We start from the raw sequence: 144,179 nt of genomic DNA on the forward strand, positions 1-144,179 counted from the left end.
GAAAGGATTCACAATATCAAGAACAGACACAGAGCAGCTGTGGTGTTGTACAGAGATGCTGGGGAAGGAATCCAGCAGGTTTCATACAAACCAGCAGAGGCTTTCTGCCCCGTGCTATGTGCACTCAGCACTTGCTCAGGTTGTTCTGTCAAGTTCAGCTGCTTCTGTCAGTTTTCACTTTGCTTTTCCAGCTAAAGGCAGCAGGTAGATGCTGCTGCAGGGGGAACCAGGATCCCTCTGCAGCAGGCATTGTGCAGTTACTGATGGCAGTTCAGGGCCTGGATTCTGGATCATCTTGATAGGTTACGGAGGTGAAAGCACAGAAAGCACTGAACTGGCTTGCCCAAGGTCACAAAACAGCAAAGCTGGGAAGAGAGCTCCACATAGAGCTCTGCTTATGGCCATTGCTCATCTCTTATAAGAGTAGGATGTTGCCAAGGATGGGTCACAGGGCCTCGTGGATTTCAGAGCACCTCCTGATGTCATTACAGAGGGAGTTAGCCATCGGTTCCAAAGGGAGATGCACATCACAGCTGCATGCAAGGCAATGGCAAAACTCCACAGAGCTGCTAGCAGAGGCTTTATCAATCTGCAGTGACCACGACAGAGCAACTGGAGCTGCAAGGAGCAGTTGTGCAGCATGTGGAACACTGCCTGCTTTCTGCACAGCTTCTCAAAGCTACCCTTGCAGCAAGGAAGCACTGCAGGGACAAATGGAGTTTAGAAGCAGCCTCCAAAATTTAACCTAATTGTTGCTTTTGTAGGGCTGCTCACTATTTGATTTGAGTAGTAGCTGCTTCTCAAGCACCAGTCCTGGCAGTAGAGGGCCTTCAGTCAACAGTCTGCTGTATCAAGGAGTGAAGCTGAAGGGCCTTCATGTGGAGGAAGCAAGTTTTTGATAATGACCCACATTCTAGCATGTGCCAGCAGTGTCTGACACCCAGCCATGAGCTGTTCCCACCCTTCACGCTGCAGCCTTTCACTGCTTGAGCAAATGCCATTTGTTCCCCACGTCCATCTTTCTGCAGCGTGTGGACTTTGCTTTTCATCTCTGGAGCTCTCTGATGGTGCACCTGACAGTGGGTATGCCATGAAAGGAAGCTGTGGCTGAAACAGGACTCTGGGATTTGTTACAGTAATTAGATGCTAAGTAGTGAGCCAAGCGGAAGATTGCAAGGAGATAAAGGCAACGCTCACAGGAGCTGAACATCAGCAGAGAAAAATGAACTCTCCCTGTGTCCTGCCAAAGAATCCACAAGAGTGCCACAGCATATAAGCTACAGAAAACTTTTCACAGGTGGCCACTTAATGTATATGTCTCATTTTCTACCATGCCTAAGCTCTGCAGCCTCAGATGGGACTCCATTCATAGCAGGGTGTGCACACACACAACAGCTGCAGTGCAAGCCAGCTGGAACTGTGCTTTGAACACATAAAGTCCTGATATGAAATATCAGCCCTTAGGTGGCTTGAATAAGCACACCCACAATTAGGGGATACTCAACAATTTTGACTGCAGACCATCTATGTCTTGGTTCTGCAGCTGCATCACACTCATGATGATACTAGGAAGATTAAAAGATTTTTTTCCCTAAGGGTTATTATTTGTATCATTATAGAATTGTGGAATCATAAAATGGTTTGGTTTGGGTTGGAAGGGACCTCTAAAGATCATCCAGTCCAAACCCTCTGCAGTGAGCAGGGGCATCCTACACTAGCTCAGGTTGCTCAGAGCCTTGTCCAGTCTAACCTGGAACACCTCTAGGGATGGAGTCTCATCCACCTCCCTGGGCAACCTGTTGCAGTGTTCCACCACCTTCATGGTGTAGAACCTGTTCCTCACATCCAATCTACATCTGCTCTGCTCTCATTTCAGACCATTATCCCTTGTCCTATCACTGCAGGCCTTTGCAAACAGTCCCTCTGCAGCCTTCTTGTAGCCCCCTTCAGGTTCTGGTAGGCTGCTATTAGGTCTCCCTGGAGCCTTCTCTTCTCCAGGCTGCACAACCCCAGCTCCCTCAGCCTGTCCTAGTAGCAGAGGTGCTCCAGCCCCCCTGATCACCTTTGTGGCCCCCCTCTACATATCCTGAAGAAAGACACAGTGATTTGAGTTTTCCACATGAACCAAAACAAGTTCTTTTTTCACTCTTTGTCCTGCTGCCTGGCTAACCCTATCAGACATCAGAGCCTACTATCTCTCCAGGCTTAGGAAGGATTGCTCCCCCTACAAGGACCTCATTATGTGATGGCTTTCCCAGCTAATTTTAAAGGTAATCCTTTATCTTCATTCTAAAAGAGAGGTCATTCTCAATTTGCAGATCTGTGCAGAGTCAAGGAGCAGACCTAAGGATTTAGCAGCCAGTGGAATTGTGTCCATATTTCCAAAGTATTGAAGGTATCTGTTGTGGGAGAAATCTGTGGAGTCCCCTGAAAAGTTTCTGGAAATGTGTTCTTCCAGATGGTTACCCAGGCTTTCCCCCTGCCCTCTACCATGTCAGGACAGGAGTACCTATACAGTTCTCTTCTACTGTCACTGCCCTGCAGTCCTCTGCTGGTGTAAGAATTCCAAAATAAATGAGCGTGTTGTAATCAGGAGAAAAATATCGTGTCCTTGTGGTGTTGATGTTTTTGCAGCTTAGCTTCTCAATGGCCACCACAGGTTGGGCTGCATATTTCTTTACAGAAATATGCTTGCACTGGGCAGTTGGCAGGCCTCTCATTCAATAGATGTTTAGCTACCTCACTGTTTACTGCTGCCACAAAGCTCAGCTGGAACGGGGAGGTGGGGGGTGGGAAAGAGGCACCTTGACAAGCCCTAGGTGGTTAGCAAGCAGGGAGACCTCCGTTGCAGATCTGCTGGTCAAGAGGCTTTTGAGAGCTTCTGTGAAACCCAAAAGCTAGTACTGAGGGCAGAATGTCTTTAGAGAGAGGAAGGCACTGACTAAATGTCTTCTAAGTTTAAGCATGTTTGAAGAAATCACATAAGGTCATTTTGAACCTACCTGCAGGCAACCAAAGAAGAGTAGAGCCAATACTCAATCCCAGTGGGGAAGTGCTTAAATGTGTGCTGCTGTGTACAGTCACCCAGCCCCAGGCTGCATATTACCCGGAGAACAGAAAGGGCAAGGATGGGCCATTTAAAGCTCTCTTGGCTATGCTCTGCCAGCTTTCACTCCTGCCAAGCTGCATCCTAAAAGACCTGTGTTCACCTCCCAGCACCAGCTCTCTTACTGGGGCCATGCAACTTCCAGCATCCTTCACTTCCTTCCAAAAGAGAATTTCTCTTCCAGCTTCATTTCCAGTCAGACTGGGTGCACAAGGTCCCAATTTATTTATTCAGTAGCCTCAGTAGTCCTGAAGTACTGCCTGCCTCCCACCAACTCACACCACACCAATCCTGGAAGTCTGCTCACCTGTGCTTTCTCCTGTGCCTTCCTGCCTGCCTGGAGGGTACAGGGATGAGCCAGAGCTGTGGATCTGCTCAGGCTGGAAGAGTTGAATCAAGATCATTCATACTGCCAGTAGTTTTCTGGTGTCCCTTCCAGAGGTTTCAGTGGAATGAAAAGTTCTTGGCCTGTAGATTGGGGCAGAGTCAGCATTGAGAGGAGGCACTGGAAGGTCTGTTGCACCACCTGTGCAAGTCTCACTCCTGGCTGCAGACAACCTGACTGAACAGAGCTGCTTTCTCCCCAGCTTTCATGGCTTCAGTGGATGCTGAAGTGACTCTTTAGTTTGTTTTTGAAATTAATTGCCAAAACTAAAACATTTTTTTTTCCTCAGCACTGGTCAAACTGATTTTCTGCAGACTGATTTGGCAAATAGTTTAGAGCACGCTGAAAGTGAACTAACAAAGCTATGGGTCACAGGAACAATGGACCCCTCATCAGCTTGCACTTTAGTGGGCCCAGCAGCATGGATCTTGTTTGTTTCATACTTGCTCTAAAGCTATCATCAAGTCATAAAGGCTATTCTGTTCAGAAATGGGAACTACATGACCTTAAAGATAATTTTATTGAGTGGATTTTAAAATGCAATTCTGGACACTGGAAGCAAGCTCTGCAGTGCTGGAGGAAATTTTCTTCTGAGTTGCTCCTTTTTCTGATGTTGTGGGAGTTCACTGATTTACTTAAAGGGAAAAAAATATCACCATGAAACCTCCAACGGAGTAAATGTGCTTTTAAAAGCTTGTTGCATTACATCTCTATTTTACCTACATTCTTACTCAAACCCTACCTTGAGAGATGAGGATAGAAGAGCTGTGGTCTTTGACTAAGCCCAGAATTGCACAGATTCATCACGTTTATATTTTATCATAAGCACTCCAGTTTCAGTAGCTTCTTCCTTTGCAAACCTTTTGGACCCAATGCCAGCATGAAGCTCCACACAGCAGTAGTTACCGTCTGCCTGTATGCGGAAGAGGAAGCTCCATTTTCTTTTCAAGTGCAATGGATTAATGTAGAGGGAAAGTCAACAGCACTATATGCACCCTGAATGATAAACCCTGGATTGCAGTGGCATTAGGGGCCAGAGATGAGTCTGGCCTGCTGTGTCCAGGGCTATCTAATTTAATTAACATTTACCTTCTAAGAACCCCCTGTTTGCCAGTACTAAGTAATATGGTAAATATGGAACAAATTATCAGCAACAGCAGGGGAGGTTTAAAATATGCATTTTGAGTTTAGAGTCACTTGGAAGCCTGTGGTGATGCAATCACTCATACAGAGTAATCTTTATGAGCTTGGCTTTGCCAAGAATGCCTCTGCAAAGCCTCTTCCCGAGCCCCATCAGTGGGGATGACACACAAGCTGCCCCTGGCTGCTGCAATGCCTCGTCCAGGTGGACCCACGCCTGAGTGTTTTCCCACATCAGGTGTTTCCCAGTGACCTTGAGCAGCACTTTCCGATCTCTTCATGGTTTGAAAACCTTTACAGCTTTTCTAAGGCACAGTGCACATCTCTGTGTAGTGAGTTGAGGACTTGTGGTGAAGGCTGAAGTGGCCGACTGTGGGCAGCTGAGGGGTAGCCTGGGTGGGTCTGCAGAGCTGACCCTAAGGGCATCTCTAGTAGCAAGCTAATGATGTTCGGAAAGTCATGGAGAGGTTTGCAAACTGTGTTAGGTTGGTTTGGAGGCTCAGGTGGCTTATGATCTGCAGCAAAGGTAAAGATGGGGTAGAAGGCTGCTAATAAACAAGCTCAGAGCTTGCTGCCATCAGAGAAATGCTCTTGGTGCTCAAAATGGGCTGCAACAGATGTCCTGGAGCTCTGAGCAAACCAGTACAGGGCAGGAGGAGACCACTGCTGTGTTTGCTCTCTGTACTGAAGGAGAGGTCTGCAAAGCTGAGCAGCAAAACTCATCATGACATAGCTGAACCACTCACCTCTGGACAAATCCTTTGTAAATTGCACATCTCTGAGCTTCTAAGGAGGGTAAGGCACAGCTTGTGCTTCCCAGTTGTTTGCAGGCTTCCTCCTCGAGACCCATGGCACAGCCAGGTCTGATTTACCTGATCACTGCCCGTGGGGACAGGCTGTGGAGCTGGTGCCACTCAGGACAGTAGTGTGTGTCTATAGCCAGGCTGCAGAGCCAGCTGCAGGAATTGGGGTTGTGGCTGGGACCATGCAGCACGCGTGGGAAATGCTGGTTACACACATCTGCCCCCTCCAAAAAAAGATACAGAGCAGCTGAAAACCATGCAGGGGTATGTCCACCTCTGTAAGACAGGGTGAGGAGTCACAGTGCCGCATGGTTGCTTGGCAAGGAACCTGAAGCAGCCCCAGCAGCTGAGCCTGTGGTGCGTGGGCTTCCACGTGGTGCATCTCCCATCTGGAGAGCAGCGGCGTGGAGCTCGCGTGCTGGACCCGCGCCAGGGTTAAGCCCCCAGCAGTGGAAGCTGGATCCCTGGTAGCACTCGTGATGGGAGGTCAGGAGCAATGAAAGAGCCCTAGTAGTTTGAGAAGGAACACAGCAGCACCTCTCCTGATGGGAGGTCAGGCACAGAGAGCAGGAGGGCCCCCCTCGTGCTGGCAGCTCGGTTCCAGCCTTTGGCTGGGCTCCAGAAGATTAAAATAGAGCCTTAGACTGTCCCCTCGGCAGCACTGCCAGCCAGAGCCCTGACAATCCCGGGGTTGTACTCAAACGTGAGTCCCTCGGGAGCATGGGCTTTACCCTAACAGCTGAGGCACTGAGTAGGTCGAAGCAGGCAGAGTTGTTGCTCTTATGACTCAGGCTCGAGGAAGAGAGGGATCAGGATGGAGCCACGAGAGAGAAGGGGACTGGAACCAGGCTGCAAGGCACAGAATAGGGAAGGAGCAAGTGTGCCCTGGAAGAAAGCTTGGAAAAGTCCTGGTTCTGCTGGGGCTGCATTCAAAGCATCCGTAGCCGTGAGAATTGGGGACTAAACTATTTGAGCCCAAGTTGTGATTTAACTCTCTCCTGTGACACATTTCAAGAAAAAAAAAGATAAGGAAAAAAAAAAGGGGCGTGGGGGGGTGGGGGTGGGGGCAACATTTTAAAAGGCAAAAGTTCTTCTTGTGAAGAACCTTCCCCGTAGGGGAAATAATTTCTGTGTGCTAGGAATTATCCCAGCTGAGGGAACTGGAGCCACATTCTCATAGATGTATGGCTGGCACTGAGTGCTTAGCCAAAATCCCTCATTTTCAGAAGTGGGGAGCACTCCCAAACACCACTGAATTCAGCAGCAGGAGCAGATGTGGGTTTCAACCCAGGCACCTCTTAGAGATTTATTGAACACCACTTAATGAAAGCATCCACACTTGGAATGCTTTGCTTCAGGATTGTCAGAAAGTGGTTACAAGCAGTGCTGGCCAAAACATTTTGGCATCACCTTTTCCCCCCTCCTGAAAAAAAAAAAATCAAAATTTGGTTGAAATTGTAAAAATAATTTATTTTAATAATAATAATAATAATAATAATAATAATAATAATAATAATAATAATAATAATAATAATAATGCCCAGATCACCAAATTCAGTGCTTTGGAGATTTCTGAAGCAAAGCATTTCTATTTACTGCTCTAAAAGGCTGGCTTGCCTTTAAATTGATTTTTAATATTATTTTATAAAGCTGCTCAGTTCAGCATCTTTTTCTCTTTGAGTGTGGATGAGAGCAGGAAGAGGGGAGGTTTCTGCCTGATTGTTTTCCCCCCTGCTTCTTTATTATAATAAAGATGAAACAGCAAATCAGAGTAATTAGATCTATTATCACACAGGTAAAGAGCAGAAATTCATTAGGGCTAATTATTTAACATTAATTATACCCTGTAAGAAAATAGAAACAATTTAATAAGCCCTCTCTAAACGAACAAATGTTTGGAAACAGCAGCCTGGGGAAGAGAAGAGCGAAGCTTATTAATGATGTGCCCTGCTTTGCTTTTCCCTGCACAAGGGAAGGTGAAAGCAGAGGAATCACCACCCAAGAGTGTTTCAGTTCTGCCACGCAGTTCCCTCAGTTGGTAGTGCCTGGGGAGCAGGTTACACACAGCACAGGGTGCTCAAGGACAGCTCTGCAGCAGCAGTGCCCAGCAGGTTCTGTGGGGCTGTGGCTGAGAGCTGCAGAACCTGCACAAGGCCCTGGGCTTGGAGAAAGAGGGCACTGCCTGGGGGAGCTTCAGGCTGTTCTCTGCTTTGATGCAAAGATGCTCTTGTGCCAGCAGCTTCTGCAGTTGTAACAAAGGTGAGAAAGATGCCACTTCAAACCTGGCTGCCTGGGTGTCGCTTAGATTAAGGCATTTACATCTCTATTGATGAGTTTCAATCTGTCAGCTGTCCTGGGAGGATATTTTTAGCCACAAGCTCTGCAAGCCATTGCCTGTATCCGTTTGGTTTCTGAATATGTTGACCAAAATCAAAATTTGGAGCTTGCCAGTAGGGAAAAACCAAACCAAACCAAACCAAACCCCCAAAATGAAAACCCACTTCCCAATAAAAAGAAAAGAGTTCAGGGAAGAACACAAACTGCCTTCAGACTCCCATGGACTGTAAAGCTCACGCAGGGGGCTGCTTAGTGGTGGTCAGGTAGAACACAGCTCAGAACTCAAGCTTGTAGTTAGGATTAGGGGAATGTATTCACCAGCTGGGGTTCCTTTTTTTGTGTTAATAAGGGAAAAGACCTAAGTACATCATTTGTGATCACAGGAGCTGTAAGGAGGCAAGAGCACTTCAAGCCTCCTGAACCTTAACAGAGCTAAGTTTCTATGATATTAGATTAAAAAAATATTCTATTTTAAGAATATTTTTATGACAGTGATTCACTTGAATAAAGCTCAGATTTCTCTTATCATCCCATCTTCCCCCCCCTTTTTTCTTTCTAAAATAGCATTTCATATCTGAAGTTATATACATATAAAAAAATATATATTTGTAGTCTTGAAAATTATTTTTATTGTCTATTTTATGTACTCTCCATGCCTCTTTCAGGAATTATTAAAGGAGCATGAGTCATACGGCACTCATTTTCTCTTGGCTCATGGCCCATCCTTCCATATATATATATTTTTGCTCTTTTCAAACCATTTGTAGGTACATCTGCATGAAAATATCATTGTGTCAGTTCCCAGGATCACAGTTAGCACAGCAGACATTGCTCACCCAGATATTTACAGAGGTTTAGAGCACATAAAATTGTGCAGTATTACGTAGCAAAGTTTAACCTTTAACGTAGGCTTGGGTTGCATATATAGCAACAAGTTACAATAAAAATCTGAACAAAGACAACCAATAAACAGCCCAATTGCTATGTACAAACAAGGCAGGAAGCAATTAAACACTGCCTTGCACATTTCACTTCAATTACTTTTTCTTTGAGGGGGGGAGGGGGAAAGACCCCAAACAAGTCCTGTTCCCCTCCCCGAGGGCTGCAGTAACCCTAAGCAGTCTTCATTTTTATCAGTGAAAGCAGTGGAACTCCCAAGACATTCAGCAGGGGATTCACTTGCATCATTTGGGGGACAAATTTGTTCCCTGTGATAAAATCCAGCAGTGTTTTATGCAGGGTGCATCCCCCTTCCCCCTAGAGTACAACTGGTAACACAGCAGCGTGGTGGACTTGCCCTTAGCCCAGCTCTGACAATGGTCACCCTGACCAGGGAAAATTCCATGAGATAAAACCCTCTTTTTGTCTTCCTTACACAGATCGCTTTTCACACCAGCATAAATGTGTTGTTTCCATGATGACTCCATGATCCTGAGCTGGTGCTGAGCCAGCCCAGTGAGCAAGAGGTGTGCTGATGTGTGCAGGGAGTACCTGACACAGCTTCAGCAGAGCTACTCTCGATTTACACCAGTGCAAAAGAACTGAAATGAGGTCCAAAGACAGCAGGACTGGGCCCCAGCTGAGCTTTACATAAAGTAAAGTTTAAAATCTGCTTAAATAAATGACTACAGTTCACAGTCATCAGCTGGGGGAGTGCTTCCCCCATCACTTTCTCAAACCTTAGCTCCATTTCACACAGCTTTTCCAAGAAACAAAAGAAAACGAATAAGAAACATTAAAAGTATTTGACATCCTTATTACCTGACAAGCAAAACAGGAGGTTTTCTGCAGCCTAGTGACAGACAAGCTCAGGAATACATTACCTTGATATAGGAGGATTGGTTTAGAGGCTAAATCTTGCCCCAGATGCTGTGGTACCAAAAGACTGAGGCCAGGCTCTAGGTTCACCCCAAACCCCAGAATGAGAGACAGCTGACTGGGAATGAGCTGATCAGCCATGAGCAGAGGTGATGCCTGAGCTGGCAGGATCTCCCAGGGACCTGCTCCACGGCCCTGTCAAACCAAGAAGACAACTCCTAATGACTCTGCAAAGACTGACTTAGCAGAGGAGAGGGCTGCAGCTGGTGCCTGCACCAGGCAGGGGGGCACTGGCCAGAGCACACTTCCAGAGTGCAACATGCAGCCCAGCTTGGGTTTTGCAGGGAATAGAGTGGGGCCAACAGCTCTGCTTCTCACTTCTGGCCATGGTTTAGCCTTATGAATTCTGCTTCTTGGAAGAAAACTATAAATCATACTTACAAATAAAGTATTTTGGCCATTCAGTGTTATTCTGTAGTGGAAAAATCAGACCCAACCTGATGAAATCTCTGTTGTCTGAAAATCCAAGGCCTCTTTACTAAACATACTTTTTGCTGATGGCAAAGTTCAACACCTCTGAGAATTTCAGAGTAAGTTTCCAAGCTGTCTACCATATTTTCTCATACACTATACCCTTGTTGTTTGTAAGGCTGCATTGAAGTTGCACATAACAGTCGTGAGCCATGCATTTAAACATCTTAAAAGAGTTGACCAGCAACTTAATGCATTTCTTTATACCCCCCAGAATTGAAAGATGCACCTAAACACTCTAAACAGGAACATTCAACAGCAAACATTCTATCCTCCCCCTTCCTCTCTAATGTCTCTATTAATAAAATAATAATTTATAGATTTCTCTGTGTGTGCTCTTACTGTCTAGAAAACCTAATTGTTAATTAGGTTTTAAAGGAATGGGAGGGAAAAAACAATACAAGCATGGAAAATAAATGCTTGAGCCACAGGTATCTGGAGGCAGACTCTCTGGGGAGACTGTCTGTCTTCTTGTGGATGTGAGGGGTTGAGTGTAAACCTTGCAATTTACCTCTACCTTGCTTCTTGCCAGCAGAAACAGGGAAGTTTTACACTATAGGAGATAACAATCCACTTCTTTTGTTGTTTGTCCTGGTGGATCATTAATATTAAAGCACTGTATTCTTTTTTGGCCAGTCCAAATCATGCCTAGAAATAGACGGGACTGGGTTCAGGCCAGGTGAAAATAGACTCCCTGGAAAATGCAGGACATGAGTAAGGGAGAGATATCCTGAAGTCTGCAAAGCCAAAGTACCCCTTTTGGAGGAGAGCTTCAGCTGGTCTAAGTGGGCACAGACTGAGATGGCTGCTGGCTAATGCAGTTCTAGGATGCTGTGGGCTCTGAGCCACAGCATTCCCTGTTGCTGTGCAAGGATCCTTGGAGGGACACTTCTAGCTCAACCTGGAGAACAGGCTCCTGGTAGCTGAGGCACAGGTCTGAGTCCCTAATTTTAATCTGATTCCTGCCTGTGAGCCTTTGCTCTGAACTCTGCTCAGAAGGGTCACTTGTGCCTTTAGGGAGCAGGCATAAGAGTGCTGCATTTTGCAGGAGTTTGCTGTAGTTGCTTGTAAAATATATGAGTGATCTTTCCAGGAGAACCACAGAAGTATTCTGATCAGTGTTATGACAGCACTTGAAGAGCTCCACTTTCACTCTTTATTTCTCCCTGGGTGTCTATTGCTATTCTTTTAAGAAGCTGCTTTACTCACTCCCCCACTGACTTGGTAGGGATAGCAAACTTGTATAAAGCACTCATCCTTCTACCAAAGACACATCAGTGCTTTACAACCAGGAGTCTTTGAAGTCAGAATTATCAATTACCACTCTGGCTGTCAAAGTAAGTGGAAGAATCGCAAGCCAGAGGTAACAGGATGAAGGCAGCATGCCCCATTGGCCACTATGTAAACACTGCTTTCACATAGCAAGGTTAAAATCAAGTTGGGGTAGGTTGTGGCTGGCATTTGCCCCCCCCCAGACTCAAGATCCTGCTTAGTACAGACAATGATGTCATGATGACATCACAGTCAAGCCCTTTCTACCACTAAAGAATCCAGTGCTGTTGGATACATGACTGCTTCTGGAAAAGTCCAGCAGCAGGAGCAGGTAAAAGATTCATAGAATGGTTTAGGTTGAAAGGGACTTTAAAGATCATCTACTTCCAGCCCCACTGCCATGGAACATCTCCCACTGGATCAGGTCACTCAAGGCCCCATCCAACCTGGCCTTAAACACCTCCAAGGAGGGAGGATTCACAACCTCCCTGGGCAACCTGGTCCAGTAATAGAGGTTTTTACAACTCTTATCTGAGCAGCAGTTCTCCTGTAGAGTTTGGTACTTCTTACTCCCACTGTCCCTGAAGAGCCAAAGCAGAGGCAGAGCAAGGTGAATTTCCTTTAGGGACACCTTGTTTCATCTATTCCCTTCCTGCAAAAGCACATGGCATCAGCAGACTGCTATTTTCCTTCTTTAACAGACAGGCTTGTGGCAGTTTTACTTAGAGGCTAACCAGACCAGGGCAGCCTGGGCTAGGTGCTGTGTACTGGAAAGCACTGGACACTGTTGTGACTTCTGAGTGTGCAGCATTGCATTGTCCTGGCTCTGCCTGGTGAAAAGCCTTCTGCTGAGGAGCACGATGCAGTATACAAGCTGGTCCTGCCTTCAATGACAGTGGAACTTCCCTGCTGGGTTTGATGGTGTGAGTCAAGTCTCCCCTGTGCAGATCCATGTGGCATAAACCATACAATGCCTGTCCTAGCTGCAGATTGGCACTGGCACTTCTGCTCCCCCCATCCCTCACATCTTCTCACCCACAGGCATTTTCAGTGTGGGTCTCATTCAAACTCTGGGCAAGCCCAATGGAAGTCTTTCCATGCTCACCAAGCTTTGGACGAGTTAATGAGTGAGTATTTTTGGTGCAAAAAGTTAACTTCACTCTTCCCAAAAAGAGAAGTGACAAATGTGAATCCCTTACAGACAGTTTTTGCCCTGATATCCCTGCAAAGACTCTTCCTGGCTTCCACACACTGACCAAGAGTCAAATATTGAACAACATTTAGTTTTGAATTTATGGATTAAGTTCACAGGGGTTTTAATAGCACTGGGGTTATGGAAGTGCTATTTTAATAAGGACCACAGATCATGGGCCCAAATCCTTACCTTTACCTCATGGACTTGTAAACTCAACTATTTAACTCAAATCTCTTTATTGGAGGCCTTAGAATGTATCCACCTGGAGGCTGAAAAATTGAAAGGTAGAAGGCTGCACAAACACGGAGTGAGGGAATTTAACCAGCAGGAATGTGGCCTATAAAATTAAACTTCAAGAACTGTGTAAGAAAAATTAAAGCTTGTGCAACAGCTGGGGTTGCTCTGCACATTACTCCATTTCTGAGGGACTCAAACATTATGGTTCTCATTAATAGAGATTTCATTTTTGAGATAGCCTTCAAGTCTTGCCCTGGGTGCAAAGGACAAAGTCATGCCTCAGTGTGATCTGCCTTTAGCCAAGTGCAGCAAGCTGAAACACCTCCTCACACCTTCCTCCTTGATACTGATAACTGTTGGTGGCCCAAAGAAAAAAAAATCTTTGACAGTAAATATTAAGGGACAAATGTAGAGGCAACTCTTTGCAATGCTGTGAGAGTGCTGCCAACATAAGGAAGTGCACTCTGCTGTGGTGGGCAGAAGAAAAGGCTTTGAGCTCCCTTAGAGCCTCCATATTATTCCTTCACAACCTGGCCTCATTCTGCCTGTGCTTGCCATCAAAGGTTCACTTCCTAAGCTTTTAGAATAACTTACTTCTTATGTCACTTGAAGTCTAAGGTCCTGAAAAACCTCATTGTGATGATTGTGATGAGTGCTCTGTCAGCACTCAGAGACAGTGCTGACTGCAGTTTCTAGGTCTTGAAAGAAGTTTCATCTCTCTCCAAGTGGCTGGAACCTCTGGGTTAACTGTGTCACTAGACCAGTTAGAGCTTCACTTCTATGCATCCCAAAATCCATTTAAGAAGGCTGAGAAATGGAAAACATTCTAGTAAATGGTGCAAAACAGGTCAATAGAAGTTTAGGATACAGTCCGAAGGTGAGGACAGGAAGGATGGTGCAGTTTCTGCTAGCTTGCAGGCAGAACCACTCATGCTTCAAACTGTGCATGCTCAGAGCAATGTGGACATCAAGAGAACTGCAAACCCTGGTGAGCAGATTTGCAGGCACAGAATTGTTCTGTTAGGTGGTGACTGCGGTGACTCCACTGCCAAACTGCAGATGCCAGTAACAAAGCTTGCATCATGACATACCCCTGTAAGAGCAGAAATCTGGGGAAGAAGACTAAAGATTAGGATCCCTTGAGTGGCAGGAGTTGCCATTTCAGGAGCTGGAGCTTTAGCAGTGGTTCTGAAAGCACAGCCCTGTGTGCACAGTGCTCCCTGTTGAGTCGTGGAGCCACAGCCAAAGCCTGGTGTTAAAGAGTGCTGCTGAAGACTTCTGAGAGAGCAGACCCTGCCGGGTCATCTGGACCTGTTCTCTGTTGCATAGTACTGTGCACATCCCTGTCTTCCACAGACTGTGTGCTCATGGCCCAGGACTTGCCCTCTTCATCCAGAAACGTTTTGCAGGGCTCCACGTGTGTCCTATGGACGTCCTGCCTTGCTTCCTCGTACTTGCCTTTCCCATCTTCTGGAAGGCTGGATGCATGAGGTAAGAAAGTGCTCCGAGACCCATCGAGGGGAATCTTTAACTGCTCATGAGAGGTAGGTTCTGGAGACAGATCTGAGGATCTGATGAGGTGCTGGGTGTAGATCCCCTCGGACAGGGAGCCAGCCTGCGTCTCGCTGTGCACACGCAGCCAGCGGTGCTGCCGGCTGAAGTAGTTGTAGTGTTGATGTTTCCCCAGCTTTTTTCTCCCCAAAAAGCTCAGTGGCTGCTTGGAGCTGGAGGACTTGTCTGTGCTTCTGGATGTCAGCCCTGCCAGGGTTAGGTTGCTCATGGACTCCGTGCAACACTCGGGGTTGGTGTCAAAGGTGCTGCACTCTGACCCTTCTTTCAGCGTCAGGCAAGGCTTCATGTCGTGGACTTGGAGAACATCAGGAGCACTGCCACCCAGGCCACTGCCAGCCTGCTGGCTGATGTCATGGGAGGAGGAGTAGATCAGGTCGAGTTCTCTGGGGCTTAGTGCATCACTGGAGTCATAGTCACTGTCGGTAGGAAGGAACACTTCAGAGCAGCCTTCTTCATCTGAGCAGGGCTGGGAATCTGCAAAGAGCAATGATGAACACTATGAAGAGAGGCACAGGAAAGAAACTGATGAATGAACATGTCTGTGTTCCTGTTATTATTATCATCCTCCTCCTCATTATTATTATTCCCATCCTTATCATCATCCTCCTCATCATCCTCATCATCCTCCTCATCCTCATCCTCATCCTCATCCTCATCATCATCATCATCATCATCATCATTTAATTATTATTTTTTACTTGAGAATGAACTCTACAGTTCTGCCTATGTGTGTGTGTGTGTTTCCTCTGTGGAATTGTCTGTGAGCCAAAGGTGACAGCAGAGACAACAGTCAGGGAGGATTTACAAATGTATTAGAGCAGGGATGGAAGAACTGGGAAAACCAAAAAGGAATCACTTATTTTATGAAGTACAGGGAAGAATTTGAATTTTAACTAAGTTCTGAAAGAATCATAGAATCCTAGAATGGCTCAGGTTGGAAGGGACCTCAGAGGTCATCAATCCCAATCTCCCCACCATGGGCAGGGTTAGGTTTTCTTTTTGTTTAATCTAATCAGGGCAGATTTATTCATTTTCATTGACTGTATGAAACTGCCATTTTGATAAAACCCAAATGATTCCAACCCAAATGGCCATGGCAGTTGTTTAATGCAGCATCTGTTGCTTTTGTTTCTACTGCTTCATTTACTCATTGCTTAAAGACAGCTCAGCAGAATGATGGTTTACATCTTCCTTATTCTGTTAGCAAATTAGGGGCTACTGTTTAATTGGCTTCATCTTTATTTGATGTCATCCATTTCTTTCCAAAGTTTACTTTCCCAGCTGCTCAAAGAAGCAATAATGATCAATGAGGTTGGTACTTATTTGTATGACGCTGTGCTTTAAAGTGCTTGTCTGAAGCACTGAGAGCACTGAACTGTGTGAAAGTGACTGGTAAATCACAGTGGCCTGCTGGCAAAGCAAGAGGAGCAGAAAAAAGAATTCCTCCAATGTGGCTAGAAAATGGCTGTGACAGCAGAGTAACAGGAGGTGACAAATGGAGACTATGGAAAAATCTGACTCAGAATCTGGGAAAAATGATTGGAAAGTGTGGTGAAGAACAGATAGAGACATGAGTGATGGGAAAGAATCAATAGCTTTTGCCCTTAGATTCCTGAAGAGCTTTTGCCAAGGTTCTTTACTACAGGTTGTGCAGCAATGAAGCTGTGACTGAGATGAACTCCCTCCATCAATAGCAGTTTGTTGGTGTAGACAGCAAGTGCAGCAGTCAGCTTTCACTGTGGATGGATTTGACTCATTCCAGCCACCATGGAGGAGTCACTGAGAGCACTTGTCCCTTCCAACCTGTTCATTAAATGCTCTGCAACAGCGAGGTGACAAAGCTGGTTGGTGATGAGTGATTATTGTGAGTAGCTGGAAATGAGAAATGATTGTAGAAGGATCTCAGGACACTGAGTGGCAAATGATTGTTAAACTGATTGTTGAAGTACCTCTGCAGGGGAAAAAATATCCCTGCTTTTCTAAAAAGATATACAAGAATTGCTATAATTAAAGGTGAGCTCAAAGACTTCACTTGGTGAACAGAGCAAAACTCTCTTACCACTCACAGCTTTTCTCCTCTGGATTCTGGCTTCAGGTGAAGGGGGAGGTGAAGGAAGACAATCAAGATGTGAAGAGGTTGAGCTGATCTTCTTCTGAGGGTGTTCTTCTGAGAGGTCCACAAGCTTCTTAATGGGCAGGCCAGCTGCTGGCTGCTTGTATCGTGCATACTGCAGTGCTTCTGTGATCCATCTCATCTCCTTCCAGATCTCATCAATTTGCTGTGGAGACAAAAATGGTGACAAGTACAGGTCAGTCCTCACTGAAGGGTGTACTTTCTTTAAGAACCCAAGTCACTGCAGGCAGATGTCCTCATGGGACACTTCAGACTCAGGTCATCTGAACTGTCTTTGGTTGGGTGCTTGTTCTCCACCGCTGCAGAGGCTGCTTGAGGCACTTAGGTACCTTAATTAATAACCTCTGGTTTGGAGGGGTGAATCCACGCCTAAACTCTCACATGGAAAGAAAATGAAAATTGTCTCTTGGTGAGTTTTGCAGCACACTTGAAAGCTGTTTTTGTTCTATACTGCGATGCAAGGCAGACTTCCTGAGCATCCTCACAAACCCAGGATTCTGTTCAAAAGCAGAGTCCTTTGGGCAAACCTGGTTATTAACAGAGTTAAGACCATACACACACACGTGGAAGAAGAGGCATACATGGAGGGCTGAAGTACAGCTAGGAGCCAAACTGCAGATTTCTCTCTTAGCATCACTGTGGTCTGCACACATTTTAAGATTATAAAGCTAGGCTGAGAGTTCTACCCTGTGCCTGTCAGTGGCAGCAAGAGTCAAGTGCCTGAATCCATAGCAGCAGATAGCTTTAAATACTGATGATACTTGAGAGTCTTTTGATAATGGAACACTTTTGCCATCTCCAAGCAGTTCAAGATCTCTGATGACTGAGCAAATGTTGCTGCAGCCAGCAAAGGGCAGTAGCTGTGAGTGTGGTATCTTTCTGTTGCAGTGTCCCTTCTAGAACTTTCCCTGTACTTCTCTTCCGGCAGAAGACTCTGCGCTTAAAGGAGCGACCTTCATGTCAGTGTTGCAGTGTTTAAAGGAAACTGTTTTGCGGTTACACCAGCTGCATCCTGCAGCAAGGCAGAATGAGAGCCCTGGGTGGGTAAATGGACAGGCAGAAGTGAGGGGCACTTAGTGTTATCAGAGTCTTATCAAGCTGGGAAGTAACGGAGGGATCAGATGGAAGCAGGCTGCAGGCTGGTGAGTTCTCCGATGAGTTCTCCAGCACAAACTCCATGCTGGAGATGCTGCTTCACAAAACGTGCCTTCAAAATGTGACATTTATTGCCAAGGGATACTGTAGATGCCAATTTAGCTAGGCCAGCTCCTGATGAGCCATGGTGGAGGCAGGATAGCTGGATAGATGGATCTTTGTTTTGACCTAGTATGGCCATTTTTATGTAAAGGTGAAATCCCCACTCCAATGATGTCAGTGCAAGCCTTGCCACTGAGTTAATTTGAGCTAAGAATATACACTGATAAGAATAGCAAATGATTCAGGGATTAATTCATAATCCTACATCATTGCAAGACTTCAGTGCAGCTCCATGAGGAAAATGCCAGTTAGCAAACATCTCACCTATTTGAGTGTGGAGATCTTTCCTTTCTGTGATCCTCGCTCAACCCCAGACTACAACCACCCAGCGTGCAGTTAAAACACCAACCTGGTGGCTTCCCTCCTGCTGCCATCCTGCAGTGTCTCCTGGGACAAGGGACCAAGCATTTTAATGCCCTGTACTTCTTTTTACAGTGTAGGAACGTTTGAAGCATTGTGCTATATAAAGCAGAGCTTAACTTCAGGTTTAGCTCCAGTGGCTGTAGGTTTCTTTTCTTGCCATACTCACCGGGTCCCTTATCTGCTGGTTAGGGTTGTTTTGGGTTGGGGTTTTTTTTTACTTTTTTTTTTTTTTACTTTTCAGTTGCCTTTTCAAAACCACACTTCTACAGACTGCCTTGCTCTTTACAATGTTTGGTTTGTGTAGTGACTTCAACACTGTCTTAGATCTAGGATCACACAACTGCTCTTGCGGTTTCGTGGTCACCCCTGAAGGCTGCTGTATGCGGTGGGCTGAGATCTTTTTGCCAATAGGTGGAATGCAGCTGGTTTTCATTCCAGAGGAAACCTGACAAGGCCAATACACTGTCACAATAATTCAGCACAAAACACTGAAGTTTCAAACATTCTCCCCTCTTTTCCCAGTGTACATATGTGACTCAGACACTTTGGGAGCAGAGGAACACAGAGCTGCCTGTGCCATGAGGGAGCATTAATATACATAGGCTCAGTTTTGATGGGAAGGAGAAAAATGTTCCCAATTCTTCTGCAGACTGGGAAAAAAAAGCTGGATTTTCTGCCTGTGAGAATGGGAAGATGAGAAGATGATTGAGCAGTGAAAGTACAATGGAACATTCCTCTCTGCCCTGCTGCAGGTTGCCAGAAGCTCCAAAGTGGACAAGGCAAAGGGGATCTGAAGTCAGAGCAAAGAACAGAACATTATCATCTTGTTCATAATTTTGGAAGGCCAAACATGTTATCAATGGGATAAGTGGTTGTCTTGGCCTCTATTCCAACCAAAGGTGGCTTGAATATTAGGAATATCGAGCTATAAAGTCATCTGCACCTCCCTTGCAGAAAGACAGATCACCCATGTTCATGGATGCAGCCTGAAAAGGTCATGAGTTTCATCTATAAATAACCTGTGGTCAAAACAGTTTGCAAAGGACAGGCCCTGCTGTGCTGCTCAGCAGGGTGCAGAGCAAGATCCCTGAGCTGGGAGCAGTAAAGGAAAATCATTGTGAGAGGGAGAGAGCAAACCAGGTAGACAAGCATGACAACATCTGGGGGACTGAAGCAGCATCGCTGCAGGGTGCTGGACAGACTCACAGATGCTTTTTGGGGTTGCTTTGCCACCTTCAACACAGAGCTGCTTGTGTCACTGTGGAACTGCTGCTGAAGATTGTCCCCACAACTGAGTGGGAATTCCCCCTTTTTTTTTTTTTTTTTTTTTTTTTGTGTGTGTTTTAATTGGCAATTTATCCTGGTGAAAAATGTCCTCAGCTGACAGAGAGCAAAGCTCTCAGGCAGAGGAAGGGCCAAGCGTGGCAGTGGCTTAGCCCACGCTGGCTGGGGGTGGGTTTTACAAGCAGACTGACACGTTGCTTTATAACAGCCTAGTGTAGCTGTCATTTGATTTCACCCATAAAACCCCTTGTATAAAAGCAACAACCAAGGAAATCGTGTTCTGGGCTTGGATTTCATCAAACCAGAATTGCACTTTTGATACAACTGCTCCTTTTATGATGTCTGTGAATAATTCTCCATTTAGATTGCGAATTACAGCCCTGTGCCTATTTTTTTTTTTTAAAGAAAGCCACCTTAAAATCTCCTTGGAATAGCCAGGAACAGACTATTACCTGTGTGTAGTCCATAACTTGCTGGTGTCTTTGTTTGGCTGCAGCGACTTCACTGTCTGAAATTGCTTCCCTCAGGGACTGCTGGGTTTTCAGAGAGTCCAGCTCTATGACAGCAGAGAGGCGGCAATACAGGCTTAGAAATTTTTCCTTGTAACAGCAAAAATGAACTGTGAAACGACCAAGTGCAAAGGAGACCTTGTTAGATTCCAGCTATGTATGAAATACGAAATCCTCAGCTTTCAGAACACAAATTGCACTAAAGTTTAATTGCTGACTCTCTCTGGATGGGTTACTTGAAGCTAGGTGTAAATAACAGAGGCTGTGGTTCTCTGCTCGTTGGCGCTGCCTTTGCTCTGCACCCATTTCCAAGGGGTCATTGCTAATTCATCTCTAAGTGTAGGGATAAGGAGGTCCTTAGCATGCAACTCCAGAGGCTGTCCTGCCCTTGACAGCTTTAATCAGAAAGGCTGTTTCTGAGGCTTTTATAGCTCATCACTTCTTTTATCAAGACAATAGTGACAAGACTGGAAAATGAACCTCATCTGTTATTTTTTTTGTTAATTGAGTGTTTCAGAAGCAAGCATCGTTTCCAAGGCTGATAACTCTCTCTTGGGCTAGGCCAGCTGAAATCAGGAACTGCAGTCCTGAAGGACTCAGCAGGAAAAGCGTTTCAGTGGTATCACAGTTTGGGGGAAGCAATTAAATCTCTTAGAGGTGTTCTCACACATCATCTTCTGAACTGTCATGCAGAAGGGGAACACAGAAAGTTCAGACTTAGAATAACCGAATGGTTTGGGTTGGAAGGGACTTTAAAGATCATTCAGCTCCAACCCTCTGCCATGGCCAGGGACACCTCCTACTAGATTAGGTTGCTCAAGGCCTCATCCAACCTGGCTTCTTCCAACATGACCTCTTGGCTTTGTACAATTTGACTTTGGAGTGGGCCAGGTCTGTCTGACCTACCTGGAGCAGAGGTAACTAGCAGAGGGAGAAGAGCCTTGGTGCCATGGAGCCTCACAAATGTTCATTTATCTGGCCTCTTACAACTCCATCATTCCAGAACCTGCTCAGGCAAAACTTCTCTCTTTGGGATGTCTCTAGACATCCCAAAACTTGCTGAGGAGGACAAGCTTTCAGCAGTACTTCCCCATGCATCAGTGCCTCCAGAAATGCAAGTAACTATGATCCAGCAGTGAGTGTCAGCTGGCTTACTGCTGCCAGCTTTTCTGGGCTGTGGCATGGGGTTTTCCAGGGTGTTTCATGTACAAATTGCATGCATTCTTCTTATCATAAATATTAAATAAGAAATAAACCCCTGTACCATGTGTCCACTCATCCCGTAAAAACAACAAGATAGCAACAACTGAGGAGGATTTCTCCGGCTCAGAAATCCACTTACAGAAACCTCACTAGCAAAGCAATAAAGGCTTCATCTGAAGATAGAAACCCCACCAAACAGACTGAGGGAAAGAATTCTGCCTGCTGCCTTCCAAGTGATGCCAAGATACTGCAGGGATCTGGCCTGAACAGTGTGTGGTCTTGCAGTATATATGCCATATGTGGTGGACTCTTGAGTGAATTACAGCCGTGGTTTCAGCTCCAGTGCTGAAGTTTCTGCCCTTTGTGGTTTTTAAGTCAGACCCTTTAATGTTACTTTAACAAATGTTGCTTCAACATAGTCTTTTGTGGTTATGCAATTATATAGTTGGTAGCCACCAGTTAATGGGGAATGGAAGCTTCTAATATTTGAGATGTGAATCACAGTCACTTTATGGAAGATCAGGGGTACATCTATAATAAGTCATGTAGACATGCCATCTGCCTTTGGCCAGATGATTGCTTGCTTCCAAAAATACTCAGAAGGAAAATTCATCTTTCCATACAGTTTTCTCCCCCATCAAGTACTTTCCCACTACAACAGCATCTCTGAACAGAGAGGTCTGCACCCTGAATGCCTTTTGAGAAGGTTGCTCTGTCGGGTGTCCCTCTGCAGCACTTCATCCCAGCTGTTGATGGGATGCAAACCGTGTCCCATGAGGTGACTCCTGCCCCTGGCCTGTGGACCATGCAGTGAGAGTTAATAGCCTGCAAAGCCTCAGCAGAGGTGAAGATGCTTCATGCTTTGGCTGTCACAGTGTGGGCAGCAGCCACCCCTCAGAGGGAGATGTGACGTGCTCCCTGCACAGGATCTAACTGCAGGCTGCAGGGCTGCATGTCAAGAAGGTGGTGAGCCTGGCTTTAGGGTGCTACAGCCATGGCCATACCACCCAAAGCACTCAGCTAACCCTCCTAGTTCAGCTGTCTTAGTTCTCCTCTGAAGGGGTAACTTCTCCTTGGCAGCCCACACCAGCTCATGTCCTTTCTGTCTGTGCCACTCATAATGTCAAGGCAGCTCAGCCATCATCTGTCCTCCCACGAGCAGCATTTCCTCCCCAGATTGTCACAGGCACCACTTTGTGTGCTCTGGCTGATGTGACATGAGCATCATTGGATTTTCCTGCCTGATCCAAATGTGTTGCTGGATGATGGTAGGTCATAGATCTATTCTGACTGCAGGAAAGTAGTCTTGGTAAGAGCCTCCATTAACATCTAACCATTGGTCTCCTCCCTTAGTGACCCTAACATCACTGAGCAATGATATGGAGGGACTGGGATGGTAGTGCTGGCAAGTGAACACCTGAGAGATCACTGAAGACACAGCTGCCACCAGAGACCTGTTCTGTAGTGGCTCCTTGTGTACTGAGTCCATCAGTTCTGGCTCACATCTTTCCCTTTTCTCCAAGGTAGAGGAAAGAAAGATATCCAATTTTACAGGCCAGAGGGAAGCAGAGGAGACAAATGTGGAAGGCTCAGCATCCCCTGTACTTACAATATTCTTTCTAAAAAACTATTAAGTCTTTATGAGCTGCTTTTATGGGGAACCTTTCTTTTCTCTGTGGACCAAAGAAGAAGAAATGAAAACTAGATGACCTTGAAGCTAATGCATCTTATACCTTCTGTTAGACAGCTGGAAAACTCTGCTTTGGGGAAGGGTTAGCCATTCAGCAATGCAGTGGAACAAGAGGGATGAATCTGCTGGCAGCACAGGATGTGGTTCCTAAAGAAACAGATCCAAGTCCACTGCTTTGGCTTTTTTCACAACAGGCTTTTCCTGCCCCACGGCAATAAGACTGAGTCCCCTCCATGATTTCAGCAATCAGAAGGGAGAAGATGACCCTCATGCAGAAAACTCCACTCAGCCCTTTGCCAAAGCTGCGAGGCAGTCAGACCTGGAGCAGGGCCATCAGCAGTCAGGGGCTGCAGGCATTCTCCTCTACAAACCAGCTGATTATTAGTGTGACAATTTAGAGAGATGGGGAGGGATGGGTTGTGGGTTTTATTTGCATCCCCTTTCACACTGTGTTGTGTGCAGCTTTCTGCTTCTGGTTTTGCAAGAACATCATCTCCCAGCTGAGCTGAGGGACACTGAACAAGTGTGGGCTTCGCTCTCCGCTTTGCATTTCACTAATGATGGCCACAGTCTATGCTTTAACTGCCCTGCTCCCTCTGTAACTTGTACACAGTTATAGGCAGGGCTGTTGCCAAAGCCATCATGTGATTTATTGACTCTCCACTGGGACAAGGGGGGGAAAACAGATACAACTTTGTGATTTTATTATAAGGAGACTGGGTTAATATTTCTAGGTGAAGCAAGCTACTATACCAAGTTCAAACATCTGAAGAGGGAGGTTAAGAAATCCTGAGTGTGGGGTGTAAGGATTATTCTGTCCTGGGGCAGTGCAGACGTCGTCTGAGGCAGGGAGCAGGAGAAGAAAGGAGACATTGTGACCCAGTTCCAACACCTCCTGTGTGTACAGACGGAAGTGCTTAGCCTGTAGAGGGACACGCGCGGGGGGGAAGGAATGGGAGAGAATTACAACATGGCACTTACATAAACAACACCCCCAATGGTATAAAACATTAAAGAACATTTGCACAACATCAAGCTCGGAATTTTTATAAAACATAAATATTTGGGGGGGTGGGGGGGTGGGGAAAGACCCTAAATGTGGATTCATGTCACTACATAAAATAAAGATTTAAAGCTGCAATGTTCCACATTAAAACAACACAGGCAGGCACAACTTGTCCCCCCCCGAAAACAACATTTATGTTTCTTATTAGGCAGAAAATGATCACATGCCATGTGCTTTTCAAGATTATGATTGCATAATTATGTGAAAACATGAAAATGGATTCAATTAAAAACCTTTAAGATTCAATTTGGGGTTGGTTAAGAGAAGTATGCAGCTCTCCCTCAACACAGCACTGAAATGTTTAACAAGTGCTGCAGCAAGAGAAAATGGCACACACAGGAGTTGGCCTGAGGCTGCTGTGGAGCTGCTGTGTGCAGCTCTGCCTCGTACCCTGGGTGTGCACCAGCCTCACTGTCCATGACTCTGCTTACCACAAAGCCAATAAAAAAATGCAGATGCAACTCTGCTGAATTAAAAATCCAATTCATTAACATAAAAGTTGGGTCCTGTGTCATCAAAACATTTACAAGGGTCTTTAACTGCAGAGTCATGTTTCTGTCTCTCTCCTGCACAATGGAAGAGCCTAAATGCTTGGCAGGCCTGCAGCCTACTGCACAGTGATGGAAATATTTGAATCCCTAGCTAAAAAAAAAAAAAAAAGAAAAAAAAAGATGCACAAAAGCTTTAACCTGCAAGAAAATACAGTAGCATAGAAGCTGTACAGAGCCCTATTGAGTTGGAGGGACTGGCCACAAGGCAGCACATCATCTGTCTTCATTTGGGATTTGCTTGAGTCTTACTTGGCTCTTCCCAGGCTAGAAGGTGCAGCACTGATAGATTCCTTTTTAAAAGCAAAGCCTAAACCTTTCAAAAATCAAGAGATGTGAAATCAGATGAATTTATTTTAAGGCCACATCTTTCTAGCTGCACAAACAGATTTTGAAGTGAATATTAAGATGATTGACTTCTGCTTGAAGCCCTCTTTACCCTTGTAGACCAAAATAAAATGGAATTCATGTAAACAAGAAACAAAGTCCTTAGCTTATGTTTTTGTGGCTCTTTCACATCACAGATTAGCCTCCCTGGCTTTATTTCTTCACATATGCATTGCTTGTGCCTAATTGTAAATGCAGAAGCCAGATAGCTCTCCTCACCCTCTGCAATCTGGGGGTCTGGAACTATGTGTTTTACAAGTGCTACGTTTCTCTGTGTGTAAAACAACAGTAGAATGCTGTGTCTTCAGCAGACCTTCCATACACCCTCCCTCTAACCTCCAGAAGAACTATCAGCTGCCCTGGAAAACCACCAATTTTCCTTTGCCAGCTGGGTGAAGGTGCTCACAGTTACTATTTGTGTGCTTATTTGCACCCCTACCTGAAGCTGCACAAATGGGCTAGCAAGCACCAAAGTAGGAGCTAATGGAAAATGTGTCCCTTCATGCTTACATGCCCAAATATCCAGGGGAAGAGCTGTTTCTTTTGAAGGTGTTCCTCACCCACATTTAGAATAATTGACTACAAAACTTCTCAGCTTTTCTTGCCTTGCTAGCTGTACCATTTAATCCCTACTTGCAAGTCACACACTTTGTAGCTTTGTGTGATAAGCAGCACAAAGGAAAGGTGATAAACAGCACAAAGGAAAATACCTGATGCAGAGGTAGATTGATCTGTTTAAGGAGAGCTTTCACTGCCATCTGGAGCTCATACAAGAACAATTGAGTAGGGCAGTCTGAAGTATGATCCATACTTTCCACAGATTCTGAGCCAGAAAGTGTTTGGATCCATTCCCACTCATCTCTGTACGTTGAGTCAAGTTAAAATTAGAAATATAACAAAAGTTCAGTGCACAAGCAGGAATTCAGTGTATGTGCATTTGGGATCTGTTGATAGTTTAATCCTCATATAGCAAAACATTCCAACCTTGTGCAGTCTTGATTGTTTGTTGTTAAAAAAAATCCAAGCTTTGCAAAGTTTGATTTTTCTAGCACATGCACATCAGGCTGAGCATTCCTTGCAAACCTCTGCAAGTCCAACTGCCTTTGAAATGTTTCACTAAGGTTTCCTCACTCCAGGTTTCCTTTTTCACATAACTTCATTCCCTATCTGCCACAGCATTCTCAAAAGCATGCATTGGAAATGGCAACAGTGACAACCAGCAGGAGGTTTAATTTCTGTGACAGACTCTCTTGTACTCACTGGAGCCAAAGAACTTCCTGGTTTGCTCAAGACATATCCATGCTAGAGCTGATAAATATGGGAATCATCTTTCTGGATCAAATCCTTAATTCACCCTGCTCAGTATTCAGCCTTGACAAGCAGCCAGCACCAGTCAAGAAAAAGAGCACAGGAAACCCCACTACAAGACAAGTAGTAGGATATGGTTTGATTTGCTCCAAAAATAAAGGTCTTAAACTTCAAGAGTCAGAGGCTGTGATAAACTCTGAAGCACTCAGCTTTAGATTCCTTCCAAGATTGCTGTTGATATTAATACTACATCAATACTACATGGTGTTGGTATTGATTCTACACTCCTTGCTATCCATAGAGATGGATAGCCAGTTCCCTTTTTATCTCATGCAAAATTATCAGCTGGTTGCTGAAATGCTATGGGATGAAAAAGCTTCAGAAGAAAAGCCAACAAAATGTCTGACTGTTTGCAGCTACTGCTTGCTGTGGATTAGAGCAAGAAACCAACTGTTACACAAAGAGAATACCCAGAAAAATCACCACACCCCCACACCCCCCCATTATGGTCGGTGGAAATCAACAGGAAGGCTGATGCTGAGTTCACTGGCTCAGGGCTACAGGCTATGGTCTTCCTGGGAGAGATCTGCAAGATCCTTAGCACTGAGCACAATTTGAGTGACCACAGAATACTGCCCTTAAAACCCAGGGGCTCACAAGTCCATGTGCTGGACAGGACTTCAGAGAGGTGCTGGTCTCTGTGCTGACAGGATGCCCAGGGATGTGGTTGGGGCTCCATCCCTGGAGACATTCAGGCTCCAACTTGATGTAGCCCTGGGCAGCCTGACCTTGTTGGAGGTGTCCTTGCTGACTGCAGGGGCCTTGGACAAGATGAGCTTTGAGGTTCCCTTCCAACCTAATGCAACCTGTGACTCTGTGCACCCACCTGAGCCAAGACTTGCTGGCACCTACAACTTTGCTATGGCTTTTAAATTCCATCAGTTTCAACTGAAAGCAGACATCCTCTCTCTCCAGCTGTGTGTGCAAACATGGAAATGAACAGACTTACTTGGAGACGTTGCTGTTGTCTCGGACTTTGACGTGACACAGGACATTAGGCAGCTTCTGCAGCACCAGCACTTTGATTTGGTCCACAGAGCTGCAGAGTTTAAGGTAACCCAGGTACAAGCCTGGAGGGAGGCGCTGCTGACTTCGTTTGTGATAGGAAAGTATGTCCTGGTTTGAAGAGAGACAAAATCTTATTTTTATTTATTTATTCTTTTTTGTTTCCCCCCACATAAGCAGAAGAGTTTGAGACCAAAAAGCAGCAACTGTTTTGACAGCCAACTTTCTGTTTCGAGTGTTCTCAACTCACAAAGCATTTCAGCACATCCTTAAGCATACAAATAATCTCTGGTAGTTTGGATGCACTTTGACAATTTTTTCACTTGAAGCCACACACAACTTCTCTGTGATCTCCACCTCATGCAGGAACTGGCTCTATAAACCTGAGATTTCACTCTTCTATACTACTGGAATAGTTAAAATGGCTTAAATAAGCCCCACCTCTGAGCTCCTGCTGAGCATTTCAGCAGTGTGCTGGGGCAGGGAACTGCTTCAGCTGACAAACAGCTCAGGAGAAGCAGGAGGCATCTTCCAGCCAGAGCAGCTCCTTGGTCCGTTTTTGGTGCTACACCAAGCAGAGCTGAGCAGCTCTGGAGAAAAGCTGTCACCTGGGCTGCATAAACCTGTGCTGTCACCAGAGAAATCCCTGCTGAGTCCCAGCCTACATCCCTCTCAACCTGTGGTGTGTCACCTGCCGTGCACAGGGAGATCTCTGGGGTTGGTGGGTTGCCAAGTTTAATTGATGGCTGGCTTGTTCTGAACAAATATCTTCATCAACAGACAGAGCTCAGAAGGCTCTAACAAGGATGGTGGACTTGCTGAAGCCAGCAGACATTTCCAAGGCTATGTGTAGCAGTCCCCCCAAACTACCCTAAAAATGATGTCTGCTGCCAGCCTGAGGAATGTGTGCTTCTGCCCTGGGTGAGGATTAGACACCTGGCCTTGAGCCTTTGCTCTTGGAACCATCAAATTATCTGCCAGTGCTATGCTTGGCTCTGGCCAATGCAATTAGACCCTCATTTTCACAAGCACTTCATGAACCAAATACCCATTGGATGATTAAAGAAGTAATACAAGAAAGGGTGGGCATTAGATAGGAATGTGTAAACCATTAGGGGAACATTTTTTCCACTGAGATCTTTGTGGAAATCTGATCAGGCCTTCATTTCGGGTTGGCTAATGTAAAACTTTTGCCCAGACTGACGTTTTTCTACAACTTTAACACATTTTAATGCATGAAATCTAACATAGATCAGGTAAGTTTTATTGTCTTTTGGAAATGCTGTAAGGTTTCTCGGAGCTGGCAACGTGGATTTTGATTACCTGCCTGTTTCCGGCCCGAAGAGCAGAGTCTGTGCTCCAGAGAGTGCCTCCAGCTCCCAAATGAACCATGGCAGTCTTGGGCTAGGGGAAGGTGCTAAAGGAAGGACCAGGACAAGGATTTCTCTGCTTGTGTTTGGGGTAGTGATGCAACAGTTTTAGAGGGACTGGCTACTGAGATTTTCATAGAATCCTAGAATGGCTCAGGCTGGAAGGGACCTCGGAGCTCATCTGCTCCAACCTCCCCTCCATGGGCAGGGACACCTCTCAGCTAGACTCAGCTGCTCAAGACCTCATCCAGCCTGGCTTTGAGTACCCCCAGAGAGGAGGCAGCCACAGCCTCCCTGGGCAGCCTACTCCAGAGTCTCACCACCCTTGTACTGAAGAACTTCTTCCTCAGCTCCAGTCCAACCCTGCTCTGCCTCAGCCTCAAACCATTCCCCCTTGCCCTTTGCTGGACACCCTCATGAAAAGTCCCTTGCTGTGATCTACATTTAATCTGTGTTTACAATTCTCTGCTTCCTGAAGGGCTGAAAACCTCCTGGCTAAGTCATGTCAGCTGAACTGATGATGCAAAACATCTTCTAAACTCAATCCCTACCTTGGTATTTGTCTATCAGGGGAAGTTTAGGTTGGATACTAGGAAGTATTTCATTACTGCAAGAATGGTGAGGCATTGGAACAGGCTGCCCAGGGAGGTGGTGGAGTCACCATCCCTGGAGGTGCTTAAAAAACAAATTGATGTGGCACTTTTGGATATGGTCTAGTGGTTGTGGAGGTGTTGGGTAGAAGCTTGGATGTGATCATCTCAGAGGTCTTTCCCAACCTTAACAATTCCATGATTCTAAATGTGATATCTAGGGGCATGTTATAAAGACATCAAAGGAGAGTTCTGGTCAGTAAGGAATTCTTTAGCAACTCTACCAGGCTCCAAGGAAGTCTGAACCCCACAGAACAAGTTTATTAAGTGGAGCAGTAAGGTTTTAAAACCTAGATTTAGCATTCAAGGTTGGATGGAAAAATCTTAGGGAGTGTAGAAATTGTAAGTGTCTGTAGAGGTGCTTAAGAACATCCCAGAGTGTGTTAAAGGTTTTTATATCCCTTGCTGCAGAATTCCATAGCATGGCTTCCTGAAACTGATAGAAATTACTATTCTCTGCTAGGACTTTGAAGTACTTTCTTCAGAATCTCATGGATATTTGACATATTAAGGATGTGGTCCCAGACCCACTGGAAGCAATATAAGTCTTTGCTTTCAATGGGAGCCTTGCCATTGATTTTATTGGGCACTGGATTTGGGCCTAAAATTCTGCAAGACTCTTCCAAAAATGAGGGCTCTGGCACAGGCTTTACAAAAGCAAATAACACACATAAGAGAAGCAAAGCACTACCTGGATTGTTATAAGCAAGATGTCTAACGCTGTTGGCTCCTCTGGAGTTGAAAGGGATTTCCTCTGGCTCTGGAGTTTGGATACCTGCATCCATTTGCCATTAAAGAAGGAATAGAGGCTCTCCACTTCTCTGATAGTGACTATCAGCATGTTGCCATGCCGGTCCTTGATGGGCTCATAAAAAACTCTGCCTAGGTTGTGAGTTCCCAGCAAATTCTAGAAAACAAAGCAAATCAGAAAGTGAAAGTTACTTATCATGTAGCAGGAGAGTGACATCAGCCCTGTTCCATGAAACCCAGGCACACACAGGTCATCAAACCCCTGCCCTGCAGCTGTAGTAGCAAAGGGAAAAGCTTTGCCCTGGGTTGGGTTTGTGGACTGAGTTGTGATTCCTCTGAGGTATTTGGTTCAGCAGTGTTTAGTCCAACAGTTAATGGAGACCTCCAGAAAGCCTTTTGCAGGAAACAGTGCAAAGTAATTCACTTATTTGGGCAGAGTTGCCTGGGTTTGCCCGATCATGTAAAGATAAAGGATGCAATTTCCACATCACTCAGTGTTGCTCTAGTATTATTCCTTTGGTATCAGTGCAGCCCTTCTGATTGGAAGCTAGGTGCTTATCTCAACCTCTGCATACCCAAATGTCAGAGATGACACAAAGTTCTTCCTCTATCCCCAAATCATTCATGATGGATAATTTCTGTCAGAGTCATTAACTACAATCTCCGTTTTTTGTCCTCTGGTTTCAGATTATTTTCAGCAATAAAAGCAAGAGGCTCTCCTATCTGTGCTGAATGTAAATATTTCTGGAGCTGAACTGCAGAGTGTGTTTGGGAAGGAGCACAGAAGAATTTGAAGAGACAAGGACCCTTTTCCTTTTGCTTCAAATACCAAGAATGTGCTAGACAAACCCGGCAGAAACTAACGAGCTACCAGGGCAAAGCTCTCCAGGAAAATATGTGAGGATTAAAGAGAAGTCATTTCAAAAGACTCCACATAAAATACATATTTTGGTCAAAATCCCTTTCCTCACACAGTAAGGCGTCTGCTTGTAGGTGCAAACACACTCAGGCCAGGGAGCAGCCACTGAAGAGATTCCCAGATGTCTGAAAGAAAAATGCCTAACATTTGAAATATGCTCAGTGCTGCGCCGCTTCTCAGGAGATCTGCAGTGAGCTGGGCAGGGCTGGGGGCACTTCAGGAGGAAAACCTGAGTTCACAATGCAGCACATTGTGTGCTTAGGCAAGTGCTGAACATTCACTTCATGACATTGCAAACGGATAGGTTACCCTGAAATTATTTATCTGTACTTAGCAGGCAATATTTGCTTATAAGCTGTGTGTTATTAGGTTGTTTGTAAACTCCAGGAACTCAGGGCAGTGCCTGCCCTTTGTGTGCCATCACTTGGCTGCTTCAGCTTCATGCTGGGCACACTGATGGTGTTTCTATAGCACTTCTCCTCTTCTTCTTTTTTCTTTTTTTTTTGTGTTGTTAATTCTTCTGTCTTTTGCACTAGCTGTCCTGAGTACACCTTTTCTCTTAATCCATGTGTCCACAGGTGAGACAAATCCTTGCAGGTAGATGTTGGCCATCCATTTGTCATGTTGATCACTGCAGCATAGGGGTGTGCCTAGGTGCACACAGACAGTTCTTTCCTTCACTGTACATTCAGGATGGCATTCCATCATGGAGAATGGGGGCACCTACTGATGTGACTGTGTGAGCAGCTCATGCAGTGAAAGCATTGTATCTGCTCAGCTTGGCACGCCATCACTTGTGCTTTGTTTGCTTTAGTTGTCTACTGGTAACAACAGGCAAAGTTCCAGTCCCTGCTGTCTCTGAATCCACTGATCTAGTCCCTCAGCAGCTGTGTTGTCACTGATCTTTCCCATTCTGTCCTGAATTCCTGCAGAGCCAGTCTATTAACTGCCACAATAAAACCTATTCAGCTGTATGAACTTTATGGAGATCCTTCAATAGGTGGATCCCAGCAGGCCACACACCGTTAGAGGCTGGTGTGCTGGTGACAGGCTCTGTGTTCATCAGGGGACCAAGCTAACAGAGCAAATGTTAGGGACAATAAATTTGCCAGCAATTCAGCAGAGCACTATACCACATGGGCACATTCGCTGTGTTTCTGTGCTTCAAGCTCTGCTCTTAAGATCTCTGGAAGCAGATAACAGCCAAGGATCCTTGGTTATCTCCCAGTGCTGGCAGGGCTCTGGGAAAGGCCATCTGCACCAATGGAACCTGTGCTACCTAAGCTGAGCTAACCACACCAGAGGGAACCTTTAGCAGACACAATGAAAAGTTTCTCTCTGACAGCTCAAAGGACTGACAGGCAGCTGCTGCTTAACACAGGTGGTCCTCCAATAAAGGTGCAACAGGCTGGCATTCCATGTGTTTGGGGATACTTTGGGGAAATCAGGCAGGACAGGTGGTTGCCCAGGAAGGCTGCTCCCCTGTGCAGTGCTTTCCCAGGAGATGTAAACCAAACCCCACGTGGATGGTCTTAATAACGGCCAGGGAGTGCCTGGCTCTCCCAGCTGCTATAAACCCAGCTTATTACATTGACTGGCAATAACAGAGGGGTGGCCAAGCAATGAGCCAAGCAATATGAAGGTCTTCATTAATTCTGTGGTTGCACCATAGATTTTTCCTGGTGACTTCATTCAAGCAAAAGGAAGAAGGAAGGGAGGCCTGGGCATACCCTTTCTGTAAGAATCCTGCTCACATCTTTTGGAAAATGGATTTTCCTCCAAAAGTAAGAAAGTTATCAAAGTGTCTGCCCTCCAGCTAGAGATCTGACCTTGTCTTGAAACCCATCATTCACAAACTTTACAATAAAGGTCCAAATGTTCTGCTGGAGAACACCTCATTACTATTTGCATAGCAAATAGTGGCCCAGGACACAGAATGGTTAAGTGGCCTTTTCAGTACCACTCAGTTGTGTCTGCAGCACAGGGTGGAACAGAATCATCCTGAGGGTCACTGCTGTGCCTTAACATAGTGATAGGAACAGTGTGCACAGTGCTGCTGTCTGTGCACCACTGACTCCCTCCTGGTCTCTGGTTTTAAGGCTCTGAGTAGCTCTCTGGCTGCTTCTCTGCACAAAGGTACATTTCACCTTAAAAATTCTGGCAGCTCAATTAAGAACTTAATGAAAGATTCTTGCCTATTTCCCCACTGGCAATCCACAGGAGCACAGCCATCCTGTTTGTCAGGCAGTGTGCTTCTGCCCCAGGAGCTGTGCTTGAGCGGTTTGTAAGCCGTGGGTGAATCATGAGCACTATTCTGGCAGCTTCAGCAGTCTCCTTGTCCTTCTGGTCAGGGACAGAAGGCACCTCCTGCTCCAGGGCCCCATACAGCACAGGGGAGTGTTAAATTTACCCAGAGTTTAAATGCTTCATTAATACATGAATAATTAATTATGAAGAGACCTTCTAAGAGGCTTTTGAGCAGCCAATATTAGGATTGTAACTCTTGAATTCCCAATCTGCAAACCCAGAGGCTTATCTGTGGTCATTATTTGCTGGTTCATATCTGTTTGTTTCTTTGTGTGCCACTCTTGTTTCTTTCCTTTCTTTCTGCTGCTCTTCTCTTTTAATGTGACTGCTGCCATTCAGCTGGCAGGTGAGGCTCAGTGGCTCAGCTCATTGTAGGCTGATCACACTGCTCCAAAGAAGAGGCCAGTGGGGAGTGGTGAACCACAGGACAGCTGGCAGAACCATCCCTCAGAGAGCAGGAACTCACTAAGTTAGTAGCTAGAAACGTGCAAAGCAACCAACCTGTAGCTGTGCTGCTGCTGAAAGCATCTTCTGCCTGGCCTGAAGGGCTGTTGATGAGGACACAGATATAGACATGTTCTGCCTGAGCCATCTAATGTCATCCCACATGCAGGACAACTGCAAAAACATGTCCAGTTCAGTCAGTGTTGGTAATCAGCACTTGCAAAGGCAGAAATGAAACTAAAAGCATTTTGGACTTGGACAAATCAGTAGGTATTGGTCACTTTGAGTTTCTGTGGATGGTAGTGAGTTGTTTAGATAAACATGAAACAAATATTGAATCAGGCACAGAGGCTGTTTGGTAAATCATAGAATCACCAAATGACTTAAGTTGGAAGGGACCTCAGAGCTCATCTGCTCCAACCTCCCCACCATGCCCAGGGACACCTCTCAGCTAGACTCAGCTGCTCAAGGCTTCATCCAGCCTGGCTTTGAACACCCCCAGGCAGGAGGCAGCCACAGCCTCCCTGGGCAGCCTGTGCCAGAGTCTCACCACCCTCCTACTGAAGAACTTCTTCCTCAGCTCCAGTCCAACCCTGCTCTGCCCCAGCTTCAAACCATTCCCCCTTGTCCAGTCTCCAGACACCCTCATGAGAGGTCTCTCTGCAGCTTTCCTGCAGAATCCCTTCAGGGACTCTGAGGTCCCCCAGAGTCTTCTTATCTGTAGACTGAACACCCCCAGCTCCCTCAGGCTGTCCTCACAGCAGAGGTGTTCCAGCCTTGGATCATCTTTGTGGTCCTCCTGGAACATCTCTGCTATGAGTTGCAGCTATTTTGATTGCATTTTGGCCTCGTGTGTAAAATCAGTTTAGTGCTCTTTAGGATAAAAGAAGGTATCTTAACTGATGGCATCACCATAATACTGACTTCAAAACTTCTGGGTTTTGCTGTAGGCTCCTCCTGTAAATGTTCATTCAGCCTTTACAAGTAGCCATCACTTGTGTGGGGTCATACATTGAAAAGAGTGAATTGTGTCACCGCCAGCGGCACAGTCAGACCTGACCCAGAGAAGCACAATTCCATGTGAGGGAAAGGGGAAGCCCTGCAGCATTTGGCTCTTTAATGACATCATTCCACATCTCCAGAACCATGAGCTGAGGCCTAGGCACTGCTAGCAACAAACTAACATGAGGCAGCCATTACCTTTGTGAACCAGAGGAAATCCTGTGTGACCGAACTGCTATGGGAGTCATCGATTTCCACGATTGGGATTTGATCTTCATTGGTGACTAACAAATTGTCTTTGTAAAAAAATATAACAGATAAGTAGAGTCCCCTAGAGAGAGAAGGAAACATCGTCAAACACCTTTCATGTCTGTTCACGTCCATGCCAGATTTGACTCAGCCAACCACAGATGTTAGGTTCTGAGGAGACAAATGGAATCATCTGGACTTAACTTCTATGTCACAGGGATCACACAGACTCAGCCAGTCAATTCTGGAAGATGTTTGGGCAGCTTATCACTGTAGATGATGTGAGACCACAGGAATCTAAGGAGTATGAATCTGTGCAAGCCACTGACATCAGCTTTAGCCAGAACTTTAGCAGGGTAAACAGTGCACAATGGAGGCTTTATGCCCTTTGGAAATCAGAAATTTGACTACAACTTTTTATCACTAATGGGCTTAGTTCTGCCCCCCAGATTTACTCTTGCTTCAGAGTAAACCTGAAGAAACTGAGCCGAAATCAGGTGGGTTATTATGGATTTACATTAGTGTAATTGAGTGGAACTTGGCCAGCATATCTGCAAAACTGTTTATAGAGATTATTCCTTTCAATATTTACCCTTGCAATTAGTTACATACGTTAAGTACTTGCCTTAGGGAATTCAAAGGCTCTGGAGAGTTCTCCTGAAAGAATCAAACTCTTACCAAAGTGCAAAGAAGAAAAAGCCAACTGGCAGCGAAAGAAGAAATAATCCAGCAACTTGCATTTGCTAAAAGGAATGACCAAGACTTGAGGGTTGTTTGGGTGACATTGGGTTGCAAACCCAGCTACAGATGTTAGAGAACTCTAGATGTGTTTCTTGCTGCCAACAGGCTGTTAAACCATGTTATCTGAGCTCTGCATTTCATCCTGGGAATGAAATAAATACTGCACTTTCATTACTGAGCAGCAACTGAGGCAGGGTTTCCAAAGCAGCTCAGTAACTGCACTTTGTGTTTGCACAGAATCTTTCACTTTGTTGCATTTCAGCTCCATCCCCAACAGTAATCACAAGAAGATTCTGTTGATCTCAGTAGGAGCTGGATCATTATTTTCCTATCAGCTGCACCAGTCCTGCACCTATGTGACTTTATCAAGTCCTGATGGATTACTGGCTTGGTGGTGATGGAATCATCACCCACATTTCTGAGGTGCTTCTCATTGTTACATTAGAGCAGCACCTGCCAGCTAAACCTCAGAAGGTTTGGGAGATAAAATGCATGACAAACCGTTTCAGAGTCTTCACAAACTTGTTTGATGAGTGGAAAAGGTGCTTCAGGCTTCTGGAAACCGACTGCTTGCGACCAGCATTCTGTAATTTTGAGCTTTCTAGAAGGAAAAAGAAAGAGCAAACCAATCCCAGCACTTAAATTTCAGTTAGTATCTCATAAAGAACCTTTTGTCTCTTGAAGCACAATAATAAATTCACTCGGTGCCCACTAATTCCCTTTCAAAAGCAACATTTAGAAACATGCTCCTAGACAACCTTTTGCTTGTGTTTTCATTATCTTAGTGATAAGCAGCAGCAAACCATTTCCTCACTTGCAGGAAACTCAGACTTGGTGAGAATATTTTGCTCCTAGGCAAAGGATAGCTTGAACCAATCCAGAATGACAGGGGTTTGAAAGTGGTCTCATAAATCCAGGAAGGGGTTTGAACCATCAGGTGTTGTAATGCCTCAGTTTCTGTCCACTCATAGCTTCAGCTTCTGAACTGAATAATGGTTTCATCACTAACCTAAGGGCTGTGACCTAAGGGCTTTAAGGAAACAACTAAGCTGACCCTGGTCTCCCTCTGCATCACACTAAATGCATCTGCTTTTGTTTGGAGGTTTTTTCACTTAGCACAGCAGTTGCCACTCCCCTGTGTTGCTTCAGATCTTTCACACTTACATTTGGAATCCAAGGGCAATAGAAAGGCTTAAATTGAAAGGGACCTCAGACATCTACTCCAACCTCCCCACCATGGGCAGGGATACCTCTCAACTAGACTTGGATGCTCAAGGCCTCATCCATCCTGGCCTTGAACTCATTTCATGTCAAAGCTGAGAACTGTTGTGTGCCTGCAAAGGTCTCTGCAGCAGTTCTCTCAAAAAGAGAATTTGATACATTTAAATACCCACCCAATAATCCAGGGGAAAAAAAGGGTTGGTGTTCATACTCTGTACCCTTTTGCTTTGGAATGAATTTGGCTTCCTGACTTCCCTGCTCCTGTGCATGGCCTGAGTTTTCTTGTAAGACACTTCTGGTGCTGAAAGTGTCTCTAAGACAGCTGTGTGCACCTGGAAGCAAGTTTTAGAGGCTGTGCTCCTAGGTGACAGGCAGGACTATGCAGGACTGGACAGCCTAGAGTGTGTTGGCATTTAGAAGGAAGAGGCCCTTTAAATCTGGGTTTTGCACATTGTCTTTTGTGAAGTCCCTCCTGTTTAATGCTGTTGTAAGAGGAACAGCAGGAACATTTAGTTTAAAAGAAAAAAAAAAAAAAAGAAGAAAGAATTAATTCTTCAGCTCTTTGCTGCGATCTGAAAACAAAGACAAAAAGAAAGATGTAACTGGGAAGCTACATCTCAGCTTTCCAGGATCTGTTTATTTGGATGGAACATGGACACCCATCCAGACTGTCAAACAGTTTGAGGGACACCCTTCTCCAGAGGGGGGAAAAAATGTCTCATGAAAAACTCCTTGCTGAAAGCTGCTCATCAGTCTGCTTAGGTGTTTTCAGACCAACACTTATCCCACTCACCTCCAGAGCAGAGTGGGAGGTGTTTGCCTGTGTCTCCCCAGTGAGTTCTAAGTTTGAACATTTAAAGCACATCTAAATGTGCTATTGTCAAACCCCATCTGTGAAGGCACTCGTGGCAGTTTTAAGCGACGAATAAATTTGCACCGTCGCAAAGCAGAGGGAGAAGACACATTGTTAGCAGTAATTACCACCCTGCTGAACAGAAGTACACAGGGAACAAGGTTCTGTTGGGGCTGAAATCATACAAATCAGATGCATGAGGCTTATTAGATCATCAAATCCATTGTCTTGGCAGTGCAAACTTGTTCTCCACGGCATATTCTCCGGTGCACTGTTCAGTTCGGGTTTAACAGACTCATCAAATCCATGACTGCTCCTTCGAGGCAATTGATCTGAGCTTTGCTTTGCCTTTTAAAACAAAAATAAAATAATTCTTTTTTTCTATCCATATTTCAGATCATTTTTATGTCACTGTCAACCTTTTTTTCAGTGGACCACAGTAAGGTAAACCAAATACTGCAGCAAAACTCCTGCTTTACTCTTTCTTCCTTCCAAGGTTAAGACCAATTTAGGAATATAAATTTCATTCTAATTATGCAGTTTTTGTTTTCTGCTGTATTAAGTATGCAAGGGAATGGAGGAGGAAATTGCTGAAGGCAGAGCAACATAATTCTGTATAAAACACCCAGAGACTGCACATTACAAGTGAGATGCATGTTGTTGGGCTGCTCAGTGGTTTGGGTTTAGTCCACAGCTTGGCAGAAGCCAACAGCAAAAGAAATAATGGAAAACTAGCTGGAGACTGCAAACTCTCCTGCACTGCTATGTGCCTTTGTGTGTGTCTAGAAGCCAAAATGATGGAGCTGAGATGAGAGGATAATTTGGACCTACAGGAAATGGAATATTGTCTGTTATTTAATTAACTAATAAATAACACAGAGCAACTTTTACAGAAAAGCAGCAGTAGCAGCAAAATAAGTTTGTATTAATAAATGATACAGCAGTGGAGCTGTGAACCCTTCTAATAGGAGCTCAGGAGTGAACAAATGGAGAATTTCCAGTGATTAGCTTTAGATCAGAAGCATTCAAACCTGGACTGAAACAGGCAATTAACTACAAAGGTGTCTGCAACAGCAGCAGGTTTTCTCTTCTCAGGTGGGATAGAGAAATGTGTCTCTGCAGTTCACTTAAATGCAACACACACTTAAAAGCAACCTAAGAGGGCTGTGGAAGAGCAGGAGCAAAGCTGCATCTGGGGTCTCTGCTCTAGAGGAATGTCTGTTATGTCCTGCTGCTTCTCTGAGCAGGAGATCATCTGAAATTCTTTGTCCTAGACAAGAGGGTGCCTCTTCTCAAGTGGGGCAGATGTGAAGTCCATGGAATTACCTCAGTGCCAAAGTATCTGAGATCTTAGCCCCACAGATCAGCAAGCCTGTGGAAGAGCTCAATTATCATTTAGGGTGACCCTCAAGAAGGAAGCAAATTAGCACAAGATGAGGTAGATCCCACTGAAACCTTATGCAAATGCATCAATTAGCCAAATAGATGAATTTCAATTTAAAACTGCACATTTTTAGCAGTGCAGACAACTGACACTGGGACATTGTGCATGGAGACAAAATTCCAGGCAGAAATTAATGCCTAAGTGCTGGTCAGATGCTTGAGACCATGATGGATTCTGTATTGCCTCACCTCAAGCTGGGATGTCTCTCAGGAGAAGATGCTGTATCTCCTGCAGAAGCTGTTGGCATGGCAGTCATGTTTCTGGGTGGGGTATTTTGGTTTACAAAGCCAGGCTCAGATGCTGAAATTGGAACTTCTTTAATGCTCTCCCTGATCTTCTCAGTCTGTGGCTTGCTCCTCGAGCCTGCTTTTTGTATATTCTCAAAAATAATGATCAATCAGAAGGGTTTTAAACATCCTGTGGAATCAGAGATCTTTCTCTTTGCTGAATGCAATAAAACTGTGCTCTCTGCTTGTGAATCAAATTACAATTAGAACATTTTGATTTCACCTCAGGCTTGTCTGCTAAAGTACATTGCAATCAAATTTCAGAAAGAAGATATCTGGTAAGCATGTTATGGAGAAGTTGGGCTCTTAATGAAGCATCACACAATTGCTTAATCCACTCAGAGTTGTTTAGAAGGAATGATCTACCAGGACAAAAAATACTTAAAAAATACATTTGAAGTGTTGCCAGGACATCCAGTTGTAGTAACTCAGTTTTGATAGTCTGTAGCATGGTATTATGAAGACAAATGGCTGCCTGTTGTTTGTAATCATCAGGGTTTTCCAGAAGATTAAACATATGAAAGCAAAGCTTCCTAAGTAATTCCCTTGGAGATTTCATCATATCACAGAGCAGGTTCAAAAGCAACAGCTGATCTAGTTCCAAAAGCTCTTAAACTCACTGTACATTCCATGTGTTCTTCCTGGTATTTTTGTAAGCTTGTTTTCTTCAGCCCCTGCAACGCAAAGCCCAGGGCCAAAGGCAGGCTGCAGTGCAAAGCCTCAATGAGCAGCCTTGGACAAGAGCTCTGCCTGGAATCTGGGCAATTCCACCCGCCCAGGTCCTGCTGGAGCACCAACACACAGCCTTGCTCTTCTAGCTGCTCTGCATTCTGAGCCTTTTACCTAAGTCATCCAAGTCATCTCAGATGGATTGCCCTCAGTTTTCCACCACTCCTCCCCTCCCTCAGCCAACCCGAGCGGCAGGAGCATGATGCCCCACAAAGTCACCTAGTGACAGGCCAAGCTCTGAGCCCTGTCTGTCTGCACCTGGCTTTAGATCATGCAGAGCTGATCCTGTTCTCATTTATAAACCACAGAAGAGCAGTGCTTGTGAGCAGAGACCATGCTGCTCTGCAGTGTCCAGTGACTCGCTGATGTCTCTCAGACAAGGGAAGAAAGCAGAGGTTGCAATTTAATGTACAATCAGAGGGGAGTGTGGTCAAGAGAAGCAGAGTAAAGAATGGGTAAGTGCCTGGGCAGGTCCTCAGCTCTGCTGCATGCTGATTTCCATGCTGACTTCTGTCCATGTCAATCCAATCCTGCTAATTTACATTCAGGAGCTAGCTCAGGCCTCTGTATTGTATGAAGTGAATGTCATTGTTTGGGTTTTTCAGTCCTCTCCAGCAGCTTATCTCCGATCCTTGACCAAACTCAGATTTCACTGAGGCTAAGAAATACCAGAATCCAATTTCAGAGTCAAAGTGAAGCCATAATTCTTATTTCTTCTGGAAACTTTTGGTCTCAATTCTTTACCAAATTATGGAGATAAAAGGGATTGCCTTGAGCCATGTATTTAGGGCAAGTTCCAAGGGCTCTGCTATTATGTTACAGCCCTGATTTATCCCAAATCCAGCCCTGTGTAATGCTGGCATTACAAGCAATTAGGAGATTTTGACTTGGTGCTGCCCTGGCTGACTCCAGGGTGCAGAACTGCCACAGGTAAGGTCCCAGAGACACAAGAAAATGTTCTGAGCAAAACAGATTTTCTGTGTTGTTGTTATTTGTTATGTAAGGAGAAGGAGCTAGGAAGTAACAGCCGAGGTGTCTGTGCTGTGCTTTGAGGCTGGGGCTGATTTCTGGAGCAGGGGAATTTTGCAAGAAGGAGGCAGTGGTGTCGGATTCTCCAAAGGAAGGATTTTCTGCACGTTGTTTATAACTGCTTCTGTGCTGGGCTGCTGTGGCAGCACAACAATTCATGCTAAGAATATTTTCAGATGTTCCGTCACTAATTCCCTGTTGACTGGGAAGGTGGCCTGCAAGACCTGAGAGCTGCACTAACTTCAGAAAGGAAAAACTGCCATGGAGAAAAGGCTTCAGCAGCACGAAAAAAGGGATGGAAGAGACAGAACACATCAGCTGTATTTTCAGTACCAAGACCACCTGCAAGTGATAATCCTGGTATGAATTTTAATTAGAAAAACAACATTTCCCTGCAATATCTCCCTTCCCTTTCCAAGAAACAGCCAAAGAGTTGAAGTTGCTATGGCTACAGAGAGCTGTGGCAGACTGTGGATCATCCTGATCATGACATATTTGCACGTAAAGAACAAAGGCTGCATCTCTCTGCTTCAGCCAGAGGAGTTCAGCCCTAGGTATTGCTATGATTGAAAGTCAATCGCTGCAGCTTGGCATAACAGTCACACCAGGTGAAGAAAAATGCAAACTTCATGGTCGTTCAGCTTCTCAGTTTAAAGTGAGTTCCTTTGCAATGAAGCATTATTCCAGTTAGAAGTTTAGTCTAAGAAAATAAATAGCACTTTTCAACAGGCCATATAGAAGGGGAGTTTTTATATATGCTTTAAAAAGAATGCCAAGCTGTTGCCTTGGCTCTGGAGCTATTAAAGGCACAGTCTGTTTCTCATGAATGAAGAGCAAAGAGCTGGCTGAGAATCGAACACTCTCCTAGTTTTGGTCCATTCCATTTGAAAACACAGCAAGCTTATCTTCCCTCTGCAAGGAGTTTTCATTACAGATTGGCATCACATCCACGAGAATACTTCGGGTCTTCCATTTGGAGGCAGCCAAGTCCCCTCTTCTGATCCAAACCAGTTGTTAACTCTCTAAAGTATTTCTTTAGATGAAAAACAAAACAAAAGAGGGATGCTTGAAACATTTCAGTGGCATCCTGTGTGAAACTCACTTGTTGGGAGCCCCAAGTCAATAGGTGTGCAGGGGCAGAAAGGGTGTGTCTGTGCTGCCTGCGTTCCAGCTTGCAAGTGTTTTCATCCAGATAATTTCAAGGGTTAAGAGCAAGATAGTGCACTAAAGTGATTCCAGATGGGCCAATATTAGTATCTTTTTTTTTTCCTCCCTGATGAATGAGAAGGTATGACCTAGTTAGAAACCTGCTAAAATTACAGGCGCCGCCGAGGCTTCGGCTGGTGCCCTACCACACAGCTCCTCAGCCTTACCTCGGCTGTTGTAATGCTGATGAGCTGCTCGAACCTGCTGAAGGAGGCGTTCCAGGGCCTCAGTGCGTCCCCTGTGCCGAGGCTCTCTTCCACTGCAGTCTTTCCAGTCTGTTGAACAAAGGAAAATAAACAGAATTGGAACACAAAGGTGTGGTACAAGGGTTTAAAAATGTTTTCTTGCCCCCGACACGTCTTGGCTTTGGAAGTTTTACATCCGGGCTGTTGCTACATCTGTCTGCTGTTGCTTTACATTGTGCCAGCTAATTAATCATAATGATTATTAACCAAGAGCTCACAATCAGCTCCTAGAAGCTCCTGTAGGGCCTAACTAGACAATGGTTATTTCTCTCCACAGGTATATAAAGGGTCAGAGCTGCTCTCAGGCTGTGCTCACTGCATTGGTACCTCACTAGGGTCATGCTGCTGCTGCTGCTTCTGCCTTTTGCTGGGACACCAGGAGCCTGAGCCTCTGTTAGACAGAAAACCCACTGCAAAGCAGAGAGGGAGCGTCTCCTCTATCCAGAGCTAGCTCTGTAGCCAGAGAAACATGCTCTGAGCAAAACCCCGTCTGAAAACCTACTCCCAGCAGAGGCCTGACAGTTGCTGGTGGTTCATGCCCTGGAGCCCAGGCTCTGCTCAGCGCTGCTCTTCTGAGGCAAGAAGCTGAGCCGAGCTTTCTGTCTGTCCCACCTCCCTTCAACCTACAATAGACTTTGGTTTCCCTCCTTTGCCTTGTTTTCCCTCCTTTGCTGTAGCTACAATCTCAATCTTGATTTTAAGAAACAATCTCATCACAGATAGGGGAACGAGCCAGTGTCTATCAGAGAGGAGCTTTGTAATTCCAGACTTGGCTATTTCCATCCTTCCAGTATAATGAGAAAAAAGTCTTGCACTAGTTTCCTGACTCAAAGCAGCAGTGGATCAAGGTATTAAGAGATCTTTCTGCAAGGGAAACATGCTTCCATCTTGCTGGCTTAGAGGCCATGAATGTGTTCACAGCCACCAACAAACAATTTGCTCTCTCACTAAACGTACAGATCCAGTTTCTAGTGGAAGTTTGGAGTCAAACATTCCTTCCAGTGGGCTCACTGTGCCAGGGATTATAAATATGGGTTTGCTGCCATTTAGTGCAGCAGCTAGAGTAAGCTCCATGAAAGGGTGGAAAGAGGAGACATTTGCTGTCCTGATAGCCTGTGGGCAGTTGTGACAGCTGCATGTGGCTGTCCTGCACGTTGTGTGCTGCTGCAGAGATCAAGGGCCAGCTGCACTTAGAGCTTGGTGTGGGGAGTCCAGTTCTTACATCTTCTGTGAGCAGCCAAGAGCAACCACAACTGGAACTCACCAGTCTCAAAGTGCTTTGGTGTCAACAAATTGGTAGAGTTTCAAACAACCTCATGATTTCTCTATCCCAGTGGCTTCCAAAGATTCTGAGCCTTTAGATTGCTGACTAGCATAAAAATGACACAGAAATCAAACACAGATGGACAGCTCCCCTCACTGTCCATCACTCACCTGTTCATGACAGATGGACAGCTCCCCTCACTGTCCATCACTCACCTGCTAATGAAGCCTAGAAATGTTTCTATCCACCAGGATGCCACAGACCAGCTGCACAGCACTGGCTACCACTATCCAGGCTGCTGCTGGGGGGGGGGGGAAGCAGGAGGACAGCAGCAAGCACTCACTGCCATGCTACATGGATGCATCTCCAAGGATGTCACTCACATTTGATGCTCTGGGGTTGGAAGGGATCAGGATTAAACCCTGAAGCTTTCATTTCATTCTGGCTGCCCTCAGAGACAATTCTGTAGTGTATCAATGCATTCACATTGAATTTTGAGCTTAGGGCCATAGTTTGGTGTAATTTCAGATCACTGCCTTCTTGCCAAACACCAATTTGCTGGTTTTCAAAAGCAGTGGTGAAGGCAGTTATGAGGATAAAGAAGTTCTGCCCCCCCAGTAACTGCAGTGGTAAATGGCATCTTAGCTTAGATCTGGTTTTATTATGGGGCGAACAAAAGGAAAACTGAAGGAAAATGGACAATGGTTCTGCAAGATCCTCATGTATCCAACCCTCTCCATTGAGAGCAGGGACAGCTTGATTTATTTTCTCCCATTAGCATACAAGTTTATTAAATTGCTACATCAGCCTAATAAAAACAAGTACTAATGCAATAAAGTGCAGTCTCACTTCACTGCCTTAATCAATACAAGGGAGGCTGCAATATGCTGAACCAGTCTGACAGTGAACATTGAGCCTGCAAAGGAACTAACAGCACTAGGTGATTGTAATAGATTAAGAGTTACAGATGAGAAATCACAGTGCCAATGGAGTCTGAGAAAACCTGTTGTGGGTTTGGAAAGGAAGAAAAGCTTTTGGACATGTCTGGAACATTCCAGTGCTGATGGACTAGATCTTATCAACTTGTGTGTCCACCCTGGGGCAATTTGCATACAGGATGCTATGGGCATGGTCCAGTGAGTGGGATCTGCCACAAGGCAGAATACAAATCATTCCTAGAGGAGGTGGCAATGAAATCATGAACTCCAGAATATTTGTCTTTTTCTGGGTTTGGAAGAGGGAGGAATTCTTAGAAAGCAACATCACTAATCAGACTGAGAGAGCAGAGAAACTCAACCTACTTGAAGGAGAAGCACACTCAGGAGTAGATTTGCGTGGAGGTCCCCATCCTCTCATGTTGTATGCTGAAACATGGACATAATACCTCTGGCCCTGCCAAGAGAAGGAGCTGTTAATGTAGCTGTTGGTCATCAGAGTCAGGACTAGGCTTTCCAGGAGCTTCTGCTCTGCACCAAGAGTATCTTGTGCAGATCCAGAAACCAGCAGCTTTCACTCCAGCCTTTTCTGATCTCCCCTAAGCATGACAACTGATAAACACTTCATGCCCTCTCTCTGTTCCTTTCTGACTTTGGGATTTTGGATAGCAGACATGTTATGGCTAACAGCTGGAACTTGATGCTAGAGGAAAGGCACTCTGCAGTTATTACCACCAGGCAGGGTGCAAATCATCAGTGTCTGCCTCACTGGGGTGGCAGAGGACAGCAAGATCCACAGGAGTCACTTGGCACTCACCGTTCTGAGCCCTGTGATGGTGCACCTCAAAGACTGAAGATTATCCATAATTATTTCACCAGCCAAAGGAGAAAAGCCTCCTGAGGAGCTCCATTCCACTAGGAAACAAATAGCAGGAGAAAAATCAAATCAGATTCCAGTCCATGCAGAGGAATCCAAGTGCTTGAATCACACACAGGTTAACTTTTCTCCTAGCAGTTCCCCATTCCATGTGGATACTAAAAGTCATGTTTAACAATAATGCTTCCCAAAACTTCACACAGGAATTAAATTATATTTCTGGGTATGGAAAAGGAAAATATTGGTCAAAAGCTTTTTAGCAAAGAATACTTAAAAATACCCTGCAAAGCACATTACATTCGGTCAACATTTGCCCTCATTTAAACAGTTTCCTTTTAAAGAAAGAGCAGCAGTGGAGAAGAGCAGGCAGAGGAGTTGGACCTGCTAAAGCCATTTGGTAGTTAATGCGTCCAAACCAACAAAAAGTGCTGCTGTGTAGTTGGATCTGCATAGGTGGGCCTGGACAGGGAGTCCTTTTGGCTCCTCCAAACTCTCATCACTGAGCCTTGGCTAATTCGTACAGCAATATCCTCCTTGGACTAGAGCTGACTCTCACTAGTGTCTCTTGACTGGTTTCAGTGGGTTCTGGCTCTCTTGTCCAAGACTGATGTTGCTGTGGTCACTGAAACTGGAGAGCTCCACAAGGAGCTGTGTCCACTTTTCAAGTGAATGAAGTGGTGCTGGGCTAACACATCCCTCCCAACCCATCCTGCAGCCTACAGTACAGTTCCTTTGCCAAAGTGCTGCCACCCCATGTACAGACAACTCCAGTTCCTGCTTGAGGGGCTATGGATTGAGCAGTCCAGGGGACTGAAAGCTACAGGTTGGAAACCAGCCTCTTTTTCTTCCATTACACTTCAACAATGACAGGTAGCAAGATTAGAGTGAAGGTTAATCCCAGAGTCATACCTCCAGGTTTTAGTAACTTATACCTTCAGACTCAAACCTCCAGGAAAATCAAGAACACCGTGAAATTCATCTCTTAAATTATCCTACTGTAGACATGGGAAAATGCCATCAATTTTCTGGATTGACATCCAGGTGGAGTATTCACCCGAAAGCTTTCCTTTTAAGGGTCACAAAATAATTAATGGACACCTCATTTGCATATTCAGTAGCACTGGGGCTATTAGCACAGGTATTTTAATTGCAGCATGTGGAATTTCCATCTTCTGGCTGTGTCATATTGCTGTTTTCACCTTGAAAGAGAAAAGCTTCTCTTGTTGTTCCTGTGTGCCCAAACATAAACTGCAGTTCAAGAGGCAAACTGAAATTTGGGTAGCTCACACAAATACACATTGCAGCCCTCTTCTTGATGGGGGTCACCTTCTCAACCCTGCCACTTCTATTCCAGCACTTAGAAAAGGGCTTTTCATATTTAGAGGTGCCAACACACTGCCTGAAGAGGAATGAACTTCCTCAATCTGGTCAGGATTGCTATCCTAAGGATTTGCAAGCCTGTGTCCAGCAGGAGCAGCAGGGTACTGGTGCTAAGAGCAGCAAGAGCAGGGCAGTTTGCTCTTGGTTTGAACTTGCTGAGTTCAGAGAAGGAAGCTGAGTTACCAAGGGCAGAAAAGGCTGACATGGCCTTTCAAGCCACTTTGGGAAGAGCTGAGGAAGTGGGTTTTGAAATAATAAACCACAGCTTTGCTCTGATGTCCTAGGACAAGCTGTTGCCCCAATTCATGCTGTTAGTGAAAGCCTATGTGCAGGGCAAATGCCCTCACTGACTCAGAATCATAGAATTGTTTGGTTTGAAGAAGATCAGTGAGTCTGACCATCAACCTGAGACAGCCATGGCCATTAAACATGGCTTGGTGAGTGACTGCAAGATCTCCCACTCTCCTGAAGGACCACTAGGAGAAGGAGAATGGCTTGAGTCTGTGAGTCCTTTCCCAAGGTGCTGGGGAGGGTTGTGCACCCCCTGTTCTCCTCAGCTGGCCAGGTCTCCACTGGCTCTTAGGCTGAGACTCAGTTGTGCTTCTCACACTGCCAAGTAACACCAGGAGCCTGCAGTGGTGTTTTGAACTTCCCCTGGGCTGGCTGAGACCCAGAAAATTAAAACTGTAGGGATCTGATATGAGCTTGTGGATCAGGTTATGGCTATCACTGGGATCAAGAATACTCCTTCAAAGGATATTTACCTAACAGGATGGTGCATACAAAGGTAGCCACAACTTGATTTTCAAATATATAGATTTTAAACTCTCACATTTGGAAAATCCTTGTCCCCCTGTTCCAATAAAAATCTCCATAACTGAGAAATACCTATTAAAAAAAAAAAAAAAAAGAGCTGGGTTGGAATAGTGCCTTCTTTGTCCCCTGCTTTCAAAGTCCTACTGAAAACATATCACCAGGATACACTGAAGCATTGCTCTGCTTGACAGAAAGTCATTCCCTGACTCATGATACCTGTCAGAAAGGAACTCATAACAAATCTTGCCATTTTTGGGCTTACTTTTAATTGGCACAAACCTTTTTTTTTTTTTAATCCCCATGATTTTACTGCCTCAGGTGAGAAGAGGTTCTAAAGGCAAATCAACCCAAGTCATTTCTCACTGAAGTTTCTATCTGCTGTTATGCATTGCCTGGTTTCAGCTCTCTACCATGATGGTCAGCTAAAAATAATGCACAATATTGTGCATTAAACCCTTAGAAGGGTGTGAATATATAGGGATAAAAAGAATCATAGAGTCAAAGAATCACAGAATGGTCTGGGTTGGAAAGGACCTCCAAAGGTCATCCAGTCCAACCCCCTCTGCAGCCAGCAAGGACATCCTCAGCATAGAATGGTCTGGGTTGGAAGGATATAAGGAAAAATAGATGGAAAAATGAAGGCAAGGAAAGAGAGAGAGAGGATCTTGTTGACTCAGCAGGCCCCATCAAGAAGGAACAAGCTCCTATGGGCTATGTTACATTTGTCAGGCTGGTGTTGCTCACACTTTCTGGCTATGAAGGATTTCTGTAGCTCTTTCTGGTACCAGCACAAAGCTCCACATCCATGGTCTGACCCTTGTGAATAACCTGCACCAAAAAAAATTTGTCTAACTGTGCAGGAGCAACCCATCTAAGATTTGGCTGAATCTTTTGTCTGCCTTCTGAAGGAGAGTGCTGGAGCAGCCTGCTCTAAAGAGAAACCATCATTTGTGCAACTCCAGAGCACTTGGGGCTTTAAGAGAGAACAACAGGCTGGCTAACCTCAGCACTTCAGCAGCTGAACACTGAAATGTTCAAGCATAACAACCCTGAAGATGAAGAGGGTCCTTCATAAGAGCTTAGGAACAAGAGCTGGTCTTGTAGACTGCACCAACTGTGCTGTAAAGGACCTGAAAGCTGTTGGGTGAATTAAGGATGGAGCATGTTCCAGTCCCGCTCTGCACACCCCAAAGGGCTGCTTTGTCGTGAGCGCTGAATGTCTGTGCTGTTGAGGCTTTCCATCTGACACTTCACCTTATGTCAGAGCAGGGGGGGGTTTTGGGGGGGAGGTGGGGTTTTTTGTGTGTGTGTGTTTAATATATTGGTGAGTATGTGTTTTAATGAAGGTGCCCTGTATTCCAGAGCTAGCCAATGCAGGATGTGTTGCTGCGGTCGCCAAGATAAGTAGTAATTTTTAAATAAACAGCAGTATAAACAGTTACATAAAACTCATGTAAATTGCTGGCACAGAATTTTAGACTGGCTTAAGTTATGTAACTTACTTGTGGCCAAGTAGGGCTGCTGCTTTTTTCCCTTTTTTGCCCCCCCTCCCTTTTTTTTCCCTTGCTTCTCAATTTCTGCCCATTAAAATAAAGGGTGAAGTTTCTTGTCACCTGTTTCTTCTCCACTCACTGTCTTGCTGTTCTCTTGAGCATGCATTAAACAGCTTACCAGACAGAGGCAAAGTGAAGGCACAAAACCCCTCCTGACCCTAGTGTGTCACAGAATGTATCTGGTTGGAAGAGACCTCGAAGATCATCCAGTCACACTCTCAGCTCATCACTAACACTAAACCATGTCCCCAAGTGCCAGGTCCACAGGATGCTTGAACACCCTCAGGGTTGGTGACTCCACCACTGCCCTGGGCAGACCATTCCAATGTCTGATAACCCTCTTTGTGAAGAAATATTTCCTAGCATCCAGCCTGAACCTCCCCTGATACGGCTTGTAACCATTTCCTCTGGTCCTGTTGTTTGACACCAAGGAGAAGAGGCTGAGCCCCTCCTTGCTCCAACCTCTCTTCAGGTAGTTGTAGAGAGGTCTCCCCCTCAGCCTCCTCTTCTCTAGACTGAAGAGATTCATTCAAGGAAACACCTTCTCCTGAGTCAAGTAAACAGCCTGAGCCACAGCAGAATTTGTCACTTCTTTTGGCATTTGTTTTTGCTTGCACTGAAAATACTGAATTGCTGAGCAGATTAATTAGACTGAGGGATGTGAGTTCTGTTACTGAGTTGCTGGAGCCTACAGAGCAGTGCACTGAGCTGGGATTCTGGGGTTTGTTCTTGCATTTGCTTCCAGCTTGCTGTTGTGACCTTGGACAAAGCATTTTGCCACTATGGCTTTTAACCCAGACTGAAGTAGGGAAGATTCTCATCCCTTCCCTTCATCCCTGTGTCCAGAACCAAAGCTGGAGGACACTGTGGTCTTAGCTTGTGTTTCCAAGGGCCTCCAAACAAATAATTGCACTGTTCAATAGCTTCCTTTGAAATGTAAAGCTCAAAGAGGGCACTAACACCAGAAATCTCTTCACACTCTTTCCCTGCCTGCTGATCTTTATCAAATAATGTTAATAATTTACACTCATAATGCTTTGATTTAAGGATATTGAACACTGCCATTCATGTGGTAAAATCAGGGTGGAAGCACCTAAACAAAAACTGAGGGAAGAGGATTGAACACTGGTGAAGAGCAGGAATCATTTGCTGGTGTAGACAGCATCCCCAGCTCAGACGAAGAACAATCTTTGCAGTATTTGCTCAGCTCCTCCAGGCTGCCTTGAGCTGTCCTTTTTGGCCTGAACTGAGAAAGAAAGGGACACATGTTTGTAGATTTGGGTTCAGGCTCTTTTCAGGCCTCTTTCATGTTTGAAAGTTCTCCAGAGAATGATAGGAGAAAGAGAAATCATGGCAGCTGCAGGGAGTCCTGACAGAGATCCCAGCATAGTGCTTCCATGTGGAAAAACCAAATGTTTGGCACTGAGGAGTTTGTGTTTGTTCCCATGGCTTTGGGTTTCTGTGAAGAGTATAATCCATCCATAAATCCACACTAAGAGAAGGTCTGGAGCTGGCTGCAGGATGCTCAACAAGAGTGTAGACAGGGACAATATGAGAGGAGCCACAGAAGGGCCAGGTGAACTTCCCACTTGTTTGTTTGTTCAGGGACTCAGACTGGGATTTACTGGATATTGCTGTGCAAACACACAAGTTAAAAGAGTGGAGTCGTGGCCTGGAACTGGGATTTCTAGGTACTACTTAAATTAAAGGCTGAGCTCCTAACTGCTCTGGGTACTAGAGGCCAATTTTTGGGGTCCTTTCTATTATTTCAGTTATTTCTGTAAACTTAGTCAAGGCTTTTTGTACTGGAGCATCAAGAAGGCTGAAGAGGAATGGAAAATACGGAAGCAAGCAGCACTGCATCCAGCTAAGGAACAGAAAACCATCAAGAAGGCTGAAGAGGAATGGAAAGGTGGAAGCAAGCAGCACTGCTTCCAGCTGAGGAACAGAAAACCATCAAGAAGGCTGAAGAGGAATGGAAAGGTGGAAGCAAGCAGCACTGCTTCCAGCTGAGGAACAGAAAACCATCAAGAAGGCTGAAGAGGAATGGAAAGGTGGAAGCAAGCAGCACTGCATCCAGCTGAAGAACATAAAGCACTGTGTGTTTTAGTGGGAAAGAGCTGTGGGTGGGTGAAGGGCCTCTCATCAGAGCAGCATCCAGAGTAGTACCAAGAGGAGCATCCCTGGGCTGTTCCTAGAGAGCACATCTTCAACTGAAACTCCCCTGGCTTTAAATCTTCATGACTCTTGTTTCAGAGAATTTCTTCAGCAATTAAATACTTTACTTGCAAGAAAGCTTCTCCCAAAGAGCTGTGGACTCCTTCACCTTTTGCAACAGCTAACATTAAGCAGTGATGGCAAGCAACCAAACATTGAACCCTGCAACTTATGCTCAATAGATGAGGGAAGAGCTCAAAGCAGACCCAAAGACCTGAGGCCCAATTTACACTCATTTATCAGTTCTGGGGCTCAGATCTAATTACTAGAACAGTATCAAGTTTGGCTTGAGAGGCAAACTGGCTCTGTTTTAGAGCATTTATGTGTGTAAATGCTCCAGAAAAGTCCATGATGGACCAGAGAAGACTTCAGAGAAAGCAGTGAGCAGGGAAAGTTTGTCACAATGCCTTGGAAGACCTTTTAGTTTTACGTCTCCAGTGAGGAAGCATTCCCAAATCCAGGAATCAGGAAATCTACCAGATCAGGAACCTCCTTCAAGATAGAAGCTGAAGGTCTGGAGTTCCAGCCCTGCCACTGACTATAAGAATTTCAGCTCTTCTCTGCAGCACCTATGAACTGAAAGCTGTTATGCTTAGCCACATGCAGATCATTTGTAAAATACTTATTAATTTAGGGAAATCCAAGCAAAAGTAAAAGGTAAAGCAATGTCTAAAATTCAGCTACCACATAATGTGAGCCTTTTTGCTTGGACACCCAAAGCAGACAAACCCAGAGCCCATAGGTCTGGCTTTTCTCACTGCCATTCACCTGGAGCTTCTGTTCAAAATCCTTATCAAACACAAAGCAGGAGGCAGGAATGTTTAAGCTGGTGTCTGGTCAGCTAGATCAGTTCATTACACCATCACTTCATATGTGGTCCATGTCCAAAGGTGCTTTTAACCTTAAACTTAAAAAACAGAAGTTCTTCCAAGTCCAATGCATCCTACAGACCTTGAAGGGAGCTAGAAATAGACAGGTTTAACATTTATACATTTCTGTACTTGTTAGACATAAAAATAGAAGTCAAATTGCACAAATAGCACAGTCCTGCTAGCTACCACACTGTAACATGCAAATAAAGTGCCATAAATGAGCTACTCTAAGAAATATCAGACCACACCTATTCAGTAGGATAAATTCAAATGTCTTACAAAGAAATGTATTCTCTTTCCATTTTATGGAGTAAGGGAGAGAAAGAATCAGCTTCCAAGTATACAAAGAAGCTTTGAATAATAACAATAGTAATAATAACAATCATCATCATCATCATCTGTTGATTAGACTGAGCAAATGAGGGGCAATGACTTTAAACTAGAGAAGAGCAGATTTAGACTGGATGTGAGGAACAAGTTCTGCACCATGAGGGTGCTGGAACACTGCAACAGGTTGCCCAGGGAGGGAGCTGAGGCCCCATCCCTGGAGGTCTTCAAGGTCAGGCTTGACCAGGCTCTGAGCAACCCAGTTCAAGAGAGACAGGAATCTGCTGGAGAGAGCCCAAAGGAGAGCTGTAAGGATGATGAAGGAATTTGAACATCTCTGCTGTGAAGAAAGGCTGAGAGCCCTGGGGCTGTTTAGCCTGGAGAAGAGAAGGCTGAGAGGGGACCTAATCAATGTCTATCAATAGCTGAGGGGTGGGGGTCGGATGAAGGTGCCAGGCTCTGGTTGGTGGTGCCCAGTGATAGGACAAGGAACAAAGGGTACCAGCTGGAACCCAGGAGGTTCCACCTCAACATGAGGACACTACTGTAAGGGTGACAGAGACCTGGAGAGAGACTTTCTAAACCCACCTGGCTGCTTCCTGTGTGCCCTGCCCTTGGTGATCCTGCTCTGGCAGAGGTGTTGGACTGGATGAACTCTGGAGGTCCCTCCCAGCCTCTAATGTTCTGTGATTACATGACACCAAATTGCTTCAGGCTGTCCTGGCCAGAGGTACTTGGCTATAACCAACCCGTTCCAGGCAGCCCCGTGACAGCAGTGTGCTGCAGCTACTGCATGTTTGGCTAGGGCTGAACCATGGCTTAAAGACCACTTAAATTATTCCCCTTCCAAAACTTCTGAAATGAACCACAAATTGCCTTGCAAGCAGGGGGGCAGGGAGCAACTTTTTGTCAAAACACAAGCAAGACATAACTCCTTCTTTCCTGATCTGAGCTGACGTGTGGGGTTTTATTTTCAAGAGCTACATTCACTGACATAGAAAATACATTAAAAAAAACAAACCTTCTCTCCATCCAGCAGAAATCCTAGAAGGCAGCTGGGCAAAGCCTGACAAACATGAACTATTCTGCCCAAAGAAGAAGGTAACAAGGGCTAAAGAGGCCTAGGCAGCTCAGCATTGCTATCTGGAAAATAACTTGGCATCCAAGTCCACAGCCACAGCCAAAGAGGGAAGATCAGCTCTGTTTGCTACATCAAACACAGCTCAGAGTGTTGGGGGTTGTGTTTTTGTTGGTTTTTTGGGTTTTGTTTTTTTATTTCACTCTTCCTCTCTCTTCAAACATAAATAGTTCCAGGCTCTTAAATAAATTAGCTCAGCTTCAGTTATACAAGCTGTTTCATTTTTTCTCCAAATGGGAATAGAGATGTTTGATTTAGAATTGTAAATACAATATAAAGGGAGGTTTTTTTCCATTGCAAAGTGATCCTTTCCAGCAGTAATGATCAGTACTAGGTCCTTTTCTGTCCTTTATCCTATACCTCGGGATCACAGTATTATTCTGACAGCTTCTGAAGAGAAACAAGTGACACCCCCCCTGCTATGCAACAGGAGGAGGTTTATCTGTACCTATGCACAGTAAAAGCAAGGTTTAAATCATATTTAAAATGCACAGATAAGAAGTGCAACAAAAATCCTGACCTCCCCTTATAATTTAGCTCTCCAAAGCCCTGCTTTCTTTATGTGTGTGTGCTGTGGGGGACTCCTGAACCCCAGAAAGGCTGATGACTGAGAGACAAGAGTTCCTCACAGCCCTGCAAGCACTTACCCCACTCTATTGGGGCTGCTCCTCAGAGTCAAGTGGTGTCTATCTGGATTATGTTGCTGCTGAGATTATTTTATTTAGGTTTGTTGTTTGGTTTTGGGTTTGGTTTTTTTTTTTTTTTGCATCAAGGCAGTTACAGTAGTGTAGCTCTAGGATAAAAACACATCATGCAGCAACAGCACAAGGGGACTGGGAGGTTCAGCCTGGCTTCAAACTGTGGAGAGGTTTTTTGTGTACTCTTCTGATTGTGTTTTTGAATATGTAAAAACTAAAGCAGATCTTAAGTACTTCCACCCTGGGCTGTCAGGTTTGGCTTCAGGGCATGATTAGCCAAGGGCAGGGTGGGTTTTTTTTTTTTCTTCTCAATATTACAGTGATGCTTCACATCCTTCCTAAAACTGGCTGGGGTGAGGTGTCTCTGGCTTTGAATCTCTCTCTCTAGCATGGAGCAGATTATTACTATTATTATTGATTTATGTCATGCCTGTCTGCTTCCAGACTCAAAACACTTTACTAAGTTACAATATACATAGGAATCATTTCTCATCAGCCACCACCACTCTGTAGCCTTCTCTGGAGGGAAGCTGAAGGGAGCCATTAGGATGGTGCCTGCAACATTAAACAACAATCCAGGAGAGGAAGTAAAGAATACTCTGGCTCCTTAAAGCAATGGCTCAACAGAATGCAGTCACTGAACTGCCATCCAGCTGGGACACCAAAGTCAATACCCATTCACCGTGTGTGGTTAAAATTAAATCTCCTAATGAAGTGAGATGGTTTTAGTGGTTGGAGAGTGAGTGCAAAGTATTATTCTCCTGTATTATTATTTGTAAGTTATACAGCTAACAAGGGAAAAGATCACACACAGGAAAATAACAGACAGTTAGACAACGTTCCAAGCCCAGTTTCTAAATGACATTTGGGCAAATAAAGTTTTTGGGGAAAAAATATGTTTTAAAAGAAAAAGAGACACAGAAAAAAAAAAAAAACCACACACACAAAAAAGAAGCAATTGGCAGTTTCTCACTGCTTTGAGGGAACTAAACCAACCAGAAGCGATGTCAGCTTTTATCCCCTGTAACTCTGGGCTGGAGAAAAGAACATTAATAGTTTCTGTTAATGAGCAGGTATTCCCTAAACACTGCTGCAAATGATCTGGATTCTAATTTGCTTAGAAAAAGAAACAGGAAAATGTTGGGGGAAAAAAAAACAAACAACAACAACCAAACCCCAAACCTAACAGCTTGGGTTTGTCCCTGAATTAGCAAAGTGCTTCGATGGTTTTCTAGGTAGGAAGTTTATGTGTCTGACTGAAAAGATCCTCACACAATGTTATCAAGCTCCCCTTTCCAGGCCTAGTAATTGCTAACTGGTTCTAATCATTCTTGCAAGTGATCATTTGAAAGGTTCATTTTATGACCCCCTCAAACTAGCACAGAGAATCTCACTCCATAATGTAATAAACAATTCCACCACCGGCGCTTAATTAATTCCCGAAAGTCACCAAAAGGAGCTATTAATGATCTGGCTTTTTATCTAGCCATAAATGTGCAAGTCTCCTGGGATAAAGGATTTGAGAAAAGAGAAAGAACGTTCTGGCAAAACTAACTGTCAACTTGATAAAGCAGAAAATGATCACCAGCGAGGGCAATTCCAAAGGTGACAGCAGGGCTCCCTGTTCTGATGAGAAGTTAGCTCAGGTCGGATTAAATTTCTCTGGATGTCGTGCTCGACAAAACAGGGGACAGAGCTGACACGGTGCAAAACAGACTCAACCCAAAGGAATCCACCAGAGAAAATTCTACAGCCTTTAGAAAATTAATTCTTTTTTTTTTTTTAAATGAGTGCTTTTGGGGAGTTTGCTTTGCTGTGACAGTAACAGCAGTTATTTTAATGGGAGTGGGGACAGCACTTCCAGCGCATTACAAAGGGCAGGCTGATGTTTGTGAGGGAACTTTAGGAGCCCAAGCATCATTTTCACAAGCAAATCAGGCAGTAGGAAGCCCTTAAATGAAATTTAGTTTCCTGGCAACCCAAGCCATTGCTGAAAATTAGATTTAGGCTTCTACAGGGCTTTGATGTTTCTGAAAATCAGCCTTCCTGCAGCACTGCACAGCTGACTGGGTGTAAGACAGCAATTTACCCTTCCACTGAGGCTGTTGGGAATGGAATCACTTTGATGGCTTTAGTCAGATCTGGGAAGTTGGATTTTTTTCTTACACTGTAAACTTTTTTTTTAACTAGGCATAGCCAGTGGTGGCTGGACTCTCTGAGCAGAAGAAGGGGGAGGAAAGGTAAGAAAAAATCTGTCCTTTCCAAAATAAACTCAAGCAGTCCTTTGGGTGCTTGTGCTTGATGCTAGTAGAGCTCTGCACCAACATGTCCCACTTTCAGAAGAGCTCCAGGAGCTGTGGTACCCTCTTGATGGACTGAGGCTTTCTGAAGCTCCCCTTGAAGCAATCCCTGTGACAGCCACACATGGAAACAGGAAAGAGGCTGCCCCACCACACAGCCATCCTAGCTCTTGCTCTGTGGATGGACACCCAAGGTTTACAGGCCTCTCACATTCTTTTGATTGTTTCCTGTTGTGCTTGTGTCTTTGTTTTAATATTTAAACCCTCCCACTCCAGTGGGAAACAACTAAGAGGATTTTCAGGCTCTCCATTCCTTGACTCTCCTGGGCTGGGCCAAGAAGGTCCCAGCTCTTCAGAACAGTGCTTTTCAGTTCCCTGTTGGGAGGACCCAAGCTCCCACTGGAAGATGGAGTCACTGAACACTGAAGAACTTCCTTTCTCCAACATTTTAGAAAGCTTGGAAGTTCCTTTCTACAGGAAAATTTAAAAATTTCTCATTTTTGTTCTGATCTTCAATACAACATTATAATTTGTTTTGAATGCTGGAATTTCCTGTGGAACAGAAACTCTGTTTTAAAGCCATCTCTCTTCAACTGTGCTATTCAGATGGAAGTATTTTGCTGTTCATTCCACTTTGCAACTAACTGGTGCCACCCCTAATGTATTGCTCTTTCAAGAATGATGTGGAATAGCTAATTAGTTGGGCTCTAGGATGCCTCTGCCAAAAGTTACAGCTTCCAGAGGCATTCCTTTAAGGAATGGTGGTGTGGGTTTGGCATTTACAAAGATACACATGGTTTCAGGAGCCCACAGGCACCAAAAGCTAGCTTGTGTTGTGCAACTACTCATCTCAACCCAGTCATTGAGCTGATGTCCTAACCACAGTGAGTCAAGCAAACTTCTTCAAAGCACTCATGGAGAAAAACTTTTGGTTAATTTGTTTTTCTTTTTTCTTTTTTTTTTTTTTAATAAAAATTTTGTCTTTGGGGAAATCTTTTGAGAAAGTTCCACTTCTACAGCTAATTAACTGGGAAAATGGAGAACTTTGAACACAGCCAGCACCCTGCTGTAATTTCTCGCAGATAAATCCTTTTGCTAACCCTCCAATTTTTTATACATTGTTAATGCAAATTAAAAATGCTTAAATCCAGTACCTTTATACTTGGTCACCACAGCTGAGTTGACACTCAGAGGTTCTTGGAAGGTGACAGTGAGTGATGTACTGCTTGTTACCATGAGACAGACGTTGGTTGGCGCCTCGGGGGCTCCTGGGAGAGAAGAGAAAACATCAGCTCTTCAGCACAACAAATCCTATTCAAACAATGTTTGAGTCTTCAAAGAACCCACTGAAAATCACCCTGCAATTGTGAGCTTTGGGTTGTAGGTGTTTGTGTGCTCTGCCTTTTGAGCATTTTAATTAGTGCCCCTGCTAACAATATCCTGCAGACACCATTTGTTTCTATCATGGGTTTTGTTTTTGGTTGTTGTTTTTTGTTTTTTTTTTTGGCTCCTTTGGGTTAAAAATATCTTCCTGCATATATGTAACCCAATAAAACAGATTCATGCTAATTATGTCAATGAAAAGCCCCTATAAATCTCTTGGGGTGGGTAGGAGGAGAGAGAAAGGACAAAAACCACAAAGAGCTAATTAAAGCTTTATGGTTTCACTTACAAACTCAAATTTATCAAATGAGAGAGAAGATGTTTACCTTATTGTGATGCAGAAAGTGCTGTCTCAGTGCAGCAGTCCCAAACTGCACTTCTCTTTTCAAATCTGGCTTGGATTTCCTTTGGGTTTTGTTTTTTGGGGTTTTGTTTGTTTGTTTGTTTGGGGTGGGCTGGGTGTATGTGAAAAAAAAAAAATAAATTCTGAATTCACAGCATATCAACCAGACTCAGTTCAGAAATCAAACCCCAGACACTGTGACTTGCTGCTAGGATTGATTTCAGAAATCACTCCGTTCCCTTACACTCCTGCTCTATTTTCTGGAGTTAGTATCTACTACAAGGAGCACTACAGCTGGCTTGAAGAAGCAATCTCAGAATACAATAAATCTGGGGAAATGGTTTGTAAGTACATTTCTGTAGGGACGGTTGTAAAAATGCTAATGGCAATGGTTGTATTTCATTGACTAGGATACAGCTACAGCTCCACACAATTCAGCCCTGTTTACTCTTTCCCAAGGGCCCAAATTCACATTTATTTTGGGTACAACTGTTTGAAGTGACCCAATCTGAGGCTATCCTATGAAAATGTTCTCTGGGGATGCCACAATTAAACTTCCACAATTTAGATATAAAATGAAATTCCAGTGTTTGATCAAATATTTAGAACAACTCCGTTCTTCTGACTGAATTCATTCAAAATCAATCAAATTACAGCAGAATAAAGGCCCATCCCTCTTCCTTCCTACTCATATATTCCTTTCTAATCATCCTGATTTAAATTCTGAGCACACTAAATGAGATCCAGGAGTGAATGTGAAGAGAAGCAAGCAGGACAGGATCATTAGCTGCTAGCAGAAGTCTCATCACTTTTATGCAGCCCACTCCTGCAGGAGTTGTGTGCTTGCTGCTCTCAGATCTTTGGTCCTGCAATGTTCTAACATCATTTTCCTTCTCATTCTTGGGAGGGCCATCTAGCTGTATGCCTCATTATTCCCACCCTGCCATAGCTTCATAGCAGCCCTCTGAGGATAGTCAGCAAGAGCAGCTTTGCCCACCAGAGTGCTCCCAGTGGGAGCTGTTTGGAATCATGCAGCTTCTCCTACTTACTGGCGTGCTCGTAGCCTGCCCTCATGCGCCTGTACAGCCTGGATCTCCACTCCCATGCCTTCAGCTGCTTCTCCTTTTCTGTGCTGTCTGTGCCAGGGTCTTCATTCATCACTTGTGCAGACAGTTCACTGACTCGCTGCTCTGCTTCCTGAACCAAGGTACTCAGGTGCACTGACCTGCTCTCCATGTTCACAACTAGGAAGGCAAGGGGAAAGAAATTGTTTGGTGGACAGGTGACAAACTCCCAGCCTCACACATTCCAGCACAACACATGTGGAAGGTCAGCCCTTGAACACTGCCTTCCAGCACTTACCTTGCCATCCAGTGGATTAGAGCATGGCAGTTTACACCACCTAAGGATCTGGTCACTTAACAGGGGTTAACAACATGAATAAATTGAGCATGTTTCATCTTCCTCATATGCTGAAAAAATATCTTAATCAGGCTGAAATTGAATGTATGTTTTAAGGAGGCTGCAAAGAGACTTCCAGTACCTGAAGGAGGCCTACAAGAAAGCTGGGAAGGGACTTTTGACAAGGGTTCATAATGATAGGATGAGGAGCAATGCATTGAAGCTTGAGAAGGATGGGTATAGACTGGATATTAGGAAGAGATTCTTTACAGTGAGGGTAGTGAGACACTGGAACAGGCTGCCCAGGGAGGTCATGAATGTCTCCTCCCTGGAGGTTGGATCAGGACTTGAGCAACCAAGTCTAGTTGAGAAGCGCCCCTGCCCATGGCAGGGAGGTTGGAATAAATATCTCTAAGGTCCCTCCCAAACTGAGCCATTCTATGAATCTATGAATATTAAACTCAAAGTAAAACAAGAAAGCATTTGCCCTGCTTTGCCATAATATCATAAACTTCCAGAGTCAAAAAAAAGGAATTTGTACTGGTTCCAGACACTCACAAGAGAAACCTCTACAAGCAGAGAGAGATCTAACTGGCAAACTGAAGAAGAAGAGTTTTGGGGGGCATGGCTGGTGGAGCATGGATCCCTTTCCAGGTTTTCTTTGTGCTGTGGTTTTGGCCAGTAATATTAAGTTAGTCCTCTGACAGACTGGACAGGTAGAGAACAGCCTGACACCTGGAGAGCTGGGTTTCCTCCAGTGTTCAGAATTATTGTAATGGGATGTTTAGGAGGTCATGCTACAGCAGGGCATGCTGCATGAAGGTGAAAATTAACACAGGTTTGATTTTAGCCCAAGCCCATGAGACTACCCTGAACCAGCCTCTGGGTTATACAGTGAAATGTGGTGAGTCAAGGTGGTGAGTCAAGTCCTCTTCCCAGAAATGTTCCTAGCCTGATGTTGCAGGTGAGGAAACAGGACTTGCAAAGGTGTTTGATCTGAAGAGCAGTGCAGCCATGGTTCTGCTGTTCAACATGCAGGAAATCCTGTAGAAGAGAAGGAATTCTGATACCACAGAAAGTCAATTTCCTCTGGTGTCTGGGACTTGGGCAGAAGAGCTCTGAGATAGTCTGGATGCCAAAAAGTGCCCTGTTTACTACAAACTGTCCTGTCACAAGAGCTACTCTTAGCAGCAATGGGGAGCTGCAATGCAGGGACATCCAGGCTCCTGCCTTCCCTAAGGCTATATAAGAACAGCCTGAGTCTGCCACAGGGTGCATGGATCAGCCTCTTGCACAAGGCAGAAGCCTTTCTGAAAACAAACTGTACCAGAGAAAGGGCCAAGACTCTGGCACTTTTTTGACATCAAAACACCACTTGAGCAAAGATATCTGCACATAGGAACATCTTATTCCTAAGCTGGAATAGTAGAATCATGGAACAAATCAGATAGGGAAGGACCTTCTCTGGTCCAACCTTTGTGTTCCCAGCAGGGTCAGCTATGAGGTCAGACCAAGCTGCTGAGTGCATTGCCCAATGTGTTCTTGAAAGCTTCCCAGGATGGAGGCTTTTCAGCAGCTCTGGGGGAGCTGCTCCACTGCTCCTCTGTCCTTGGTGTGAAAAAGCTGTTTGTTTATCCAGCCTGAACCTCTCCTTTTGACTTTTGCCCTCTCTCTCTCTCATAACAATATCACAACTGGAGGTTAGCAGAGCTTCAGAATAAGGCTGCACACTGATGTGGGAAGTGCCACAGGATCTTTAGAGGCACAGGAGGAGAGCAGAGAATTACTCAGCACCTCTGACATCTGAAAGCTTGGGCTTGAGCAACGTTTGTCTCAGCCTTTGCTTCCAGAAGCTGGCTTGAAGCCACACTTCTTGAAGTTTGCTCATTCTTCATATGGACATCAGAGGCACGTGGCCAAGCTCCCTGGAATCTGCTGCTATCCTCAGTGCTGCCTGTTTACTGGCAGGCCAAAGGTGATATGGTTTCCTGGATCCATGCCTACAATAAACTTGCAACACATCTGAGAGCACAACAGGGCTGAGGAAGGGATTTTATGTGCCAGAACCTCAGGTGATTGAGAACTGGCATTGGTTCAAGTTCTCACTAAGGATCTGGCTCTGTCTGTTTAATCAAGATTCTGATCTTGGGAATGTGTCCTGTTGGCCACTGGAAACTTTAATCTCATTTTTTATTTGGGGTCAGGTGAATAAGCCAAGCCAAACCACGAGTATATGGTAAACCAAAGTAAGTGAAAAGATGACAGAGTGGACTTTGCCTGCTCCCCAACTAAATGGATATTTTAAATGCTCTACTTTCTGATCTTACTCACTTGGTGTTTAAGAGAGTTTGGGCTCCTATTGAGATTTAGATAGTCTGAGCTCCATATGGAGAGGAAGATTGTCATTTTACTTTCTACTGCTTTATTTGCTGTCATTCCTGCTCCAGGCAGAAATCCAGGTGATGCAGATGGAGGCTATCTGTCCTCCAGATCCTCTTTCCTACAGAGTTAGCTTAGGGGCTACCATGAGATTTCACCTGGATCACTATGACTAATAGAGCAGAGGAGGAAGAATTTTCCCTGTAGGAAGCTTTGCAATGGGAGATTTTTCTACCTTGCAGTCTCCCAGATATCTGCATCTCTCCTGTGCACTTCCCACCAGATGAAGAGATGCCTGTGACCTGTCCCAAAACTGGGATGAATTAGCCTGGGCAATTTGTGCTCAACTGCCCACCACAGAGACAAAAATGCTGCTGCTGGGTGCTGGATCCTGTTGTGGCAGCCCTGAGATCACACAAACAGAATGGATTTAGTTTGAAAAAGAGGAGGCTGAGGGGAGACCTCACTGCTCTCTACAACTACCTGAAAGGACATTGTACATAGTTTGGTACTGGTCTCTTCTCACAGGTAATTAGTGATAGAACAAGAGGGAATGGCCTCAAGCTGCCACTGGGGAGGTTGAGACTGGACAGTAGGAAAAAATATTTCAGGGAAAAAGTGGTCAGGCATTGGAATGAGCTGCCCAGGGAGGTGGTGCAGTCACCAACCCTGGAGATGTTTAAAGGTGGTTTGGATGTGGTGCTTGGGCACATGGTTTAGGGGTGATCCTCACAGAGTAGGGTTCTGGGTTGGACTTGGTGATCCTGAGGCTCTTTTCCAACCTGAATGAATGTTTGTGTTTCTGTGATTTCATCCTACCAGGGTTGGTTAAGTCCAGGAATCAAAGCAGAAAGACTGGAGAGATAGAAAGTGACTTCTATCAGTTCCAGAAGGATGAAGCCACACAGAAAGCTGCTGTGAACCTCTGTTTTGAGTGCTGAAAGCAACTTCTTTTTTTTTGCTCTCGAGCAGCAACTGTAAACCCTTAAGGTAAAAAAATAAAATAAAATAGCAGCAAGCCCAGGCCACCGTTTGCTTGACGGTTTCATCCATTATTTCAATCAGAAAAAGCTGAAAATCAAGATAAGTGAAGTGGAAATTTGGTGGGTCTGTATTTTGAAATGGAAATGAGATGGTTATATATTCATATTCCCTGTGTTCATAGGCATGTTTGCATTAATTACAGGAAATGAATACTAATTTATGATTGCCCCTGCTTGCCATCAGACTGCATTTATTTACAGATGAGGTCAATGAAAAATTAGTTTAGTCTTTTTTTTTTCCTTTTTTTTTACTGCTGTTTAGAACACTCAAGACTGTGTTTTCCTCTAGATTTGTCATGGTTAATGAATGTTGCTTCAGCAGTCAATCATGCACTCTAAATGCTGTCACACTTCTTTTTTTTTTCTTTTTTTTTCTTCTTTTAAAGCCTCAGTCATGAACCATGACAGAAAAATAAACAAATAAATATAAAGCTAAAAAAAAAAAAACAAAAAAAACAACACACATACACACACACAAACCCCAAACTCTTTTCACTGAGCAACTACACTATACAGAAAAAAAAAAAAATCTCCAGGGAAGGTTAAAGGAGGCCAGAATAAATGATAATATAAGTGCTGCGGACATAGAAAAGCAATAAAGGTGTACCAACACTGAGGGTCTGGCAGAAAAAAACTCCTCCACACACACACACACACACTTTCCACTGAAAGAACTGGCAATGGTAGTAGCCTCAAGGTGCAATTTCCTGGAGCACAGAGATTGACAAGCCAGCACTAAATGTTGTTAATTTAACTAACTTCAAATTAATGGCAGAGTGTGCAGAGGCTGAACTCCTCAAACACAGTCTCATTATAGCCTTGCTGGGAATGGCCTAAATATAGGCATTGACAGCTTAAAACAGATTGGCACACATCAGGAGTATTTTTAGACACCAGCAAGGCGTCAGAGTTGGTGTCATGGTAGAAGGTTGATTAATTGGGTTGGTAAAGTCACCCTCCAACCCACAAACTGTGCAGAAAAATGCTCCTGGGGGAGTACAAAGGAGGTTTATGACTACAATGTGGAGCTCCAAGCAGTATTGGTGTTCTGATCAGGAGGGAAGGGTGGATTTGCCATGTTGATTTTCTCTGATTCTGCAGAGCTCTGAAATTCTCTTGAGGTGGGACTTGGGGCTGTTTGAAGAGTGAGGAGTCTAATACCTATCACTTCCATCAGCCACACCACAACCTGTTCCTTGAAGGCAGCACAGCCAGAAATCAAAAGGATAATTAAAAGATTAGCCCAGAGCCCACACAACCTTTTGTCCTGACATTGCTGATGACAAACTGTATTTCACTCTATAATTTTTGAGGCTCTCTCTCAGTTCCCATTTCCATCTTTTTAAAGGTGTTTATTCCCCTCAGTATTGGTATTGACTCAGCTGCCCCACTGTTACTCACAACAGAAACCCAACCTGATTCATCAGTTGGTGTATATGACACAGGGAACAAAAAGACCTGGGGAGCATTCAGCAGGCTGCAAACACCCTCCTGCAGCGTGGTACTGTTGGGGTATGATCATCCACATGGTCAAACCAGTCAAGTTTTGTGTGTAATGGAATGAATGTCCCAAACCAGCTGTAAAATTAACCTCCCCCAGGTGTTTACCTAAGAGTTCAGTTTGTGCTCTTTACTTACAGTGTGGACTTTCCTTGGCCCCAACGTGCAGCAGTGTCCTAGCAATGGGGACATTGTTGGTCAAGAGGGCAATATCCAGAGGAGTCAGTCCCTCACTGTTTGGTGTGTTTAGGTCCAGTTCCTCCAGGGTGTACTGATAAAGAAGAATCTGAACAGCATCCAGATCTTGCTGTTCTACAGCCTCAAACATAGCTTCATTGCACTGGAAATTCTGTGTCAACGCAAACAGAAAGTCAGAAAAACATTTCAATATCAATGTTTTGCAAACAAACAGAGAAAATCTGTGTTTTGTGAGGTTGCCCCAGCTTGGGCTTGCCTAAAAATATGGGAATTGTTTGCAGGAAAATGAGCTTAGTCTCCTTCTGGACCTGTCTGCTAGAACTTGTCTGTGGGAAGATTGAAGTGAGATTCTAACCCATACCCAGCAAGCCCATAGTTACTTACCCTCCTGTCCTGTAACCAAACTACCTGAGCAATGGTGCATATTTGCAGTGTGAAACTGGGGGTTTGGGGTTTTTTTGGCAGAGTCTTGGACTACTGAGTTTTTCAAATTAAAAATTTAAACTCAAACTCTACCAACTCAGGTGGATCAAAATCCTGGAGAAACTGTCCTGGAGAAAAAACAAACCTTCACAGCTCCAGGGTGTTCCATGCAAACACTCCAACGATTTCTAAGTGCTCATGGTTTTGCATTTCACTTGCAAATGTACAGTCCCAGAATCACAGGATGGTAGGGGTTGGAAGGGACCTCTGAAGATCATTGAGTTCAACTCCCCTGCCAGAGCAGGATCATATAAAGCAGATCACACAGAAATGCATCCAGGTGAGCTTTGAAAGTCTCCAGAGATGGAGACTCCACAACCTCTTTGGGCAGCCTGCTCCAGGGCTTTGCCACCCTCAAAGTAAAAAGGTTCCTTCTCATGTTTAGATCTGGTCACCTACTTAATAAATAAATTAAATAATGAATAATAAAGAATAATTAAGTAAGTAGAAATGAGATGAAAAAGCCCTGACTGGCCCCAAAGTGATGTGTCTGCAGAGATCAGAAGCAGCCAAAGCCAAGCACATCCAGAGCACCAAGTCTCAAGCAGGGAGAAGCACTGAAGCTTTTCCTCCCCAGTGTCAAGCAGATAAAAGAGTGGTGCAATACACAAAGAAATCTGTTGCTTGTTAATTGAGCTGGGGAGAAGCAGGTGCAGGAGAGCAGCACTGCCTGCAGGTTTCTGTTATGAGAACATCCTTCTGGAGCCTTCAGTACTGACATGTTCTTTGGCAAGCTGCTTTGAATTTTCTCCCAGTGTCCCATTGCCATCATTACCCAACAGGTTTTTTGATTCTTAAGAATGAATTAGAGGAAGCAAGAGGCTCCGCTAAGCAAGGAGGGCTCAGCATGGGATCACAGAAAGGAACTGAGATCTGTGTAGACATCTGGTGCCAGTGGGCATGCTAAAGAGCTGCATACAAGAGAGAACCAGAGATCCAGGTAAGTGAGGTGAGCTCCCTTCCTGTGCCCTGGAACCCACATGGAGGGGACAGAGGAAAATCTTCTCTAATTATGTATTCTTTCTGATGTGAAATAACCCACGTGGGATGGGGCCTTGAGCAGCCTGGTCTAGTGGAGGACATCCCTGCTCATGGAAGGGGTGTTGGAACTAGGTGATCTTTACAGTCCCTGTGCTCCTTTGCTCCTTGAAACTTTAGTGTTATGGATGCAGCAGTGTGACCTGACAGGCCACAGGCAGGGATGCCTGGAACAGGCTGCACAGAGAGATTGTGGAGTCTCCTTCACTGGAACCTTTCAAAACCCACCTGGATATGTTCCTGTGTGACCTGCCCTGGGTGACCCTGCTCTGGCAGGGGCGTTGGACTGGATGATCTTTGGAGGTCCCTTCCAACCCCTAACATTCTGTGACTCTGTGACAAGAGCCTTCTGATTTTTAGCTCAGTTGCATTGACTGGACAACCTTCTTCTGCTCTGAAAGGGCAAACCCATTGTATTCAGAGAGAAACTGAATCCCTTGTACAAGTGATCAGGTAAAGCTTAGGAGCAGTTTTGCATTGTTGATTCCTTGTCTGAGCCCTGCAGCCTCTAATCATTAGCTAGACAGCTGGGCTCTGTGATTAATTTCTTTAGGTGTTACTGTGATGCACAAATGTACATACTGAAAAGGACTACAGTATTGCTTTGCAGTAAGTAATAACCCTGTTCCAGTAAGTGATTCAGTGCTGGAGTGTTTAGAAATGCAATCTTCTGTAGCTTAATTAAAATGAAGTGCCCCTTTCAAGATATTTGCTCTAGGTTTGACTGAAAAAGTCCACTATGTGTTACTGGAGTTGGAAAAAAAAAACGTTCAAGTTGTTTCTGCAGAGGCTTGTTTTGATAAACATCAGCTGAAGAATAAAGCTATTCTGGGGCATTGCTATGTCTGCAGCAGGACAACAATTTACTGAATGGAAAGTGTTGCACAGCAAGAGAGAATGGAAAGAAAACTCTTCACTAGCCAAAGCTTGAAAGCAAACAAATGCTAACAAATGTTGTTCACTTGTCTGGAGACATGATTTTAGTCATTGACTGAGCTCTGCAGCACAGAAACTCAGTGATTAGAAAATACAGCAGCCAGCAACTTCAGCTGGAACCTTTCCACCACTTCACTGGTGGCTTCCCTGCTATTTATTTCTAGAGAAAGCTGTGAAAACAACAGGCAGAAAGGGATCCAAAGCCTCTGGAGTTCAGTGGGAGGCTGTTCACCTACTGCTGTGGACAGGGACTGGCAGTACCTAGAGGAACCTCTGCTCTCTGTAGCTCAGTGGTGACAAAAGCAGTCTTGCTCCCATGACTGTGGTGGGAACAGTGAGCACACAGAGTGAGAGGGAAGTCTATCCCATGAAAACCACCAGCCACAGCACAAGGGAAGATCCACTTTGCTAGGTACCATGACTGACTGAAGAGACGCTCCCACTGCCTGTCAGGGTGAGACTGAAAAGGGAGAGAGGAGATATTGTGAGGAGGTAGCTGTGTGGACAGCAGAGGACCTGAGCCTCAGAAGCAGCACACTGTTCCTCAGTCCCTGGGCTATGCTTGTTTGCCACTTCATGTTAGTTAAGTATGACAGATGCCCCCGTGCTGGAAGGGATATGTAATCTGAGGTATTTAGGGAAGCCCTGGCCAGGAGATATGCTAACAGACTGGCATTCCTTCAGTCCACATGTCAGCCTGCTCTGCCCTGGTCCCCAGCACTACTTTATCCTCCTCTCCTGTACTTGCTTAGTCACACACAAGCTTAGAATCGAAGAGAAGAAGGTGAGAACAGAATCTTTTTCCACAGCTCATACTTGGACATCCAAATTCAAATGACCCCCAGAAACTGAAAGCATCTGGAAGCCCACTGCCTCCAAAAGCACAGCTGCTGGCTACCCTGCAGAGCTGCTGTCCCCCTATCAAACCCCGTCTGAACTTCAGGCTTCTCCTTCTCTTAAACAATTGGCTCTGGCAGAGCTGAGAGGAAGAAGCCAGGATCCCCTGCTTCCTTCAGGCCATAGTTTTACTTCACAGCAGAGAGACAACAGCCTCTTGACTTTCCAGTGCCCTAGGACTGCATTTCATCTTAGCTCCCCCATGGGACATGCATGGGTCTTCTGACTTCAGGAAAGGAGTGATCCTAGGGGACAGGATCATTGAATTGATGATTTTAAATTCTTGCATGGATTCATATGATTTGTCTCATATGTGACAAACATTTGTGAGTGTGAAAGCAGTCTACAGAGTACTTTTTTCTCCTGAAAAAAATATAACATTGTTATTTTTCTGTCCCAGGCATGTTCAGAGCTTAGCACTGCACTGTGCCAAGCATCTACTGTAGTGCATCAGAGTGATGGTCCCAAGAGGTGGCTCCTGCTGCATTCACACACACTGCCATAAGCCCTTGCTCTTCAGAAGTGGAGAGGAGATTTTCCCCCCCTCAAAATAATTCAGAGAAGCTGAAGGATGTCTGCTCTTCCTACTTACAGCAAAGGGGATTTTATTTTGTGTTGGCAATATCAACAGCAGGTTCATCTTTCTCCAGCAAACAGAAACGATGCTGTTGTGCACTGCATTTATGCTGAGCTATTCTCTCAGGGACACAGTCCAGGGACACAGTCTGTCCTTCACCATGTATGTGCTGGAGCTTGTGTAGCTTCAGCAGCACTGGCAGAAACAGCAGCTCTTGGGAGTGTTGACCCCAGCAACCTGTACTGGCACCAGAGTGCTCAGCTATCCTCTGTGGAAAGGACCAAGCTGCTGATCTGCTTTTCCCATGGTCATGCCTAGTGACTCTCACCCCAGTCTGTGAACAACCTGGCAGCTGTCTGTCACAGCACCTGAGTTCTGCTTGCTCCTTTTAAAAACTGGGAGCTTCTCTTTGAAAACTGGGAGCTGCTTCTGGTGAGACACTGGAACAGGTTGCCTCCTCCCTGGAGGGGTTCAAGACTAGGCTGGATAAGGCCAACCTGGTCTAGTGGAAGGTGTCCCTGCTCTTGGCAGCGAGGTTGGATCTAGATGATCTTCAAGGTCCTTTCCAACCCAACCCATTCTATCATTCTATGATTCTATTAAACCTTTCTCAAAATGTTTTCTTCATTTCTTGGAAGAGAAGCAGTTGTCTGTGTGAATTTAATCCACACATTCTGTCACATTAATGCCCAGGTAAGGCTTTACTCCTGAACCAAAGCATCATCACTTGAGCAAGGCAGCTTTTCTTCAGCCTTCAACAAGCTCAGAGTTTTCTGACACAGGATAATCATAGAACACTGGATATGGAAAAGACCTTTAAGATCATCAAGTCCAACCATCACCCAGCTAATAAATGGTAAGACTGAGAGGAATCACAGCACTGCTCAGGGAGCAGACAAAGCGAAAGGACGAGAAGTATGGAGATTAACCCAAGCAGAGTGAGGAGATATTAAGAGGATGATAAATTGGCCATTTGAGAAAGGTCAGGCAGCTACCATGGAGGTCTTGCGGAGGCTGAGGCGCTCAGAGCGAGCTCTGAAGTAGGCTTCATCGAAGGAGGTGTGGCTGCCCTTGAGCTTCTCGGAGAGGTTGCGGTAGAGGCGCTTGGCAGCATTTGGAGAGGATGGCATGCTGCCCTTCTTGCTCTGCAGCAGGCTCAGGTTGTGCATCTGCTGGGTCATTTTCAGCCAGGAGTTTCTAGAAGAAAACCAGCAGCTCTTTAACAAGGGTTTGCCAGGCTAGCATCATCGATCAGAGCTCTCTGATCAAAACAGGCTGAGCGAGCTGGGGTTGTTCTGCCTAGAGAAGAGAAGGCTCTGGGGAGACCTTAGAGCAGCCTGCCAGTACCTGAAGGGGGCTATCAGAAGGCTGCAGAGGGACTGTTTGCAAAGGCCTGCAGTGATAGGATGAGGGGCAGCTTCCCACATTACTCTCTGCTAGCAAACTGTGTGCTGCACAAGCTTGGGCTGTGCTCAGTGAGCTGGGTGGGTTCTCTTTCTCTAGAGGCTCAGAGCAGTCTTCCTCACTCAGGAGATATGGCTGGGTTCACAGTACTTGCTTCATCTCTGACCCCATCACAAGCTACTTAACTTGCATCCAATGCTGACATGTAAAGGAGAGTCCATTGCCTCAGAGAATGTTTTTTTGACAGAGTTTTGAGGAGCATTTGGCAGGGAGAGGTCCTGCTGTGTGGCTGAGACACCTAAGGCATTGTGTTTTAGCAAAGAACAGCTAAACCAAAAAGCCTTTTGGGGCTCTGTTGTAGGCATATGTGCATTTTTAGTTTAAGCTACCCATGCCCAGCTAGTGTCCAGGGTATTGCAAACAAAGACCTTACACTGTTTTACAGTGAAAATAATCTCTATTTCTAGCTTGCTATTTACAGCTGCTCACTGAGTAGCCTCTTCCCTCAGTGGACAGGCACTGGCTCTTTGTATTGTGCAACTTTATCCTGCTTTGCCGCATCCATTTAGGCTGCAAACTCTTCCAAGAAGGACTGCTCTGCTCTCTGAGGCTGCCTGGCCTCACAGGAGCTCCACATTATCTCATAGTCAAACAATACTTTCTATGCTCTATGAAACAGTCAGATTTTCCATACTAGGAAAAACGTAATTACTCTTGAACTCCCTGGCAATACTTTGTGTGGGAAGAGTTTTGCCTTTCTGAAGGGAAACTAAGGATCAGATTTGACCCAACTGCAAGCACAGGAAACTATCCCCAGGGTTTTGAAGTGAAAAGGTGACGAAAATGCACAATTTCTTCACATTTCCTCTTTCCCTGCCAAGAGGGTGCATGCATTTCTAAAGCAGAGTGTCTCCCTCAAAGACCTCTTGGTTGCTACAGTAAATCTGGCTACACTTGCTGACTACCTTTTCCTAGAAATTAGCTTCAGATTCTTTGTACTGTGACACAAAGCCTGTAACTTTCTGCCTTTGGGGTCTCAGCCTGCATTTCAGAAAAATCAGACTGCAGAAGCAGACTCTAATAACTGTGCACAACCATAAAAGCATTCTTTACTGAACACTCACCCTGCTCTTCTGTGCTTCCAAACTCTGGGGGTTTTGTTGGATGCTGGGATTTTATTTTCACAGACAAACTGTTTTGGAAGAGCAGGTTTGGGGTTTTTTTTAAGGACCATGTCCTCAGCTCACTGAGCAGGTGAAACCCTGAAATGTGCATTGTCTTGAGAGAAGTCAGCCCTCCAGCTGAAGTGGACTCAGCCTGAGGATATGGCATTGTCACAACTAAAACTGGTGCAGTACATTAAAGATTAAAGGAACTGATGATGTCCAGAAATTTCTGCCTGTAGAAGCCTCTGCACATACCTAGCACAGACCAGAATGAAAAAAGGACATCTCAGTGTGGTTTGAGGCAGTCCTGTGTGACCTGACAGCAAGTCAGGAACGACAACAAGCAGCAGGTTGTAAGGTTTCTCAGGAACAGGTAGAACTAGACAGGATAATAGCAGCAGCTCCCCTCAGAATTAGTCACAATTAACAGTAGTTTGCATTTCTAAGAATTAAAACCCACAAAGTGAAAGTCTTGTGGCAGTTTTCTAGGGGAACTTCTACTGCACTCCCCTGGAAGCAGCCACCCAAAGTCTTCCTTGTGTGGCTGTCTCCCTGCTAGAGCAGGTATCAAACCAGGGCTCAAGCCTTCCAACACACATTTCAAGCTGCACATACTGTAGCTTAATCTTTGCCATCAGATTTGTTTGGGCTTCTCAGCACTGAAGTCACCATTTTATTCCCCAGTGCTTTAAAAGTCAAATTCCAATACAAATCAATATCTTAGTTACCCTTTAAAAAGCTTCCCCCCCCCCCCTTTTTTTTTTTTTTTTTTTTGGATTGGCAGATACTGACCTAATCTTCATGTCCTTTTAAAAACACGCTGCAGAGAGAGAAAAAGAAATACCTGAATCCTTGTGTGTTGTGTGTGGCAGAGGCATGCTGCAGGGTGCAGACAGGTGCACTCATAGAGCACTTCAGGTTTGAGAAAAGCAGAGGAGCCAAGCAGCTACTCAACACTGTGTGTGCTCTGAAATATGCTTGTGAAATGATTTGATGCTGCCAATTAAGAACATATGCATTAAAGAGTGAAATTTGACTTACCAGCTTAGGCTATCCGAGGCAAAACGTGAGCAAGTGGCTGGGAATTGTCCAGTGCCTTCATTCAATGAGCCACATTGGCTTTGCAGTCTCTGCTGGTCCAGCCTCTGGGCAGAGTGAGCAAACCTCTTCCTTACACTGCATGAATGATCAGACAAGGAAAGGCTGGTTACCAGCAATTACCAAGACCACTGATAAGATCTCAGAGCAAAACACTGTTGGTTGTCTGACAGGTAGAAGGTTTGGTGCCTTGACTCTGCCCTACCTCCCCCGTGCGCTCCAGCAGTGACTGATGTGTGAAGCCTTTGCATCTGGAGCCGACAATGCCCTGACATCTGTGAGCTCTTAGCTTGGTGTGTCCCTTCAAAGTGATCAGCAGCACAGGCATGCGAGCAGGGAAAAAACAATAACTGCTGACAGAATAAACACAACTCTGATTGCAATTAATTTGCCATGAAGTAGGAGCTGAAAGACACTGCTGCAGCCATCTTCAAGCAGTTAGGTTTATATGAAGCCAATAAAAGGGGGGGAAGAAGGAATCCCAGTCCTGCACTCTGTCCAGCAAGGCATGTTGCATGTGATGTATTGTTGTTCCTCCTCAGGCAAGCCATCAGTCCAGCTGCCTGTAATCATAGCAACAAAAGCAGCAACCACAGCCAGAGCTGTGGGACATCTGCATCAGCATCCAAAAACTCCCAGGCTGAGCAGATTTTGCTTAGCAAAGATTATTAAATAAGAAAACCTCTGTTTTATTGATGCCCAGGATCCAGCTAAAGCAGCTCCAGCGATGCCTGCATTAAAAGCTTCCGAAGCAGTAGGCTGGTGATGTGTCAATGTTTTTATATTACAGAGAAAAAGAATTGCAGATGCTGGATGCCACAGAAACCTGCAAAGATGTTACAAAGTCAGCAGAGGGAATAACCACAGCCAGCCATAGAACTCCAAACTCACACAGGTGCTAAATAGCAGTCCAGGAAATGGTGCTCCTCACTGGACAGTCACAGAATCACAGAATGGGCTGGGCTGGGAGGGACCTCCAAAGGTCATGCAGTCCAACCCCCTCTGCAGTAAGCATCTTCAACCAGATCAGGCTGGCCAGAGCCCTGTCAAACCTCACTTTGAATATCTCCAGGGGTGGGGCCCCAGGCACTTCCCTGGGCAACCTGTTCCAGTGTTCCACCCCCCTCATAATAAAGAACGTGTTCCTAATATCCAGTCCTAGTACCCAATAAAGTCCACTGGGTTAAACTGGTGCAGCTAGAACACTCCAGCTCTGCTCTTACACTCTGCTGAAAAAAGATCATTGCCTAATTTATTCAGATGTGATGTTTCAGTCTTGGGAAACATTGGAAACCTCCCCAACATTGGTAACCAGCCTGATTTTCCCACCCTTCAAACCTCAGCTAAGGGTGCTGAGACCAAGCAGTGTCCTCTTACCAGAGCAGCTGAAGCTAAAACCCAGTCCTGAGCCTGGCATTTGAATGTTGTGGGACTTGAATTTATTCTATACTCTTTAAATCCATCTGAGTAGAGACCAAAACATTCTGGAGAGCTCTTCTACCTGCACACATCCATGTAGGTAAACATTGCATATGTGCCTATTTCAAACACATCAAGTGCAGCTACCTGCATCTTTTGCCTACATCTAGTTCTGGATACCTGAGAAGGCTCAAAGGACCTAGAGAAAACCACCGCCTTGGTTTGGAGTGGGAGAGAACCACAGAACCTATGCAAGTAGGTCTGTTAGTCTGATCTTGAACAGAAACCTGAGTATTCTTAGCCTTCAGTGATCCCACTGGCAGACTCAGAGGTGTCAGCCATGCAGTATTTCACTGGCCTGCATTTCATACTCAGTAGCTGAACAGAATGTTGTGGTTGCTGCTCCATCACCTCTTGTGATGGATTTTGGTTGCACCTTTGCTCACCTTCATTGCCTGCCTGGCACAGCACAGCACAGCACACATCCTGAGCTGCTTCCAGCAGCTCTCAGGTACAACTCAAGATGTACCTTTAGGGTGATGTTTAGCTTACCCACGCCACCCAAGCTGGCTGATTAACTGACATTTACCAACACGTTCCCCCTGCTCTGAGCCTCAGACGCTTGCAGCAGCCCAGCCGCGCATGGTGTTTGCCATTCATTCTACCAGGCAAATCCTTTCTCCTGGAGCCCAGCGACGATTCTGGGCTAAGGGAGGCTGTCTGCTGGCGGAGCACAGGAAGCTGCTCGGAGGGCAGCTGGAGAGGCTCCTTTTCGGTTCGTCAATCAATAGGTGGCAGTGTCCACCCAGCTCTTCCAAGCCTGACGTGGTCCCTGGAGCAGCGGCCACGCACAGGTACTGCCCGGTCCCACGCACCGGATGTCCAACCCTGAGCTGCAGATGGTGTCTGGGTAGCAGGCATGTCCTCCACCGCCAGCAAGCAGCCTTCCTCTGCTCCACAGCACCTCGTGTTTCAGCACTGTGCCGTGACAACCACCTGGTGGACCAGTTGTGGAAACCAGGTGGGAAGTTTGGAGCAAAGAAACTCCCCCCCAACCATTTGGGATTTGCAAGCTTTCCATGGAGCCTGACTGCATTTCCTAATCAGTGAGAAAGCTGTCAGCATCATGAGAGACTAAGCTGTATTCAAACTGCTTACCCATCCCCCTGAAAGAACTAAATCTGATCCAGTGTCAGATCTGACCTCCTGTACACTGCTGCAGCAGGTCAGATGCCTGGCAAGGAGGTCTCCAGCCTCCCTCCCAAGGTAGCATGGCCAGGCCAGCCCTGCCTGGCATCTGTATGCTCTCTCATTTTGGAAATCCAGGGCTGGAGAGGTAGTCAGAGTGACTCTGCTCCTCGAAACAAGATATTGAGGGGTTTTTTCTTCATGCAGTCAAAGCTACACAGTGGGAAAGGCAGAAAAACCCCACCAAAACTAAACCCAAAAGAACCTATAAAAAGAGCCTATAAAAAGCTACCTTTTTTTTTTTTTTTCTTGTCCCCACACTCTCTTGCAAGTTTTTCTACATATAAGCTACTGTAGTAAATTCCAGCTCTGGTTTTGGCAATTCCTGCTTCTCTGGCTCCTTGTTTACCTATCATCTTTCACACATTCCCCTTTGCCAATGTGTTAATTCTCTGTCCTAGTCCCTGGTTTCTTGTGTTTCCTCAAGGACATTGATCTGAGTCTTACTGTTTCCCTAGTTCCTTTAGCCAGTGTTCTTGATCCAGATCCATAGCAAATAACCTATTATCCACAGAGACACAGAAGTATTCAGTACACTCATTAAAAAAAAAAAAAAAAAAAGACAAATATTTCCCAGTTCATCAATCATAGACACGATCAAACTCGAGAAATTCTGAAATTGTAAGTGAAGGAAAACAAAATTTAAAAAAAGAAGTTGTGATTTGCCTAAGTTTAGAAAATTTCCCAATGAAATAATTTTCCCAAGTGTTTTGAACTATTTGAGACAGCTGTGATGTAACTGACTGAAAGCAACCCAGCTTGGCAGCCCCAGCTCCTGCAAGGCTTCCTGCCTCAGCTGTGGTTCCCCAACCTACAGCCCTCTGGATGTCAGCACGCCCAGGCTCTGCTGCAGGGCTGGAGCTGGCAGATTCACCACTGCCTGCGGCTTGCAGACTCCCACACTTCCACAGGAAGGGATGTGGAGGCCAGGAGTCCTTCCAGCTTTGTGGCAGCAATGCCCTGGAGCAGTGGACCCTGGCTGCTTATGTTTCAGAGCAGGGTTTTAGGTGAACTAGCAGGAAACCAGAAGTGTTTGGGCAGAATTCTTGCAAGATGGTGTGTTTTCTGTACTGCTTATTTTTGACACTCCACCCTTTTTAATTGGAAATTAAAAATTAATTTGACCCCCACTCTTCTTACATGGAAAATTCCTGAGAATAATAATCCCTGGCTGCAGTGGAGTAGAATCAGGCCTGGAGTATCTGAGCCACCAAACATCATTTGGAGTATAAGTGAAGGTAAGCAGAAATATTTCAGCAGAAGTTGATCAGATCCTTCAAGCCATTGCTGCTTGAAACAAGGAATCAAAGAGCACCTGCTGCTACCCTAAGTGATGCACACCCCCCAAGAGGTGCTCAGCATCACTGCCAGATGGAAATGCTGCCCTGCTGCAGGAGCTATGCAGAGCAGAAATGCTCTTGGCTAACGGTTTCTGCAGTTTTGCTCGTGATAGGGAAAAGCCCTGGACTTGTGTAAACATCCACCTCCAGAAAGCTTAAGGAAATACCTGCAGGCCTTTAGACAGATCTGAAGATATTGCTATTCCTCAGGGATGGGTTCCTCAGCTGAGCACCACAGGAATAAGGGAGCTGGCAGCAACACCACAACTGTGCTGTATTGTCAGCCTCCTGTCAATTATGCTATTGAGACTGACACTCCATATAGAGATCATTTCTGTCATTGTTTGGCCAGGACTGCTCCCAGCTGCACTGCATTGAATCCAAGTTACAGCAGAACATTTTACAAACAGCAATTAACAAGCTTTTCATAGCTGGCAATTTCTAGATTAGGAAAGAATAAGGGAGGAAAAGAAACAAAAAAAAAAAGGATTTACCAAAAGCAAGAGTGGAACAAAGCTGAAAACAGGCAGACATGCACCATGCCAGAGAAGCAGCTTAGGGGTTTTTTAAGCTCTAGCTATGAAGTGATGCTGTCTTCAGAAAACATAACAGTTGTGGTTGTGACATGGTCATGTAAAAGACCCAAAGGAACTTCAGGAGGAAGGTGTCCCTGCAGTAATTAGCAAGGTACTTACTAGCTCAAGGCTTGTTGCTCAAGGTGAATCTCCTTTTCCTTCAAGACTTGATGCATAGGAGCATCAATAACAGTGCCTGGAGCTACAAGAAAGCTGGGGAGGGACTTTTGACAAGGGCTTGTAGGGATGGGATGAGGGGGAATGGCTTTGGGCTGGAGGAGGAGAGATTTAGACTGGAGATTAGGAAGATATTCTTGACAGTGAGGGTGGTGAGACAGTGGAACAGGATTGTGGATGTCTCCTCCATGGAGGTGTTCAAGGCCAGGTTGGATGAGGTCTTTAGAAACCTGGTCCAGTGGGAGGTGTCCCTGCTCACAGCAGGAGATTGGATCTAGATGATCATTAGAGTCCCTTCCAACCCAAACCATTCTGTGATCCTGTGATCTGTTATAAAGCACCAAATAAGTGTCATATTTTATACTGAGCAAAGAAACAACTTGGGTAATGGTAGAACAACCTCCTACTGTTTTGTGAACCCCAAGCAGTGATTACTTCACTAAACACCTATTCCTCAGAGAGCAGCTTGTTTGCCCTGCTAAAAGCAGAAATCTGTTTAAGGGCAATGATTTCTCTTTAACAACTATTTTAGTGATTAAAATCACCCAGTAACAAACCTAAGAACAAAGTTGTGCTTCAGAAAAACTTTTGATACAGAGAACAAGTAGTAGGAAGGGGACTGTTTTCAAAGGCTAACGGTTACCTGGGGAGAATAATTTTCCCAGACCCTAATAGAGACAGACTACTCTAGATAACAGCAGCTCAAAACAAGAGCCTATTTGTCTGCATTATCAGAGAGAGAACCACAAAGAGATCTGTCTCTCTAGACAAGCTTTAGTGAAGAGCCCTGTGGGTCATGCCTCTAATGGAGAAACATCAACATCACATCTCCTGGCTGTGAGCTTAACACAGGCTACAGTCCATACTGCAATCATTTGCTCTGATGTGACTGTTCATTTACATGACAGTTAAAAGGAAAATAGCTGAGGAGTTCCAAACCAGCCTCTCTCAGGAACCATACAAAAAAAAAAAAAAAACAAAAAAAAAAAAAAACCCAAAAAAAAAAAAAAACCAACGAGAATGAGAAATGATTGCTGTGAAATAACTCCAGGCTTTCCAGAACAATTCTGTTTCATATGGTGTTCAAGTGCACATCTAAACATTCATTTTTTGATGAGCATTTATCAAAGCTTGCAAATCACAGAATTGTCAGGGTTGGAAGGGACCTGAAGGCTCATCCAGTTCCAAGTCCCCTGCCATGGGCAGGGACACCTCACACTACATCAGGTTGCTCTCACAGCCACATCCAGCCTGGCCTTAAAAACCTCCAGGGATGAGGCTTCCACAACCTCCCTGGGCAACCTGTTCCAGTGTCTCACCACCCTCATGGTAAAGAACTTCTTCCCAAAATCCAATCCGAATCTACCCATTTTTAGTTTTACTCCATTCCCCCTAGTTCTATCACAACCTGACACCCTCAAAAGTCCCTCTCCAGCTTTCCTGTAGGCCCCCTTCAGATTCTGAATCATGAAATCATGAAGCTCCAAGGTCTACCACACAGACAATGTAGTAGAGAGGTTTTGTCAAAACCTTTCTGTAACTTAGAGACCAAGCCATAGGATGTTGCATGCTTTGAGGGGTGTGAGGCACAGCAAAACCAGCAGCAACCCCCCAAACAGGCAATTGTTCTTTCCTGAAGTCCAACTTTTCAACTGAAGTACATTAGAATGCAAGAAATGCAGCCAAGCTTGCCTGCATAGACCACAGGAGATGTGTAGCACTCTGTGCCAAGCATCGTGGCTTGAGTGCAGTGGAGGCCTCTAGAACCTGGAGCAGATAGAAGAGCAGCTCATAGGAATAGCTTCTCATCACTTCCCTTGAGCCTGTGCTGCTTTTTGTTGGGAGAGAGTTAAATTTCTTCCTAGGGGCTGTGGTTTGGATGTGTGTTGATAACAGAGGGATGCTTCAGTTACTGCTGAGCAGTGCTCACACACAGCCAAGGCTTTTCTGCTCCTCACTCCACCAGTGTGCAGGCTGGGGATTTACAAGGAGGGGACAAGGATGCACAAGGAGCTGACCCCAAGTGGGTCCTGAGGGATATTCCAGATCACACCACATCCTGCTCAGCACTGGGGGAAGGAGCAGTAGGGCAATGAGAGTGTTGGCATTTGTCTTCCCAGGTCTCCATTGCACATGCTGGAGCCCAGCTTGCCTGGAGCTGGCTGAACACCTGTGCTGGGGACTGGTGAAGGAACTCCTTATTGTGCTTTGCTTGCACATGGTTTGTGCTTTCCCTGATCACTGTCTTTATCTCAACCCACAAGTTCTCTCACTTTTACCTTTCCATTCTCTCCCCGTCCCACTGGGGCAGGGAGCAAGCAAGTGGCTGGATGGGACTTAGTTGCCACTGGGGTTAAACCACAACAGCCCTAGAAGTGATGAATCTGTGTCCCTTCAGCTGACTGCAGCAGCATCTCACTCAGTCATCACTTTATCACCACTCCTCTCTGTTGTCCCATCTGCCCCACGAAGGAGAGCAGCACAGAAAGTGATCATCACTCTCTAATGAGCAGGTACTTTGTGGATGGATTTAGTTCACATCTTCCTCATGCATCAATCAACACCAAAGGTGAGAAATTAATCTGTAAGCAATTCCTTACTTTTCAGGGCAGGTTGCAGCAAGCATTACTCTGTTTTCCAACAGCTCAGAGAGAATCTGATTCAAACCATAAGATTCTTGGGTTTGTTTCCCACATTCAGGTTCTGACAGCACTATATTTGGGATGTAGCCTTCAAGACACTTATGATTCCTTTCAGGGCTCAAACCAGCCAGTTCCTCTGAGGGAAATGAGGGATTGTGACAGAGACCCAACCATGATGTATTAGTCAAAGCCTCTGAACTTCCTTCTTGTTAACAGGCCACCTGGGTCATGCTTCCCTCACTCTGCCTCATCCTTGACTCAGAAGGAGCAGTGCTGGTTAATCTTGGGGCAGAAGGTGCTTACAACACAAAGCAGCACCCTGCCAAGTGCCCAGATCCACTCTAGCAGTACAATGGCAATGGCCTTGCTCTCAGCCACACTCTCAGCTGGTTCAGCTTCCAGCCTGGCCAGGTTTCACAGCACCTTTTTTTGCTTCAGCTTATACTGAAACACTTCCTTTTGAGCACAAAAAAAACCCCGTAACAAGCTCACATACCCTCAAGTTTACTGTGTCAAGAATTCTTTGTTATCTCGCTGTTCATTTATGTTCCAGCTCCACCAAAAAACCCCCCAAAATTGCAATGAATATTAAATATGCACTTCAAAAAAGGTAAATTATAAATTACTATAAAGACTATAAATGACTACAAATTATTATAAAGATTAAAAGATAACCATAAATTATTATAGAGATGATAAATAACTACAAATTATTATAAGGATTACAAATAACTATAAATTATTATAGAGGTTATAAATAACTACCAGTTATCATAGAGATTGTAAATATAAACTATAAATTATTATAGAGGTTATAAATAACTACAAATTATTATAAAGATTACAAATATTTATGATCTCTATAATAATTTATAGTTAACTACAAATTATTTCAAAGATTATAAACAACTATAAATTATTATAGAGATTATAAATAACTACAAATTATTCTAAAAATTACAAATATTTATAATCTCTATAATAATTTATAGTTAACTATGAATTATTACAAAGACTATAAACAACTATAAATTATTATAGAGATTATAAATAACTGCAAATTATTCTAAAGATTACAAATATTTATAATCTCTTATAGTTAACTACAAATTATTATAAAGATTATAAGTAACTATAAACTATTATAAAGATTATAAATAAATATAAATTATTATAGAGATTATAAATAACTACAAATTATTATAAATATTACAAATATATAACCTCTTATAGTTAACTACAAGTTATTATAAATATTATAAATAACTACAAATTATTATAAAGATTACAAATATTTATAATCTCTTGTAGTTAACTAGAAATTATTATAAAGATTATAGGTAACTATAAATTGTTATAAAGATTATAAATAACTATAAATTATTATAGAGATGATTAATTACAAATTATCATAAATATTACAAATACATAATCTCTTATAGTTAACTACAAATTATTATAAAGATTATAAATAACTATAAATTATTACAGAGATTATAAATAACTAAAAATTATTCTAAAGATTACAAATATTTATAATCTCTCATAGTTATCTACAAATTATTATAAAGATTCTAAGTAACTATAAATTATTATAAAGATCATAAATAACTATAAATTATTATAGATATGATAAATAACTACAAATTATTATAAAAATTATAAATAACTATAAATTATTATAGAGATTATAAATAACTACACATTATTATAAAGATTATAAATAACCATAAATTATTATAGAGGTTATAAATAACTCCTACCTGTGTTTTGACAAGTGAAGCCTTTAGAAAGTGTTTGCACATCCCCATCCAGACATTACCTTCATCAGAGCTGTCACAGGAGACAGATGGGGAGAATAATTTTGTGTTGTTGTAAAAGGCTGAATACTGAGTCACAAAACCAAGGACTCGTGGTCCAGTGAAAGAACTTTCTCTGCAGCCAGAAGTGCTAATCTGACTTCATCTGAACTGAGTTAATAAATATTTGCAAAAGCAGGCAGCTTAGGTGGCTTAATTAAGAAAGCACTTGCTTTTCACCTTTAGGAATTCATTTCCTCCAGGGTCAGAGTTTGGTGGTCTGACAGCTATCGCAGCAGCTTCGAGGGCACTCTGCAGTGATTAATGGTCTCTGCTCAGAAAAATTATGAGGTGCTACAAGGTGAAATTAACTGAATTCACACAATGTGAAACCTCTCACTAAGGACCTGTTCTTGGATTTTTATTTTTTTTTTTAAGAGAAAAGGCAGGATCTGCATGCAGGTATTTCATGGAATGGCTTAGGTTGGAAGCTCTGAGCCTCAGAGATTATCTACACCAACCTCCCTGCCATGGGCAGGGTCACCACTCAACTAGACTCAGCTCCTCAAGGCTTCATCCAACCTGGCCTCAAACACCCCAGGGAGGAGGCAGCCACAGACTGGCAGCCTGGTCCAGGGTCTCACCACCCTCATACTGAAGCACTTCTTCCTAAGACCCAATCTAAACCTACTGTCCCTTATCTTAAACCTGTTCCTGCTTGTCCTGTTGCTGGACACCCTCATGAAAAATCCCTCTGCAGCCTTCCTGTAGGATCCTTTCTGCTAGTGGAAGGCAGCTCTAAGGTCCCCCACATGGAGTCTTCTCTTCTCCAGGCTGCAGACCCCCAGCTCCCTCAGCCTGTCCTCACAGCAGAGCTGCTCCAGCCCTTGGATCATCTTTGTGGCCTCTGCTGGACTCACTCGAGCAGCTCTGTGTCCTTTTTCTGCTGGGGACACCAGACCTGGATGCAGTATTTGAGGTGGGGTCTCAGCAGAGCAGAGTAAAGGGGCAGAATCTCCTCTCTTGAGAAACCTGCACAGAAGTAGTGTCTCAAATGGTAATGCAGTGAGACTTTCCTCCAGGCACCACTGAGTCCAAGTGGAATAAGATGTTGAGTGCTGGCCAGAGAATTGCCCTGCAGATATCACTGCTCAATAGGACACCTGAGCCCTAGCACAGACAAAATGCCCAGAAAAAAATGGGTTTAATTCAGGTGATCCCCTTGGCTGTAACAAAAAAAAACAACCAAAACCCAGCCTAAACAGAAGCCCCAAGCCATGTGTTTTATCACATCAGGGAAGAGTTTGGAATTCCTTCCTGGGACTTCTGTTTCTGCTTGGTAAATAACATGCTGTAGATCATAGCCTGCACTCCTTCACTCCATGCAGCTCTTCTGACTGATTGCAACTGGGGCTGTGAGCTGCCTCTTTGAAGATACCATTCTGGGTGAAAGTCCTGCCTCAGGGCCTCTATCCATTGACCAAGTTTGCACTACTGCAACACCCAGGGCTGCCCAGCGAGGAGCAAAGGCAGGGATTTGCAGTGAGAACTTTGCTTTGTGATCAGTTTTTGGTTTGCACTGATCTGAGCAGCACTGGGAAATACTCAACACCTCGGCCAGAAGCTGAGCACTCATTTTTCCTGTCTTTGGGGGATGGATTGTTGATCACCACCTAAAACCTGACCACACCACTTATTATATCACCTTCTGAAACATGACTACAACCACTTATTATGGTGCTACTAACCAAAAGCACCTGATGATGGCATATTAGAGGTTGATAGGAACAGCATTTTACGTAGAACAACTTTTTTAAGAGGAGAAAGCAAGTCCTGAAGATAAATGAACAGACTGAAGGTTCAAGACACCCAGCCCTAGCAGTGTCACTTTTAATATGGCCATGGACACCTCACTGTGTCCTAGGCACATTACAATTTCCTCTCCTCAGCTTGTGATCCATTTAATTTACAGCTGATGGTGATCTGAGCTTCACAACAACCTAATATTTGCCAAGCCTTAAGAGATTCTCAGTACTCCAAAGGAAAAATTCTTGTGCTCCACTCCTTTGGCAGCCCCTGATCTTTTCTGTTGCCTGCACTTTATAACAAAACTCTGCATTTTGGTTTTAATTAGGGGCCCCAATTAGCAAATTGAAGAATTCCTGGCTATCAGTGTGCAGGCTGAATTTGCTGCCTTGCCTCCTCTTTCAGATGAATGTGCTGAAAAGCAGAAGGTGGCATTGATTGTTCCAGCTGCACTGTTTTCAGCAGCAGAGCTAAGCATGAATCATGAGATTCTTTCTGAGAAGTGCTGGTGCAGATGGGCTCTGCTGCTGACTGCTCAATACAAATCAGGTGAATTTTCTTGAGGGAAGTATTGAACTACAGAGAGGGGAGAAAAGTCAAGCTGGGAAGAACTACTTCAACCTTGATTCATAGATAAAGAGCAACCATGAAGGGGGAAAAACCACAACAAAACCAAAAAAAACCCAACACAAACAAAAAAACCTCCAGCAACTCATAAAGATTCAATTTTCAACTTAGAAAGGCATTCAACGACAGAGTAATCCTTTTGGCAGAATAATCCCTTCTACTGTATTCTAGCAGAAAAGAAAGTGAAGAAATTACTGTACTGAAAATTACTACAATGTGTCCAGCTCTTAAAAAAATCCCAACCAACCAACCAAGAGAGTCTGAAGATATTAAACAGAAAATATTAGAGAGCAGTTGCACTTCTTCTAGGAGAACCACCAGGTAAAGAATTCCCCTGTAAATAGTACCTCTGAGAAAATTGCTTGCAGATGATTTCAGAATGAAAGGGAAAAGGCAAAATTCACCCCGACATTTGCTGCAGATTACACAACCAACTAATTATCAAGTAGTGTCTTTCAGGATGGAATAATTAATACAAGTGAACAGCATACACAGATGGATGAGAAAATTAAGCTTATGAGTGAAAGATGGGGAGTTGCTGGAGTCTGAAAGTAATTACAATGGAGCTTTATTCCACTACTTCTATACACAGAGAACTTTCTATTAGTTCTCTATAAACTCATTTTCACCTCTGTCTCAAAGAAGACAAGGCAGGGCACTGATTTACAACCTCAACTCTTTCAAACAACAGAGATTTTACACTCTTATTAATCCAGAAACAAATGGAAAATGAAATCAACAGGGCATGATTTGAAAAGGTCACAGAATGGCATTGGCATTGCCTGGGCTGTTCTGAAGATAAATGCTGCAGTAAGATTTAAAAAAAAAAAAAGCCTCCAAAAGAATTCAATAAATGAAGGCAACCAATTGTGGATCAGAAATTACCACCCAACACTGCTGACCACTCTTAACTGCAACAGGTCTGGGGCAAATCAGTTGCTTCAGGAGTAGATTTTGATGGGTTTAATCAAAATCTGCACCTGCTCCAGCAGGTCCATGGCCTTCCTGTGTGGGAGACTGCAGAGCTGGACACAGCACTGCAGGTGAGGTCTCAGAGCAGAAGGGCAATTCCCCTTTCTCCACCTCTGGCCTCGCTGCTTTGGATGCAGCCCAGGCTGCCCCTGGCCTTCTGGGCTGCCAGTGCCCATTGCTGGCTGATGTTGGCAGTTCATAAACAGCTGCCAAAATCGGACACCCTCCCCATCAGGGATGTTCTGGGACAGGGGAAATAGGATTTTTGCTTGCCCTAAAGCTGAATGGAGCCCAACTGCACAGCCTTTGTGTAACAGTGAAAGCACCACTCTGATGCATCAGAGCTTGGAAGTACAAACAAACAACACAGGATTCCTGCTCCAGTCTCTACAGCAAGCACTGAGTCTTTCTGGAAAGCCTCCAAAGTCTCAGTCCTTTGGCTGGAGTATTGTTTGTGGGAATACAAACAACCTCAGCTCACTGGAGGGATGGACAAAGGTTTTCAGGAGCTTTGGAGTAGCAGAAAGCTGGAAAAGAAGAAATCTCTGCAAGTGTTCAACCTGCAGTTTTCTGCTGCAATTTAGCAGCTGTTTAGTGCAGCCTAAAGACGCTGCCATTGTTGCCTCTCTGCTCAGAAGAGATTGTTACAGGTTGCATCAGACTTCCTAAAGCAAATATTTATGTAAGTGTTAGATTGGTTCACTAAGAAAATCAGGGTCTTGCTTTCCTCACTCCTTCGATGGTCACCTCCATGACAATAAGCCTGTGAAGTACAGCACTTCAGAGAAGGATCAGGGATCTGCTGTGCTGGTAGCTCTTGCTTTTATTTACAGTTCCTAATGAAAGGTCAGAGCGTGGTGCATCCAGTGAGCACAGTCAGTATCTTCACCTCAGGCAAACTGTTACAGAAAAACAAAGCTGGCTGGTCCCCAGATCCCACTGTGCTGTCAATCTGCAGCGAGCTAGTTAAAGCACAACGATTTAACCACAACTGATAGCCAGAAATTTATTGCAGTAATAAAATCGTTTTCTTGCATTTGGAATTGGCACAAAGCATCTTAAGAAATGACAGGAGGAGAGGAGAAACTCCTGCTTAACACTGACACAGCAGCAATGTGGAGGGCTGGCAAGAGGAGTGCTGAGGAATGGCAGCTCTGATCAAAGTGCTGGGGGCTCGTTAATATCTCATTAACTTTACTACTGCAGGAATAAACCTCATCAGAGGCTAGATAAAAACCCCTCCATTTCTTTTTTTTTTTTAACTTAATTATGTCATAAGCAAACCATAACATAAGCAGAGGTAGTTTCCCTTCTCTCACAACAGAAGAAAAACTGCTCCCTTCCATCCATCCATCACCCTCTAAATGAAGAGGGCAAAGATTTCCCTCTGATGAGTGTAAGGGCTCAGTTAATGGTAAAATACACAAAATGATCAGCAGAAAGGTGTTACAGATCAGTGGTGTCCTCAAGTAACCCTCTGGAAAGCTTCCTGAGTGGTTGTGGATTGTGTGACCTATCACTGCTTTGAAGATTAGGCAAATGTTAGGCAACTGCAGATATTTTGACACCAATTTACACAACAAAAATTGCTTATTTTTAGTAATGAAGATTACTACAGAGGAGCCTAAAGGCTCCACAGGCTGTTGTAAAATCCTGGCTGAGCTCTGCACTTGTGTAAATCTGGATGCAACCCAAAGAATTCTGGAGGGTTTCATGTGCTGAGAGCCATCTATTTACTTACTCATAAACATATTTGTAAAACTTGGTTCCCCTATGTAAATTTGTGTGTTAAATGTGGGGGAAAAAGGCCAACAAGTGTGGTGGTGGGCTTGATCCTGCAAGCTCATGAGCACCCTTCACTTTCTGCAGAGGAATAGAGCTGCTGCAGGAGCAAAGCTTGGAGGCACAGCCACCCCTCAGCTGTGCACAGGGCGGAGTAAGGGGAGCTAAAGATCCTCTTCAAGGTGCAAGCCTGCTCTAAACCAGGACAGTGGGGACTGGTCTCTTCTAGAGCTGAGACAGGGACAAGAGGAGGGAAAAGGGCTGCAGGAAGGACTCCTTCAGGTTTTCCTGTTTGTGAAGGATGAGTGGGGTTATCTTAGGAGGTACCAAAGAAGGACAGACAGGCAATCCAGACAGTCCTTTCAGATTGCATGAGCAGCAAATGCCCTGCTGAAACACTCTTACCTCTTCTTAACATAGCCAAGGGTTTCTTTAAGCTGCCTTAGGTGTGCAATGGCCTACAAGCAGGTCCAATACCAAGAAAAGCAAAGGGGTTTGATGATTTCTGAGGCTAAATTCTATTAAAGCACTTACACAGCCATTAAACCTCATGTTCCTTCACCACAGCCCCTTTACTAGTGATTGTAGGAAGAAATTGTTCTTTGATGAGTTCCCTGGTGAACAAGACACTTCAGACTTTCCTTTATGCTTAGTCTTGCTTTGGCCACCCACTTACAACCTCAGCTATAATAAAGCTATTTATGGTAACTACTCCAAGATAAATTAAACCCACATTTTTTGTGTGTGTGCATACAGAGCCAGCACTCTGCTTCCTAGAGCAGCCACCTTTGTGCCTCAGAAGGGCACTGGCTGGGCTGTTTCAACATGTCCCTCTCCAAGCTCCTGTTGGGCTGCTGTGCCACACAGCATGTGGCACTAATCCACAACATCATGGCACACAGCTGCTCTTCAGCACTGAGGTCTGTGTTGCTGTTCAAACAGTTAAAAAGGTATCTCCCAGGTCATGCAAAACACTGGGGTGTGCGGCACTGGGTCTCAAGGCATTGCCACTGGCACACCAGGTGCCACTCCAGCTGCATTTACAGTCAAAGTTCTCCTGAATTGGACACTACAATTCCTGCTGATTTGGTCAGGCCTCTAGGAGAAGGTTTCTTCATTCAGCACTGAAGGTAGAACTGGATTAATAAGGATATGGTTTTAAAAAATAAGGAGAAAAAAGTGGCTGAGGTTACAAGTGGCAGCTCAGAAAGTTCTGAGACAGCAAGAAATCAGTTAAAAGAAGTGAAGCAGTTCCAACACTGACACTATGGTGCTGTAACCTGGTAAGAGGGAAGCTCGTTCCCTCTTCTTCCAGTACCTGAAGGGGGCCTACAAGAAGGATGGAGAGACTCTTTCCAAAGGCCTGCAGTGACAGGACAAGGGGCAATGGCTTCAGACTAGAGAAGGGCAAATTTAGATTGGACATTAGGAACAAGTTCTGCAACAGGAGCGTAGTGGAACACTGGAACAGGTAGCACAGGGAGATTGCCAGGACCACATCCCTGGAGATATTCAAGGTGAGGCTCAAAAGGGCTCTGGACAACCTGATCTAGTTGAGGATGTCCCTGCTGAGTGCAGAGGGGTTCGGACTGGGTGACCTTTGGAGGTCCCTTCCAACCCAGACTATTCTATGATTCCATGATTCTCCACACCAGTTCACAGCCTGCAACTGCTCCTCTATTCGCCTCTTTCAGGGAAGAAATCTCAGTATGGATTGGAAGATCACAGATTGAAGGTGCAGAGGTGGAAGCTTGCAGTTTTCACAGCCCTTACTCAGAAACTCAACCCCGAGCCTTAGAAAATTCCCCAAGGGTTGATCTCCTCCTGTTTGAGAAAAGCTTTAATAAATCACCAGCTTCAATAAAGAGCTTCCCAGTGCACACAGTACAGCAAGAATAGCCAATCAGCTTCTATTTAGTGCATCATGAATGTACCATAATGACCACCCTCTATTTTGCTGCATGAAGCCAGCTGAAAAAATCTCAAGCTATGGAAAACAGAAGCTTGGAACGTTCTGCAGTGTGCACAGTAGTATGAAACATGGGGGGAAAAAAAAAAAAAAGCTGAAATCTCTACACTATTAAACTCTGAATAACAAAGCTAAACACACACTACACAGCGAGCAACAAGCTCAAAGCTTTCATCTCTCTGCATGGGAAATCCTAGGGAAGGTGAATAACCCCCCAGAGACCACTGTAGGCACTCCTGCCATACCATAGCATTTGAGAAAGCTTTTATCCCAACCCCTGACAAAATGTATGCATTTACAACACTGCTTTTCTTTTTTTTTTTTCTTCCCCCCCCCCCCCCCCCCCCCGTATATCTGCAGCAACTGCAAATTAAAAGCCACTCATTTAACTGCCAGGTTGGACAAGAAAAATTGTGGTTTAGAAAAATAAAATAAATCCCAAAGGAGTTAAATTTGGCACCTTCCTTGGTAATTCTTCCCCATAAGCCCTAACTTGTGGGTAGTTATCCTCCTTTCTCTTCAGAGCCCTCTCTAAGCTCTCTCCTCAGAATTTCAAAGTTAGATGATCAAGCATGCAGAGAGACACCTAATTTCTCACAGCCACTTCTGAGAGCTCCTGACTGAGGTCTACAGTGAACAATTCTTTCTCTCCCCCTACCCCACCCCCTCCTTTTCTGCCCTTTGATCTTTAGAAAGCACAAATGCCACTACAGTGAATAAAGTAATAGCCTACAGAGTCAATCCCCTGCTCTCCACTGCCTTGCTCCCTGCCCCCTCTTCTCCAGCAAGGCTCCAGCACAGCCCAGGCAGCAGAGCTGGGCTAGGATGCAGCAGCAGGTATCATCAGCACTGTGACAAATGAGAACGTGTGTCAGGGGAGGCTGTTTAAACAAACAGTTGGATGCTTGGGAACTCAGACAGAGGACCTAATATCTTGCTCTTTTCTTTTTTTTTCCTTTCCCCTTTTTTTTTTTTTCTTTTGCTTCCTCCCTCCGTCTTCAAAACAGAAGATTAAGTTTGCTGTGAACATGAGCTGATGAAAAGAATTCAAATAGTGCTTTGAATGGTGCCACTGGGAGCCTCACAGGAGAATTACAAATTGCTGCTGGAGACACCAGTCTCCCTTTACAGAAAGTTAACATAAAAGTACACATATCTTCTTTCTATAAGGTACTAACTTGTAAATTAACCTTTAATGGAGTATAAATGATGTCCTGAAAGAACTGCTTATGCAGCTATATTTATGATCTAGAAAATTGCAAATATTTACAAGATTATAGGTGTTAATGGTCTGTCAAAAATGTTTGTATATTGTACATACATTAAACCTCAGTTTAAGACCACCCTGCTATAAAGACCACCCCATTTCTTGTCCCATATAGAATTTCACTTTGATTCCATATATTCCCTATAACGAGGCTAGGCCCCAGCACTCACCCAAACCACTCTGGAGAAGGAACTTCTGCTCCATAGGATCCACTTATTTTACTCTCTGTTCCCAGACCCTCCTTGCAGCTCCCCACCAGCCAGCACTATCCCTGCTATTCTCCTTCAGCCAGAGATCTGCAGAACATCTCTTCAGTTTGGAGAAGAGGAGACTGAGAGGTGACAAGGATGTCTTTAAGCTGCCTCAGCTGTGCAGTGGCCAGGCACAGACCCACGAGGAGTCCAACACCTTGGAGGATGGAGCCAGGCTCTGCTCAGGGATGTCCAAGGACAGCACAAGGGGCACTGGGGGCAAGCTGGAGCAGAGGAGGTGCCACAGGAACAGAAGGGAAAAGTTTGTCCCTGTGAGGGTGCTGAGCCCTGGAGCAGGCTGCCCAGAGGAGTCATGGAGTCTCCTTCTCTGGAGACATCCAAAACCATCCTGGATGTGTTCCTGTAAGACCTGATCTAGGTGATCCTGCTCTGGCACAGGGCTTAGACTGGCTGATCTTTCAAGGTCCCTTCCAGCCCCTAGCATCCTGTCTGTGTAAGTTTCCAAGCTGCTCTGCTGCTCCCAGCACACACCAAAGGCAAAGCAAAGCTGGAAGGGGGTAGTCAGACTCAGGCTGAGAACCGAGCAGTGCTTCACTGCAATGCAAACACCACCTCCACCTTCCCGCATCCCTGCCTCAGTTTCCCCACTCTGGCATCAGCCAGCCACATTATTTAATGAGGAATCTTTAGCATCACTGTGTCTTCCTCTAAGGAACATATTTACTGTTCAAACACGGGTCATCAATAAAGAAAACAGATAAACCCAGTCCTGCTGTCTGGCCTCTCTTAAGACCTCTGTTTCCAAGGGCTTCTGCTGCTGTCTACACAGCAGGTGTAGCCAGCAAGGCCTTTCATCTAGCTGGTAGAGCACAGCCCTTTCCCTGACCCAGCACTTCTCCAGTAGCCCCCTATTCCCCACAGCTCTCCCAGCTAAGCTGCTTGTTGTTCTTTTATCTCACCACCTGGGTGCAGCTAATTAGTCACATGTGGGGCTGCACACCCAGCTCAGTGCAATATTCTCTCCCTCTGGCTCTGTAAAATTCAAACTTTTCATTTTTCACACCCAAGTCTCAGCTCTCAGCTTGCTTGCCTTTTTTTTCCCCTTACCACTAAGCTCATTATTTAACTGTAATTTTCTTGACAACAACTTTTAGCTGAGGTTTTCTACTCGTGCTGCGGTGAAATAAAAAGAAGAGATCCTCTGTGATTTACCAGCAAATTCTGCATTTCCCTCTGATGCAGTTTTCCTTTGGTAAATAATTATTTGTGTATCTTTGCCAGGCACAACTTGCTGAGGCATTAATTTCACTACAAGTTGTTGAATGCATTTGCTGTTCAAAGTGAGAGACTAACTCTGAGCCACCACAATTTCTTTTCTGGGCAATTGAGTAACTTTCTGTATCAAAAGGTTGGGGTAGATTTCTGAATTGAAATTTCTTCTTTTTTTTTCTTTATTTTTTGCAAACAGTGTCAGGTAAAACCAGTGGGAACCTGGCAGCTGTGAGAGTGATTTCAGAAGGGTTGAAGTTGAGATTTTGGGAGAGGAAATGCTTCTCTTTTGGAAACGTGCAGAACTGACCTCAGTTTCTTGCTCAGGAGATGTTACACCTTTCTTTAGTCCTTGCTTTAAAACCATCAGTGTATGCACACATAAATACAGCTGGGGAAAAAAAATATTTTAGGAACAAATACTTGGGCCCCTGCCCAGCTTTTATTCCAACAGCTTATTTTCTTTTGTAATTTATCATTTGCTGTACATTGCCTTGCTCAATGACTAGGAAAAAAAAAAACCACCCCTAAAGCCCCACTTCTTTAGGATTAAAAAGTCAAAGGGAAACTTGAAAAGGCTCTGCCCCCACTGACCTCAAGCACATTTTTATCGATATCAAATTGCTCTTTTTTTTTTTTTTTTTTTTTTCCCCACCTTGCCATTTTCAGTTTTATACCTGCTGGGTCAGATCTTCACATGATGCAAGCTGGCATTGACCTAATGGTTTCAATGAATCTATCAGAGCTGAGGATCTGGCATTAATTATTAGGGATTTTCTGTTAGCCAGGGAGATAATGGAAGAGAAGCTCCTCTCCCAGCTCTGGAAGACAATTACCTGTAAGCTCTCTCTTCAGTGAACTGCTCCTAGGAAAACATCATCTTCTAAGATTTTACAGAGACCTTCAAATTAGCCAATTGCTTTTTTTTCCCCAACCCCCTCTGTGATCCATGCCAACAGAATATCAGAAGTTTCTCACAAAATGTGAAACATGACATTCTCTTTCAAACTGAGCCTTTGCTTGGCTAGCTCCATGAAATACTGCCATTTCCATTCTCATCTTGTTTTACACAGGATGAGCTGCCTCACCTCGGCTTGGCTGCTGAGGAGCAGCACAACAAACAATAAAGCTTAGATGTAATTTTTTTTCTTTTTTTTTTTTTGGTGGGGAGGATGGTTTCAGGAATTGTATTTGACCTGGGTTCCTTCCTGGCATAACCATATACATGACCAGGTCTTCCTCTCATCTTGAGGAGAAAGTGTCACTGAGTCTTCTCTAGGTCCCCTTCTAAGATCAGTCAGGCAACAGTCCCTAGACAAACTTCATCATTTTCTTTTTATAGGTCTACAGTTTATTTCCCAGCTTTGGGGCATCACTGGGTAGAGCTCACAAGCCCAAGACCTCTAGCAGATCAAGGAGCAAACATCTTACATGAGCTTCTGTGCTTCCAAGGAGTGCTTCCCATGCTCAGCAAAAGCCCTGCAAACTCTGATCAATAACGTGTGACAGAGCAACCAAAACCTCCACACAGCTATCAGTCTGAGGCAACCAACTCTGAGGTTAGCTTTCAAAGACAGAAGTCCATGGTCCCTCTGACTGGATATCTGAGACACCTTTCCATTTTCTCTGATCATCAGAGCACTTAGCTATAAATTTCCATCCATGTAGTTGGGTTGCTTGCCACCAGTGCTCAGACTGGAAGAGTTTTTTCCTCCAACAGATGGAAACCCCTGATTTACCCTATGGAAACCTATGTATTTGTGCCTAGTTTATCTCATTTTGATTTTTTCCCCAGCATTTTCAATTGGAAGTATCTCACTTTGATGTCTTCCCTCTTCATACTTATACAGGGAGTGATCATGGACCTTGAATCAGCTTATTTCAACAGCAGTGAAAATGTCTCAGTGGGGCTGAGCTTTTATGTTCCTGCACTCAGCTTTTTCCTCTGCAAAAGAAGAACAAGCAGTGCTTCCTTTCCTCTCCTCTCAGTGTTCATGTTCAGCCTGTAAAATTCTTCAGAGCAAGAATTCTCTCAATAAATATTGGGTTAGTGCCTACTACAATGGGTATCTGCTCACAGTAGGATGATGCTGTGCTGCAAAAGGGAAAAAAAAAAAGGAAAAGAGTAAATATTGCTGACAGTTAAAATACAACTCGTTGACTAAAGGTGCATGAAAAGAATTTTGTCCTGTAGGACATCAAAGTTCTTCAAAATTCATATGTCAGGCATTGCCATCTGAACCAAATTAGTTTTGTGGAACTAAGATTTCATGGCAAATAAAAATAGTATATCATCTTAATAAAAGCATCATGTGCAAAGGGAAAATAAAAGCAAGAAAGATATAATTTTATAGAGCTTGCACAGCTCTTCCTACTCTGAACTGAAATCCAAAACTACCCAAAGAAGCAGCCATCAGCAGCCACATAATCAATCTGCTGCAAAGCTGGTGCTGCTCTCCAGCTTGTTTGGTAGTGGAAACAATAGGAAAGTTTGCAGGGGTGTAGTAAATAACTCTAATGCTTTGAATTGCAAAGGGTAAGCAGCCTACCAAAAGTATTTATCAAAGTCATATTGGGGGGAAAAGAAACATCACCAAGCAGAATGGTGCAAGCCAGATGCTTGGAGATTAAGTGGGGTCAAAAATGCAACCCTAATTTTCATAACATCCTCATAAAAACTCACAGGAAACTGCTTTCTGAACCTGCTCTCTGGGTGAGATTGTTTTGAAAGTTAAAGGGGAGCTGCGGGCTGCAAGGGGTCAGCATCACAAACGGAGGGGAAAAGAACCTGTTCCTGAAATAGAACTGAGAGGGTAAAAATCCACACAGAGCAAGGTCTAGAAGTAGCTGACAGACTTGTGAGACCAGATTTCCATCCTTCAGCTTGCACTTGTGCTGAAGGTTCAGAGCAGAGGCAGAGCTTTAACCCCTTCCAAGAAGGAAACCAGAATTATTGCCTACAAGGCAAGCAACACACTCTGGCTTCTGGGAGCTCCCTGAAATGCAAATAACCCAAAACAAACTAAAAGGCTTCTTTGACACTTGCAGCTCCTCTCAGCCCTGGTGTCAGTCCCCCTTTGTTACTGCACACCATCTGTTCAGCAAACTGGAATCATGTAATTGCAAATCAACAACTACAGAGCTTGAAATGGTTGGGTTTGGGTGGCACTGTTTGCAGTCACACAGAAGCACAGGAAAATGTTCAGCTGCACTGATGATACTCATTTTCTTTTTCTTGGAAACCACACATTTCAAAGAAAGGTCTTACAAAAAGGTTCCTATTTACTTTTTTTTTTCCTCCCTGTTACACAAAGGGTTGAAGACAGGTAGAAAGATTTCCCCCCTCCTTCAAATTTAGCAATATTGGACCAAAATGTTTTTGAGATGTTCTGAGACCTCCCAGCTGGGATGTGATTTTTTTTTTCCCTAGGTTCAATTTAAAAATCAATTACTGAATTATAAATATCTGATGCTGTTCAAGATGACCTACTGCTTGTATGCCCAGGAATTTTGAAATGCTAGTATGCTTTTTTCTGGGTATGAAATAACAGGTGATGGCACTGTCCCTGTTTGCTCCCTGGGACTAGGGATGAGATGATTCAACATCCAGAAAATGGGGGCACCAGATTTGTATCCACAAGGGCCTACAATCAGACCAGTTAGTGGGGCATAAAGTTCCATTCCCAGGTAAATTTCTAGAGGTAAAGCAGTGGTAGGGTCTTGGAGCTATGTTTAACCTGTAAGACTGCAGCTGCAGTGCTGGCAGCCAGCATTCCCACAGACCTGTGTGCCCTGGGAAATCACAGCTGAGGGAGCCAAGAAGGTGCAAGGAGTGAGGAATCGAGGGGAGGATGTGTGCACTTCATAGACACTGTGCTTCTGCCTCCTTCAGCAGTAATGAATTTCTTCAGCTTCATCACTCTAGGCACAGGTGTGAAGAGCAGGAGCAAGAGAGGCACTTCCAGCATTGTGCTTTCCAGGTGTGTGAACCCAAGCCTCAGCTCCACTGACCACAATGGAAGCTGCCCCAGGATATTGCTATGGAACACAGACTTCAGCTAAAGACATTTTCAAGAAGGCTCTGGCCAGCCTGATCTAGTGTGAGGTGTCCCTGCCCATGGCAGGGGGGTTGGAACTGGATGATCCTTGTGGTCCCTTCCAACCCTGACTGATTCTATGATTCTATGAATCCCCCCATGTGTAAAGGCCAAGATGCTAAAAGCCTTTAAAAAAAGTCAATAAAGGCCACATTCTTCAATATCTCTTAAATCTAATGCTGAAGTCTGGTAGCAATTCAAGGAAAGGCACCCTTATGATGCCCTTTAGCTGCCATCTGACATTTTCACTTCACTGACAGTTCCCATGCCAGCAGCACCAGGACAATGCCAGGCATTTGGGTTTTCAGGCTTTGATACTGCAAAACAATGCAGCAAAGAAATGAAAACTTAACAAATTGGATGACAGTTTTCTTTCAGACTCTTCCCTTTCACTTCCACTGTACCAATTTACCTCCTGCTGGCTTGCAAAAGAAAGAGTGCAATCAATTTGCTCTAGTGGATAGCAGAGGAATGCAGAGTGCAGATATGAGAACCATAGCTTGGGTGCATTTTGGCTGACAGTTTAAGCTCTAATTATTATCTGCCAACAGCTTGCACAAAAGTGTAATTCCTAATGCAAACCAAGTCTTGGGAGAGCAGGTAGGGAAGATTGAAGCAGGTGACAAGCAGCCAGACCTGAATGTACTGCTCAGGCTCTTTCTGAAACAGACAATTTAGTAGGTCACAAAGTCTAACACTTCAGAGCTGGTGCAATTGGGCTGGGATCAGCTCAGTCTGATGAGCTGTGCTGGATGAATCCTTGCAGTTGCTCTGCAGCATGTGCCCATGAAGGCTGCAGTACCAGCAGCACCTTGACAGCAGAGTTGACTTGAGGCTTTTCTGCCCTCTCTCATCTCTACTTTCATCCACACACTGAATCCAGTGCCCTGTGTTCTGCCATAGCAGCTTCTTGTGATTGCAACTAAAACATGAGGCATGGCCTTCTGGGGTTCCAATGGGAAGTCCAGACTTAAAGACTTGCACAAATGCTGAGCAACACCAGTGCAGCCAGCTCATCAACTTTGAAAGCATCACATCAGAACTACTGAATGGGGAAAACTCGTTTTGCAGAACAAATCTGTGCATAGAGAGGGAAAGAAACCAAACCAAAACAAACCAAAACAAAGAGAGCTTGTGGAGCAGGTCAGATGCTTCCTGAAAGACTTGGCCTAGCAAAATGAGTGCAGCCTGCACGGAGAGCATGTGGGTGCCACTTCCAGAAAGTGCCAGACCTAGAGCAGGCAGAGAGCAGCTGTGCAGTGCATGTGCCCTTCAGCACTCCTTGGAAGAACCAGCTTACCCCAGCTGCCACGTGGGACAGTCCCTGATCCTCCTGCTGTGCTGCCAGAAATCCTGGGTAAATGTTTGAGTATGGCAAAAGCTTTGAAGCTAAAGGTTTTTTGTCCTGAAAGAGGAAAATCTGGAGGTGTGGTTTCTTACATTTCTTCAGTAAAGAGCAGCATGAAGAATTGTTCTCCAGCTGCAAACCTCCAGCTGCTGCAATGGCTGTAATGACAAAATCAAGGAGAAGAAGGTAAGCATCCCCACACTAGAACTGAGGTGCACACACACACAACAGGGACAGGGTTGCTTGTAGCTCGGGGATACTTCATCCTCAATCACACTGCAGCATAAAGGAAGCAATCTGACTCCCTCTTCTCACTGTGGAAGGGATTCAGCTTGCATAAAATTGCATGTTTGACTCAGAAAAGTAAGTGATGGACTCTTTTCCTTGTAAAGAAATAAACGAGACAGCTTTTTGTAGGAGAAACATACCAGGGAGAAGAGCCTGCAGAGGGGATGATTTAAGCTTGAAAGTTGCTACAACTTAACTTTCCTTCTTAAAGCTAAACCAGCTTGGAAAGGTTTCCTTGGACAATCATTCCTAAATCCCAAATCTTGGCTGCAGAGACCACTCCTTTGCAGTCCTTCCCACACACTCCACTTGTCTGGGAAGCAACTACAAATGCAAAGCTGAACCTACCACACATGCAGAGGAAACCAACTATAAACTCCTTTGCACCAGCTCCACTTTGCCTGATGTGCTGCTTTGGTGCTAGAGTACAGCTGGGTTGATGGTCTCTGCAGGCAGAATTAGAAACCTGACACACACCACTCTCTCCACCTGCACATTCAACTTCCCTGCTGAAAGCTTTGGTGGTGCTTGGCTGTCACATCCTGGGTTAGGCTGGCTTAGATTTCAAGCAGTGGTTGAGCCTGAGAAGTAGCTGAGCATGCAGCAGCAGTGTGGCTGGGGCTGGGGAGTGGGCAGGCTTGGCTTCTGCTCTCCTTAACTGCCTGTGACCAAGTCTCTTCCTGTTTCTCTGGCCCCTTCCACCCTCATCCATCACCTGCCTGCACAGCAAACTTGCTTTCTGACATGCAGTGCCTAAGGAAAGAGGGCCTGTAGGTGATCCTGTAACACAAATGTCTGCACAATGCTTCTTGTCTACGTTTAGGTCCCCTCCACTTTATGGTTCAGGAGATGGCAACATATAAAATATTTTCTGAGTTTGGTTGTAATTCTCAGGGGCAAAATGTTCTGGCAGATATGTGGACCATTAATGATGCCCAAAGGCTGTGTGTAAGTCTTCTAATACATAATAGATACAAATATATTTTTGAGCACCAATGAATGTGTTTTATCTTCAAGAATGTGCAAAAGTTGGTCTCTGGCAATGCATCTCTCTCTCTGCTCTGCATCTCACTCTCTGCTCTGCTTTATCCATTTCTGAAATCCATCATTTCATGTAATCTTCTATTTCACACAGGGTTTGATTTTCAGGAAAAGACCATCAAGAATCACTGAGGCTTGAGGGGTTTCATTCCCTTACAATTTTGTTCTCAGCTTTCTCCAACAATTTGTAACTTTCATCTCCAGCACAAGAAGGGAACAGAATTTGTGTTCAAAGTGAATAAAGTCTGACCTAAATTGTATTACTTCCTAAAAAATGTGATCAGTGGTGAAAAAAAAAAAAAAGAGTATGAAAGGTTTGGAACTCTTTCATCATCATCTGAAGATGAAAAACACAACTCCCATACCCAGCCATCAGCTCTCATCCAGACTTTTTAGAGCTACCTGACAGCTCTGATCAAACCATGGAGAACAGCTGGTGAGTGTAACACAAACTCCCTGGTTAAAGTTCATGTCAGCAGCAGGGGGAAAAGCACAGTGCTAACCCCCAAAAGCTGCTCAGCTTTCTGCTCTTCACTCTGTAAAGCATTCAGCAGATGATTTTCTTTAACCCTGCAGAAGTCTAGGTAGGTCCACTGAAAAGTCCAGCCCAGAGCCACAAAGCTGCTGCAGTAGATCTCCCTGTGAGGCCAGGCTGAGGGAGCTGGGGCTTGGAGCTGGGAGCAGAGCAGCCTGAGGGCTGCCCTCAGTGCTGGGATGAAGATGTGCAGGGCTGGAGCCAGGCTCTGCTCAGGGATGTCCAAGGACAAGACAAAAGGCACTGGGGGCAGGCTGGAGCAGAGAAGGTGCCAGGGGAACAGAAGGAAAAAATTTGTCCCTGGGAGGGTGCTGAGCCCTGAAGCAGGCTGCCCAGAGAGGTTGTGGAGTCTCCTTGTCCAGAAACCTTCCAAATCTGCTTGGATATGTTCCTGCTCGGATATGTTCCTGCTCTGGCAGGGGGGTTGGACTGGGTGATCTCTGGAGGTCCCTTCCAACCCCTACCATCCTGTGATTCTGTGCTGGTCATGCTGGGGTCAAGGTTTCCTGGACAGAGCTCTCTGTAGGTCTCCACACTGCAAGTTCCACACAGACCCAGAGCAAAGCCACTCTGTCCAGCCTGCTGCAGCAAGCTGCCTGTGCAGGGCAGCTTTTCCCCAGGGATTTGCTAGTGCAAAAATCACTCCTCAAAATAGTTCAGACTCTTTCACCTGCTCCCCTGGATTGCCAAGTGAAAATCATCCAGACTCACTGTCACATTTATGTTGCCTGTTGCTCCTCATGTTTGCTAAACAGAGTCACAGAATCGTGCAGGTCGCAGAAGCTCTTTAAGACCATGAAATCCAACCATGGACCAACTCCCTCACCAATCTCATACTTGAAATAAAAACAGAAGGAAAACAAAAATTATCCTAAAATTCCACCACTTAGCAGCCCATTCAAACGCCAGGATTGGAAAACTAATGACAAAAATGTCTTTTTAAAGCCAGCCTCTTTAGAACATAAGAGCTCAGCAGAGCCATTTAATGGGAACAATCTTCAGGCTTGTCCACACAGGAAGTGAAACTAAATTAGCTGAAAGGTGTGAATTTAAAGTGCATTAAGGCAAAGTGAACTACAGTCACTTCTGAATGAGAACATTCACACCAGGCTTTAATACACTTGAACTAATATACTTTAAAAATCATATCTTTAGTTAATTTGTCTTAACTTCCTGTGCAAACAACTCCTCTCTAGCACTTACTGAGAGCCACAATGTAGATTGATGTGGCTAGATTCCTAAATATGCCTGTTAACCTTAAGACTAAGTCAATAAAATTTGGGATGTTAAATAAAAAAAAAAAAATTAAAAAAAAAAGAAAAGAAGAAATTTGTCCTTGCCTGAACTTCCTACTGCAAAGGCAGAGCAGCTTTGGTGTTCTTACTGCAAACAGATCACTGATTTTAGCCCTGATTTGTATTAAAGTGTATTAACAGAGCCTGACAAAACAACACTTGTGTATTATAACTGAGCAGATTATGAATTTATCCCTGGAATAAATGAAATGTAAACAAGTAAAGCAGACTCAGTTTTATTAAAATGTTCCACATGTATGAGATTCACCAAGGGCTACATATAAAGGACTTAGATTTAATTTCTCTCTAAATACAAAAGCAAAGAAAATTGCTCTAAAATAATTTAAGTTTTTTTCTGCAGGCTGTCTGAAAGTCCTTGTTGTAAAGGATGTGCAAATTGTCCAGAGAAAGCTGAAGAAGGCTTTGCTTCAGAGAAGCTGGAAAATCAATACTAACAGGTTTGCCTGCCATTGCCCAAGCTAAAAAACCCTTTTCAGATGCAGCTCCTCTAGGAAGAGAACAGAGACATATTTAACACCCCTGCACATGACAGGGAATCAGTGCTGTCACAAACCAAGGACAAAGGTCTGCCATAACCCCCACTGTCCAGCCTGGTGATGTGCCTACAGGCTCACACACTCTGCTCAGCTACCCCACGAGGCTAGCTTGGAAAGAGAAAAAACTGTCCTGTGCAAGGGTAGGAAAAATATCCAACAATCCAAACTTTGCCAAGGGAGCTGGCAGGCTGGCATTGTGCCCTTGGAACACAGGGCTGGCAGGTTGGCATTGTGCCCTTGATACCACAGGGCTGGCAGTCTGGCTTTGTGCCCTTGGAACACAGGGCTGGCAGGTTGGCATTGTGCCCTTGATACCACAGGGCTGGCAGTCTGGCTTTGTGCCCTTGGTATCACAGGGCTGGCAGGCTGACATTGTGCCCTTGGAACACAGGGCTGGCAGGCTGGCTTTGTGCCCTTGGTGTCACAGGGCTGGCAGGCTGGCTTTGTGCCCCTGATACACAGGCAACCCTGGATGCAGCCTCTCATGCTCTCCAGGTTACATAGAAGCCTCCCAGTGTCTCCTGAGCTGGACTAAGTCCTTCCTCTCTCCTGAGATGCTGAGGAGCAGCACACACTTAGTTCCAAAATGAAAATGAATCAGTGCTGAGGTTTCCACTGAGGAATCAGAGATGGGATTGTGGACCCTGAAACAGATTCCCTGTAAAAAGAAGACTGCTGACATGACAGCACTGATGGCAGCTGAAGCAGTATTTTATGCACTATGCTCTTCAGCATTCACCACCTTCTTAGTTCACCAAGTCACAAAGAGCTTGTCCTGGTGCAGGCAGGAGATGTTGATTGGCCAGGCTACAACAGAAGAGAGGTAAAAAGGCATCCAGCAGGTGAAACCTCAGAGAGCATTTGCTTCAACCCTCTCTGAAATGCTGAGTGTTCCCCAGAGCAGTTATCTGAGTTGCTTAACAAAGGAACTCCAACTGCTGAAGGCTTCCTGAAGTGTTTTGGTAATTTTGCTCTTTTTGCACAGCCACACAAGCTCAGAGTGTTCTGTTAACACAAGTAGGGAAGCTAAAGCCATTTCCAACCCAGCAAGATGTAAGAGACTTGCCCTTGCTGAGGCATCCTGGTGTTGTGCTGTGCACAGAACACTTGGTGGTGAGAATATCCAGGTCTGCCTGATGGCTTTTGCCAAGCACAGGCTGTTGCTTAGACAACACACAGCCTCATGCTTTGAATCCCAGTCAGAGCCAGGCTGGTTTTAGTTCTTCATGTTTCCTGATTTCACCAAAGTGGGCAGCCAGGCACTAATTTTGAGCACTCAGTATTAATACTGCCTTTGGACAGCTCAGTGTTCTGCATTTTGTGCTGCCTGAGCTTTTAAATCATGGCCCATTGCCATGATGAAAGCCAGCCACAAACTTCAGCTCCCACAGGTAAACCAGAAAGCCTTAACCATTAGCAGCTAAAGAGTCACAGGCAAGGGCAGCAAAAGCACTTGTGGCAAAACTGAGCTGCTTGTCCCAGAGCCCCTGTTTGTGTGGCATCTCACTCTTCCTACCCCGCTCAGTGCCTTCCCCTCGTTCCCAAAGTTCTCTCCAAATCCCTCAGCTCTGTTAAATGTCACAGAGTAGTCCAGGAGAAGCAGTTGCTGCTTTTGCCAATACCCAGCAAATGTCAATTCCTTCACAAGCAAAAGCACTGCACACACAGAATGAACACACAGCATCACACAGGCCCCCAGTTTTAGGGTCTCATCTTTCTCATTTCCCCTCAGGATGTGTAGAACTTGAGCTGATTTGAAGGTCAGACATTTTATATTCTGAAGTGTAGTCATTTTATACTCTCAGCCCTTTAGGACCATGCTTATCACAAGCCTTTAACATGCTTTCTTGGGGTGATAACTAAAACCCAGCTCCTGTCTCTGATGCTGTTTATGTCCTTCCCTTCCCCTTATTTGGGGCTTATGGAGTGGGAAAGTTTGCATTTCACTACTTATTCCTCCCTCCCTGAAGTTAACACCAGACATTGAGGTCTACAAGCATTGAAAAGTGGAATCTGTGTTCTGCAGCAGATGCAGACCCTGCCTGGCCTAGGCTTGGCTCAGTGGGAGCTGGACAGGTTTCTCATTTGCTCAGTGATCCAAGTCAAGGCCATGATACAATCCATAGAAAGCTGTGCATTAGTCTTGAGCACCTCAGATACCACAGCCCAGAAAAAAAAAAAAAACAGCAAAAAAAGATGAAGCAAATGCACTGGAGACATGCAGACGTGCCTAATTCACACCATCAGGCTCTGAGCTAAACCTTTTGCCTTCAGTGATTAGTCCTGAGCCATTTAAATGGTTTGAAATGAGAAGCCCAGCAGAGGTTGTTTTCTAATAATAAGCCATTAATTGTGGCAGTCCCAGACCGTCTGAAGCTAGGTGTATAAACTGGAGCTGCATCAATCAGGGCAGTGTGTCTGGCTATTTCAGGCATTCCTTGTTAGTGTAAAGAAAGAACAGTTTGTCCAGCAAGCACAACAGCAGCTGAGATCCCTGTTGATTGATAACTAAATGTGCCGTAGTGAAAATATTGGGAGGGAGCTGCAGGGGCAGGCACAGCAAAGACGTCATGGGGGCGGAGGGAGGAGAGATGAAATTGGCCACAACAGGAAATTCCTTCTCCTGAGTCTTCCAAGGAGCTGACAAGATGGATTTCATTCCTGCAGGTAACAGGGCCTTTATAGTTCATCTTCTCCAACATCTGTAACCATGCAAATTCTTCCCTGCTCTCTGTGCAAGCTCAATTACTGAAAAATCGTCCTTGCTGGTCAGGGCATTTCTCCACTCTCTGTTAGTGCGGTTTGATGTGCAGCACCCACTGGTGTCAGAGCTGGTGTGCAGTGACCAGCTATAAAGGGGAGTTCTTCTGCCAGTTGAGGAATCCTTCATCAGTCACGAGTATCAGAGAATCACAGAATGGCTCAGGTTGGAAGGGACTTCAGAGCTCATCTGCTCCGACCTCTCCACCATGGGCAGGGGCACCTCTCAGCTAGATTCAGCTGCTCAAGACCTCATCCAGCCTGGCTTTGAACACCTCCAGGCAGGAGGCAGCCACAGCCTCCCTGGGCAGCCTGTGCCAGATTCTCACCACCCTCCTACTGAAGAACTTCGTCCTCAGCTCCAGTCTAACCCTGCTCTGCCTCAGCTTCAAACCATTCCCCCTTGTCCTGTCTCTAGACATCCCCTGAAATATCTCTCTGCAGCCTTCCTGCAGGATCCCTTCAGGTACTGGAAGGCAGCTCTAAGGTCCCCTGGAGACTTCTCCAGGCTGCACACCCCCAACTCCCTCAGCCTTTCCTCATAGCAGAGCTGCTCCAGCCCTTGGATGATCTTTGTGGCCTCTGCTGGACTCACTCCAGCAGCTCTGTGTCCTTCTGCTGGAGACAGCAGAGCTGGCTGCAAAGTGGTTTATCAGGAGGCTCGTGGAAGTTCTTTCCCAAGAACCAATGATTGCTGTTAGAAGCTGGCAGAAGTTCAGGGATGTCTCAGGATTTAAGGAGAAGATCCTTATTTTGAAAGCTTTACAATGCTGGCTAGGAAAGGAATCTTTTCTGCTGTGAATGTCAGCCTTACACACAGTGACAGGGAAAATCCAACTAATTTTCCTGTTTGTTGAAAATTTCAGCTTTTGGGTCCTCAGCCAAATGTCTGTCTGAACTTCTGAGCTTTGTCAGCCCAGAGAACAAGTTGGAAGTTTCAGAGCAACAGATTTCTACCATTTGCAAACTGTGAAAATCTGCACTATAAAACTGACAAAAGATTGGCCCAGATCCTGATTTCCCAGATCAGGAAGGTGAGCATCACTGCAGCAGTTAGCCACACAGCTTTAGGATTTCTTACTTTAGTCTCTTTTCTCCATCCATACGGAGAGACCTTTCCTCTCCTGTGCAGTGACATCAAGTAGACACCCAAGTTCAAACAGAGTTTTTCTGTCAATGAGATGGAAGTTCAAAGTGCAACAAATACCTGAGGGGCAGATGGTCCTGTCCCCAAAACACCAAAGGGAAATAAATGCTCAGGTGCCTGCCTCGTGGGAGCTATTTTTGATTTTTGCACTTCTAGTCACAATTAATGCATTCAACCAAGGCAAAAGAGGTGGCTGTGGGTCCTCTTAGAACCCATCTTGTATCAACAGCACTTTGAGGCACAAATGCTTCACCACACTAAGAATTACATTAAAAAAAATAAAACCTTCTCCACTCTTCCCACACCCGGGGATCGAATTTTCATAGTGGTTAGCAAATAATTTCTTTTTACCACTTCTTCCTAACATGCCTGACCAAAGAGACCACATAAAGACCCTCCCCACACACTCTCAAGCAGACTAGGAGAAGCTAGGTAAAAAAACAAATAAAACAAACCAAACCAAAACAAAAAAAACCCAAACAACCAAAAAACAACCAGGCAAAGGTATTTAATTTTTAAACCTCCTCTACAGATTAGTCAGATGCAAACTGAGGTGGTCTGTCAGCCATCAGTGATGGTCTCACTGAGAACAAAAATGAAGCCACAAAGCTGCTGACAGGCTATTTTTATGCTCCTACTCATATAAGTTTGGTCCTGGCTTCTCAAAGGATGCAGAGCTGTCCTCAGTTGAACTTGTAGGAGAATCTCAGTATCCCCTTTTATGGATTGTGTTTCCTTCATGTTCAGCCACATGGAAACTTGTGGTGGGGGGTTTCCAGCTTTGCAGTCTGGATTGCAAGCTGGAGGTTTGCTTCTGTCTACTCATTTATTTTCCTTTCATTTTTGGCTGCCTTGGTCTACCCCAGGAAATCAGTGGAGATCACACTGGGATGCAGATTTCCAGCACTCTCAGTACCCTGCAGCAATTCCCTGTGTTGAGCCTCTCACCACTCCCCAAATCCTTAGTGGGATAAAGGGTCTTGTACTTACTGCATGCTCAGAGAGACCCTGCAGCTGCTGCCTGTGCTGATACAGACACTGACACCTTAGCTTCCTTGGCAGCCACTTGTCTACCAGCTGTGAAGTATTTTGGGGGCACACTTCAAAAGTATCTGGAGACAGGTACCTGATGTGCCTGCTGCTGCCTGGCTTTGCAGGTTAAGCATCCAGTTCCTCCCATACAAATCTTAGAGTCCAACCATTCAATGCAGCATCTCCCAATGAGGGCAGAGTTCTAAAAGGTGGTTTAAAATCCTTTTGTTCAGCAGAGCAAGCTCTTGTCTGATGAAGCACCTTCTGAACTCTCAACACTCAGTGCTCTCTCTCAGTCAGCCATTAGTAGTGGCTATAGTAAAACACCAAGTAAGGTCTTTGCAAAGCTATCCCTTCCTGTTGCAGACTGAACCAAAGAACAGGAAACCATTAATGAAGAATTTCACCTGCAGAATCCTGTTTGTTTCATTAGGGAAAGGAAACAACTTACCTGATTTACACTTCTAACCCTCAGTCTATTTTGTTTGGGGATTTTGTTTGTTTTGTTTCGCCTTTGATTGTCTGCAAGAATTTCCCTGCTCCCACCAGGAAGATTCCAGCAAATCTGTGCATAAGATCAAGGTATCTCTCCAGCCTTCTACACTCAAGCACTGTGCACATTGTTCTGTAGCACTCACAAGTGTCTCTCTTCATCTCTGTTGGCTCTCTTTAATTGGCTGTGCAAGGAAGAAGCTCTTCAGTATGAGGGTGGGGAGACACTGGAACAGGTTGCCCAGAAAGGTTGTCAATGTCCCCTCCCTGGAGGTGTTCAAGGCCAGGTTGGATGAGGCCTTGAACAACCTCCTCTAGTGTGAGGTGTCCCTGCCCATGGGAGGGGGCTTGGAGTAGATGATCTCTGAGGTCCCTTCCAGCCTGAGCCATTCTACAAATCTATGAAACACAAAACTGAAAGCATTCCTCCCACTGCAAACTAGGACTTTACACCTGGCCAGCTAGTAATAAATACTCTTTCAGCTCTACAAAACAGAGCCATGAACAGAAAGCAGAACTTGCAGAAACAAGGAAAAGTCTGAATCTTCAGAAAATTGCTCTTGATCTGGCATTAGAGACCCACAAATAAAATTAACATGCTGAGAACAAGAACTGGATTATGATCTGTGGAGATCTCCAGTGTGGCAGATTTTGGATTGGGGAAGGAATTTACATCAGAATATAAACCCCAGTTGGTACCCCATGGAAGCATGGCATGCATTTGCTGTTTGTCTGTGTTTGTGGTGTTACATTCCACCTCCTGGGGGGAACCCACGTTAGTCACTCCAGTTAGAAAGAGTACTCTTGGCAGGCTTGAGGACACAAACCACTTATTCTGTACCCACTACAGCAGCCAGCATGACACATTTCTACCATAATCTGCAGTTGGTCATCTTAAAACCATCTAATTAAAGCAATTATTCTAGACTTCGATTGTTTATTTTTATTACTAGAGTGTCAAGAGGTCCCTGATGAAGCTGAGGCTCTACAAAGCACTTAGCAAGAGAGTATTTTCCCTTTCAAGCTTTCAGTATAAATGAGACAGAGGCAAGAGCAGTGTGAAGGGCTGAGAGTTGTGTGGTTTTAGTTATCGTGGAGGTACAATTAGCAGCTGACACTGCTTAGTCCCATTCCAGTGTCTGACCATTTTCAATCTTTTAAGAGATAAAAACACAGTGAAGTGAAGGATGAGCTGCCTCAGCTCCTCTACTGGGTGTGGGAAATGTCAGGAGTCTCAACCCAAAGACCCTGTGGTTTTTAGGAAGACAGAAAAAAAGACACATTACCAGGTTCATAAATGAGCTATTGAAATTAATTCTCCAAAGCATCCTTTTGAAAGTTAAACTCCAAGCTCATTGAAATCAGCTAAAATTCTATTAACATCAGAGGTGTTTGGATTATGTCCCCTTTCTGTCCCAACAAAAAAAAAAAAAACATTTAGAATATTCATTTTAATCCCAAGATAAATCTAAAGCCCCTGCTGAAGAAATGCAGTGGCCTAACTAACATGAAATAAACAATCTGGCCACTTGTTGGGAAGTCTATCAGTGCTGAAACATGGTCCTGTGAGGTAAACTTTGTGAGCAGGATGAAAGTTGCAATAAAATTGGCTGGGCACTTTGAAAGAGCCATGGCACATGACGTCTTTTATTGCCAACCTGCATAAATCAGTGTCCTGAAAGAGCAGCCTTGAACTCCTTGATTTAAAGCAAGAAAGCCCACTCAGCACACCTCTGTGTATAAAGAGCTGATCTTGATGAGGAAAGAGCCGTGAGTAGGTGTTTGCAAGAGTAAGGTCTGAGAGGCACAATTTACAGAGGGCTTGCTGGCTGTTTGCTGGCTTTACAGCTAAATACACTTTATGTCAACAACTGACAGCTGAAGCCTAAACCATCACCTTTTTCAATAGCAGTATTAAGCTCTTCAAAGGCAGAACCCAAACCCCCACACACCACAATGACTGCACTTATTCTCCACGTACACTTTCTCACTCCAGCAGTGCATTGCTGTCACTGCTCTCTCTCCAGGGGACTTCACTTTTTAAATCATTTTGAAATTCATTCTTAATCATCCTCATTAAAAAAAAAAAAAAGAAAGACAAAGAAAAGAAAAGAAAAAAAGAAAGAAAAAGGCATGCCAGAAACCTGGGCAGAGATTCACCACAAGGCAGCAGAGACAGAGAGCTAATTAATATCTATAAGGAATGTTTAGCTGCAGGATATGAAGTCTGTGTAAACCCACGTACATTTGTCTCCCACAGCCGCTGCTGCCTGCAAAGGCACTTTGTGCTCTGTGACAGGGAGACTAGAGGGGAACAGGCTACAATATTTTTGCTTTTCTCACTACCCCCCTTTCTCTATCCCATTTCCTCCTTTGTTTCTCAAAGGACGGATCTAACCACAACCCTAGCCGGCACTATAATCAGACTGAGGACTGGCAGCACTCAGTGCACCACAACTGCAGCACTTCCACAGCTTTGCTGCTGCATGCCCTGGCTTTAAACAAACAGCTGTCTGAACACAACAGCAGACAGCAACAGGAGTGCTTTGGCTTGTTCCCTTGAAGAGAAAATAGCAAAGGATTTCTGTTGTTCAACAGGGATAATAAGGAGGTAGAACAGGGGCTGTCTGGGGCAATGGTTATCACCAAACTGCAGACAAGCAAAATGAAAATTTCAAATCCCCCAAACCAATCTTTCCCTCCCCTCTGTTTTGCTCAGAATCTGCTATGCTTTCCAAAACTTCATCTTCCTATCATCTGATGGAGCTTGGAAAGTGTCTGGAACATCATGCCTGCAGCACGACATGATGTAAAAATATGTTCCTCGCTGTAAGACATCAAAGGTTGCAACTCTCAGCCTCCTGTTATCTAAATGAAGCTGAGTTTTTAATGTACTGCTGCAAGGAACAATTCTTTAGCTGATACGAAGTGCAGTGGTTCAGCTGAGTTTGATAGTGCTGAAGCAGTACAGCTGAGGCTCTACCCTTACCCTCCTGAACACTCAGCCTGCCCCTTCCTAAATGCTCACAGAACAGATAATGAGATACAAAACATTTTTATATCCCCTGGAAGGCAGTGAGCACGCAGCTATGAGCACATCTGTGTTTAATCCCAGACTGACCACAGTGGTTAAGTTCAGCCAGCATCAGCCTAAGCCTCACAACATTGTGTTAGAGATCTGAAGAACCCTTTAAATAGACAAGATGGAGATGTCCAGCAGCCCAGTGGTGTCAGTTTTGGTACACAACACAGCAGTGAGAAGCCATCCAGGAGGAATTATCCACCGGGCGTTGCTTCTGCTATGATGAACATTAATTAGGCATGGGATATTGTACAGCAGATCAGCTCACTTAGCTATCAGAAGCCCCTAGCAATCATCTGGTTTAAATTCCAACTCCAAGTAAAATGCTATGTTGAATGGTTTTAAAGAATAACTTTCTGGCTATACATTAAATAAAAACTGAATGATTCCCTTAGCTTGTGAGCCAAAAAGCATTGTCACTGCAGCCAGAACCCACTCAGGGTTGCCAGTTCTTTTCCATATCCCTTTGCAATGACCATAGATCAAATTTTCCACGTAGAAAACGCCTGGTGAGTGATGTGCTTTTTGAGAGGGACAAATGGCTACAAGGCAATCCCCACTCCACAGCAACTTCTGAGAAGATTTGATCCACTTCATTAGAATAATTTTTGACGCTGTCATTACAGCAACTTCCCCAAGCACCAGAATCATGCAGTCACTGAGATATTTCCAGCTTTTTTTCCTTTGCTTTTCTAACCTGCCCTGATGTCAGCTTCCACCATGTATTAGTTCAGTCATTAAAATGTTGGAGCTGGAATTTCTCTCTGCTTCAAGTGACAATCTGCCTGATCTGAAACTTAGTTTGGCCACTAAAACCAAACCAAAACAAACCCAAACCAAGCCCCCCATTATGTTTCAGTCTGAATACCTGCTCTCCAGAAGGAATTTGATAGTGCCCTGATGATGCATGATAGCTGTTGGATAGTCCTGCACTGCCCCAAAAGGAGGCTATAGAATGCAGTCTATACAAGGGGAGATTTATGAAGTGGCAAATATTTGCCTGAGACAATTGCTGACCTGAAAGGAACATTTCTGGGAGCCCAGGCGTGCTGAGCATTGCCATACGATTCACACCAGGAATAGCCCTGGACAAAAGCTGCAGCAGCTTTGCATGTAGAAGAGACTTGGATTCAGGTGCATCTGCTCAGCTTGACTCCATGTGAAATGGGAATCCAAAGAGCATTCATTTCACCATTGTCAGGATGCAAAGGGAAAAGGAGACATCAGCCTTTAACAGTTTGGAGAAGGGTGGGTTGGGATCCCTCTGCAGATTGCCATCTTTCTCAGCTCACCATCTGCCTCAAGGCATGAAACCAGCCCCAGGCTGAGAGCAGTCTGTGCATTTCTGATTCTTCTGGGGAAGGCCAAGTTCAGACATCAGCTTTAAGCTCATACAGACCTTCCCCCAAAACACTCCAAACTCAAGGTTTACTACAACAGAACAAACCTAACCTGCATCATGCATGAGATGATCCTTAACATGGGCTTGAAGAGGACACAAAAGCAGGTTATGAACGCACCAAAGGCTGCTTTGAGGACTTGGTTTCACCTTGTTTAGAGAAAAGAGAAATATTTCTAGAGACAGAGAAATGAAATGAAAAACCAGTTATTTTATATTTTGAAGACCCTCCTATTTGTTTTTTCCTACAGCTGTCCCAGGCAGTAGATGAGTCTGAAGGATAATCCCCTGAATACATCTGTAACAATTCAGAGCAGCTGCTGTTTGGACTCTAGCAGATAATTTCTGTGCTTTTTCATAATGATCTTGAAGGAGTAGATAGAGGGGAAAAGAAATAGTTTTGGGGTTTTTTTTGTTTTGGGTTTGGTTTTTTTTTTTTTTAATCCACTGGAGGAGTAACAGAAAGGGAGTGTGAGAAGGCAACATCTACAAAGTGACACAGAATTAAAACTGACTTGTCAGAGGACAAAACAGCTCCACACAGCCCATGGCTAAAGAATAGAAGCAAGTGATTAAAAAAAAGAGCATAAGGAAAAAATGTCCTCTCTTCATTAAAACTCTCTTGGTAACATTTAAGTAGAGAAGAAACATCAATTTAAGTCTTCTGTGTATGAGACCTGTGAATTTGAAAAGGCTTTGAGACAAGGCTTGTTTGTTCAGACTCCTCAGGGAACTCTTTCAGATGTCCCACCTGCTCTTGCATTCTAGATGATCACAGAATGGCTCAGGTTGGAAGGGACCTCAGAGCTCATCTGCTCCAACCTCCCCACCATGAGCAGGGACACCTCTCAACCAGCCTGGCTTTGAACACCTCCAGGGACGAGGCAGCCACAGCCTCCCTGGGCAGCCTGTGCCAGAGTCTCACCACCCTCCTACTGAAGAACTTTTTCCTCAGCTCCAATCTAACCCTGCTCTGCCCCAGCTCCAGACCATTCCCCCTTATCCTGTCTCTTGACACCCCCTGAAACATCTCTCTGCAGCCTTCCTGCAGGATCCCTTCAGCTATTGGAATGCAGCTCTAAGTTCCCCCTGGAGTCTTCTCCAGGCTGCACACCCCCAGCTCCCTCAGCCTTTCCTCACAGCAGAGCTGCTCCAGCCCTTGGATCACCTTTGTGGCCTCCTCTGGACTCACTCCAGCAGCTCTGTGTCCTTCTGATGCTGGGGACACCAGAGCTGGATGCAAAGTAGCTTATCAAGAGGCTGTGCACTGCTTGTGGCTGTTAAGTTTTTAAGCACACCACATTGTTAGCTTTCCATCTTTAATTGCTGGGGAAGGTGTGTGTGTGGGGGGGTGGTTCAGTGAAATAAGTCTTTGGGCTTTAACACCTTCCAGTTATTTATTAGCACAACTTATCCCACAGCAAGTCTGCCCACACACAGTGTGACTCCAGGAGCATTTTCTCCTAAATGAGCAAGCAAGGACAGCCATGAAGGCAGGAAGGCAGTAGATCTGGCACACCTTAGGAACTGGAGTGCTCTCATGGATGTTTGGAGAGTTTGTCTTCTCACCAATCTGGGGCCAGCTAAAGCCATTGCTGCAGTGTTTTGACAGCTGCTGGTACCCATGGCAGCAGCAGCACAGGAGCAAGTGCTGCAGTGAGAACTGCCTTTGCCAACCAGCCCCTGCAGAGTACCTGTGGCCACTAGTCCTGACTTCCTAAATCCTTTTAGGCTCTCTGAAAATGCCAGGATTGGAAACAGCTGCTCAGAGCCATTCAGAATTCTTGGCTCTTCCTACAGAAGGTGCTGAAAAGTCTCCACAGTAGAAGATGTCCTTCATGCAGCAGCAGTGTGTTGAAGCAATGGATCAGATGACAGAGAACAGGTTTCTAAGGGCAGCACCACTCCAGACCATCACACCAGGTCTCTTTTCATGGCTAAAATATAAAAAAACCACGATCCATGCATGAGTTAATGTGTGATTTGCTTTTCAGTCAGAGGTATCTTGGATAAGTTATACCTGCTAATCTTTTGATGAATAAATCAGACTGAAAAACCCAAAGAATTACTCACATTATAAGCCTTGCTTTCACCTGGTGCTGAAAAGTCAAATAACATAGAAAAATTTGATCTGTATGAGATTGTCCTCCTTGCTAAAAGCATGAAACTTCTCCAGCTCCTTGGTTGCAAGCCACATAAATAAGCATCAAGAAACCAAAATAGTGTTGGCATCAATCTAATCTGCTGCTTCTGCACTAGACCTTTGCTCCCTGATCTAAGACATGCAGCACTTCTGCAGACTAGAACTCTTATTTAGTTAGTATCTGGGTGGAGTGGTCCCCTAGTGCTACTTCCTGGGCTTCTGGGGAGGCTTCATCTAAGTTTGCAGTGCGCTTCAAACACGAGGATGAAAGGCAGAGGATAACTACTGCTAATAGCACTGCAAACATATCAGCTCTGAAGGAACTGAAAGGGCTTATTCACACAAAATCTCCAACAGCAGCAGGGCTGGCCCAGGGACTGACCTTTTTTGTTCTTCTTAATGAAAATAAACTCTACCCAAAACCAATGGGGTAAATGTCCAACAAGGGGAAGCTGCAGCTCTAATGCCATAGAATCATAGAACTGTCAGTGTTGGAAGGGATCTCAAAGATCAACCAGTTCCAACCCCCTTGCCATGGGCAGGGACACCTCACACTAGATCAGGTTGCTCAGAGACACATCCAGCCTGGCCTTAAATGTCCAACAAGGGGAAGCTGCAGGTCTAACGGCCAACAAGGGGAAGCTGCAGCTTTAATGTCCAACGAGGGGAAGCTGCAGCTCTAGACACCAAATGAGGATGGGGCTTCGAAGTATCAAGAAAAATCAATCTTCAATGACTTAATCTGTTTGCTAAAAAAGACCACCCCCAAATTCAGAATTTATTCAGACATTACAAAATAAACACAATGTTGTCATTTGGAACTTAGATACTGCCTGCTAAATGCAAAATATTTTAATCCTGCACCTTAGCTGGCACCACTCAGTCATGCAGTAGTATTGCCTAAAGTAGAGCCTAAAAGGAGGGAAATAACCTGAGGGGAAAGGGGAAGGACTCATCCCAATGAGCTCATTTCATTGCCCTCATCTTCTCCAGGAACAAAAGCTGGCATCATCCAGAAAGGTGCAAAGATGGCAATTTTTCTTTGTTTAATTTGGAGCTAAGAGACAAATTGCCAATTGCCACAGGGAAGGGAGTGTTATGACTGAAGCTGCGATCACCCCAGGTAAGGCTCACTGGTACTGGGTGCACCACAAGCCCAGAGCAAGTGAAATGGAGAAGGCTGGGGTAGGAAGAGTAGTAATATGAGAGGGTAGCTGATGCAGGATACTCCTACAGCTGCTCTGCACACCCAGCTACCAGCCACTTTCTTCCCTGCAGTGACCACACTTGAAATAAGAGCAAGTAAGTGGCTGGTGGTGGTAAATGCATTCCCTGCACCAGCATCAGAGGGGTCTCCATGGGAAAGAGAGGACAGCCTGCAGTGCTGCTTGTCAAAACAGGACCTGGAATGCCTGAGTTTTAATTCAAATATGATCAAAAATTGGGACCAGAGCAACTCTGCAGGTTAAATTAGGAGCAACTCAGAGAAACTCATCTGTTACACAAGCCCATCCACAACGTAACTGGCTTGTAGTGAATTTAAGATCTCTCTTTTCAGGCTGCAAACTCAGAGTTTATACATTAGACTTTTCTACCCGTGACTGGCGAGAGCTCTGGTAACACACAACATTTTAGGGACAGTGGAACAAGTGTTTGTTTCACTGCACACAAAGATTAAATTTCATTATTTTACAGTATGCTGGCTTTCCCTGAGACATAGCTACTATTTTAGCACTGCTAGAGCTGTTTGGAGGGGAATACGCTGCTCCACTTCTGTTATTTATAGGGCAGCACACACACATTTATGCACATGCATGCACAGACACTACGTGCACACAGCTCCTCTTTCCTACCATGGAGAAAAGCAACTAGGGGGAAAAAAGTTAATGGAGTTAAATCTTCAGTAAAAGCAACACTTCAGCCCAGATTCTGCACACATTAGTAACTTCAGAAGCAAATATCATCTTGCCAAGCAACATGGTTTATTTCACAGAATTGTCAGGGTTGGAAGGGGACCTCAAGGACCATCTAGTTCCAACCCCCCTGCCATGGGCAGGGACACCTTCAGTAGTACTTCAGTACTCTGCTGTCCTTTCGAGATCCTCATGGCACAGCATCTCCAGTTAGGGCACTGGGGGAGGAAGAGAGGTGAGGTTGAGGCGAGGTGAGGAAGAGGTGTTCAGGGCTATAAGGGAAGTCAGCAGCACAGTAAGGAGCAGCCCCCAGTCGTGCTGCTGCTCCTGCCCCCCGCAATGCTAACTGCAGACCTGCAAACCTTGCCAGTAAGCAGCACCAGCATCGCATCAGCACCCCTGCCTCAAAACATGCAGGCTTACTGGGAAGTGCTGGACACTTCTGGCTGCCAGCCAGTAAACTTTCCCCCTCCTCAGCATGAACTCTGACTGCATGCCAGTTCACTTACCCACGATTATCATTTTGCCTGTCTGACGAGCGCAGAACAATCGCCTCTCGAGCAGCGCTTAGCTCGAGCCGGGAGAGCTGCTTGCCTCCAGCCCAGCTGTCGGAGTCTCCATGCAAGATGCTGTGCAAAACGTTGAGTTAAAAGAAAACACGAGTAGGGGGAAAAGAGAGCTCTCTGAGAACCTCCACATGGTTCCTGTTGCTAAGGGAACCACTCCCTTTGTCTGCATAGGTTAGGAATGGCTGCTTGGTTTGGAGTCTGTCTCTTAAGTACCGAAAACAGCACAACAATTGCAGGAAGGGGGAAAAAAAAACCCAACCAACCAAGCTCCAGAATATCTGATGGCCAAAGGACAACTGAACCACCTAGGAATTCTTACATTAAACTCAGCTATTAATAGTTGATTTGAATGACTCCAAGGAAACTGTAGAACTCACATTGCCATCTGATGGGACGATACACCACTGCACACAGTTTCATTTAGTTATTGCAATCAGCTTTTGGGATCCAGGGAGTTGATGGCAGAAAGATAGGTCACAAAAATCACACCCAGGTTGCCACAGCAAATGGAAAGCAATGAACAGCAAGGAATAGAAGCTGTTGGTACTTATGACTATAGAAGAGGGATGCCTTTACTTCCATAGGCTCCTATAAGAATCCAAACCCAAATGCTCAGCTGCATTTGCTGTGGCTGCTCTCCCCTGCTGCCTCTCACCCCCCTTGCCCAGCACAGCACTGGCCATCTACCCAAACCACAAAATATTTGGGAATTACATCCTATACAGGCCCCTTAGTCTCAGTCCAACACGTGGAGCTAGGAATCCCTGCCTATGTGTACTTGTGGACAAGGGAGATTTCACTGGGAGTCTGAGGTCCCACAGCATGAAGAGCTAACAGGAATTGTGAAGGTTGGCACACTGGGAACAGACACTCCTTGAGATTAACCTTAAACTATGTTTGCATTAAGGAAATCAGCACTCAGCACACCAGTTGGATCTCACTCTTTCAGGTGACACCAAAACCAGCATCCCAAAATACTACAAGTCTAAGTTTTTTTCCTGTGGAACTACTTGTTGCAAAGCTTAATATTATGGAGGAAAATGATCAAAGATTTTGATCCAGACCCAAATTGCCAATGATAGACTTCTCTAGGCCCTTCAACACACCCAGAGAACAACCAGAAAATCAGGTTAGGTTATGTCTGGAATGAACAGAAGTTCAGAGTCTTTGATGATCCATTTCTAGATGGAAATCAGATTTTTCTCATGCCACCAGAGAGCAGCTGCGAGTGCCTGCAACAGGGGAGAGAAGTCAGAACTAGTTCAGTCTCATGGTGAGGAGCTGAGCTTCACTTTCAGCAAGGTAACTGCTGAGGGAAGCCTGTCCCAGGGTTCTTCTGATTTACAGAGAGCTGAGCTGATTCCTGTCCTTGCCAGCTGTTGCCCTCAGACAGCACCAGTCAGGTGACAGTGAGAGTCTTCTTTGCTCACACACCAGGGCCCAGTGCTGATTCTTTGACATTAAGACCTGCAGAATTCAGCTGCCCTTTCATTGCACACATGGAAATTGTATTTGCAGCACGATGCATGTTGCACATCCCACCCCCTTCTTTCTCTCATCCCAGTGAGTCAAATAAAGCAGCCAAGATTGCTCTGTAGAGAGGCCCTTCAGTCCCATTTTATCACTGCAGAAGAAAAGACACTGGGAGCACTTTCTGATCACATCACAGTCGTTTGAAAGAGCCAGGGACAGCATCGAGGCAGCCTCCTGCTCTGCTACATGTTACACACACAGAAAGGAAAAAAAAAACAAGCAACAGAGTTTTGCCCTTCTTTGGAGAAAGAAAAATCTTTTCATAGAATCACAGAATGGCTCGGGTTGGAAGGGACCTCAGAGCTCATCTGCTCCAACCTCCTCACCATGCCCAGGGACACCTCTCAACTAGACTCAGCTGCTCAAGATCTCATCCAGCCTGGTCTTGAACACCACCAGGCAGGAGGCAGCCACAGCCTCCCTGGGCAGCCTGTGCCGGAGTCTCACCACCCTCCTACTGAAGAACTTCTTCCCCAGCTCCAGTCCAACCCTGCTCTGTCTCAGCTCCAAACCATTCCCCATTGTCCTGTCATTAGACACCCTCAGGAGAAGTCTCTCTGCAGCCTTCCTGCAGGATCCCTTCAGGTACTGGAAGGCAGCTTTAGAGCTGTCCCCGTGGGGTCTTCTCTTCTCCAGGCTGCACACCCCCAGCTCCCTCAGCCTGTCCTCACAGCAGAGGAGCTCCAGCCCATTTTCTCTGTTTAAGAGAAACGTCAGCATCCTATACAGGGCATTGAACATTTTCCCATTATCACAAAAGCAAACATTTTTTGGCCAGCCTGGCAGTGAGGCTCAGGCTTGCTGACCACCTATTCCTATAAATCCCAGCTTCTCAAAGGCTCACTTGAAAAATTAACTGCTTCAAGCACTGATCTCCTAAAGAGTCTGACTTTGTTATGCTAATCCAAGGTATTAAGAATAATCAGAAAAGGAATTCATTAATGGCTACTTGAATCAACTGCTTTTTGTCTGCCATGTGAACACATCTCCCCCTCCCCCCAGTCAGAAATTACCTAACCCAGTGTGATTGAAGTTTATTTATTTACTTACATATAACAAGCAACTGAGCAGCTTGCAGCCCATGGAGTGAGGCTATGGAAAAGTACATTACAGGGCTCCTGCTTCAGGGACCTTAGCTGTCAGAATTTCAGCATTTGCTGTTTATTATTCAGCCAAAAAAACATTGAACCTCTCTATCCCACTCAGCCCGGAGACTGCAACTCAGTGACCAGGCAAAGATTGCCTGCCTTATTTAAGGTGGCTTCAGGGGAATTTTGAAAACAAATATTTGCCAAGCTCTAAAAATATTATCTTGTTTTGTTAAGGTTAAGTGTGCAAACACCTTACCTGTTACAAACACACATCTTGTTATGCCATGAGAGAAAAATAAGGAGAGATAGAATCAGATGGAGCTGTTGATAGCCTCGAGTGACAACACTGCAACATGCTCTGTGGCACAGCAGCCACTGGTGTCCTTCTCAGGGAAAAAAAAAAATCTTTCATATTCCCCCCCCTTTTCAAATTATTTTTTAAAAATTATAATTATTTTAATTTTTTATTATTTTTAAATTATTTTTATTTTTTATTCTTATTTTTATTTTTATTCTTATTTCTATTTTTATTTATTTTTATTCTTATTTTTGTTTTTATTATTATTTATTTTTATTCTTATTTTTATTTTTATTCTTAGTTTTATTTATTTTTATTCTTATTTTCATTTACTTTTTATTCCTTTTAAAATTTATTTTTTTACTTTATTTTTATTCTTCTTTTTATTTATTTTTATTCTTATTTTCATTTACTTTTATTATTTTTATTCTTCTTTTTATTTTTTATTCTTATTTTTAATTTTTATATTTATTTTTATTTATTTTTATTATTTTTATTTTTTATTATTATTTGTATTTATTTTTATTCTTATTTTCATTTATTTTTATTCTTATTTTTATTTTTTATTATTTTCTTTTTAATTTTTTTAATTATTATTTTTTAAAATTTATTTTAATTTTTTTCTATTCCAGTTGCAACTCAGAATTCAAATTCTGCCATGAGAAATTATTTTCCATAGGAGGGGGATATTTAAAAGACCTTCTATGTAAAAAAAAAAAAAAGAAAGTTTCCTTTGAATGAACTGACATGGATTTAAATGACCTGTGAGAGTATGTGTAGGGTTGTATGTGCATGTATAAGGTTTCTTGTCCACTTTGGCCAGCCCAGACTCCCATCCTCTGTGGCAGTCTGCCAAGCAGGCCAAGAACGTGAAGAAACTTCACTTTCTGGCACTATTCCACCTGAGATGCCGGGGAGCTGAGAGCTGGGAAAAGAGGGTGAGCTGGCAGGGACCCAAGCACATTTCCATCAAAAATTTCATTGGAATAGACATTTTCATGCAATGTGTTAGGTTTCGGTGAACCAGCATTAGCTGAGAGGGAAAAATGTTCCACTGGAAAGTTTCCAGCTTGTCCTAGTGCTAAGATCTTGACACTTGGACCTCCTATTTTTCATTCAGCTGAAAAATGGATTTCTATTTCCCACTGTCATGCATGGAGATATAGTTTATTGCACTGCTAATGGCCTGAAATGATTTGTCCTCATATTGTCAAAAGGAGCTTTATTTTGCTATGCTGCAGTGAGTGCTGGTCCCTCCTGCCTGCATTTTCTTCCTCTGCAGTCCCCCCACCCCTCTGTCTCTTTCTTTCATCTAACTGGATCACAACATGGGGTGTCAGCAGAAGAGCAGCTTGGTGAGAGTCTGTACTCGAGACAGATTTCCCAGCCCACCTCTGGAGCAGGATCTCTGTCTTGTTTTCTGTATTAGCTCAGGAGGAAAACCAGCACATCCTCACATTACAGTGTTATTAGAAATAATGCAGAAGGGTTGTAACCAAGGGGCTGTCACAGTTCTGACAACTGTGTAAAACACATTCACTTCCACTATTCATAGGATCATGGAATGGCTCAGGTTGGAAGGGACCTCAGAGATCATCTGCTCCAACCTCCCCACCATGGGCAGGGACTCCTCTCAACTAGACTCAGCTGCCCAAGACTTCATCCAGCCTGGCCTTCAACACCCCCAGGGAGGAGGCAGAAATCCCTTGAAAACAAAGTGTTTAAACTTATCTTGAGTTAAGATGTCATGAAGCTGTGGCACAACACAGAGGCAGGGAAGGCTACAGGAGCAGATGAGCAATCACCCCTATGTTGAGTGCACACACAGCACACACACTTCAGATATTTGCTTCTCTAAGACAGGAATACAGAGACAAGCTTCATTTAGCCCTTGCGTTCCAGCACTCCTCTTAATTGTTGTGTTTGCTTAATGAAATCTGCTCATTCCCTCTCCCTTTTATTATTCCCCCAAATCAGGAGCTGATGGGTCTGATGGGCCAGGAGGCTCTGGTGGGTCAGAAGAGTCTTCAGGGTCAGAAAGGTCTTCTGCAGGGTTTTCTTCCCAAATTTTACCCCCCTTTATATCTGAAAGGCAACTTCAGCTAACAAAAGTTAACTATCTCCTCTAGAAACCTTGCTTCAGATAGCCATGAAACACAATGGACACCCAACAATTACTGGAGCAGGTCTGTGTTTGTTTTGCCATTTCTCCAAGATGGGAAGTTGGATATGAGAAAGCCTCTGTGCAAGAATTAATAGGAAAAGTCCATGCCTGAAGCCTAGCCTGACTGAGCCAAAACACTCAGCCCTGCTTTCAGGCACATACAGAATTTTTCTCAGTTCAGCCTCACCTTGCTGTGTGAATATTTCATTGATCCTACTTCAAAAATCCACTGTGTTCAGCAGACAAGAGTAGTTCATCAGTCCCAAAGTGTCAGATCACTTCAGAAAAGCCCAGTTGTGTGTTGAACAAAGCTTCTTAACACTGGGGAAGACCAGGCAAGAGGTAAAGTTCCTGCTTTAATAAAGAAGCTGTGGCAGTCCAGGATGGTGCAGGTACTGCAGAGATTGGAAGTGACAGCTGGATGCCACCTCTGGCAGTGCAAGGGACAGTTAATGCAGTGCTCACCATGCTTAACAAGCAGAAGAATACATCCTTGGTACTCCTCCTTGGCCCAGCTAACAGCTGCACACAAGTCAGCAGCTTGCTTTGACCACTTCTGTTCTGCCTTGTTCTTGCTCTTTCTAAACCTTGGTAAAATTGATTTTATGCTCCTGCTGTGTTTGGGAAATGCCTCTTTGCACTCCATCTGTATTTAGGATAGTTTTATTATGCTGCACAAACCATCTGACTTTAGGTATTTTGCAATCTGTCTTTGCACTCTATAAAGGAGGTAAACCCACATCACTTGGCAGGTACTTTTAGAGTGAAATTCTGCAATTTGTCTATTCAGACAAAATTATTCTATCAAAATCACAAAGCAGATGCATACATTGAGGTGCTTTAAATACTAAACAGCATTGTTAGAACTTAGCATTTCAGGAAACTTAGCAGGTAAGGCAATGACAGACACCAAGTGTAAGGCACCAAAAGCTCATCTCACTCAGCCTGCATGTGTGAAATCTTGGAGCTGACCCTGCAACACATTCAGCTTTGTCACTGATGGGATACCAGGAAAGGGGACAGTCTCTGCATGCTTAGATTTTGAACCTGCCTCTTCTACTTATTCATATTATGCCCCATTTGGGAAGTGATCTCACTGGAAATTCTGAGCAAACAGCAGGACCGAAGTTCCAGACTCAGAAAGTTAAAGAATGTTCTTTTTTTCCCTCCCTTCATCTTCTTTTAACCAAATTCAGTGCTTGTGAAGGGAATTAGATGGACAGCCCTGAAGATGGGAGGTCACAGTGTGCACCAGAACAGCCATTTTCAGTGTCCTGCCCCCAGGCTGGTCTAAGTTCAGGCTGAGGTGCAAGTTCAGCTTACCCCCTGTGGCATGAATAGGACTCCACTCAAAACTAACACAGAGATAGAGCAGAGATTTCTGAAGCCTAAGGGTAAATATCCATAGAATTATACAGAAAGTTAACACAGTGATTCATCACCTAAACTTTTAAGTTCTTACAGCAAAAAAGGAACTGGACAAAGCCATCCCCAGCTGAGCACTGAGTACTGCAGTAGGGCCCTTCAGACATCAACTCTCTCAGTTTTGAGGATGGGAACCCAGCCTGAGTGACCAATTACCTCACTGTTTTCTGTTCTAAAGATCCTAATTCTGCTCCTTCCATCCATACAGCTCAAAATGATTCATCTCAATCCCCTGTGACAGGAACAGAATCACTCTGCAGTTGTGCCAAGGTCAAGGGTAGCCAGAGAAGACACAGTGGCAGAACTGAATGAAGAAAAGCTCTGCAGGAGGGCAAAGGAATGGAGGCAAGTGGAACACCCAAAGAGGGAAGGGCCAACTGGATTAAATTAATTTCCAATTAATGCTTCAATACAAGAAAACAGAACGTGTTCCAAGCCTGCTGAAATTGATGGCAATCTATCAAAGAAAGCATTTGCACAGCATCAGCAGAGCCCAGATCAGCCCTGTGGGAACCTGCTGGTCCATATCTCAAAAGACAGTTCAGGTTTCTTCACCTGCAGCTTGCTGCCTCCCTTGCCAGCAATGAGCAGCTTTGCCCTTTCCCTGGCAAGAGCTGACTTCAGACCCATCACCTCTGCTGTTGATTTCTGTCCTCATGGAATACAGATCTCTGAAGTGATGCCACCCACCTGCAGCAGGCTGAACTTTCTAAACAACAGCAAAGTTAAGTGAGAACATCAGGAGGGAAGCTGCTGTGGCATATTTGTTCTCTCCACACAGAGCAAGGCTCATGCCGGGTTTGAGTTTGTATCTAGATGTAGACACACAAATATATTCAGAGTAAATTTACTCCACTGTGCTTGATTTCACTACACCTACTTTCTCTGCTCTCACTGAGAGCATTTCCAATTTATCTACCTGCTCTGACCCCTCTGGATGTCATTATAATGTTCTCTTGTGCCCTTGAGTGGGATCAACTCAGTTCCACCTCTTCTGGAACAATCTGTGGCTATAAAAAAGTAAACAGCAGTGACAAAGCTGCCAGAGAATTGGCTTTCTTTTTCTTCTCTGTGGTTTCAGCCTTTTCTGGATGTACCTGAGGCAGCTTGTTCTGCCACCCAGGTCACAGTCATATTTGACAGCAACTCCTGGTTAATAGTTGCAGGAGTTTATGCCTGGCTCTTGTGTTCTCGTTTTGATCGAGTCAGACAAAGAAGGCAATAAACCAAACTGACTACTTTTGATGGAACAATGCTGACACATCTCTCAAAAGAGAGTTTCTGAGCAGCTGGCCTGCTGTGGATGCTCCCATAACCAGGCACACAGAGGTAATGCAAATCCTCTCTGTGTCCCACCAAGGCAGAAAGAGCTCCGAAAACTGAACTTTGCCCACTCCAATCAAAGTGCCACTCAACTGCTGATGGAAATATCCTTCACTGCAATCAGAGTGAGTGCCTTTAATAGCTGCCCAAATGGCTGTCAAATTAAATAAGGAACAAAATGCAAATAAATTAGCTATCCCTCGCTCCTGATACGCTGTAAATATTTAGGGTGGAGGGGCGGAGGAAGAGAAAGAAAAGATGCTGTAATTTCAAATGATACCACGGGCCTTATTTGGCACAAACAGTTAAAGCAGTTATAGATGCAATACTGTACTTTGCCATTTTTTTCCATTTCACATCACCATAATCACCTAATAAATATTTAAATGGACCCATTTGCTGCAACTATAAAAGAGCCGTGTAAACTTGTTGTCATCTAGACACATAAGCCGCAGTGGAGTCAATGAATTTCAACAGTCACTTAATATTGCAAGCCACAAGCTACCTTAAACCTGCCAGCAACTGTCTGCCAGGAAGCTACCGTAGCACCACGGCTACCTTCTCCAACCCAGGACACGAGATTCATTATGAATGCGAGCATTGCTGCTCTAATTAGGCCTGGGAGAGGTTTAACAACCATGCTACAGTCTTGCTGCTGACAAATATAAAAATAAAGCCTTGTTCAAATTAGCAATGTGAAGTGAGAAGGCCCTAGAAGCAGCAAACTGTCTGACCAGGAGTGAAACAGTTCTAATCTATAGTGAGGTTATTTTGCTTCATAAACTGCTAGTATGTTACCTGCAGGAGGTCTCCCTGTAAAATGAATTATAGTAAGCTATATGTGATAATTAACCGTGCATTAGCAAATATCTTGAAACAGGGGGGCTCTGTTTTCTCTGTATTTTGACTAATAAAAGCATGAATTTGTTCAACAAATGATCATTTAGGTTGTGGAATGCTAAGCATATTGGAAGAACACAGTAAGCAATAGAATATTGTAGGTGGACTAACAGTTTCCTTACAAAAACAGGCTGTTTAATAGGCTGGCTCCATACTATGTTATTCACAGGACTAAAAACCACAGTGTTGGGAAGACAAATACAATATACATTTAAAATAGTATAAACCTTGTGCTCCCTGTTTACTTTTAAAATGCCATGAATGTGACAATAAGAAGAAAGAAAGAAAGAAAGAAAGAAAGAAAGAAAGAAAGAAAGAAAGAAAGAAAGAAAGAAAGAAAGAAAGAAAGAAAGAAAGAAAGAAAGAAAGAAAGAAAGAAAGAAAGAAAGAAAGAAAGAAAGAAAGAAAGAAAGAAAGAAAGAAAGAAAGAAAGAAAGAAAGAAAGAAAGAAAGAAAGAAAGAAAGAGAAAGAAAGAAAGAAAGAAAGAAAGAAAGAAAGAAAGAAAGAAAGAAAGAAAGAAAGAAAGAAAGAAAGAAAGAAAGAAAGAAAAGAAAGAAAAGAAAGAAAAGAAAGAAAAGAAAGAAAGAGGAAAAAAACCCATAAGCAAACGTTTATTTCAGAAAGACAAAATCCCAAATGAGCCTTTCCAGAATGTAAACAGACAGTGAGGCAATTGGTATAGACATCTTCTCCAGGTGAGGGGAACAACTGTAGCTGGGTTTAAAATAGCCTACATTAGAAACAAAAAAAACCCTAACCAACCAACCAACAACAAAAAATTCATATTAATTTAGTTTGTATACTGCTTATCACAATAAAAATAAAGTGGTGCTAGAATTTATTTGAGCTCTGTTTCCATCTTAGGAAAACATTGAACCATAAAGGCTTTCTGGAAGGGTGACTCTAGCAGCCATATTCCTGGCTGTGAATCAGAAGTCAGAGCCACTTGAGCACAGCCAGGCTGACAATCTGGACCTCTTTATTCACCCTAGATGAGCTGCAGCTCCAGCTTCCAAACCTCACAATCTGCAGCTCCTTTAACTGCAAGTAATCTATCAGCTTCAAGCAGGCTCTGTGCAGTAATGACTGATTAAAGCACTGGCTTTATCACCAAAAGAGTCACAGCACTGGTGGTACTGGAGTGAAATAGGAGTGAAGGGACATTAATCTCAGAACCAACAGAATCAACAGATCCAACAGAACCAACAGATCCCACAGATCCAACAGAAACACAGAACCAACAGAATGGTTGGAAGTGACCTCCAAATGTCATCCAGTCCAACCCCCCTGCAAAGAACAGGAGCATCCTCCATACAGAATGAACAATGATGGTTCAGTTTGCAAATACCAGCATTCTGAAGTCTCTCAAAACTTTTAAAATCTTTGAAACATCAGAAGTGTTCTCTGACTAAACCAAAGACCAGAATCTACTTCTCAGTTGTGTCTCTCCATTTCCCTGCACCCAGCACAGCCCTCCTCTGCCCTGTACCAAACAGCACTCTGGAGCACCAGACCTGCTAGGTTTGTTTGACTTGAGGTGGAAGGCATCAGCAAGACACCTCCTGATCTCCAAGGCAGAGAGTTATTGGTGAGGTGCCAGAATTATGCAGAGGTAGCAGACATGCAGTCCTAGAAGCAGACAGGAAACACAGATTGCTGCTACCTGGAGAAAACAGAGGAGAATGAGCAAGAATGCTCATCCTCAGCTCCTTGCAGCCTTCCTTTTGAACATAGTTTGATTCAACCAAGGGTTATTGGCTGGATATTGGCTTTCTAAGATCTACAGAAATACTGTTTCTTGGCAGCTAGTCGATGCATCTCTGCCATACACATGAAAGATTTCCCTTTTTTACAGTCTGGTCATCATTGCAATCAAGTTGATGCACACCCTTCAGAGAGCACACAGACATGCTTCATGCAGAAAATGCTATCTGCAGTTAAAAAGTTACTCCAGATGAATGATAAACACATTTCTTGAAGGATTTTTTGTTCTTCTAAAAGCTACAGGTAAGTCTTTATTTTATTTATTTACACTACAGAAAGATAAGGAATTACAAAAAACCCTCTGGCATCCCTCCAAGAGAGTTGATAAGTTTCATCTTAAACCCATAATCAACTGGAGAAAGAGGATGAGTTTGAGACTGCTTCTGCCTAAATCTCCATCGTAGATGTGTTTTATTTACATCCAAGAGCAATTTCAGTACATCATTTATCAACTTCTTTTTTAGGCATCTCCTTCTGAGCAACCTGATTGTTCTCTGCAAGCAAGGCAGCCTCACAGTTTGAGAGTGACCACCTGTGTCCCTGCTAACGTTTAAAGATCCAGCAACGCTGTTCAAATTCCATTTTCAAAACCCAAACCGACCCCCTAGAAGTTGTTTTTGTCGTCGCCTCAGTGTTCTAAGGTAAACGAGAGCTTAGAAAGCAGTGTGCCGGGCTCCTCAGCCTCTCAGGCAGAGGGTAAGATTGCCCTCTTTTGGATTTTTTCAGTGTGACAGCTGAAGAACTGAGGGCAAAGCATCCCTAAGCCCTGCCCCGAGCTACTCAGCTCACCAGGGATGATTTGTGCTCCGTGCTGTTGTGTTTCAGCGTTGTTAGGTATGTGGCTTCATTCCTTATGAAAGCAGCAGGCACGAAAGAATTCAGCTGCTCTTGCCAGCAACCACATAGGCACAAAACCTGAAGCCAGATAAAGGTAAACATATGGAACCTCCTAGGGAATGCTGGGGTAAAGGTGGAACATAAAACTCAGTTCTTCCTTCTCTGCCCTGCACACAGACTTCAGAGGCAGCAATATAAGCACACACATAAAGTAGCATTCTCTGATTAAATTCCCAGAAAGGTCAGGATCTGAAATAAGAAACGAAGCAACCAAAGCTCTGAATGCAGTCAGGACAGTCCTTCTGAGTCCTGATTTCATTTCATACCAAAACCACCCTCAGCATTCTGAGCTGGTGGTTGGATTTGGTGCTTTATTTGTCCTCTTCAGCACCTAAATGGTGATCTCTGACCACGTGTCCTAATCCTTCACAGAGGTGTTCATGACCACAGGCAGAAGTCACAGTAACCAGGAGTCTGGATGGAAATCTACATTGTCATTGCAATCTGGGTTTTATATCACCAAAGGCTATTGCCTTCCAATAATTTCAGTAAAATTCATTCACCTTAACTGAGATTAGACATAAGTACTGCTTTATAGACAAGAGCATACTAGAGCACCAGGACTGACCTTACACCCCGAGCACACATCACTCATATTGCAGCTTTCAAAGCCATCAGTAACATTTCCCACACCCCCACTCCCACCCCCGTGGTTAATATTTTGATAATCTCTTAGATATCCAACTTTAAAGAGTGTGATGAAAGTGATCCTTACCACTTTCCATAGGCTTTAGCTGTGCTGCACAGTAGATTATCACAGCACTGAAAATTAGTTATGGTGAACTTCCATGTGGTTATCCAAGGGTTGAAGCCCCAGCCTTGCTGGGTACAACTCAGAGCAAACTCCCCCGTGACCTAAAAAGCATCAAGTGTAACACAGTGAACCAATGTCAATTTCCAGTCTCATGGCCCAAGCTGTTTGGTGCTCTTTGTCTTTCTGTTGAGGAGCAGGGAGAGCTTTGGCTGAGTGATGTCCTTGCTGCTTTCAAAAGAGCTGAAGCAGTGATTCCAAGTGCAGCCAGCATGTCACACATTCCAACAGGGAATATAAGGCACCACTGCAAGCCTGTTGCTTAGAGTTTTCCTTCCAGTGCCATGAAGTTAATCGTGAGGAAGGAAAGCACGCTCTGATCATCCTAATTAGCTGACTAAATACGACTTCTAAGGAGATAGCTTAATGTCTCCTCAAGGATGCTGAAAAGCCATTTGTTGAAGAACAACGCTTGGTTTCCTCTCCTGACACATGAATTGGATCAAAAAGCTGCCACAAAGTGATCTGTAGCTAATTTGATCTCTATATATGGAAGAGGAACACCACAGCAAAGCAGGGATTCTATACTTCACCACCACCTTGTGTTTTATTGTCACTGCAAAACACTCTTCAAGAATGAGAGGAACAGGAGCAAAATGCACTCCTGCTTTCAGAAAGTTTAAATATGAATCTCTCCATTCTGTCCTTTGATTCTGTGCTGCTCAAGGTCTCATTCAAGGCCAGGCTGGATGAGACCCTGAGGACCTGAGTCTCGTTAAGAGGTGTCCCTGCCCATGATGGGGAGGTTGGAGCAGATGGTCTCTGAGGTCCCTTCCAACCTGAGTCATTCTGTGATTTTACCTCTTTCCCATTAATGAAAGGCACTAAGGAGCACTGACAGCTGGCACATAGCCTTGCTCATGATTTTAAAAGTGCTTATAAAGGGGGGTGCAGGATTGCTGGAGAGGGACTTTGTACAAAGGCATGGAGTGACAGGACAACGGGGCAATGCCTTCAGACTGGAAGAAGCTGGGTTGAGATTAGACATTAGGAGGAAATTCTTCCCTGTGAAGGTTGTGAGACACTGGAACAGGTTGCCCATTGAAGCTGTGGAGGCTCCAAGCCTGGAAGTGTTCAAAGCAAGGTTGGATGGAGCCTTGAGCAACAAGGTCCCTGCTCATGGCAGGGGGGTTGGAACTAGATGATCTTTAAGGTCCCTTTCAATCCAAATCATTCTGTGATGCTATGATTCTATTCTTGACAGAGAACTGTTTGAAAGTATTTGCAGACTCCTTGTGAGTGTAGGAGAGAATGCTTACTATGTGCCTCTGTAATCACATATTTCATCCCAAATCAGACTCTCTTGAGTAAATCCCCAAACAGTTTATGATTTCTCTAAAGCAATTCCCACACTCCCCAATTGTTCTTCAGGCAATTAAAAGGCCACACAGCACAGAAAGAGCTGTAGGCTGCAGAATGGTCTCATCTGACTTACTGGTGAGTTTCCCCTGTGCTGTTTCCAAAGCTGAAGACAAGAAGCCACACTTCTGGGCTCAGAAATACATCCAAGTGCTGCAGACTGGTAGTGTGAATTAAAATAAAAGGCTCCAAAGCTGTTCCTTCAATACAAAGCTTTCTTTAAAAATCTGATCTGCTACTTCCTCTGTTTTCATGGGAGATCTGAATTTCCCCCTGAATTATATCATTGTTTCAGATTACAATGAATTTTAAACAAAAAAAAAAAATAATAGACATAAAATCATGAGAAAAATCTGAAGGAAAAAATAAAGTTTCCTGATTTTGATAGTTTCAGTTCCACCAATTACAAGCAAAGTTCCAAAGACTCAGAAGTTTTTCTTCAAGGTAAAGATTTCCACACAGAGCATTAGGGCTGGAGGTAAACTCATAGCCACACCTAGCACCTGCAGAAGCAATTTCCTTCCCTAACAGGCACTGAAACCACACTGACAGACATGGGAAAGAGCAAATAAAGAGGGAAAGAATGGGTTTGAAGTCTGGATACAACTCAGCTAGTCCATTCAGTTGTGAATTTAGTCTAGTCTGACCATCATTACTGATGTTATCTTTGCTGGTAAATACTGAGTTCAGAAGAAGACTTTCTGCAGATGAGGTTGGTCATGTTGAGAGGCATCTCCTCTGTTATAGGGAAATTTGTTTTCATTAAAACAGAAATCATAGATAGAATCATAGAACTGTCAGGGTTGGAAGGGACCTCAAGGCTCATCCAGTTCCAACCCCCCTGCCATGGGCAGGGACACCTCACACTACATCAGGTTTGCTCAGAGTCACATCCAGCCCGGCCTTAAAAACCTCCAGGGATGAGGCTTCCACCACCTCCCTGAGCAACCTGCTCCTGTACATCCTTTCTTAAGTAGCTTATTCTAAAGCCACAAGGGTAGCTGGAGTTTGTGGATTCAATAGTAACAATACTGAAACTAATTTGATTTTAGGGGAAAACATTCCTAGTCAGCTGTAACGCCTGGGAGATTTCCCTGTCACCATTCAGTTTGGCTGAGTATGGAGCCTGCAGCTTACTCTAAAATGCAGAAGGTAGTTGTAAAAACTTGGATTTATAGCAGCTGATAACATCAGGCACTGCCTCTACACTAGGGAAGCTCTGTGAGCAGTAAAGGCAGGAAGTGCAAGAGAGGCTCTCTTGAGGCTGGCAGTGAAGCTTTAACCCCACCCAGCCACCTTTTCATAGAGATTCAGTTTAATTGGAGATGCCACCCCCTGAAAGGAAAGGACATGGGTATTAACTCCTCAGTGGCTTCCTGGCTACCCTGCTGTCACAGCACATCTTGAGTTCAGCACCAAGTCTCAGCTGTTAGTTGGAAACTTTCCTTACCGTGAGCTGCAAACTGTTAAGCTGTCTTTAAAAATAAGAAGCCAGCACCACTTCCATCGAGTATGTTGAGAGAGTACAGACAAGAATGTCAGGCTCCTTCCAAGACAGGCAATTAAACTGTGACATGCATGTGCAGGCCAAGTTTGTTCCCTCAGAAGGAGCAGTCTCCATCAGACTATTTAAGTTACATGAATCACTATTTATCTAGAGCCTCTGACAAGATACAGGCAAATCAAATTCTCCCAGAGCAGAGACACTCATGCTAAGTTATTCCACTTCAAAAAGGGATCATCATCAGTTTATGAAGCATGTAAAGACATTGAGCTTGGTGCAGGGCTGCAGCTCCCCATTAATGTGCTGAGAAGCCGAAGTGCTATTGCTGTAACAGGCACAGGGGTTTGAATTCATTGCTAACGAGGAGTGCTTGGAAAGCTCACTGAGAACTCCTTGCAGGTTCATACCACGTTGCAGAAAAGCCAAATGCTCCTTTTTTCATGTCATTTGTCAGGGCAGGCTGCCAGTTGGGCAGCACAATGCAGAGCTCCTTACTCCTCCATGGGCTGGAGTGGATTTGTCCTATCAAGTTTTGGGTAGTGCCAAAATGCAGCTATTCTCAGTTATCACAAACAAACACTCTCCACACCTTTTGGTGAGGAAATCAAGAGAAACAGCAACTTTTCAGAAACACCAATCTGTCTCAGACTGGCACAAAGCTTTATGAATACTCCTTCCAGGTTTCCAGTTTTCAGTACTGGGTTTGCTCCTGGGTAACTGGAGGTAAGTTGTTGCTATGCACAGCCTCCCATCAACTGACTCTTGAAGAAGACACCACAGAGGTAAACAGCTCCATAAATACAAATTAGAAACAGCCAGCCTTAAACAGGATGATTATTTGGTTTTAAGTGTGTCTCCCTAAAAGGCATTGACCACACAATCACACTGGCAGTAGATACTGGATTAAAACATCAACATATATTTGGAAGGCAAAACAAAAGTGTTTGGTTATTTTTTTTCCCCTATAAATACTTGAAATGCCATTCTTCATGTAAAATATTCCATGTCCTTAGAGAGCTGGGAAAGAAATAATCTGCTTATGCATCACCTTAAAAGAAAATGCAGCTCTCATTCTTCAGAGATGAAAAGTCCTGTCCAGAAATGCAAACAGTCATCTGCTCATCAGGTAAGTGAGGAGGGAAATGCTTACCTAGAGTGGCTCCACTTTGCTTCCCCCCTCACCAGATGACTCTCTGTTTCACTTCTGCTCTTCAAGCCTCAGCTGAAACAAATGGTCTCTGACAGGGATGCATTTCCTCAGAGCTGCTTTGTCTGCCTGCAGTTCCTTGGATGAAGACTGCTCCAACAATTCCTCTCACTGTCAGAGTTCTGCTGCTCCTCTAGCACAGGCAGAGGCTCTGCTCTGTCGTCTCCCACTGACTGAGCTTCTGCAGAAAGAAACAATAGATGAGAAACTGACAACTGATAGTATCCAACTACTGAAGGAAGAGCAACCTGAGACCACAAAGTAACACATTAGACTGTAAGGGTACACTCTGGTATGTCATCTGTCCTCCAGTGGCATTCTGAACCTCCAGAAAAACTGTAAAATACTGCTGAGAAGCTTGGGAGGGCAGAGCAGCCCTGCAAAGGAGGTTTTAAACCATCAGGGTCATGAATACAATGGCACCCAAAAGGCAGATGTTCATTTAAAAATGTATTATTTCTTAATTAAAGGAAAAATTCTGCACTTCTCCTTACCAGGAGAAGATCAAAGCCTGAAATAATCCTGGCAGGTGCTGTGTTCCACTACAGAAAGTCAACTTACATTACTGAGGTTAGCTCCATGCTGCTGACAATTGTGTTGGGTGATGATCAGCAGCAGTGTAACTGTTCAATAAATCACAGAATCACAGAATGTCAGGGGTTGGAGGGGACCTCCAGAGATCATCCAGTCCAAGCCCCCTGCCAGAGCAGGGTCACCCAGGGCAGGTCACACAGGAACACATCCAGGTGGGGTTGGAAAGTCTCCAGAGAAGGAGACTCCACAACCTCTCTGGGCAGCCTGCTCCAGGGCTCAGCACCCTCACAGGGACAAACTTTTCCCTTCTGTTCCCCTGGCACCTCCTCTGCTCCAGCTTGCCCCCAGTGCCCCTTGTGCTGTCCTGGGACATCCCTGAGCAGAGCCTGGCTCCAGCCCTGCACATCTTTATCCCCAGCCATGAGGGCAGCCCTCAGGCTGCTCTGCTTCAAGCTCCAAGCCCCAGCTCCCTCAGCCTGGCCTCACAGGGAGATCTTCCACTGCCTGCAGTAGCTTTATGGCTCTGCTCTGGACTCTTTCAAGCAGTTCCCTGAGGTCCTTCTTGAGCTGAGGGGCCCAGAACTGGACACAATATTCCAGATGTGGCCTCAGCAGGGCAGAGTGGAAGGACAGGAGAACCTCTCTGACCTACTCACCACATCCCTTCTAATCCACCCCAGGATGCCATTGGCCTTCTTGGACACAGGGACACATTGGTGGCTCATGGACATCCTTCTATCCACCAGGACTCCCAGGTCTTTTTTCCCAAAGGTGTTCTACAGAAGATCAGCCCCCAACCTACAGTAGTACACCAGAGTACAAAACTGAAGAGCAGATTCTGCTGTGGGGCCATCTTTTTAATACTTTTCTAAACTTATTCTAGCATATGAGAGAACTTAATGACAACTTCTGTGGCAGGATGAATTGTAACATGAATCCCCAAGGCAAGCTCTCCATCAGAAGAGAAGATTGAGTTAAATACATCAAGAAGAATTCCCACAAGCCCCCTAATTTATACAGTGGTGAGCTTCACCCTGTGTAAAGGAGTGCATAGAACTTGCATCAGAGGGCTGAGCTTAGCGATGGAGAGGTCAGAGAAGAATTTTAATCTCCTTTAGGAAATGATCAATGCCCCAACATCTGTTAACCCCCAAACCTGCTGGCAGAGGCAGCTCTGTTACTGCTGGTTTGGAGCTCAGTAAAAGTCCTTTTTGCAGGCAGGACTAAACATTTTTAACACTTACTTTACAGCCTCCTCTGGGATGGTGCACGCTGCTGCCAACTCAGCACCACTTCCTGACACTTGGAATGAAAAAAGAAAGATGTTAAACACAGTGGCAGAAGCAAAGCTTAAAGTGCCTTGATTCGTTTTCCCAAACTGGGATCTGATTGCACCACTTGAGATAACTCAGCCTTTATGAGGCACTACCCTTGGAGCTGGGGTTTCTGCCCCCCACTCACCTTGCAGAACACCCAGCACCACAATAATGACATTCAAAGCACTTAGGCTGCAGGGAAGAAGTAATCTCTTGTAGGCAGCAAGCACATAAGGATCTAAATCCTACAATGCCATTATAGTCTTAAGCAAAGATTCCTACCCAAGAGTCCCCAAATGTAGTGCTGAGATCCCAGAAGCCCTTGAGAACACAAAGCAAAAGTGAGCCAGAGCAGAGGCAGTCATTACCATGAGCTCATTCACAGGGCAGCGCTAGAGAGCAAGGAGACAAAGCAACCGCAGCAACAGGGCTTTAAGTATGACCTTCTATGGACAACCCCCCAGTGAGGGGCTGCTCTCACCCCCTGGGTAGGCAGTGAGCTGGAGGCAAAGGGAGGAGAAAGGAACCTGCTGGAAATTTCACTGTACCCCATTGCCTGAACGAAAGATCTTCTAGGAGCTGTTTTGCTGTAAATCTTTTCTTCCACTTCATGCAGACACCTGGTAGGAGACAAACCATTTCAGAACTTATGTGAAGAAAACCCTCCCACAGCTGAGCTATTTGCAACCATTAGCAGGGCAGATCTTGATGTGCCAGAGATGCAGCACATGTAGCTGGAAGCAGCAGTGGAACACGATGTGTCTTGTGTCTCAGAGGGAAAGCAAAAAGCAAGGAGGAGACAGAAGCAGTTACTGCTTGGAGACCCTTTTGGAACTGAGAATGAAACAAGGGTTTGAGACACACACCAGATTGTGCTCAGGGCCCAGAGTAAAGGTCTTGGTCACTTAGAGCTCATAGGAGCTGCAGTAGCACATGCAATGAATGATCCAGCTGAAGATTTTCCAGCCACACACTATACTGTCAGGAAATTCTCAAGCCACATTGATGGCATCATATGGAGGGAAGGTCCATAAATATTTCCAGACATAAGGTTAAAATATTTAATTAGAGGTTCACAAGATACTTGGGACCTTCAGCCAAAGAAGTTGAAAAATGCTATTTTAAGGTTCACTTTAGTAACAGGTCACAGATACCACTTGGAAAGGTCATCTCTAACTGCCAGGAGTGATTCCAGCACAGTCAGATTAGGCTTCAGGTGCATCTGAAGTACTTGCTTGAGATGAAGGCAGCTGGAGGAAAGAATGCACACCCAAGCTTTGTCTAAACAAGCACCAAGCCATGTCACTAGGAAATGACTGAAAGATGTGACCACCACTTGCTGAGAGACTCCAAGGGACAGCCATGGCAGGATTTCCTCTGACTTCAGGCAGTCCTCAGAAGCAAAGCACTGATGCTATTTTGACAGCAGCTGCTGTTTATAACTCTCCCCTTCAGCTCTCCGCTTCCATATTTCGGCTCACACTGCAGCAGGGACCCTCTGCTGACAGCAGAAAATTCTTGAGTCAGTGTTTTCCTTCCCAATCTTTCAGCTGACCTAAGCTGCTCCTAACACTTTGCAGGCGAAGGTGACTCAGCACGGCAGGCAGATAGCAGGGCTTGCATTCCTTCCTACAGTCCCCATCACACACAAACAGCCTTTCACTCCTTTCTAGCTCAAGCCTCAGCAGCTCTCTAGCACCTCCCTGCTTCTCTGAAGTCTCAACAATTCAGCTTTAGTAAGGCCCAGACAAGAATGAGTCAGACTTTGACATCCAAAGCAAGCAATCACCTCCTGCCACATCTGTCATAGAGGGAGACTCTGGCAGAAACTCTTCATTTCAGGCTCTCCTGCCTTTGTCATCCAACTCCATTCCTAACCAAAGCTTTTTGACTTTTCAGACCCCTTTTGGAAGCCTACCAGCTGCAGCAGGCACTTCAGAGCTTCTCTACTGTCTTACGCCAGACTCCTTTTCTCTGTCCCAAACCAGACTCCTTTTCTCTGTCCCCAATCAGGTTGCTTTTCTGTGTCCCAAACCAGGCTCCTTTGCTGTCTGCATTAACCCTGAAGGCACAGTTTCTCAGGTCTCATTCCAAATCTAACCTGCTCAAAATATTTAGCAAATTAGAGAGACCCTGGACCTACTTGGGAGCAAACCAAAATGTGCATTCTCCACTTTCTGAGCTGTACACACCCGATGAAGGCAGAAGGTTCTGGCAGAGTTGTGTAGCTCTCTGAATCTGGTCGACACCAGCAGAAATTCTGTGAGAGGTCCAAAGGGGCATTGGTGAAATGCAGCTGTAAAGCAGCACATTGGTATCACCAGCTCCAGCTGTAAGCCTGCTCATCTGAGCAAAGATGAAAGTCAGGCACTGAGCACCAGCAGCAGCACCTTGTTCAGGGCTGAACAACATTCTGAAATCCCAAACCAGTCCAACTCGGATATGTTCCCTGTCATCTTCATGAGCAGCTTCATTCTCTTTCAGAGGTGGGGACATCAGGTCACAAGAAAGGTGCTGGCTAAGTAAAAGTACTCCACAGCTTCAGGCAGGAATCAAACTGAAATAGTCCAAGTTCCTGCCCAGTGTCTTACTAACCAGCCTGCCCTGGCAGCCAACAGCGTTCCACATCCCCATGTCAGTTCCAGCTTCATCTTCAGCAAGCTCAAGCCTCCCACAGCCCCTAGCCCTCTGTACCTTCTGCACTCTTAACTGCCTCTGAGTCTTTAACTCTGCTGGAGCATCTGATCAGTGTTGGCTGGTTTTGGCTGCTATTCACAGCTCCAATTGAGCAGGCTCTAGCAAGCACACCTGGCAACCCTGGCTCAGAACAAGGCTGACACACACACCCCACACAAACAGGAAGGGATGGAGAGAGAGCCTGGGTGTTGTTGATACAAGATTGTATTTTTACTAGGCTAATAAATACAGTGTCTGCTCATTCCTGTAGGTGTGTGGAAATCTCAGTCCACAATGTCACATTCCTGAAGAGCACAGCTGGCATCATCCAGGTGAGGTATTTTAAATGCAACAGGCACTACCCTGGCATTCCATAAACTGAGTTGCAGAAGACTGAAGAAATAAGTAGGGGAAAGATAACCCCATGGGAAAGCTGCCACCTTCACTTCTGCTGCTGGTTTAGTCACCATCACTCCTATCAAAGCAGCCTGATTGCTTTGTTCCAGTGGGATCCCAGGGGACAGCACCCCTACCAGCCCAGAAGCAGTAATAACATTGCCTGTGCTGACTTCTGATCAATTACCACCCAGCCAGGAACATCACAGCAAGTGTCCCTTCCTTGCCCAAAATTAATGAGCCAAAAATAAGTACCAGAACTTAGAACCTGCTGTGTCTCAGCTGTATTCAATGCCACAGTCACACTGGAAGATGAGGAAGGGGGGAAAAAGGAGTGGAAGAAGAAAGCAAGGATTAGTAATAACTGCTGGGGGATTTCTTTTCTTCATTCTTAAGTATGAGCAACTGCTGGAATAATATGGAACTCATGGTGGCCAAAGTGAAGACAGGTTGATCTAGGGTTTACCAAGCAGATTCAACATGGGGAGAGAACAATGAAGAGCTCTTCCTGCTCAGCATTTCATAAGCATACAGGAAAAAAAGAGCCAGGGAAAGGAACTGACTCTTAAAAACTCTGCAGGTTTGCACTTCTCAGGTCAAAGGCTCAGACCATGATCTCAGCCAGAACAGCTCAGGATTCCATCAAGGGCTGAAAATGCAACTTGAAAAAGCCATAAAATAATTCTGACTTATCTAATGCTTTGCTTAGGAAGAACTCAGACCTGAGAAGTTTCAGAATGCCAGTTTGGTGCCCACTACTGCCTTGCTCCCCCCACTCTGACTTCCTTCTGAACACATCTCCAGCCAGATAAAAGCTGCTTTGTGGTTTTATTTCTGTGGAGGTTTCTGCACGTGATGGAAAATCTTGCAATGGTAGCTGCAGAACCAGCTCTGCAGCCAGGCAAATTTTGCACTCACCCAGACCAAATTTGAGCCAAATTTAGAAGCAGTGCCATCTGACATGCTCTTGAGGAGTGAGAGGCTGGCTGCAGGCCCAGATCTGACAAGGATCTTTTGCACATTTTTATCTTTATCCCCTGTGAATAGTCCCACTGATCCCTTCTGTCACCCTGAAGTACTAAAACATCAGCAGGCTGGCCTTAAAGATTTAAGATTTAAAAGATGTGATCTTGAAAGTAAACAACTTCTTTTTTTATTACTATTTTTGGTTTTTTTAAAGGTATTTTTTAATTTGCTTTCTGTTTACTGAGCCTTAAGAAAACATCTGCATCATGTTTTCTAGTCTCTTTCTGTGCAATGACAGAAACTGGTTTGGGTTTTGGGTCCCCCCTGCCCCCAGATGAATCTGGAGGTTCTCATGCAGACCTCTGACTTTCAGAAATGGGCTTTTAGGGAGATTTCATACACTGTAAGACTCTTGGTAGGAACAGAGAGACTTGGCAACATGGGCAGCACAGCACTGAGTCACTGAAGCACTTGTTTGAAGCTTGCAGAATCACTGCTTTGGATCATAGAAACATAGAAGAATGGCTTAGGTTGGAAGGGACCTTAGAGACCATCAGAATTTCTTTGAGGCAAGAGACATTCATTGTATTGAGGCCAAGTGATGCCCAGGCAGTTCTGGCTACCTGAGTAGAGCTTCACCCTTCTGCTGATGGCTTTAAGGATCTGCTCCAGCCTTCTCATTGCACCAGTTTCAGAGAGTCATAGAATCATCTTCTATGTTGGAAAAGACCTTTAAAATCATCAAACCATCACAAAGTCCAATCATTAACCCAGCACTGCCAAAGCCACTACTAAACCATGGCCCTAAGCACCACATTTACACATCTTTCAATACCTCCAGGGATGGCAATTCCTCCACTTCCCTGGGCAGCCTGTTCCAATGCTTGAAAAACCTTTTAGGTGAAGACATTTTTCCTAATGTCCAATCTAAACATCTCCTGGCATAACTTTAGGCCATTTCCTCTTGTCCCATCACTTGTTACCTGGGGGAGAAGACTGACTCCCACCTCATGCAGCTGGTCCAGTGAAAGTACCAATGAATTAAAGATAATCACAGGCTAGTGAGTGATGCTCTTATCTTGTGGAAATCATGGGGGGGAGGTGAGCAAGCAGATGGCAAAGAGTCTGATTTACCTTCAGGGCAGGTGTCTTTTGGAGCAAGCCAGCACACCCATGGCAGCAGCAAACAAGAGCTGGAAAAAGACCACGGAATTGCTCCAGATAAGCACCAGAAAATTAAATGTTATGTAAAGAGGACACCAAAATCAGTGTGTAGCTGGAAACAACAGAGACACAAGCATTCAAAGGGTATTATTGATGGCTTTTAATTAAAAACTGAAGCACCTCAGGGGCTGACCTACAGTGTTGGCAGTGAAATGAAGCCAGACCCAAGGATGTTTGTTTTACATACAGAAGCCCCAGGGGAGATCAGACAACACTGCCACAAGGTTCCACAGCCTCTACCCCCAACATCTTGCTGCTTTAGTGCAGCAGACAGAGCTGAGCTTTACACATGGAGAAATACAACAGAGAAAATGTATTTTTTTGTTCATAGAATCATGGAATCAAGAAGGTTGGAAAAGACCTCAGAGATCATCAAGTCCAACCTATCACCCAGCACCTCATGACTAACTAAACCATGGCTTCAAGTGCCACATCCAATCCTTTTTTGAACACCTCCACCACCTCCCTGGGCAGCACATTCCAAGGGCAGAAACAAAACAACAGTTATGAAAGAGGAGCTGAATAGAGATCTCAACCCCAAAGGGCCCACTCCACCTGCAGGAGCATTCTTCCCTGTCAGTTTTGTGCCAATCCACATTGTTACTTCTATTGTGCAGTGGAAATCTTCTGATGGTAGTTTAACTAATGAGGTCAGATGAACGTATCTTCTCCCCTACATATTTACAGCAATTTGTCTCTGACCACACTTGTCTGTGTCTGTGTGTCCACTGTCACCAACGTGGATGCCCACAGAAGGATGCTGCTTGATTACCAGAGGGCTAAACTCTTTTGCTGGCTAGGTTGGTGCACAATTGAACAGCAAATGTTGCATGCAGTTTGGGTTTCACATGTTAAAATTCCTGTCTTGGCTATTAAAACCTATTTTCATAAACAAGCAAGTGGACAAAGGGAAATGAAAGCAGCTTTTCTGAACCTGCAAGGCACAGATAAAGAGTGAAGCAGAACTCAGCCAAAAAAAAATCCCTCTTTCCATGAGCAGGGCTAGCAGATAAAGGTAATGAACAGTGAAAACCATACTGTGGCACTATCTCTGTCTTTTAAGACTGTAGAAAATGTCTTTTCCCTTACCAAAGACTATCTTTAGCCAACCTCCCTCTAAGCTTAATTATTTACAGGTTCTAATCACGGATTTCCCCCTCCTGATCCTTCCTTAAACACATCCTTTAAGAACACTACATTGGATTATTGAAGTCATCATAAACATCCTAAGAATGGTTTGGAAGAGGCACCTGCTGTGTAAGGGAAGGGGCACAGGACCTAAAACTGTAAGAATGGGACCAGGATGGTTTTGGCTTCACCAGGTCACTTGTGAAGAGAAACCCTCAAGCCTCTTTTGAAAGGCTCTGGTTCAGTGCAGTCTGCTCTCTGCAGGCAGAAGAGTCATAAATGGTTCCTGAGACAGCATATTTAGTTTAATTGCTACTTCACTCAGCAAACCCCTGATAAAATCCATAACAAGCAAAGCAACACTCTGCAATCTCTTTTATGGTTGCAGTATATAGGGATTCCCATTTGTCTTGCTGGCATTATTTACATGAAACCTCCTCCTCCATGCAGGTTAGGGCTGAATTCCCAAATGTTATGGCCAGCCCTGGCTACACCCCAGCCTGTGCTGTAGTCTCTGCACTCAACAATTGGAAGAGGACCCCTGCTGACATTTTATGCCATTGTATTTTTGAGGAATACTTTGCTGCTGTCCCTGTGAGGGTGGCTGTTGAGCCTCAGCTGCTCAGCATTCTGCCACATCCATACTTAAAAGCAGAAGTATGGATGCTTTGAACTGGGAGCTGACTACTTGCCATGGGTAAGGATCATGCAGAGAAGATAACTTTTGCATGCTAAAGGGGAGAACAAAGCAAGAAATGCCTTAGGTTGCCATATCTAGGAGCACCTAGAGGTTGAAGCAGCTCATGTTTCCTGCATTAAACACTGTTCTTTTTTTTTATTTCTCTAATATATAAAACACAAATGACTGAAGTTACCATCAAGCAGGACTTTCCTACTTATCTTTGACTTTGAAGAAAGTATTTAATGCAGGGTAAGTTGTTAAACTTGCAGGCAGAGTTAACATTTTTCTCTCTCATCCAACATTCAGGCTGAATAGAGAAATCAGCAGAAAATAAAGATTTTTTTTCTTTCCCCCATAGAATTCATAGAATACCAGGTTGGAAGGGTATCACCCAGTCCAACCTTTCAGGGTAAGAATACATTTTAAATGAGATAGCCCAGCACCCTGTCAAGCTGGGCCTTGAATGTGTCTAATGTGTAAAAGATATTAAATTACTTTTATTTGTTTTTCTGCCTGAATTTAGAATCATAGAACTGTCAGGGTTGGAGGGGACCTCAAGGATCATCTAGTTCCAACCCCACTGCCATGGGCAGGGACACCTCACTCTAGAACAGATTTAGCTTAAGGCTGTTCAATCCTTTTACAAAACCAAAATATTGAGGAAATTTGATATTTTGAATTTCAACCTCATCTCCTCATGAATTGGTTTAATATAGATACCTATAAAGGCTGAGCAGCCCTTCCTCAGGCATTGCTTTCATATATTTGATGCCTTCTCTGTGTAAAAATATTAGCAGATAATGAAATGCTTATTTTTAATACCAAAATGTGGAGGATTCCTGCGTGCTTGGCTAGACAGATCTCATTGCTGTAACCACACTGCCCTCTGGAGCACAGCAACAAAGCACGGGGAGGAGAAGACTTCAAGGCATCTGCTGCTCCTCTTTGCATCCAGGAAAATGATCACTGGAGCAAGTACAGCCCTGGCTAAGCTCATTGTGAGGGAGGAGGACTGGAGAGATGAATACATTTCACTCTCAGCAACCCCATGCAATGCTCCAGGCTTGAGGCAGAGTGGCTGGAAAGCTGCCCAGCAGAGGAAGGCGTGGGGGTGTTGGTCAGCAGCAGCCAAATCTGAGGCAGTGTGTGCCCAGGTGGCCAAAGAAGGTCTCCATCATCCTGGCCAGTACCAGCAAGAGTGTGACCAGCAGGACCAGGGCAGTGACTGTCCCCCTGTGCTGGGTACTGGTGAAGGCACACCTGGAGTGCTGGGTTCAGCCTGGGGGCCCTCACTACAAGACAGGCATTGAGAAGGGTGATGCAGCTGGTGAAGGCTCTGGAGAACAGCTCTGCTGAATTCTGCTGGCAGAGAATCATAGAATGGGCTGGGTTGGAAGGGACCTCCAAAGGTCACCCAGTCCTACCCCCCTGCAGTGAGCAGGGACAGCCTCCACTAGATCAGGTTGGTCCAGAGGTGCAAGACCAATCTCAGACTGTCTCATTAGATCAAGATTTTGTGGTTCCTGTGTGACCTAAGCCCCAGAAATCCCTAGGGACTCTCCTAGTAGAAAGTACCATTCCCTCTTGTCCTGTCTCCAGACACCCTCAAGAAAGTCCTTCTGCAGTCTTCCTGCAGGATCCCTTCAGGTCCTGGCAGGCAGCTCTAAGGTCCTCCTGGAGCCTTCTCCTCTCCAGGCTGAACACCCTCAGCTCCCTCAGCCTGTCCTCATGGCAGAGGTGCTCCAGCCCTTGGATCACCTTTGTAGCCTCCTCTGGACTCACTCCAACAGCTCTGTGTCCTTCCATGCTGTCCTTTCAGCTACTGGAAGGCAGCTCTAAGGTCCCCCTGGAGTCTTCTCTTCCCCAGGCTGAACAAGCCCAGTTGTTGTTATTGCTAAATAATTGTTTGGGGTATTTATTCCTCACACAAGTGAAGACTTCTTTGTGTGCATATGATATGCATAGTGAAAAACCCCACATTATTATTAATTATTATTATTATTGTCATCATAATCATTAATATTATTATCATCATTATTATCATTATCATTACTACCACCATCATCGTTATAATATCATATTATGTATTTATTATAATTATTTAGTAATAATAATTATTTATTAGTATTAATCGTTTTTCTTGTTGCATTATCATCATCATCATCATTATTCTCATTGTTATCATGATGATGATGATGTCCTAACTTTTTTTTTTAGGGGGGTGCGGTGGGGTGGAAAGACAGAATCAGTAAATGAATCCACAATATCCTGGTGAATATTTTTCCAGAGGATGCCAAACCAGATCAGAGCACAAAGGTAGCTTTGCTAACAGCTTCTCCTGTGATTAAATATCTATACATAAATATCTGCCTGTGTCTCCCAAGACAAAATACACAGCTTCATGTAATCTGCTGAAGAGAAAAGTCAATATTTTGCGACCACAAATGAAGTCAAAGCATAACATTGTGGTGAGGCTTAAGAGGAGTTAACAGACCAAAATGCCTCATTATTTCCCCAATTATAGCAGCAGAAGAAAAATGCTCCCTGACTTGCAGGATACTTAGCTCTGTTTGATGAAACAGAAATCCCTGCTTCCAACAAAGCCCTGTTTGAAGCACAGCTCCAGAGGGTGGCTCAGCTCGGTGTGGTAGGTGGGCAGGCTGCAGCCCCAGTGCCACCAGCCCTGCACTGCAGGCAGAGCAAACACTTTTCTTTCCACACTTGCTGGCACAAGTGCCCCACACCACAGCCTGCCCAGATGGAGGGGCCAAGCTTTCTCAGGCAAGGTCATGCAGGGCAATGCTTTAGGTTCCTTTTGCTAATGGTATGGATTAAAGCGTTCAGCATAAAAATGCCTTTGGTGGCCTTGACCTGGCTGGTAGTGGATGCTGGGAGCCAAGTTCTGCCCTCAGTTACACCCTGCAGCTCCCCTGAAGCCCACGCTGGTGCCAAGTGCAACTGAGGGAGGAATTCAGCTGTTCAAATATGCCCATGGTTGCCAAGCCAACTGGCAGCAATTGCAAGGGAATAATAGAAGTGTTGAGGGCAAGAACTGAGGAGGCTTCGCTGGGCAGTCTGGAGGGCTGCACAGTGCTTGCCTGCAGGCTGCCTGCCCTCCTGAAGTCACTGCTGGTAATTTTTCCTACTTGCTCAAACACACTGCACACAAAAAAACCTTTCACTGGTGATCCCTGATAAACGCCCACCATCTGGGGCTCCTGCTATCTTTTGATAAATTGTACCAGCAGCCTTTAGTTCATGCCAAAACCTAACCCTGGAGTTCTGTGGGGTAGAGAGCA

At 44.6% G+C, this 144,179-nt stretch overlaps 1 protein-coding gene across 1 annotated transcript; it reads right to left on the reverse strand.

Annotated features, from left to right (window-relative positions):
• Positions 1-14,079: 14,079 nt before the first annotated feature.
• Positions 14,080-72,941, reverse strand: ANKFN1 (ankyrin repeat and fibronectin type III domain containing 1). Its single transcript, XM_054393966.1, has 18 exons — positions 72,823-72,941; positions 70,207-70,408; positions 65,221-65,431; positions 59,809-60,003; positions 58,188-58,301; positions 45,673-45,770; positions 45,222-45,312; positions 42,579-42,686; positions 36,144-36,243; positions 34,851-34,983; positions 33,708-33,824; positions 29,922-30,137; positions 27,155-27,321; positions 25,548-25,698; positions 23,590-23,758; positions 19,887-20,053; positions 16,456-16,675; positions 14,080-14,870 (listed from the first exon to the last, which is right to left on the reverse strand). Exons 2-18 carry the CDS (start codon positions 70,390-70,392, stop codon positions 14,080-14,082), a joined length of 3,234 nt encoding a protein of 1,077 aa, XP_054249941.1. The 5' UTR covers positions 70,393-70,408; positions 72,823-72,941.
• Positions 72,942-144,179: the final 71,238 nt, after the last annotated feature.

This window comes from Indicator indicator, chromosome 29, assembly GCF_027791375.1.
Source record: "Indicator indicator isolate 239-I01 chromosome 29, UM_Iind_1.1, whole genome shotgun sequence".
NCBI classification, from domain to species: Eukaryota; Metazoa; Chordata; class Aves; order Piciformes; family Indicatoridae; genus Indicator; species Indicator indicator.

Bases quoted from the DNA above. Each gene is read 5' to 3' on its own strand.
- ANKFN1 (XM_054393966.1), bottom strand. From the start codon at position 70,392: ATGACCCAGCAGATGCACAACCTGAGCCTGCTGCAGAGCAAGAAGGGC. The intron at 58,302-59,808 runs GTAAGTAGGAGA...CTTCTCTCCCAG, and splicing joins GGCAGGCTACGAGCACGCCA to GAGCCCCCGAGGCGCCAACC. The intron at 45,313-45,672 runs GTGAGTGCCAAG...TTCTCTTGGCAG, and splicing joins CCATCACAGGGCTCAGAACG to GGCCAGAGGTATTATGTCCA.